This window comes from Anastrepha ludens, chromosome 2, assembly GCF_028408465.1.
Source record: "Anastrepha ludens isolate Willacy chromosome 2, idAnaLude1.1, whole genome shotgun sequence".
Classification (NCBI taxonomy): Eukaryota; Metazoa; Arthropoda; class Insecta; order Diptera; family Tephritidae; genus Anastrepha; species Anastrepha ludens.
The window spans coordinates 160,407,258-160,531,078 of NC_071498.1; the positions used below are offsets into that span (position 1 = coordinate 160,407,258).

At 35.9% G+C, this 123,821-nt stretch overlaps 7 protein-coding genes across 8 annotated transcripts; 3 read left to right on the top strand and 4 right to left on the bottom strand.

The window, feature by feature from the left end:
* Positions 1–35,250: 35,250 nt before the first annotated feature.
* Positions 35,251–37,522, bottom strand: LOC128860239 (THO complex subunit 3). Its single transcript, XM_054097631.1, has 5 exons — positions 37,326–37,522; positions 36,347–36,442; positions 36,000–36,284; positions 35,711–35,864; positions 35,251–35,640 (listed from the first exon to the last, which is right to left on the bottom strand). The coding sequence occupies exons 1-5, from the start codon at positions 37,413–37,415 to the stop codon at positions 35,300–35,302; spliced, it is 966 nt and encodes a 321-aa protein (XP_053953606.1). The 5' UTR covers positions 37,416–37,522; the 3' UTR covers positions 35,251–35,299.
* Positions 37,523–39,138: 1,616 nt separating this feature from the next.
* On the bottom strand, positions 39,139–40,637 carry LOC128860247 (vesicle transport protein SEC20). Its single transcript, XM_054097641.1, has 2 exons — positions 40,433–40,637; positions 39,139–40,374 (listed from the first exon to the last, which is right to left on the bottom strand). The coding sequence occupies exons 1-2, from the start codon at positions 40,511–40,513 to the stop codon at positions 39,769–39,771; spliced, it is 687 nt and encodes a 228-aa protein (XP_053953616.1). The 5' UTR covers positions 40,514–40,637; the 3' UTR covers positions 39,139–39,768.
* Positions 40,638–43,072: 2,435 nt separating this feature from the next.
* On the top strand, positions 43,073–86,978 carry LOC128855697 (N-acetyl-D-glucosamine kinase). 2 transcript variants are annotated; one of them, XM_054090830.1, is made up of 5 exons: positions 43,073–43,241; positions 54,844–54,935; positions 83,192–83,402; positions 84,534–84,759; positions 86,097–86,978. In XM_054090830.1, exons 2-5 carry the CDS (start codon positions 54,910–54,912, stop codon positions 86,708–86,710), a joined length of 1,077 nt encoding a protein of 358 aa, XP_053946805.1. In that variant the 5' UTR covers positions 43,073–43,241; positions 54,844–54,909; the 3' UTR covers positions 86,711–86,978. The 2 variants fall into 2 exon arrangements, with proteins under 2 accessions (XP_053946805.1, XP_053946806.1); XM_054090831.1 differs by lacking the exon at positions 43,073–43,241 and adding an exon at positions 43,305–43,532.
* A 6,296-nt stretch (positions 86,979–93,274) lies between these two features.
* Positions 93,275–104,379, bottom strand: LOC128855698 (cytoplasmic FMR1-interacting protein). Its single transcript, XM_054090832.1, has 13 exons — positions 104,275–104,379; positions 103,762–103,988; positions 103,507–103,686; positions 102,458–103,441; positions 101,720–102,387; positions 99,601–99,774; positions 99,424–99,542; positions 99,218–99,330; positions 98,950–99,149; positions 98,340–98,875; positions 98,169–98,263; positions 94,326–94,712; positions 93,275–94,250 (listed from the first exon to the last, which is right to left on the bottom strand). The coding sequence occupies exons 2-13, from the start codon at positions 103,966–103,968 to the stop codon at positions 94,041–94,043; spliced, it is 3,873 nt and encodes a 1,290-aa protein (XP_053946807.1). The 5' UTR covers positions 103,969–103,988; positions 104,275–104,379; the 3' UTR covers positions 93,275–94,040.
* A 363-nt stretch (positions 104,380–104,742) lies between these two features.
* LOC128855699 (programmed cell death protein 2-like) lies at positions 104,743–107,393 on the top strand. The gene is made up of 3 exons (XM_054090833.1): positions 104,743–105,047; positions 105,270–106,411; positions 106,872–107,393. Exons 1-3 carry the CDS (start codon positions 104,940–104,942, stop codon positions 107,125–107,127), a joined length of 1,506 nt encoding a protein of 501 aa, XP_053946808.1. The 5' UTR covers positions 104,743–104,939; the 3' UTR covers positions 107,128–107,393.
* Positions 107,394–112,896: 5,503 nt separating this feature from the next.
* Positions 112,897–115,479, bottom strand: LOC128855702 (ubiquitin-like domain-containing CTD phosphatase 1). The gene is made up of 2 exons (XM_054090834.1): positions 115,195–115,479; positions 112,897–115,122 (listed from the first exon to the last, which is right to left on the bottom strand). The coding sequence occupies exons 1-2, from the start codon at positions 115,394–115,396 to the stop codon at positions 114,317–114,319; spliced, it is 1,008 nt and encodes a 335-aa protein (XP_053946809.1). The 5' UTR covers positions 115,397–115,479; the 3' UTR covers positions 112,897–114,316.
* Positions 115,480–117,510: 2,031 nt separating this feature from the next.
* LOC128855703 (F-box only protein 9) lies at positions 117,511–120,399 on the top strand. The gene is made up of 3 exons (XM_054090835.1): positions 117,511–118,485; positions 118,544–119,309; positions 119,371–120,399. The coding sequence occupies exons 2-3, from the start codon at positions 118,552–118,554 to the stop codon at positions 120,053–120,055; spliced, it is 1,443 nt and encodes a 480-aa protein (XP_053946810.1). The 5' UTR covers positions 117,511–118,485; positions 118,544–118,551; the 3' UTR covers positions 120,056–120,399.
* The last annotated feature ends 3,422 nt before the right edge of the window (positions 120,400–123,821 follow it).

Below are 123,821 nucleotides of genomic sequence, written 5' to 3' on the forward strand. Positions count from 1 at the left end.
TGTGGTTTCAACAGGACGGTGCCACTTGGCACACAGCTAACGAAGCAATGGCTCTTTTGCGCGAAAAATTTGATAGCCGAATAATCTCACGTCGTGGCGATGTCAGTTGGCCGCCAAGATCATGTGATTTGACACCGTTGGACTTCTTTCTTTGGGGTTATTTGAAAGAAAAGGTGTATGTCGATAAACCAGCAACAATTCAAGAGCTAAAGGATGAGAATATTCGGCACATTAACGGCATAGAACCTCAATTATGCCTCAGCGTCATCGAAAATTTGGACCATCGGATGGAGGTGTGCCGCAGGGGCCGCGGCGGTCATTTGACGATATTTTGTTCAATACGTAATTGAACCATACCAATATTATCATAATAAAGAGAAATGACAATAATTTCCTAAAAAAAATTGTATTTTATTCAAAATCAACACCGGCCCTTGAAACTTAACCAGCCTTTCTAAAAAATCTTACTTAAGGCATTTATACATACAAACATACCAAGATATTCTATCGTCAACAACCATAAACGCTCCGCAAATCCATCTCAGCGCAAAGTGCACAGACAAACACCTTCAACACTACCCTCAACTCCACCTTTAACCGCAAGTGCACAGTCATTCACCGCAACTCGACTATCAACTTGCCTTCCTACAAAGCTTTGCTTTACCAATTTTCGAGTTAGTTCCCCCACCACCGCCACTAGCGCAGCCACCATATGCGCTTCGTACTGTCAAAAACTTTCCATTGTTTACATTGTCACAATTAATGGTTTCGCTTCTATAAATTCCAAGTCGCAATAAAACAAAGTAAAGTTGAAATAAAATTAAATGAAGTGAAGTGAAGTGACAGAAAAAAGAGCAAAATTAAATGAAAAGTGTCTCTGTAACTACTAAAACTAAATAAAAAATAAAAATAAAAGTAAAAGTAAAAAGGCAACCGCACTTGCAAGATGAAAGTTTTACTTGCAAAAACCCGAAAATGTTGAATTTATTTGGCATTCGCATAAAAGGCCAACCAACTTGAATGAGCGACTAGCATCGCTGTTGTTGTAATTTTTATTTGCTTCGCTGCTTTGCTGTTGTACTGATGCCATTGTTGCTATTTGATGGGGTGCAGCTCCGTCGTATACATTTCCACCGCCGAGCTTAGAACTTTTACAACTTTTATATCACATTTGCATATCTTTTTGCATCTTTTCTCCATGTTTATTCACTTGATTTAATTTGGAGACAAGAAAAAGCTAAAGTGGAAGTAAAAGCATGAAATTGATGACAGCGCATTCCGGCGCATAAACATATAAATTCAAAGATTGCTACAGGGCTTTCAGCGCTTCCCGCTATTAGTTGCTGAATGCAATTCAAAATTTTGGAGTTGAATATTAAAAGTTTTTCTCAAATTTGATTTAATTTACGCAGTGACTTCAACTTTCGCAAAACTCAATTCAAATCATAAGAATTAAAAAAATCTGAATTATTTGACTGCGTTAATTCAATTATCTCCCTCCTTATTTTACACAATACCTACTGTATAGTAAAAATTGCGCTCACAAAAAAATGGGTCAATGCTAAACGGGATGAGCAAAAAAGGCACAACAATCTGCCAAACTGCTCAACCCGATTGGCTGCTTTCTTATAAATATTCATTAAATTATCATCCAATTAAAAGGTAAAAAAATAATTATCGCATGCGCTAAAAATTACATTGCATTTACATTTAATACGCAATGTTATATTCTGCTATATATTTTTCACAGCCCCCAGAGTCGTTTGCAGCGCAGTCACAAATCTGTTTCAAGCGCTCACTCTCAGTTTACTCACCGCATAGAGTGCTGAATTTGTTGCATGCGCTCAACTGTAGTGCTCTCACTAGTATTGGCGCTTAACAGTGCGAGCGAGCAGTTTAACATTTTCTGGTTGAACAGCGTTTGAGGTATGTAGTTCCGGGACTGTTAAATGTTACAGTTTTTGTAGAACTGCTGCACAGCATCAGTTAAAGGCCACAAAAATGAAAAATGAGTGCTCACCTTCTGGCGTGAAAGTGTGTGTGTGTGTGTATGTAAGTTTTCACTTGTTACAGAATTTTAAGCGAGTATGTGAAGAAAGCATATCCGTATCCCTTTTGCACTTTAAATTAGTTTCATGTTACCTGCCCTCACGTAATAGAGTGGGACTGATAGTTTAGCCGGATTAAATATAAATGTAGTTGGATTACAATTAATCCGTTCGTTTGATGTTTTCTTAATTAACTTAAATGCATACACACATCCATACATACATACAGGCATGCATTTATAAAAAGGCAAATATTGGCATGTATAAATGGCGCTTACACACTTTTTTGTGTAGTTGTCCGAACTCCTCCTCCTATTTGTGGCGTGCGTCTTGATGTTGTGCTGCAAATGAAAGAACCTACAGTTTGAAGCCACCTCCGATGATGCATGAGACTTAAAAATAGTTAATAAAGAAGTCGCAGGCTGGTTTGAGTTAATAATATTTGAGATAGGTTAGGTTAGGTTGACCTGGCTGGCTGAAAGCCATCACATAGATCTATTGATCCTTAGTGTTACCAGATGGAGCTAGACCCTTACGTGTCTTTGTAGTTAGTAGACATCTTGTGATACGTCTGCGTCTTTTGCGAATCTAAGTAAACTTTGGAGCTCTATCCCCGAGAGGTTTTCTAACTTCTCATATTGTAAAGCTCCTAAACATTATTTGAGATAGCAAATTTTGGTTTGTACCCCCAGGTTTACACCCCATTGCGGACACGAAACATTGAGTGATAAAAACAAAGTGTTTTCTAATTGGGTAGCCTCTCGGCGGGTAATGGCAAGCCCAGGAAAGAATTTCCGCCACTTACAAATTTTTCATTAAAAACATATTCCTTTGTTGTAAGCCAAATGGTACAAGTTTTATTAAGGAACCTGAGTTAGAAGTTTTTTTTACATTTACGCTGATAGTCCAAACAATGCGATAAACAAAGATTTACATATTTCAATGTTGAGTAGTTTAATAATCAGGCGCATACAATCATGAAATGTTTAGGCGCAGCTTCTCTAATACTATTTATTTGGCATAAAAGCGTAGCTCCTTTACAGTTATTCGCGTCTTAATATTTGTAATTAAATCTTTTTCAGGGCAGGCATACACACAGAAGTCAGCCCATGTCGGAATTATGTTATTGATCCGTAGTAGTAAGTCAAGTCCTGCTCCAGTAACCCTTCCATCCATCCAATTCCATAAATTTCTACCCCGTATAATTATGTCATCGCCTAAGCTTGTGTGTAAAATATGAGGATTGCCTTATATATTTTGTGCCCAAGGAAAAAAAAACTCTTCAACTGGGTAAAAAAAGTCGCTTAAAAAAGTTGTTGGATGTTGTTTAGTTCACATAGAAGATAATTACATCAAAATTAATAATCATTTTTTTTTGTGTTTTCAGATGAAAATTGCAAGTTGTATCTTGTACAGAAGTTGGATACAGGCGCTCTGGGAATCTATTGATAACTCGGCTTACAATATATTGTTGGAGATTGTACAAATTTTTTTTTTAGTTCAAATATATATTAAACTATCCCCAAAACTTCATTTGGCTAATTGTTTTTTTTCTCATCCTACAACGTTTCGCGAAAACTACTGAATTTAGGACATCTAATTGGCCCGCCGGCCTTAAGTTAGTCAAGTGGTGCAGTTGTGGCATGACCAAATTCTCCGAAAAAACTGGCGACAATTTGCTTGAGGTGCTTCTTCGGCGAACAACTTTTGTTGGAATAAGCTCGCCTTGGAATCCCATATCGTCGATTCTTGTTTTATTTTCGACTCATGTGCATAGATCTAAGGCTCGTCACCTGTTACAATGTCAGCAATGTACTTTTAACCATCGCGACTGATTTTTGTCAACATTTCTTTACACCAATTAACACGAGTCCTGGCTTGGGCAATTGTCAAATTATGCGGTGTCCAACAGAACTTTGAACGAGAACAAGTCTTCTTGACGTCCATGCAATATTGCATGAATGTCAAATAAACAAATGGCGAAGGATGCTGTCAAAAACTTTTTTAAATTCCACAAAGTGGTGTTGTGTTAATTTTTTTTCAAAAGGTTGGCGTGTAACGTTCAACGTCGTTAAAGCTCGTTTAAAAAGTTAAATCTATCTGTTGATGCATTGCGTTTCGGTCCAGATACGAGATTCCTTATTTTCCTAATGCATGTTTTTTTGTTTTCTTACGCTATATCCAGCGTCTTTTTCTATGACAGTATATAGAGAAAAAATGTCATTAGATAATCCTCCATGTAAGATGTGTTTTCTATATCTTTTTAGCTCCTGAACGTTTTTGGCAGAGCGCAAAATAAAAAAATGGCTTATGCCAGCGTTTGAACCAACCCTCGAAACATTTCTGGAACTCTATTTTCGGTATAGCCAACCGACTCGGTCTTCCATTTTTCCATTACTTCCTTTTTTCCGTTACAGCTGTTGAATCGATCAAATAGAAAAAATCACTGAGAGACACATCAGGTGATGACTGTTGGTTTGTATTCGTTTCGCTATTAGTTAAAAATACAAATAATGGTGGCACTTTGCGATGGTGCTTTATCTCGGTGCAAAATCCACGAGTTCTTTTCCCACAAATACTTTCTTTTTTGGCGAGCTTCTTCAGGTAAAGTCTCATAACGCCCAAGTAATAGTCTACGCCTTTTCTCACTAATGATGCGTTTGATGAGTGTTGAATCGGATTCAGCTTTGGAAATCATATCTTTGGCGATATCAACGCAGCCCCTTTTTTCACAGCAACATAGCGCACACACAATTCATTAACTTCAATACCCTGAACGGATCTATAAGAATATTCAAGTCCTCTGCTAAGTCTCCGATGGGTGATTTGCGGCTATTGATCAACTTTTCTTTCCCTTCATTGATATTTTCATCAGTTTTCGATGTCGACGGCCTGTCACTACGTGCATCATTCTCGATTTACTCACCATCTCTTCGGAGGCATTCATGCAACTCGTAAACGGCTGTTTTCTTTAGAGTATCACTGCCGAAACAGTTCCCCAAAATTTCTAAGATTTTCGCACCATTGAATCCATTTTTAACAAAAAATTTAATACAAACTCGTTGTTGCAAAATCAAATCCATTTTCAAAGCTAGAAAAATTCAAAACACAATTGAAGAGGTAGATTTGCTCAAAACGGCGTAACTTTCACAAAAGTGATTAAGGGTCCGCTTCACTTCATTAGTCGCTAGTTGCCAAGCGTGATTTGTGCAGAACATTCTAGGCCCATTACTTTTGTTAAACTCCGTTAATCTTTAGTTTTGATCAACCTGGGGTAGTTAGTTATATGATATACATATTCGTGTGTTATAGATTTATTTATTTTTTCTAGCAATTGCACGTTGATTGATTGCTCTGCGCCGCGGTAGAAGAGTGCGTTTAATATCAAGATTCAATCATGAAACTTTTTCTCTCCATGAAAAGATAGGTACCGTTTTGTAGGAAAACCCGAAGTTCCGAAAAAAAATTTCAAAATAAAATAAAAATGTAAATTTCAAAATAAGAAAAAAAGAATTAAAAAAATGTTGAGCAAACCAATTATTTCATTTAGAATTGAAAAAAAGAGGCTTGCAAAAAATAAAGAAGATTACAAAAAAATTTGTATAAAAGGTTTTAAAGGAAAAACCCGAAGCTTCGATTGGAGCATAAATAAAAAAAATTAAAAAATGTTTTACCAAAATTTCTATTTTTATTTTTATAATTTTTGTATTGCCAAATATGAAAAATAATTATCAATTTTATTTTCGTTTTTTCTTTTCTCTTAAAGCGATTATTTGATTTATAATTCAAAAAGAGGCTTGCAAAAAATAAAGAAGATTTCAAAAAAATTGTGTATAAAAATTTTTAAAGGAAAAACTCGAAATTTTAATTTAAGAATAAATAAAAATAATTCAAATATAGCAAACTTTAAAAACAAATTTTATTTTTTTAATTTTTATAACGGCAAATATGGAAAAAGCTTTTTTTTCTTAAAGCGATTATTTCATTTGTAATTGAAAAAAATGCCTACAAAAAAAATTATTAGGTGCGCAACTAAGTTCCCGCCGTTTGTCAATAGATGCTGCCAGCAGTGTGTGCTAGTCGATTCTAACATAACCTAAACGTCATAAACCAAGCTTAGACATATGGTAAACAAACTGTTTCGACACATTAGTGATTTTGTTTTGGTATCATATACTTTTGGTTTTGTGAAAATGTCTGATTTTGTGCCGAATAATCGTCATTTGCAGGAAGTGTTAATTTTCCTCCTTCATTCGAAAAAAGCGGCGGCTGAAGCGCATCGAGAGCTACAAAAAGTTTATGGAGTGCCGCTTTAAGTGAAACAACGTGCGGAGATTGGTTCCGTCGCTTCTAAGACGGTGATTTTAATGTTGACGACCGTCCGCGTGAAGGAAGGCCAAAACCCTTCGAAAGCGCAAGAAGAGCTTGCTTCAGTAATAGGAGTTACCCGCCAATCCATTTCCAAGCGATTGCATTCTTTGGGAATGATTCAGAAACAGGAGCTTGGGTTCCTTATGAGTTAAAATCAAGGGATGTTGAACGTCGTTTTTTCGCCTGTGAACAACTGCTCCAGCGGCAAAAAAAGAAGGGTTTTCTCCATCGCATTGTGACGGGTGATGAAAAATGGATTCATTACAACAATCCGAAGGAAAGAACGTCATGATGACTACCCGGTCATGCTTCTACGTCGAGCCCTCGGCCGAATATTCACGCTGGGATGTTTATGCTATGTATTTGGTGGGACCAAGTTGGTGTTATTTATTATGCCGGGCACGGCTCGAAAACACTGAAATGGGAAATCCTATATATTCTCCCGCCCGCCATATTCTCCAGATATTGCGCCGTCCGATTATAACCTGTTCCGATCGATGGCACATGGTCTAGCTGACCAGCAATTCCATTCATATGAAGACATCAAAAAATGTCTTGATCCGTGGATAGCCTTAAAAGATGAACAGTATACCGCGACGGTATACGAGATCTACCAGAAAGGTGGGAAGAAGTAGTAGCCAGCGATGGGCAATACTTTCATTGATTCACTTGTAACCATGTTTTCAGAATAAAGTTGTATTTTAAAGAAAAAACCTGAAGTTTCGATTTCGATTTGAGCAGAAATAAAAAATAATTAAAATTCGAGGGGTGCCTTTTATATGTCGGGATTTGGCAACGCTGGTGCTGCAATCTGGCAACTGACAGCTGTATCGAAAAGTTTGACATTTTTTGGCTTTTACGTACTCAGACCGTTTTGTGTTGTTTACAGTAACTTAAAATTTTCATCTCGGTCCAAAAATGGAATTAAATCGTGAACATTTTCGTGCGATTATTTTTTACAACTTTCGACGCGAGTTAACTCAGCAACATTGCTTGGATGAACTTAATTCATTTTTTGGCGATGAAGCTCCATCAAGGACCAGTGTTTATCGATGGTATGGTGAATTCAATCGTGGTCGTAGTTCACTCCAAGACGAATTTCCTGAAGGTCGTCCAAAATCAGTTGTCGTTCCGAAAACCATTGATGCTTTGCGCGAACTGATATTGGAAGATCGTCATGTGACCTATCGTGAGATTGAGACAATCTTAGGCATTAGGACCAGCATACATTCAATATTGCATAAACATTTGACTGTCAAAAAAATTTGTTCGCGTTGGATCCCACACAATTTGTCAATCGCTCAAAAAAAGGCTCGTGTCGATTGGTCGAAAGAAATGCTCAAAAAATACGATCGCGGGGCTTCGAAACACGTCTATGACATCGTGACTGGTGATGAATCATGGATTTAAGCGTATGAGCCCGAATGTAAACAGCAGTCGACTGTATGGGTGTTTCAAGATGAGCCAAATCCAACAAAAGTTGTTCGCGCTCGAAGCACTTCCAAGCAAATGGTCCCCTGTTTTTTCGGAAAAACTGGACATGTCGCAACCGTACCACTAGAACAAAGCAGAACAGTAAATTCTGAGTGGTACACAACCATTTGTTTGCCAGTTGTCTTCCAAGAAATTAGGAAAACCAATCGCCAAAGACGGATCACTCTTCACCAGGACAATGCGAGCTCTCACACATCGGCTCAAACAACTGCATTTTTGAGCACCCAAAACATCGAATTAATGGGTCATCCGCCGTATAGTCCTGACTTGGCACCGAATGACTTCCTTTTATTCCCGTACGTAAAAAACAAACTGAGAGGTCAACGTTTTTCGACACCTCAAGAAGCGGTTGCGGGATTCAGAATGCATGTCTTGGAGGTACCTCATTCAGAGTGGTAAAAGTGCTTCGACAATTGGTTCAAATGCATGCAAAAGTATATAGATCTTCATGGAGAATATTTTGAAAAACAATAAAGTGATTTTCGATGATTAAAATTTGTTTTTGTTCTCTAATCCCGACATATAAAAGGCACCCCTCGTATATCAAACTTTAAAAAAAAATTTTCCCAAAATCTCAAATATAAAAAAAATCTTTAATTTTTTTTTTCTTAAAGCGATTATTTGATTTATAATCCAAACAAGACTTGCAAAAAAATAAAGAAAATTAAAAAAAAGTTTAACAAATTTTTAGCATACCCTATCCACCAAATTTCATCAGAATTATTGCGAAAAAATGTTTGACTTCTTTTGAATCATTTGCATTTACCGATTAGCCAAATCTCATCTTACAGTAAGAAGCTTAAAGTTATGTAGATTCCAGATTCTTACGAGAGAATGACGCTTGTCAGATGTTTGCTTTCAGAATCTGTACTGTAAGTTAAGTTAAACTCATTTCAGATTCACTGGACTTAAATCACATTTCTTTTCAGGTATTTCTTATATGCCATTAAAAATTTGGTTACGTATTTTTTTAATTTTTTTTATTTTTTGGGTATTTTTCATTGGAAGTGGCCTTTAAATGGCGAATAAATATCAATGCTACCCAGCAGATCGACGAGGTTCAGGAGTTTACATATCTTGGGAGCTAAATTAATGCAGATAGTGGCGTCCAAGGCGATATACCAGCCAGGTTAAAAAAAGCGGCCTGTGCAATGTTTAAAAACGTATGGCACTCCACACACCTTACCGAAAAGGCTAAGATCTACATTTTTAACAAAAATGTTAAATCTGTTTTATTGCACGGCCAGCACCACAGGAAATAGCATTCAAATTGCAAATTTTTGTAACTTTATGTCTCCCCGCTTGGTGGCCAGCAAACTGGATATGGAACATTGATTTACACAGATGATGCAATCAGTATTAAAATCTTGGATCGGATATACTCTTAGGAAACCAGCGAAAGAAACGCCAGCGACGGGCTTAGAATGGAACCCTCAAGGTCACAGGTGCATAGGACGACCCAAAGAATCCCGGCGACGCAGCCTTCACGAAGAATTATCCAGCAACAATCTTACCTGGTCGCAAGCTACACAAGCAACCAACGACAGAAGAAGGTGGAAATCATTGCCTTATGCAGTATGCGTCTCATAATCGGCGCTTAAGCAAACAGTAATGTAAAGGGTGGTTAAGTCTTAAGGGCCGATGTTGAATGTAAACCACACCTAAATGTCAAGCTTTTTCTGCATTTCATTTGACATTTTTCAATTTCAGACTAACTCAATTTGAACAATGGAAAGATACACAATCGAGCAACGCGTTAAAGTTATTATTATGAAAACGGGAGTTCAAATCAAAATACATATCGAAGAAAATCATCTTCAGTGATGAGGCACATTTTCACCTCAGTGGATTCGTCAATAAGCAGAATTGCCGCATTTGGGCGAATGATAATCCAAGAGTGATTGCCGAAAAACCACTGCACCCTCAAAGAGTGACTGTTTGGTGCGGTTTATGGGCCGGCGGCATCATTGGGCCGTTTTTTTTCCAAAATGAGGCCGGTCAGGCAGTTACTGTGTTCGCTATCGTGAGATGATAACGAACTTTTTATGGCCCGAATTGGAAGATAACAATAATTTCTCCCTTGAAACTTAGCCACCCTTTATAATACGGTGCACAAACTGCATTTCTACACTAACAAAGGTGTGACTCCAGGTTGAGGAAAGCTAATCCTTTGGCTTAGAAATATCTTAAAAATTCAAACGAAGTGTTTGCTAATATTTTAAGCCGTTGCATACAAAGAGCTACACAAAATTCGAGAGAATAATAAAAATTTTAAATATATTTGTCTAATTTACCAAAAAAGAAACTAAAACCAAAACGTCACATCCTTAAGACACATCAAGCACCTGTGTGTACACCAAACAAAGCTGCATAATTGACCGCAACCACATTCCAATTTGGAGGAAAACAAAAACAACGTAAAGTAACAACATCCATTTGAGCTTTCAAGCACAAACCGCAATGCAATAGTTACAACAATGCACCACAGCATTGCATACAACAACAGCTCCGTAAAAACAGCCAGCATAATAAAAACAACAATAACAAAGATTTCCCGCAAAGCAGACATTGCACTAATTGACTGTAAACTATTCTAGAATTTGTCTGAGAAGACGACAATTTTGCACACAGTTAGACGTGAGTCTGTAAATGGGGACCGACTAAATCTAATTAAAAAATAAATATTGTGTTAAGGTGTCTCAACAAAATAAGTTGTGGATTTGTGCACCGACATTATAAAATGTTTATATTTTTTGAGACTTCCGCCCAAATATTTCGCAAAAATATTTTAAGTTTCGTGTGCTGGACCGATTTGAAAATGCCTCCAAAAACCGATTTTCCTTTTAATTAAAATTAAAAAATACTATTAAAATAATTTTTTTTTTTTCAAAAATGGAAATTGTTTGTAAATTTATCAAAAATCAACCGAACTAATAGTTGAAATTCATGGAATCTCCAAAACACCGATTTACCGCATTTTAACTGATCATTTGGGCTTACGAAAGGTCTGTGCACGTTTCATTCCGCATAAGTTAACAGGACCAAAAATTGCTCAGAATTCAACATTCGAAGACCTCATTGAAGAGGCGAGAAAAGACGAGAACTTCCTTTACAACATTGGATGAAACGTGGCATTTCCAACATGGACCTGAAACTAAGCGTCAAAGTACCGAATGGAAGGCCCCAGACGAGACACCACCCAAAAAATCGCTTTTAGAGAAGTCAAAAATCAAGTCGATGCTCATTTATTTTTACGATTCCAAAGGAGTTGCCCACAAGGAGTTGGTGTCAATGGGCCAAACCGTCAGTGCAATTTTCTATCTTGGCGTTTTGAAGCGTATATTGCGTCGCATTCGTAGAGTTCGTTCTAAATACCGCGAAGGAGGAAGCTGGTGCTTATTCATGATACTGCACAATCTCATCGATCCACTCTTGTGACTGATTTTTTGACTAAAAATCGAATTTTAACTATCAATCACTCACCGTATTCGCCTGATACGACTCCCTGTGACTTCTACCTGTTCGGAGAATTGCATTTGGCCATGAAAGGAAAACGTTTTGCGTCCGTAGAGGCCATTCAGGAGGCTAATCCTCAAGGACATTCCGGATTCCGATCAATGACCTGAAACACTCTTTCAAAAAGCTTTTAGATCGCGCAAAACAGAGTATTGAGGCCAGAGGGGACTATTTTGAATAAATAAACTCGAAGTTATCAGAACAAATCTCCTGTCATTTCTATTTTAGCTCAGTCTTTTTTTTATTTTGGATTTTACCTTGTGTATATACCTACATACCATATATGTATATAAGTCAATAAATTTTAAACATTCAATTAAAGGCTCTGACAGCTGGTACTTACTATCTCGTCTTATGTTAATAAATCTGAAAGCTCTCAAAAGCCGTTTATCATTCAGTTTTGCGTACGATGTTATTCAAGAAACAGTGCACTGGACTTATCTCTTAGACAAGATACATTTTAATGCCCCTATACGGAGTCTACGCCTCTCTTATCCCTTATATGGTACTAGCTTTAACCCGCGGCCCCGCTCGCGTAGGAGTAGTTTTGAGAGATTTAGGATATGTATATAAAAGAATTACAAACAATAATTTCATAGAAAATAATCCGTTGCTATGCCTCGTTGAATAAAATCAAAACAACCAATCAGAAAAATATCAAGCAAAATTATTTTTATTAATTTTCTATCTCAAACCGTTTTTGAACTTTGCATTTGGGTCATAGTTGAACAGCTTATGCCGATTATGAAGTCTAGAGTGTGCTATAAATAGTGGGAAATAGGAAAAACTAAGATTGTTTAGATTAAATTTAAGCAAATATTCGATTATAAGTGACGAATGAGAGTGGTGGCGCGGCCTGGGGGCTGTGGGAATGGAGTTCCATCATAAAAACATGCCTATAACCTTCATTGGGTGAAAATATGAATGTATAAAAATTGTTACGTCATTTGGTCTTGTCGTTTCGAGGTGATGCGCGGACAGCGTACAGACATTCTTCTTTATAGTATAGATTAGGCAAATGTTCAACCCAATTTTGCAATCAATTCTTCCAAATCCAGTGCCATTCGAGAATCCCAAATCTTATAATAAGCTTTATTTTACCTAAACCAGCTTTTGTCAATTTCGTACACGCAGCCTTTTGATGTTAATCATTTTTTGTTATTTTATTTTAATTCTACTCGTAAGTCTGCATACTTACATAAAGGGTGATCAGATTGGAGGTACTTTTTCCAATAGTGATTTTTGACATATCACGCCTGACTACTGTCAAACTAAATAAATAATTCCAAGACGAGGCTGGGCCAATGAAACAGTGATACCGGAAATCAAAACCCGTGATCTCCACAACAGTTGATTCCAACAAGACGGCACTACTTGCTATACACCCCGTGAAATAATGGACTTACGGCGTCGTCGTTTCGGTGACCAATTTATCTCTCGTCTCGGACCTGTGGATTGCCCACCAAGATCGTGTGATATCACACCTTTGGATTTTTATTTATGGGGTTGTGGGGGTATGTAAAACCAAAATGCTTTGTGAATAAATCAGCTTCGATGGAGGCATTGGAAGCCAACATTACTAAAGTTATTCATGAGATACCGATCGAATCCTTCAGCGAGTCATTCAAAATTGGTGTTTACGGATGGCCGAATTACGGCGCAGTCGCGACCAACATTTGAAAGGTAATCCCTTTAGAAATAAATGTCATAAATGGTTCTACTCAAAAATAATAGGGATAAGCCAATTAATTTGAATTGTCCGTGTTTTATTTCAATTTAAAATCCGATACCTCTAAATTGATCACCATTTACATATGTATATATGTACAATATGTACATATTAAATAGTCTGTACGAATTTTTGCTTCATAGACTTAAATAAATAAAACGCATTTGCATTGACTGAAAGAGTTCAAAATATCTGTTATAAATTACTAAAATATCTTTTGAAGCTCAATTTCCCTCCATTGCTCCAAATTCGCAAGCACAAGTTTTCACAAACAAAATCAAAATATCTTCAGCTGTCAAACGCTAATTGAGTAAGCCGAAATGAGTGTGTAGGGACACCTAATTGTCAGTGTCTCAATTTAAAACTTAATTGCTGCAATTAGGGTGCATGTCTACACGTAGTTTTAACATACAATTGAGCTCCTTCGGCAATGATCTACTTATGTACGAGTATGTACATATTTCGTGTACACACTCGACTTTACATGAATACAAACAGTTTTCAGAAGGCATCGCATCCCTGCAGAGAAAAGCCAAACCTTGTGGCTCGGATGCTGGTATTTAATGGCAGAAATCATACCAATTCGTGATTGATTAGAATAAAACCAATAGTAAATTGTTTAATTTGTGTGCAATTTTGTTGATGATTTTTTAGATAAAAAAGTTTAAGACGGGCAGCTGCTCCAGCACTTTCAAATTTTCCATTTTTTGCCTTTTTTTTGCTTTAAAAATTCATTTACAATCCAAAGAATATATTTTAAATATTTTGAGCTTAATAGAAAGTCTAAGAAGCCCCTATAAAGTCAGTGAATTTATGAGCGTCGAACGAAAGATGCGCAAGAACGAAAACTTTATTCGCGTTTTCCTCGAAATACATTTTCTTCCACACTTTCGCATATTTAGAGTAACTTCGGGTATTGTGATATGGGAGGGTAATGGGATATACCCGCTTATTTACTGAACTACACATACATGTTTCAACAAGAACTTTTTGTTGAAAATATGCATAACGGGAAAAAATCGTTGCAGCAGAAGTATACATGCTGACGAATACTTCGTTTGCTCTCGTTGAACACAGCCCAGACCCAGTTAGCACACCACTTGTAGAACCCACTGCTTTTTATTAGTCGAAACATCTTGATTTAACTGTGAATCTGCCCATGTCGTCTATTTTCTTTTCTGCAATTTCTTTCAAGTTAACCAACGAGAGTTCCCACTGCATTCTATGGCGTAGAGCACTCAGATTTGGGTACTCACACAGATTGTGAAAGACTGTTTTCTTAGCTTCTTCTTGATTGCAGCTTCTACATCTATCGTTGTAAGCCACCCCATTTTCCTGGCATGGTCTCCCAAAGGCCAATGGCCGGTTATTGTTCGTCGTAATTCTGAATATGTCTGCTCGTGGCTTTCTTAAGGGGTTAGGGGTAGTCAGAGGCCCGAAAAAATTATGATTTTCAAAATTAACAATATACCGGCCTCAGGAAATATTTTTTAGTATTTCGAGAAAAAAAGTTAATTTGTTAATTGTTAAAAAAAATCGAAATTTTTGAAAAAAATCCTTCGATCAGGCTCGAGGTTTTATGTTTTTCAAAAGCAGTATAAATTTTATTGAAATCTACAAAGCGGTTTTTAAGTTGTGATCACCACTTCAAAAAACTTAGTATTGAGAAAAACGCATTTAAAGTTTTGCTATCGAATACCGGAGCGCCAGGGCACTTGTTAATAGTTGAATAACCCGAAAAGTATTTGTTGGATTCACTTCAATTTTTCACACAATATTTTTAAGATATTATACTTCAAGAAAATGCAAAAATATCCATGGGGTCATGTGGGTCATGTTTGTTTAGTTGTTTTGCAGGTATCCGTGTTAGTCCATCTATCAACGGCCTGTTTTTAGAACAGCGACTAGATCACCCTTTTGCGCCCCCTTTTGGGGCAGCCTATTTCTACCGCTTCGAATTCGTTATAGGATTCCTCATGTTTAACCAGTTTATCAGCTTTCTCATTTCCTTCTAAGTTCATATGGCCAGGTACCACGATGATAGTGATATCCGTCGTGCGCGCTCATGCATGAAGTTATTTTTTACATTGCCTGACGATTTCTGAGTTGATGGGTAAGATGGCAGCTGGACTATCTGAAAAATAGTTGTTGTGGATGGTTTTTAATTATCCTGCAAGCTGCCCTTATCCCAAGAACTTCCGCTTGAAAAATACCATTCCAATTCAAGACCTAGCGCTGTGGAAATTAGGGATCTTATCCAACTTTCGAACAGTTCACATTGGTTTTAGTGAGCACAGGACAAGTTCCTGATGCGGCATCATAATGGGCTAGGAGCCTCAATGGGCAACCGTTAAAATTTAACTCAACCTAATTTAAGAACTTGCATGAGTACGTACACACATACAATATTGCTGCATAGCAATCATAGTCGTGTTGGAAGGGCAACAAGAGAGGAAAGCAAAATTCTATACCTTAGCCATAAATATGACAAACCTCCAAATTGTAGTAGAAAATAAAAGTTTTGCCATACAAAATTTGCTGCCATTGAAGTTGCTGCCGCTGCTTAAACTGCAGTTGGTACGTTTATACGTCTGTATGTATGTGCATATGCGCCAGCTGTTTTTTATTGCTATCAAACTTGTGATACAAGTAATGTTCCCTTTACATTCTATTCATTGTGGAAGTTGTTTGACAAACGAGGCGCGCTTTTAGGCGAAAGACTACGCCAAACAGCTACTATCATTTTATGTACAACACGTCAAGCAGTTAGAATAGTCAGGCAGGCAGGCAGGCATTCAAGCTTACGCTTACGGAAAAAACCGATGCACTGCGACTGTCGGCAAGACAAACATGCAGCCTCTGAGACAAACTGCCAGTCAGAGGCCACCAGCTACCAGCTACCCGACCATCAGCTATTTAGCTAGGTTGCATGCCAGTGTCAACCAGCCTGCAGTGAAAGTACGACTTCTAGAAAAGTGGGAGTGGCAGGCGCCTTGTCATTCACCGGCACAAAGATAGCACCAGTGAAAAGTAACAGAAAGTTGCAGAAAGTCGTTGAAATTGCATGGCGTCTAGTAGCTGCTGCTGCTTTAGTGTCATTGTTACTCAAGCGCGCGCGCGGACGTGTTGTTATTTTGTTGAGCGTGTTGTTGTTGTGAAGTTTTATGTGTTTTCATAAAATATTTCTTCCTTTGTGAGCTCAAATTCGAGTTGGAGCGTTTATTTGGTTCTATTGCTTGCAGCAGAAAAGAAAAGAGCTAAAACGAAATAATCGAAAACTAAACGAAAAATGGGCAGCAACCAAAATGCATAACTTTTGTGCAATGTCGAAAACTTTTTCACGGATTAACAAAACTACAAATATATAGGGAATTGCATTATACAATGTTTCATGCAAAAGTATGATGTTCGTGATCGTGTGCTATATTGTATATTTTTATATATCCGCCACTTCTATGTATGTAGCGCACCAGGGTATTATAAGTTTGTTTGCTTAACGGTTGTTTATGACGGAAAGAAGAAAAATATAGATGGAATATAGGCATAAATAAAGGGTGATCAGATTGAAGGTACTTTTTCCATTCGTGTTTTTTTTTGACAGATCACTCGTGACTACTGTCAAACTAAATATAACATTTTTTTGTTTTTCAGCATTCATTGACATTTCATCATCAAAACTGCAAAGTGTTTTGTGTCTAACTACCTCTGTCTCTGTCTCAATTCTTTCTTATCTCTTTTACTGATACTTTTCTCCTTTCCTCCTTGACTATCTACCCTCTATCCAGAACTCTAAATACAATGGGTTTTTTTTAGCCTGAGTGTTTTAGGAGCCACCAAATCTCTTGGCTTGACCAATTCAAATTTCAATTTTTTCATTTCATCATGTAAAGACCTTTGCCTCAACAAAGTTTACAAATCGTGTAAATGTTTTACTAAAATCGACGCTCTGTAAAAAGTGTGCATCACACGCTGAGGTCAACTTATGGTGTTCAGCGATGAGGCCTATTTTTGGCTTAATAAACAAAATTGCCGCATTTGGGCTTGTTGCATAATGTCGATTTGGCAACTCTGCAATCCAAACGCATATTTAATTATCTCTCTTTTATCATTCTCTCGTTATTTACCTTTCGCAAAGACTTCACGCAATAATTGTTAGAACTAAGAATTCACTTGAATAAATTCTGTAATTAAAGCCGGTTTTACGCTTGATCATAAGTATTCGGTGGAACTTTGTAACAGGGCGGAAGAGCAACATGAAGCAATTCCCGAACAGCCTATATATCCCTTGAAAACAATAGATTCGTGCGGCCTATGGGCTAGAGGAATCATCGGTCATAAATTCCTCAAAATTCAGCAAATTTTCATCAAAATTTCAAACTTTTTAATCAGAAATTCCAGAAAATTTTCGAGTATGCAGTTTTATAGTCGATTTTTGATATAATAAACTGCAAGTTCCAAGTGGCTCAAAAATCCCTTTGATTTTTGTTAATTTTTTCTACTGACAATGTTGGGTGTTTTGTTTGCATAATAAATAATATTGAAAATTATTTATTTTTATTTGACTTGAATTATTAAATTTTCGTATAAAAAAATACAGATACGTACATCCATACACTTCAAAGTACAGTTGTTATATTTACTTGTATATCCTCTCAACAAAATAAATTCGCGCAGTTTCCCTATTATAACTACAGCTAAACTACAGTCAAACAACAAAAATATTAACATATTTGTTTGTACATACTTACAAATGTACTCAATAGCCGTGCACATACGAGCAGTCGATACGAAGGTAATCCAACTGCCATATGTATTTCCACAACAACTATAAACATTTCTTACACCTTAACTTCAACACATGCGTATATTCGTACAAGTACAATAACAATGACAACGTCATCATCCACTCATCAGAGTATCATTTTAAATTACGACAGGAAGCTGTCTGCTATGACTGATACTGCCTTCGAGAGTTAAAATGCCCCGTAGAGAAAATCATCGATTTTGAACGTGTGTTGTGAAATTGTGAAATGGTAACTTTGACTAACACTAAGGTTGAGCGAATACAGAAATGTTGCATATATCGGGGTACCGCAACTCAGCTCGGTGGGAAGACCATATCTTCGTTGGAAGGACCATGGGCTGCAGGACCTCTCAGCGTACGGAATTTTTAACTGGCACCAGCGAGCGCAGGATAGAAACAGCTGACGATCTATTTAGGATTCGGCCAAAACCAACATACGGTGGTAGCGCCACCTAAGTAAGTAAGTAAACAACTCAGCTCTAAGAGAAAGCTCTGACAGAACCAGTTGTTGACTTGACGTAATGGTCGATCTCCGTTTAAATTCTTCATTTACAAATAACTTTTCTTCTTTCTGTTATCTAACCTAATTTTTCATTTTTACTTCTCGCTTTTCATCACAGCAACTCTGGAACACCTACTCTGCCTCTGCCCTACACTTAGCAAAAACGAATAAACTGAATACGTTCTGCATCATTTTCAACCTTAGAAAGGTGGCATTAGCAGCCTACTTAAATTATCTAAACTGTGCATTAAAGACAAAACATAAAGTTCCTAAACTCTCCATACAAACACCTGGTATCACTATAGATACATTTTTGAAATATGTGCAATATACAGGATCAGCCAAGTTTTACCTAACCTAACCCATTCATCACAGTACGGGCTTGTTCGAGCTTCAATCACAACCGCAGTGTTGCATGATTTGCGAAAGTATCACGTTCGGGGTAAAATTCTGGCAAGATTATCAAAAGCATCACGTTCGAAGTGTCAAAAATTCGGCGAATGTTGCGCGCAAATACAATTAAATCGGCATTAAAAATTTTTTGCTTGCCGAACGTCAGAAAAGTATCAGTTGAGCAATTACAACAGTGTTGCAAATTGTTATCAGTGCAGCAGTTTTGCCGCTTTTATCACGTGCCTTGAACAAGCCCTATCTCCTCCAAACCCAACTTCCTTAATAAGCCTAGGTTAGGTTAGGTTATGGTGGTAGTCGGTCTGCACGACCAACTCACTTAGACCTTACAGGTCCGTTGTGATACCACTGTGCTACACGGGAACCTCATTTTTTTTCCTTCGTGGAACCATTTCGTGGCTCTTATGAAGCGTAGTATTGATGCCAACCCCACGCCAGACAGTTCTGTGAGAGAATTAAAAAAGTATTTACCTAGACAACCTGCTCTGATTTTAGCTAGGGCTGGACAATTGCAAAGGAAGTGCTCAACTGTTTCTTCCTCTTCCTCATCTCTGCAACTTCTGCGAAATTCATGGGAGAAAACTCCTAGTCTCGAGGAATGCCTGCCAAATAGCCAGTGACCGGTTAAACAAGCCACGACCTTCGAGATATTGTCTCTTGAGAGACTAAGCAATTCCTTTGTTCTTTTCTTGTTTATTTGCGGCCATAGTAGCCTAGCTGTTAGACACGTATCTTCATTTCTCCATGACCTATTGGCCTCTTGGATAAAGTGGTTTTTTATTATTAGTTTACTCGGGGCCATGGGTATTCCAATGGTACTTTTATCACTCAGCAGTTGGAGAGCGGTACCCTTTCTGGCTAGCTCATCTGCTTTACAGTTTCCCTCAATATCTCTATGTCCCGGAACCCAAATAAGGCTGACCTTGAATACGTCACTAATATCATTTAGAGCTGCCCGGCATTCCTGTGCAACCTTCGATCTTAGTAAAGCCGCATTCATTGATTTGATGGCCGCCTGGCTATCCGAGAATATATTTATAATCGTTTTTGTTACGGCGTGCGTATTTAGGTATGTAGCCACTTCTTTTATACCTCTGACTGATAGACGCTGCAGTAGTCTGGTAGTCGAACGGATAGTTCCAGTCCTAATTCCTTCGAGAAAACTCCGTAGCCAACCTTATCGTCTAGCTTGGAGCCATCTGTATAAAAGTTTAATTCCCCCCTTCTCCATGGCCTTGTTGTATGCCACTCCCTTCTTGACGGTATACTCGTCTTGAAGAGCCTTTCAAAGGTGAGTCTAGGGATAGGGTAGTCTATTTCTTGTTTATGACTATTCAGAGAGTGCAAAATGGAAGCGTGGCCAAAGCACCGGTCTTTCCATAGCGCCATACTTTTTAGTCTGAGCGCCGAGGCGGCGGCCACGTGTTTTCCTACCAGATTTAGGGCAGGTAAGTTGATTAGCACTTCCAGCGCTTTGTTTGGAGTAGTCCTTAAAGCGCCAGAGATGCATAAAAAAGCTGTTATTTGGACCTTACTCATGATTTTAGCGTAAGTCGCCTTTTGAGCAGATGGCCTAACTACCGAAGTATAGAGCCAGTGCGTAATACGGGGTGTTAGTCCCCATTTGATTTAATAAGCCTAAGATGGAGTTGAGTTGGGCTGAGCGTTTGTGCCTTTTTTAGGTCGAATCCAGCGAATAAATCTCAACTTTCTTCGCGTTAAAGCGTCACATTCGAGAAGACGGTGAGCTGGAGTCCTCGGGGACTGGTCGGAGAAATGACAGAAATCAGTGGACCATATCCCAATTCTGTGAAAATGACTATGCAATCTGCAGTGTCCTGTGAGAAAGGCCGTGAACATTCTCAGTTTATCCGTAGGGCGAGTTATGAGTTTCCTGCGTCTCCTTTGATTATACCACCCCAGTAAAGACTTCTCCTGAAGGCATATACAATACGTTACAGCTAGGCTACTGTGGCCGCAAATATTGGGTGGTCGAAAAAGTCTTCTCGTATTTTGTCAATAGATGTCGTTGGAGTCATCTATCTGCAGTGCTACAAATCACATTGTGTCATATCATATGGTGTTAGAAAGGTGACATTTTAAGCTTCATTTAACCAAAAAAAAAATTAAATTCGGAGGAGTTGAAAAAAAGTTATAACTGTTCAAAAATGAGTGAAAATAATGAAGAAATTCGCTATATTTTGAAATTTTTGTATAAAAAAGGCAAGAATGCCACGCAAGCCACCAATGAAATTTGTGAAGTTTACGGAGACGATGCTGTATCAGTTCTTGTAGCACAACAATGGTTCGGTCGCTTCCGTTCTGGAAATTTCTGTGAAGAATTTAAGGGACCGAATTAACATCTGCGATTCTTTGCTGAAAGGAAATAAAATTGAACCATTTCTGAAGCGAATGGTAACAGGAGACGAAAAGTGTATCAAATACGACAATAATGTGCGAAAAAGAACATGGTGCAAGGGTGGTGAAGCTCAACAAATGGTCGCAAAGCCAGGATTGACGCCTCGAAAGGTTATGCTGTGAGTTTGGTGGGATTGAAAAGGAATCATCCACTATCAGCTGCTCCAGCCTGCTCGAACGATTGATCCTTTACTGTCAATAATTGATGATATTGAAGCAAACAATCGAAAAAAACGGCCAGAACTGATCAGCAGAAAGGGCGTCGTCTTCCATCAGGACAACGTTAGGCCACACACATCTTTGATTACTCGGCAAAAACTGGGAGAGCTTGGCTGGGAAGTTTTGATGCATCCACCATATAGCCCTGACCTTGCACCATCGGACTACCATTTGTTTCGGTCAATGCAGAACTCCCTTAACGGAGTAAAGTTGGCTTCAAGAGAAGCCTGTGAAAATTACTTGTCGCAGTTCTTCGGCGAGAAACCACAAAAGTTTTACACTGATGGAATAATGTCTCTAGAAGAAAAATGGCAAAAGATGGTCGACCAAAATGGTACATATTTGGTTTAATAAAGTTCGTTATAAATATAAAAAAAAAAATGAGTTGAAGTTTGATTAGAAATACGAAAAGACTTTTTCGACTACCCAATAAATAGGAAAAAGACAAGGGAACTGCTTAGCCTTTCAAGAGAATATATCTGGAAAGTCGTGGCTTGCGTCTCCGGTCATTGGCTACTTGGCAGGCATTCCTTGAGACTAGGAGCTTTCTCCCATGAATATTGTAGAAGTTGCAGAGATGAGGAAGAGGAAGAAATAGTTGAGCTATTCCTCTGCAATTGTTCAGCCTTATCTAAAATCCGAGCAGGTTTTCTAGGTAGATAGATACTTTTTCAGTTCTCTTACGGAATTGTCTGGCGTGGAGATCGGATCAATTATGCGCTTCATTAGAGCGACAAAATGGTTTCATGAAAACAAATAAATGAGGTTCCACTGACGCACAGTGATATCACAACGGATAATGTAAGGTCTAGGTGAGTTGGTCGTATAGACCGACTACCACCATAACCTGACCTAAGGACTTCGCCTGGCGTTGCCCCATAATTTGGTATCAGCTCACCTCGCTTAGCCTTAGCTCTTCACATCTAAGTTTCTCCTTGATGAGGTGTTGTGCCATAGCAGGAAACGGCTCGGGTCCCATTAATAACGAGGCTGCAGTTTCCCTAGTCAATGCATCGCGACTTCGTTTCCCGTGCGTTCCTGGTAAATTAAGTTTCTCGATACACTCAAGTACCCTCCTCTCTCATAACGCACTAGAAAGTTACGATCCTTTTTGTATTGACACTGTCACACGGCGCTACTGCTCACTGGCTCGCAATTGGTGAAATTGTGCTAAACTGAAATTTACATATTTACGTAACGTTAGGACTTCGCTGCAGGGTATTTATAGGCAAGTATATATAATATTTGTGTGCTCCTCCTGAAATTTTCACGTGCATATGCGCGTACAATACATCACTGTCGATAAGTTATGAAAAATGAAGCATCCACATATTGACGATGCGCTGACAAAGTGAAAATAAATGGACTTTAAAGCATTATTATGTATGTATTACACAGGTTACGTTGTAAAAATAAGAATAAACTGTTTTATTCAACTGCTCATCCGCACGTAGCTTCTCGAGTGACTTAATGAAATTGATTTTCTTGAGCGCTGAAAATACATACCGAATTGTTTGGGCAAACAATAAGGAATTATCTTTCTCGTCGCATTAATCATAAACAGAATAATTTATTTTTCTAGGGAAGGAGGTGTTTGACGTTCTACTGTTAATTTCAAAGATTATTCCTCTATGATTGGCATCTCAAGTTTTTTATCTACTATAGGTTGGTGTAACGAGAGCATACGCTGGTGTTGTTTTCATTTGAATGGATGTCATTTCAAGTCCACCTTGAGCATATTGTTCTCCAAGGCATCGCCAGGTATCTAAAGATGGCTCTTAGTCACTATGGGAATTGCCAAGAAACGACAACTCACTATCAGTCGAAAATTGAGGCTTGCAGTCGATAATGTTTAGTCGTCAATTGCGTAAAACTAAAAAAAATTAAAAGTTAATACACATATTCATAGTGTTTGTTGTTATTTTGACGTATTCACTTTTCGTAACTTCTACATATTCTTCAAAATGTGTGATGTGTAAGTGTGAGTTTGCGGAGAAAATTGTGGGCAAAAGGCAAGAAAATAGTCATGTCGCAAAATGGTATAGGTTAGGCGAGGTTGACCTGGCTCGCTGAAAGCCATCACATAGACCTATTGATCCTTAGTGTTACCAGTTGGAGCAAGACTCTTACGTTTCTTTGTAGTAGACATCTTGTAATACGTCTGCGTCTTTTGCGAATCTAAGTAAACTTTGGAGCTCTATCCCCGAGAGGTTTTCTAACTTCTCATATTGTAAAGCTCCTAAGCATTTTAATCTGGTTCTAGCGTTTCCCTCTCTTCTAAATAGTTCATTGCAAAATCTACAGCTATCGTTGTTTGTGATTCCTATCTTGTATGCGTGCGCAGCTAGCAAATTGGGGCCTGCCAGCGTACCTACGATAGTTCTGCTTTCTTTTCTAGACAGAGCTAGTACGAATCGGACGTATTTATCTGCACTCTATGTACACATGATTTTTGCGGTTCTACAAGTGGCTAGATTATTCCACCACCTATCTATCCGTACTTTCATGCCCGCAGTGATGGCTTTATATACCGTATTTAAAGGCTTCAGTATGTCGTTTTCTTGTTCGAATTGTCTGCAAACAGCGCTTTTGGCAATCTCATCTACAATTTCGTTTTCTGCAATGCCTTTATGTCCGAGTCCACAATAGATGTGGCTTTCCTGGTCCTAAGAAATGTAAAATTTCATATGAGTTTATTACCTCTATCGCCGCTTTACTGTCAGTGTATATATTTATGATGAAGTTGCTCGATGTCCTTACTTGTACCTATTTCTGCAGCCTTTCCTACCGCAAAGACTTCTGCTTGAAAAATACTGCAATGGTCAGGGAGCTCAATTGGCACCTGCACCTACTCCGTCTAACATTTTCGGTCTGGTGTTGTCAAAAAAAAAAGCTATTCTACCCAATCGTCTGAAATTTTAATATGTTTGATTAAAAAGTGAAAAAACCGATTTTTAGATTGACAATTTCAAAACCGCGCCATTTTGTCAAATTTTGTTTTTATTCTAGTACGTGACAGAGCTACAGTCATACTGATTAATAATTTTATTGGTTTTTGTGTTTCAGATAAATAGAGGAGGGAGCCAAAATGGACAACACCGTCCAGGTCCAATTTTTCGGAACGATTCAGCACCATTTTTAAATTATTTATATAAAAAAAAAATGTTTTTTTTTTCATTTTTGTATGTAAAAGAAGTTCAATAAAAAGCCTAAGAATTTAAATATCGTTTTTAATTTTTTTTACTGTCAAAAAATATTCCTGAAAATACTATACAATTTTCGAGCTCTAGACCACCGGGACCCCTTACTTCAAATGCAGTTTTTGTATATTCGAAAATATAGCCATTGGACAAAAAAACATTTTAAATTACTTTACACCCAAATTGAATGTTGTCTTAGATGAATAATCCATATTAATACGCACAAAATCATGAATCAGTTTATAAGGTACGAGAAAAAATCGATTTGCTTATTTTCATTTTTGTATGTAAAAGAAGTTAACCCTTCATTAGGCACGTGGTCTACAATCGTAGACCACTTCTTTTCAAAGTCGTGCAACTCCTTAAATTTGTCTCTTAAATTACCTAAGCTTTTTAAAAGCTGTTTATAATTAATCTCTTTATCCAATTAGTGCATTCAATGCGGGTTTGACGTGCAGTTGTAAATTTGTTCAAGGTCTGAACAGTGCTGGTCTACATATGTAGACCACGTGACTAACGACGTTACTTTTTCTTGCGGCAATATTATTTGATATATTAAATATTTGAATTAAGTTTAGGTAAGTTTTGCTTATATTTTTTTTACAAAAGTGTGCTAATTTAATTAGTTTCAGATAATATTATGTCTGATTCCAAAAAAAGACGATTAGAAAGCAGCAAAAATCCTGAAGTATGGGAAAGATGGCTCTCCGAACTATCAAGTAGTGAAGAAAGTGCTATGGATGAAGAAAACGAGACGGAGGTTGACGAAGATACGGATATCAATGTGAATGCTGCTGAAGAGAGTGACCACGAGACCGAATCGGAACTAGAAGGAGCAAGCGATGATGAAATTCTTTCAGACGATTCTTGTGCATCTCATCCCCAAAATGTCTATTTAGGAAAAGACAATGTCACTAAGTGGAAGAAAACCAGACCCAATTTGCAAGTTCGTATTCGTTCGCACAATATAATCAAACTTTTGCCGGGTACAAAAGGTAATGCGCGCAATGTTGAAACAGAAATTGAGTGCCTAAATTTATTTGTGAATGATTCGGTTATAAGAATAATAACCGTTTCCACAAATTTGTATATTCAAAAAGTACGGGTTAACTTTCAAGAAGATAGAATGAATCAAGATGCAAGAGAAACCGATGACACCGAAAATCGCGCTTTCATTGGCATTTTGTTTTTGATTGGCGCTCTTAGAAGCTCGAGAAAAAATCTTCATACAATTTGGGACAATTCCCAAGGAAACGGGGTTGAATCGTGCTACCTAGCGATGAGCGAGAAACGGTTTCGATTTCTGATAAGATGCCTGCGATTTGATGACATCAATACACGACAGCAGAGAAGAGCAATTGATAAATTGGCGCCTATAAGAGAACTCTTTTAAGGTTTCCTGGTCAACTTTCAAAGTAATTTTATTGGTAGTGAGTTTCTTACTGTGGATGAACAATTATTAGCATTTAGAGGACGTTGCGCGTTTAAGCAATACATTTCTAGTAAGCCGGCCAAGTTTGGCATTAAAACATTCGCGATGGTGGATGTAAAAACGTCTTACACTTTTAATTTGGAAACTTATATGGGCACTCAGCCGGACGGACCATACAAACTTAGCAATAGTGCGGAAGAGATAACTCTTCGATTGGTAGAGCCAGTCGCAGGAACTAATCGCAATATTACTGGTGACAATTGGTTCAGCAGCTTATCGTTGGTTAATAATTTGCTATAGAAAAAGCTTACATATTTGGGAACTGTGAGAAAAAATAAACGTGAAGTTCGCAAAGAATTCCTTCCCAGGAAGAATCGTAAAGAAAAGTCAAGTATTTTTGGTTTCCACGAAAATTGTACACTAGTTTCGTACTGCCCGAAAAAACCCGGTCAATGATCCTGATATCATCTGTGCACCATGATAACGCAATAGATGAGCAAACAAATGATGAAAAAAAACCAATTATGATAACCGATTATAATCACATAAAAATTGGTGTAGATCTTGTGGACCAATTATGTCAGAAATATAATGTTGCAAGGAATGCGTGTCGTTGGCCAATGGTAATATTTTACAATTTACTAAATATCTCTGGTATAAACGCTCTTTGTGTATATAAAGCAAAGATCCCCAAAATAATAATATATAAAACAGAGTGATTTTCTTGAAAAATGCGCTTGGGAGCTCATTCGACCACAAATTGAAGTTAGATCAAAGAATCCTCGACTACCCAGGGAAATGAGGCAGCGATCCCACAACCTTCTTGGCATCCCAGGCATTGCACCACAACCCACTCAATCACCAAGTAACTATGTCGGACGTTGTCATATTTGCCCTCGCAATATGAACAAATCATCCCGAAAGTCGGGTACTAAATGTGGCAGATTTGCTTGCAAAAATCATATGAGGGAAAGCTGCACGGGATGTCTCAGTGAGGAAATATAAGCAGTTTTCAGAAACCGCAACATATAAGTTTTGTACTGAACTTTTATTTTTTTATTCAAAGAAGTGAATTTTACATATTTTTATTTTAAGTTTTACGAATAATAAAAACTCTTTTGTAAATCGTCCATTAGTTATAAGAAAAAACTTTTATGAATTGCAATAAAATGTTAAAAAACAAAACCACGTTACAAAAATCCACGTGCCTAACGAAGGGTTAAGAAGCCTAAAAAATTTTAAAATCGTTTTTCATTTTCTTATTGTAACAAAAATTCCTGAAAATACGATAAAATGTTCGAGCTTAGACCACCCCTTAAAGAGCTACAATGTCCAAATATCGGTAATGTGATTTCCTTCAAACTGTACGGTTCTAATACATCTCTTGGATCAAAACGTTAAAAGGCTTACTAAATTGAACTATAAAGAATTCCTCTTAAGTCAAATTATTGCACGTGGAGAAACTATCGATGGGTCACTGCGTAATATCGACCTGAAAAACGTAATATGATTTTTGGCTAGTGCATGGGATGCTCTTACTGCAACTCCAATTCAGTCATTGTTTCAAAACATGTTTCAAAAAGTGGATTATGTCGATGCCATTTTTCTTGCGGAGTTGGGATTACAGATATGGAGCTGGAATTCATTGTATCTCTGCTTCAGGAAGTAGAACCATGGCAGCAAGTATCCCAATCTGAAATCGAGCAACGGATTATTGAACCTCATTCGTAACCCACAACTTTAAATGAAGAATACTGCAATGAAGACGATGAAACAGTCGGTGAAGGAACTAACGACGTGATGCTAAATACGCCTAAAAATACATCGGAGGAGGCAATACCAGCATTCAGTATATGCTTGGGCTGGGCAGAGAAAGACAATGCTTGCCTAAACCATGCAGAAGCTCAGAAAGATGCTGGCACAAACAACCCAAAATCGAAAATTTCTTTAATTTCAAATTAAACTTATCGCTCTTAAGTGTTTTTAATTATTGGGTATGGGAATAAGTTTCCGCCTTCGTAAAAGAGGTGTCGCTACTGATACTATTTTTGAGTTCGCTTTAGTAATATACTGGTGATTTGAAGGTGGATATGTGAGGTCTCGATCGCAGTAGTTGACATTCGTTTGAAGCGTAAATATCCTTTTTTATCTGACGTCAAAAATGTCTACGCTCGTCCCGAAAAAACAGCATTTGCGGGAAGTCATTCTTCACCCATGTCGAACCCTTAGTGATGTGTCTGAAGAGTTGAATGTAGACAGATCAACCGTCGGTAAACGTTTGCACGCGATAGAAATGGTCCAGAAAGCAGGTAACTGGGTGCCACATCAATTGAAGAATCTCTCTCGATCGAGAGACGTTTGGTGACGTGTGAGATGCTTCTTGAACGGCAGAAAATAAGAGGATTTCTGCACCGCATCGTCTCTGGCGATGAATAATGGATATATTATGATAACCCTAATACATCGAAAATGTTGGTGCCAGGTGAGCCAGGTCCATCGACAGCGAAAAAAAATATTCATGCTTCAAAGGTTATGTTGTGCATCTGGTGGAATTTGAAGGGTGTCATCTATTATGAACTCCTAAAACCAACTGAATCCTTCACTGGCGATCGTTACCGACTGCAGCTAATGTTTTTGAATCGAGTTCTCAAAGAAAAACAGCCGGAATGGGACAGTATATATGACAAACTAATTTTGCTGCATGACAACGCCAGACCACACGTTGCTAAGTCGGTCCAGAAATATTTAGAGGGAGCGAATTGGGAAATCTTACTCCATCTGTTACGATCAATGCAGTCAGCCCTTATTGGAGAGCGGGCTACTTCTCGAAAGTTGAAAAATAAGACTCACCCTAATGTAAGTGCATGCATCACACATCCACGTATTGTCCAGGCCGGTGTATTAAAAGTTTCCACTTAACCATAATAAAATTGTCAATTCTAATTTCAGTTTCCCCAAATAAAAAGCAATGAGTGCAGCAAAGAAAAACCGATAAAAATGTTCAGCGCAATTTTAAAGCAATGCCATCCAGTCTTGCACAAAATAAAACAAAAGCGACATGAATAAGAGAATCAGCCAACTAGTTTTGTGGAGTAGTCGCCTGGTCATCTATGGTCGCCTGACAATGGCCACACCGCAATTGAATATTTCTTAATGTTTGTTGGCATGAGAGTTGGCAGAGCACAGCTCAGCAAGTGAGAGAACGGCACACACGAATGCATGCATCCCCATGCGTGCATTAGCACTTAAAGATTTACATGTACACACATCCATGCATACATATGTGCTCTATATGTAGATGGAGCACATAAAAACTTTATTATTTTTCAATTTTACTTCTCATTTAAGTTTTACTGGGCAGAAGAAAAATATTAGTTGGAAAATTGAGGTACGCATTGCGTAAGGTGGCACAGAAAGTTGTGGTGTAGGAGTTTAGAAAGCACAAAATTGGTATTGCATTCGCATTCATATGTATGTAGTACACATATGGTCGTTAAAATAGGTACGCTGCCTTTATCTAGCGATTTCCTTATGCCGCTCGAAAAAATTTAAAGCTATTATTGAAAGTTCGTTTTTTCTACAAATTGCATCACTGCTTTATTTTGAATTTAAAAGACCCGTTATATTAAGTTGCGTTATTCATTGCACAGATTTGGTTATTTTCATGAGGTGTTATTTTGTGTGGCCACTAAAATAGGTACTTTGTGGATAACTCTTACATTTTAACTAATTAAGTGAAACATATTGAATTTAACGAATTTAAACGAATGCAAGATGAAGTCCAATAGAAACTAAAGGTGCTTTGTTCTTATAACTTTGAATTTATTTGATTCAAAATGGTCTCCTCTGGCCTCGATACACTGTTTTGCGCGATCTAAAAACTTTTCGAAAGAGTGGATGGCCTCTACGGACACAAAACGTTTTCCATCCATGGCCAAATGCAATTTTTCGAAAAGGTAGAAGTCAAAGGAAGCCATATCAGGCAAATACGGTGAGTGACTGATAGTTGAAATACGTGGTGCATTATCATGCAATAAGCGCCAGCTTCCTCCTTCGCGGTTTTCAGGACGAATTCGACGAATGCGATCTAACAAATGCTTCAAAACGCCAAGATGGAAAATTGCATTGACGGTTTAGCCTGTTTGGAGCACGAACTCCTTGTGGACAATTCCCTTGGAATCATAAAAACAAATGAGCATCGACTTGATTTTTGTCTTCTCCAAATGCAATTTTTTGGGCGGTGGCTCGTCTGTGACCTTCGGTCGAATGAGCTAGGGATGTAACTTCCAACGCACTAACTCATTAAAAAGATAGCGCCATCAAAAATATTTTTATGACGCCAGTCTTGTTTATTTTAAACTTCACCTTGTAGTTCCTTTCATAATTAATATGAATTTCTTTCGAAGATGTGTCGTGCGCAGCGTTGCGCAGTTGAGGAGTGGAGGCTTCGAAATCAAAAACAGTGTATTAATTTATCGGTTAGTCACTTTTACGGGCCAAAAATTTTGTTGTAAATTCCCTTAGACCCAAAAAATCCACAAAACGACGAGGTATCAAAAAGAAAACGAGTTGCTCCACTAATAAATTAGTTGTGACTCGTGCCAAAAGGGATCCTTTAAATTTGCAAATACACCTACCGAAACAACTAACTTATTTGCAGATTTTTGCAGGAAGGCCTCCTCTGCGTTGGAAAGATCAGGTGGAGAAGGACTTGGCTTCACTTGGTGCTTCCAATTGGAGCCGGTTAGTACGAGAAAGAAATGACTGGCGCGCTTTGTTAAACTCGGCCAAAATCGCGTAAGCGGTTATCGCGCCAATTAAGAAGAAAGTAACGATACCACGATAGGCGCCATCTCATTTTTCTTTCCATCATGCGTTTTTACTTGTAGTTTTGTACCATGATTCAATTATACAAGGTTAAGTAAAGTTTGACAACTGATTTCGGATGCTACTTAATCCTTTGATGCAATTTGGAAGCAAGGGAAAAACGGGCATAAGTTTATCCCCTTTCTGAAAATGTAGTAAAAAATTGAAAAAGGTCGTTGTAAGCCATAGAATAATTTTATGTTATTTTATAAGTGGTACTTAATTATTTATATTTTTAACTTAACTATTCCCATGGATTTGTGTTATATATTATATATATGTATTTTGACCATGCATCGGATTGGAATCTATATGTGCCACTTGTAAACCTACACTGAAGTAATAAATAAAACAACTTGAGAATAGTGGAAACTCTTAACGAGGAAAAACCACTTTTATTTCGTCATGCCCGCTAATCATAGATTTGATTTTTTAAAGTTGCAAGTATAAATTCTGTGTTAAAAAAAGATAAATTTATATATACGCAGAAACACAAGTAGACGCCCAAAGCATTGCATACTTTACTTACAATTATCTTATCGAATGCTCATTGTTCTCTTCTTTTGTTTATTGCACCGGTTAAGATGCTTTATTCGATACTTATTTATATTTCGTTCAAACATGGTTTGCCCACCCAGCGACAGACGGAAAGGTTTTCGTGTTCGCAGATGTTCCACATTTGCTGAAACTGTTAAGAAATCATTTCATCGACATCGGGTATTTATACAAAGGCACGCTCTTAACGGCAAGACCTATCGCTCAGATTCTTGCGTATACGTCATTGTCCGATGCTCGAATAACGCACAAGCTGACGGAGCTGCATCTAACCGTGCATCATTCAGGCCGCCAGAAGGTGAAGTTAGCAGCACAGTTGTTTTAGCACACCATAGCAAGTGCAATCCGAAGGTGTTATGCGTTGGGGTTCGATATGTATCAGCCCATGGAAACAGCAGAGTTCATTGATACGGTGAATGATTGGTTCGATATTTTCAATACAAAGTTTTAGAATTTTTAAACTGCTGCTGCAAAAAAGCCCTATGGGATGGACTTGGGCCAGTAGGATGAAATTATAAGTAAGATGGATGCCTTGAACTATGAAACACGCGCTTATGGTCGAATTTCAATGTTGCCTTTTCAAAGAGGCATAGAACTAAGCAACAAATCCGTCAGGGACTTATATTGTTATGTTCAGGAAAAGTACTGCTTTCAGTACATTCTGACTTATCGATTAAATCAGGATGTACTAGAGCATATTTTCGGGGCGATGCGTGCCAAAGCCGGGTTGTATGACAATCCTAGTCCTATGGAATTTAAATAAAGATTACGAAGATATTTATTAGGTGAATGAATGCATATATTACTCGTTTCTGAATAACTTAACGCTTTCTATTAACAGCACGAAATACTTCAATATTAGTTGATCGTGGTAAAGTTGAGGCCGGCGAAACTAACGGGCTCCGTTTCTTTTACAGTAACTAGGAATTTATTTTATTATTTTGCTATCTTATGAAAAAAGCATTTACAATTGCCGACTCAATTTATGGATCTACGTATTTCAGTGCCCAATTTGCTAGTATAGGTACATATATTGTGAGTGCTGCTAAGGGATAAAATGATACACTGTTGGTCTGAAATATATCTATTAGGGAGTACCACCTGGCACTCCAATACTAGGATACACTCGTTGCATGTGAATGCTACTTTTATCATAGCGAATATTTTTTTATTGTATCACAACAAGTGTCTGAAGCTCAAGCAGGTGGACCATCGCATTAATACAGCGAGTAATGTTCTTAGGGCTGAACTCGATAGGACCACCTTCATGAAGATTGTCTTACCGAATCATAATTGTTCAAAGGAATGGATAGTGTGATTATATCAACAATAGCCCCAAATTCCCCCTAGCTTAAGTTCAACTTCAGCTTTTAGGATCTAGAGAACAACTGTTAAAACAGTTCGACAATAGTAAAAAGAAATTTGAAGTCTGGTCTATGTGGGACGTCAATGAACATTTTAGACTGCCGAAGATTTTCAAATGAATGAATTTCTTCACCAAAGTACTTCTTTTAAATATTTCTTTATTTTTTCCGTTCTTTCATGGCACCCACATAATTGGAATATTGTAGTGGTTGTACTCGCCAGCTCGTTCAGTCTGTATATGTCCTCGCACTTTATTTTGAAGTTTTCCCATATATCCGAGGTGACCTTGATAACTGCTTGTCTATCCGACTATTTCAGAAGCACGACCACCATCGACCCAAATAATTAAAAACGTCATTAATTTGAAAATTAATTCAATTTTATCGTAATGTGATACTTACTCAAATGCTTACAGTTTGATTGTTTACGATTTTCAACGAATAATGAATAAGGCGAAGCGTCAAAATGGAGACGATGTTGCCGACATAATAATTTGCACCAAAAGTTTAATTTTTACTACAATTTAAACGTTTTTTCATAAGTCGTACGTACATATATGTATTTGTAAAGAAGCAACATGTTTTCAAATAAGGGAGCCGATTTGTCAAGAGGAAGCGAGAAAGCTGCTTACTTACCTAACCTTCTATAATTGAATCATGGTTTTGTACAATAAGCAGAATATACCTAAAGCAGCTGTTAAGGCAATTGAAAGTCTGCAGAAAATAATTCGAGTTTAATCTACGAAAAATTTTATTTCCCTTCCATTTTTCCAATACAACCCTACTACTGCCCTACATTCAAATTAATCACCTCATTTACCGTAAGCTTTTATGGTTAAAGTTTACAGAAACCACTTCGAAACAAATTAAAATGAAAATAAATTTTTACAATTGCGCTGATTTATCGAAACGTCGTACATACATACATACAAACACACATGAGTGCAAATATTTCCACATGTACCACTCATACATCTTTATTAGCACACGAATTCATCGCCACAGGAGACGTTCCTTTTTGAGCAAAGAATTGAATGCAAATTGGGTGTTCGCGTGCTTAGAACATTTACCGAGACGATTGAGTTTAAACTTCACCTGCGCCTGTTTAGAGTGGGCGTGAATTAAGCACAAACACTGCAATTTTGCAATTGAATTTGAAACTTTCGCACTAACTCCATAAGTACCGGCTGTTGACTAAAGTTGAATCATACAATTTAAATTAATCCTTAAATCGAGCTGGAACTTCAATTAGCCATTACTCATTTACAAGGAATGCATTTGCAGATTTTTGCTTACTCCTTATTTTTCTTTTTCATTATTCTGCTTATTTTTTAGTTTTCAATATTGAACTCAACACTGACGCTTCTAAGATGAACTGTGCTGTGGGAGTTGGCCTGTATTTGGAGTCGCTCAACTTATCCAAATCAAAGACTTGCTGACTATGTCAGCGTGTTCCAGGCAGAACTTCTAGCAATCAGAGAAGCATGCAAGTCACTGAAACACTACAAAGAAATTGGCGCAAAAATAGCGACCCTTTCAGACAGATCAGCAGCTAGCAAGGCCTTAGATTCCCATGACAGTCGGTTCTACGTAACCGCAACGACCCGGATTTATATCCAGCCAAGGACTGTCGCTTCAGCAGCACTTCTCGTATATGCATGGGGAATGCTTATGCTGCTACAACAACAACAACAACAACATTCCTATTATATTTCATTCAAACTTGTTTTGCAGTGTAAAGAGGAACTAGAATTGCCTGGACATTGGCTTCAAATACTCTGATGTGAGTTCCCGGTCATAGGGTAATGAGACAGCAGATGAGCTAGCAAGAAAGAGTTCGGCACTACACATAACAGAGACGGTAGCAACGGCTACCCCGTTCACACAAGAAAAACATCCACTTCAAAAATAAAAACTTCAAACACTTTAGCCAAAAGAAGGTGGAAGCAACTCGCTGCATGCACTACAACAAGAAAAACATGGCCGTCGTACAACATCCAGAGTCGAAGTACCTATTAGGATGCTCTCATCCAAACATCTCACGTATCAATGCTACACTTACAGGTCACTGGAAGGTAGGGAATCATGCAGCCAGACTTAAGCTTCCTATGCGAGTGTCCACCAAGACTTTCCTGCAGCAAATAAATGAAAACTCAGACATAGACATACAAATTTTGCTGCTATACTTGGATCCCACGAAATAAATCTGACTCAAACCGCAAAAAAGACATCACACGAGAACAGTGGTAGTAAAACGGCGCTAGTCGCTAATTAGAATTACTTCAGTCCAAATACTCAACCACTTCAACAACAACAAAACATTTTCTTTAAGCTCATATTTATTAAAAATCATCAATCACATTTTCCTAATTACTCCGAAAAACCAAAAACTTTTAGATTACCCGCTTCACGCCTTCGATCGTTCCCATCTTTATCGTCACAAGCATAGGCAAGTAAATATTGTTTCGGATGCCAGGCCACTGTAAAAGTTGCCGCGTCTACAGTGACATCTGCAACTTTTTCGCCTGTTGCCGTATGAGCTATATCTATGAGCAAATCTTCGCTAGCCGACGCCAACAGTTTTCCGTCGTGACTGAAAGAAATCGTACGTACTGGCCAATCCAGTCGAGAGAGCACGCGCAGACAGGCTAACTCATTGGCATCCCACAGCGAGACAAGTGCGTCTGCTGAACCTGTGGCAAAATATTTACCTACAAGGAAGAATTTTAATTTACCACACAACAGCGCATTACAATATTATATTTTTGGTTAAACCATTACCGGTGGGATCGAATTCAATGCAAATACAGGTGGCAGGATGAGCCTTCAATACGTGTTGCAATTCCAGACTGGGATAACTTAAAATGTGCACGCAGCCCATACCGTTGGTCAAGAAAAACAAATCACTCGAATTATTCCACGCAATTTCGTTTACCTGAAAATGTAAATTTTCATTTGGGACTTAATCAACTCCACAATCCACAGTAGATTGTCCACATTAAACTCAAGCTACTACTCTGGAAGTATTGTGCGCTTTATACTTCTGCAAGCACAAATCTATAGGATTTACCTCAAAATTGAATTGCTCCTCGGCACGTATTTTATTTGTGCGCGTATCTATAAATGTCACCAAGTCCTCTTTATTGCCCACAGCTATGGTTTTGCCATCAGGCGACCATGTTATATTTATATTTTCCCCTTTTGTATTTGTAACAGTCGAACATTTGCCGGCACGTATGTCCCATATGCGGACAGTTTTATCACCGCTGGCGGTACTGAGCAGATCTGAATTTGTAGCATGCCAACAAAGCTGATCCACTGAGCCGGTGTGACCGCGATATGTATTTTCTTTGCTCTAAATTGAATGTAAAAAAATTGTTGACAAGTTATTTTAAATCGAAAGGAATGCGCTCTTACCACACGATCGCGTTCCAGTGTGTATACAGCCACCGTTTTGTCAAAAGACCCAGAGGCCAAACGTCTGCCATCACAGCTCCAGCCAACAGAGTGCACCTAGTGAGCAGGAGGGATATAGGAATATTATTCAAAAAAAAAAAGGAATATTGTTAGAAAAATTCAGCCTATTTGTTTTCATGGTTTGATTTAATTGCCGGAGCACAAAGAATCAAATAAAACCAGCTCTTAGTAAAGTTGCTCATTAGTTTTTCCTGCGATTTTATGCATATTTACTTCTCAAATACATATACAGTAGGTTCTGTTTTTATGCGGCTTTTTTTTATGCGGTTTTGAAATAGTGCGGTTTTTTTTTAATTACAAAATGCATGTCGACCTATCGCGAATTGTACATATAAACAAGATTCTAAACCAGCTAAGCAAAAACTCATCACAGATTACATCAAAAATGCTAACCCTACAAGTATGGAACCGCCTGCATTTCCTCAAGTGACGGAAGTGATTTTACGCCAAATCCTAACCGAATGCGCAACATTCGGGTATGGTCTGATTCTATTTCTGACGATGTAAATTTGTTTTTCGATTCTGACGTTTCTTAAATAAAGATATAATTTTCAAAAATACAATTTTTTGTTTATGCGATTTTACCTAATTATGGTCTATGGAACGTATCTATAGTTATAATATGGGACTAGTGCCCTTTTTTATGCGATTTTATTACATTATTTCAGATTTATGCGGTTTTAGCATTTGAAACGTATCTATAGTTTTACTATAGAACAAGTAGCTTTTTTTATGCTGTTTCTTGCGGAACGTATCTACCGCATAAAAACAGACCCTACTGTATGTTTATTCTGATAATTTAATGCAGATGCATATTTTTATCTTTCGTAATTATTTTACTTTTAAATGTTATTAATTTGCTTCCATTCATTTTTACATTTATTCAAATCATCACTTTTTCAATTAAACTGCCACTCACCTTTGATGTGTGCGCCTTTTGTTCTCGGATTTTGCCGTGTGTTTTGAAATATGTTCGCAAATCTTCTAAATTCGAATGTGTTTTTGACATTTTTAATTAAATATTTCCGCAAATTTTCAGTTTTTATCACAAATATTAAAAGCCGCAACAGATGTAAACAAAATGTGCATCTGACAGTTTTCTTCTTCTTACAATATGTTCCAGCAGCCATTCACAATGACGCTAATAAGAAAGACTGGCGTCTTAAAGCCCCGGTTTTTAAAATTACAACTCGGAATTATGTTTCAATGTATACTTATTTTTGCTTATAATATTTCCTGAATAAACTAATACCGAATACCTGAAGTGACAAGTGATAAGATTACAAGACAGCTAGGCGCTACACTTGATTGTTTTAATATTTCGGAGTTTGAGAAATTTCAATTAAGTGGTTACATACGTCCAGAATTTTCAAAAAATCGATTTTTTTCGATATTTCGAAAGTATAGTATCTTAAATTCTTACTGCGAAATTTTCTAACGGAAATTCTCAATATTATAGCTTCTACAGCCCATTAACCAGGTAGAGAGCGGTCTGTACCTCAAACTTTAAACTCGTTTCTCTCGAAATTACTTTTTCCGGCACGGTCTGCATGATAACGCATACAGTTTTTATTATTTTTTGATGCGGTTTTTTTTAATATGACTTTCGAATTTTTCTATAGATTTGATTTTTGATATTTCTATTAAAAAACTTTATAAACATAATTAAAGTTTGATATTTGTGACATAAAACGCATACGTTTTTCTAAAATGCCATTAATTGCACAATTTTGCGAAATTCAAAAATTCGACTCGGCAGACTATAACTAAATATAACTTTATTTTACAAAAATTCATCATCACCATCAACATTTCAAGGAGAAATGATGCAGACCGTGGAGCAACTTTGGATGGAGAGTAAAATTTCAAGGCCATGCAACGTTTTGGGCATTTTCGTTCCGCGAGAGAAAAAAGATATAACGTAGAGGAAAAGGAGAGAGAGAGCTACGCCTTATATTATATATATCTTAGATACACTTTAGGCTATTTTTCCCGTGTTTTTTCTTATGGTTGCTAATTTCTAGTGACTGCCTAAAACTGCCTACTTTTTGGCGCTTGTTTGTTGGTGCAAACTTGTAGGAAATATATTTCTGGTATTTTTTGACGTTATATTTGCTTGGTGCCTACTTTTTGGGCGTTTTTTGGTCCCAATTTTTTCGGTGCCTACTTTTTGGCGCTTATTTCCGTTTCTCTGGCTAATGCTTGTGCGTACTATAAAGTGCTATCCTATTCGGCGTCGGATTTATCCGTATTGCTTTGCGGTAATTTGTGCCGTTGCTGCGGTCCTGGAATCGCTGCGTTTGTGCGGGTGATAAGCGATCGGAGTAGTGCGCGTTGATGCCACGGTTTGTCTCCGGCGTTTACCTGCACCCTTCTTCGTTTTTTGTAAAATTCGTCTATTTGTATTCTTTGCAAATGTGGTGAATTTATTTAGATATATATTCTTTCTCTTTCTCTTATTCTCTCTCGGGTCTCTCCCTCTCTCTTTGTCGGCCTTGAAAGTTTCACTTCTGTTATGTGTACTACGCTACACGCACTTTTGTTTCTTTCGCCGTGTCCATGTGGCTGTCAGCTCAGAATGAAACAAGGCGAATTCATTATTTGTTTTCTAGTTTTCCCCAATACTTTGCCTTGACAATCAAACGTACAGAACATTGTTGGTCTAGTGCCACCACCTTTCCTATAAGAAAATCTGTTGTATAGTGAATAAAAATGTATTGAAAAATCCAAAACATGTGCTAAGGTGTCTTTATAATAATAATTATAATTTTTCGTGTCTATTATAAAACACAAACGAGTATTTTAGTGGGCTAGTTTAAAGATTTTAATTATGTTTACAATATCTTATAATTTTATTTAAAGGGTGAATCCGGCACACATCTTTTATAATTCGTTATTTCACTGCCTTTACAAGCTTGTTTTGTCCATTGTAGTCAGTAAAAATCTATTGACATTTTGTTATTTTTTCTATTTAAAATTTTCGCTCAAAAATTATAGCCTAAATAAAAGTGGCAGAAAACGTATTTAACCACCCGTAAGTTATATTTTTATTACTATTATAACTATTTGAATTACCTAAATCAAGCTTAAATGCGAACAATAGCATGGAAAATTTGCTAATTAATTTTATAAAATATAAAAAATAAATTATATATGCATATATATATATATATATATATATTAAATAACACTACGGTTTGGCTTAAATTCTCACCCATTTAGAAAAGCTTCTCCACATTAAACTACGAACCTATATTTTGCTGTACATTGCCTTAAATAGAAATTCCCTAAACAAACACTTTACATAGACCCGTCCGAACCATCTCCTGCCTTCCACAAAGGTTATTAGAGCATGACGTCATCTAGAACAGTCGTTTTTGAACAATATAAAACACACAAGCCAGGAAAAAGACAAATGCAAAGAAGAGCAACATTTTATCTGTGCACTCCCGTCGTCCATACTTTTTCAGTAACTTCCCTGACTGCGAAATCGAACCGGCCGTGTTGTGTAGTTCATCACGCGTAGATTCTACGTTTTGCGATGACGCCACCAAAGTTTCCAGTGTAACAGCACTCTTTTGTGTTGTTTCCGACAAGTGCCGTGATATGGCTAACATCTTCTCAGTCACATTGTTCTCTTGTGACACTAAACTACCGCGATTATGACTTGATACTGCCGCAGACGACCTTTGTCGCAAATCAGTTTCACCTGTTATGGCCATTAGCTCCTCCCGATTAGCCTTTTCAATTACGATGCGAGTGGAAATATTGGCTTTGCGAAAGGCTTGTAGAGTCTTTGAAAATTGATCTCTATGGGAGTCCACCTCTTTGGACAGCTCAGCATCGCCTGTGTCGCGTGCCCAATCGTCGAGATGTTGAATACTTTTGCGTAGTGCGGCCAATTTGGCACGTCCAGCTTCATTTAGTGCCTCCAATTCATGGATATTACCACGATATGTTAATATATCCTTAAAAACATAGTGGGCATTAAACAATTCGATATCTGTCCTCTTTGGCCATATTTACCTGAATTATTGCTTTGACTTGTAAATTGTTATCAATCAAATCTTGGCGTATCGATTGCAAAGTATACTTTTGCATATCCATTTTCGCAGAAGTGTTAGTAATTGTTAAACTAATGCGCTATCTAAGATACTAATAATTTACGTAGGTTGCGAAAACAATTGCACGAATTTTTGCGGTGCTTCTTCTTCTTTATTGTTAGTTGGCATTCACAATGTGGACAGTGCTGTGTAAAATTGAATATTGAGATATTATTATTGATAAAAAAAAAACTGATTTTGAAAAACATGAATTCATAATAAGTTGCAAAATCGTTTAGTGAAGTAAAAGATTTTTCAAGAATTAGTGCTGACCTTAAAAGTCAGTTCGCGGAAAAGTGTGGAACAACATCAAGGCACACACCACAAATAGGAGGAAGAGCTTGGCCAAACATCCAATTCGGGGTGTAGGCGTCAATTATATATATATAAAGCCTCTTCTATTCGTTACTTCTTTGTTCACAATAAAGTACGGAACACTAGACAGTGCTAGTTTACTGGGGTGATAGCTCTTGGTCGGGGAAAACCCGACTCATTCCGGTAACATAGAACCGGCTGCCATGGAAATGGTCGAGGTGGTACCCAAAGGGGCTGGGGGCGCCAGACGACAAGAGGAGCACGTGGCCACATACCGCGTGGGCAACCCTCTGTATGTCTTATGGCCTGAGCAGGTCTGATTGCTCGCTATCTCTCGGCACGTCTCAATTGACGAAAAATTTACATGTGAGTGCAACAACAAAGTTATGGAGCAAGATTCGCCGCTAGCGAGTATGGTTATACCCCAAAGATGATAAAATACATGGTTGTGCCTCCGACAGTGGGTTCTAGGTTACCGGAAAGAAACAGATTTACTATATATCCGTCCCAGGACAGACACCTCAGCAGCACTTCTCACACATGTATGGGGAATGTTGTTATTGATACAACAACAAAAACAACCGAGCACAAGAAATTACACACTCACATATTTGCCACAGCATCATCGGGATAAAAACGAAAAAAAACGCCTTTGGAGGCTTTATATTAATTTATGCTTTCACAATTTAACACGCGCACCTCGTTTTCATTAATTTGTTTAGTTTAACCCTCACAATATTACCAAGCCATTCACTGAACTTTCACAAACATGCAATTTTTCCTCCTTTTGTTTGTTTTCTATTGGTAAAGGACCTGACGTCAGACTTGTCAAAATCGCGAAAACTAAAGTAATTGTTTTGGCAAGGCGCCGTCTTCAGTACCCAATTCGTCTTTATTATAACTCATAGAACTGGTATAATTCAGTATTTTGCAAACAAATGTGATTTTAGACAGCTCTATTCCAGCGCTGCCAAGATATGTTTATTTATACCGTTGCTTTATCTATTCGCCACTTGCTAACGCTTGGTGAAAAGATGCCTATATTTATATGTATTTATAAATGCGATAGCATAGTTTTAGGGGCACTAGCTATTTTCGGCCTCCGATTCGTATATTCGTCGGATTGGCATTCATAGAGTGGGATATAAAATTCGTAAACTAAATAAATATATTAATATTTTATTCAGATATAATTAAACTTAATATTTAATATATAATTTTTTCTTACGAAAATTCCTAACCATAAACTTATACATACTAACTTTGCGTATAAGCACCCAGAAGTAATGATGTATGTATGTATGAACATATATTTATGTGAAAGCAAATAGTTTCTAATCACAACAATATTTACACGTCGTTCTCTGTGTTATTTACAATAAATCAAGTAAAACAGCAACTTAAGAAAGCCTAAGCAAAACAAACTTGAAAAGCGAAAATGCGAACTAAGCGGAAAAATTAAAAAAAAGACACTAGCACGTGTATGTACACATGTACATATTTTTCTGTTTCCCCTGTTATCAGACGGAAAGAGTGTCTCTCAAAAAATCAGGCTCTCAATTTAATTTCGTTTCCGCAACCTAACTACCAGAGAACTAACTACGAAGGCTCGTTTACAACGATACGAATGTGTGCTATTATACTCCAGCGAACCTTCTCTCTCCATCTGTTTAAATATGATTTTCATTTTAATAATATTTACTTTATCACATTATTTATAAAAAGCTCTGGTATATATTCAAAAATTAAAATAAAGAAATTATTTGAAGGGTGGACTGTGTCAATTCAGCCGATATTTTGATAAAAGTACGCACTTATTACTTAACTGACATATCTGCATATGCACGTATGTTCTTTTGTTAATATTCTTAATAAAAGTGAATACTTGTACACTGCAAAGCTGTTATAATTAATAACTGAGATAAGTTAAATTGATTTTTGTTTTCCATTGACAGATTATAACAATGTTTATAAACTGATATTTTTAAACCTCACCTCTCACCTGTCATTCTCGAGTACATTCTTATCACACACCCATCTGTCTTATCAACACAGCTAATATTCCCGGCAGTGTAGCAGGTAGGAAAATTTTAGATCGTCTACTCTGAGATACAAAATGTATTGCGAATACTCGCAGACTCGTGTTTGTGTTTATACTTTTGGTGTTTGGCGTCGTCGAATGTCATTGGTGTTTTTTGTTTTTATGTTGTTATTTTTACTGTTGTTTCGGTGGTCGCAAGTATAGACAAAATTTCAGCAGCAAACGCAGTCACTTCGTGTATACACTTCAACTTGTACGGAAGGGTAGTCAGTCAGCCGCATTCGTCAAGTCAAAATTAAACCTGTTTTTGTTGAGCAGCTTATTATTGTTTTGACGTTAGTGGATACCAATAAAAGAGGGCACATACCTTCACTAGGTATTGCATTTTTCTACAACTTTACTTATTATACTAGAACTTTTATAGATGGTGTGCAATTTTCGTGCTAGTGAATGAATTTATTTACTATATGTTGAATTACAAGTGCTTCACATATCTTTGTATTGACGAAATAAAAGTGCAATCAATCAACGACGTGGCAGTGTGTATTGAAAAGTAAATCTTAACACTGTTTACAATCTCCAAATACTGCAAATACACCCAACAAATGAGTTGGTGGAAGAGGTATCTAACAAAATAGCGGACACAGACACACGTCAAATGCAAAAAGTACGGTTGTTGTTGGTATAGCTAGCACAATAAAGTGATATTGCAAGTCGCTTGTGTGCGACTAATTATTAAATACTCGTATCCAAAAACTAATAAAAATTGTATAATTTTCGCGAAGAAGTGTTTAACATATGTAAAGCAAGCGAGACAATTTCGCTAGGAATGCAATAAATTGCAAAATGCTAACCACTTTACTTTTTCACTCAATCGACCAGTCTCTTCAAGGCCTAAAGTATAAAGCGAATGGTGGCAAATCAAGAAGCAGGCGTGCATGCATGTACATGCATGCATGCATACATGCATACATACATACTTACATTTGAATAAACCTTCGTTTTCAATTAAGTGCGAAAGTTCAAGTCGCCAAACAGACACACATTTTACCAACAGCAGCATGGAGCAAATAAATATAATACATACATAAGTATATCAGTTTCCGTCACAGCTTCTTGACTTGCATTCGCCACTAAAGATCGCCTCAAGAATACGAAACAGAAAAGAAAATACTTTAAGAAATTAGAACGTAATTTAGGTTTAAAAAAATTCAATAAATATTAAAATATGTAACTGTTTCCAATTGCTCTTTTAAGCAGGCTATCAGTTAATTTCTGCTTTTTCACTGGGCGCCAACAGAGCAAAACATTTCTTAAGAGTTATTGTGGCTATTTCGTTGCCGGCGGGCCTAATTTCTTGGCGCGGCAATTTTAATAACCACAAAATTTTTTGATGAATTACGCGTTGTTTCCTACATTTACCTTTTTTTACAAAAAAAAATATATTGTATATATATATTAATAACAAAAAAAAAAATATAATATAAAAAAAATTAAATAAATTAAAAAATAAAAAAAAAAAAAAATAAAAAAATTAAAAAATAATAAAAAATAATAAAAAATAAAAACATTTAATTTTTATATTAACGTACCTACATACAAAGAATAATCTAAAGTTTAAGAAAATTGACACATTTTATTCAAAATGCTCCAGATATGTTTAACAAAGAGTTTCTTTTTATTAAAACACTTAAAGTGTACTTGTAATAAAATTGATTTTTTTCCTATTTGTAAACTTTTTAGAAAATTTTTCGGAATAGATCTGCCGAGTTGCCCTTGAGGTAGCAACGTTGTTGTGCCTGCTTATTTACTGGACATTTGTCTGAATACCAATCAGTCAGTTTTTTACCCATATAAGGCTTTATAATAATAATATATTAGTAAAATAGTAAATTTTGGATGTTTAAAGCAGAAAAATTAATCGGTATTAATTTAATGTCCTCGGGCCTTAAATGCACATACACACGTACTTATAAATATGTGTTGTAAACCTCTTCTAAACCTCGAAACCCCCAACCAGTCGCAAATATTGCCAACAACTGCATATGGCAAAAAAGATAAACTCAATGAGCTAAAGTGTAGTGAGAGTGTTTTTAATAGATTATTTGCGCATGTGAGGTGACGACATGACACACATACGTACATAAATACGGCAAAACAGTACCAATATTAGCTTATTAGCATATAATTTTAAGAATTTAACGCTAACAATGAAATAACGACCCTGAAAACTAAGTTTTATCATTATTTCCTTTTTTTAAATTATTATAATTTTTAATTTTTTTTTTATAAATTTTATGTTAAAATAGTGATGTATTAAAAAACCGTATAACAAAATATATTGCATTAGATTAGATTAGATTTGTTGGGGGTTGGACAAGTCCAAGCACTCACTCAGGAGTCCATTGTACTACACCCGGATAGAATTCAGCAGAAGGAATAGAGATAGGAAAGATAAAATGTGGGTAGTAAGACGGAAAAATTAGTTTGAGGTCACTCTTCCATAAATCTCTTGGATTCATTGATGAATCTTAAGAGACCCGGAAGAGGAAGAGTATGAACTTAATCGATACTCAGTATATCGCAACCAAATTTCCTAAGTCTGATCCTGGAAAACGCCGGACAGCTATAGAGAAAATGCTGTTGCAGTGTCGTCATCCTCAAGACAGGATAGGCATATCGAGCTGTCGACGATCCCCAGCCATATGCTGACCACAGGCGTTGTGCCCTGTGATTACATCCACCAGTACCCTCAGGTCCTTTCTGTTGAGATTTAGGAGAAATGTCGCTATTTTCCTCTTTGGTTATTTCACAAAGCACTTGGCTACTCTGAACGAGTTCAACCCAGACCAACATCCTCTATGGGTAGACCTCATGAAGTCGTCAATCCATAGTTGAATTGATGCAGAATTGACTCCTATAAAATGTTCAGGGCCTAGTGGTATGATTGCAGAGCCTTCATTAACCAGTTTGTCAGCCAACTTATTTACTGCAATACCACAATGTCCAGGCACCCAAATAAGACTAACTTTGTTGTGCTTTGCAATACTGTTCAGTTTTGTTCTACATTCACCGACTAATTTCGAAGAGCAGCCTGAGTTAGCGAGGGCTTTCAGTGCAGCTTAACTGTCACTACAAATTCCAATACTGCTACCTCGCCACTTTTTCTCAATATCCAGTATGCCATGTTCAACTTGGCAAAGATTTCCGTAAAGAATACCGTGGATATCTGTCCTGTGGCATAGGAGCACTAAATGCCTTCGTCTAAGTACCATCCAGATCCGCTACCATTACTGGTTTAGGATCCGTCGGTGTAGAAAGTGTGCTGATATCCCGTTAATAGGTTTTCTGGACTTAACCATTGATCTCTATCTGGGATCAAAACATCATACTTCCTAACGACAGGCACCCGATTGTCCACTGGCAGCGAGAACAGTGTGCACCGCTCCGACAACTGGTGGTATATCTGACAGCGGCCAGTGCTTTCTTCATTTCCCCAAACTCCGTTTAACTTGAGCCTGTACGCCGCCTTCAACGCTTCCTTTCGAATTTGAAGATCTAGAGCTTGCCAGTTCTGCACCTGTGATACCCAAGCACACTCTTCACTGTAGTCTGTTTAAGGGTTTTACTCTGGAGCTAACCCTTGTAGCCTTCCACTATACTACAGATAAGGGTTGATGTACAACCAGTGTACTATCGCCGGTCTTAGACCCATGTCCTGCCAAAGGTTCTCTTACACTGCCAGATTACTTTTAGTGTTCGAGAGACCTTCTGCTCGACGTGCTTCTTCCAGGTAAGCTTACTATTTAGGATTACTCCTAGGTATTTAACCCCAGAAGTCAGTTGCAGTGTTACCCCTTTCAACAGGTCTTTCCTAGTGAAAAGCACTAAGGTACATTTTGTAGGATTCACCGAAAGACCATGCAATTCGCACCAATACTCAATCTTATTTAGAGCTACCTGCATTTTATTGCATATAGCTTCAAGTGATCGTCCTGAGATTAATACGCACACATCGTCCGGGTAGGCTTGGATTTGTCCAATTTCCTACAGATCATTAAGAAGAGAGTCCACAACAAAGCACCAAAGTAGGGGTGAGAGTACATCGCCTTGTGGGCAACCCTTCTTAACCTCAACCTTGATGCCTTCATCGCTTTCTCTATTCGTGGTAAGCAGTATTTTGGATAGCATAGAGTGAATCCATCTGACACTGATTTCTTCTACTCCATAACTAATGATAGAAGAGCACATAGAGTTAAAGGTAGCATTGTCAAAAGTTCCTTCAATGTCCACAAACACACCAAGAGTAGACTTTCTTGTTTCCAACCCTTTTTCGATTAAGCTGAAGAACTCGTGCAGAGCCGATTCCCAAGATTTAATATAATTGCATACGTCTCAGTTTATTGTTGTTGTTGTAGCAGTATAAACATACCCATATATGCAAAAATATAACTTTTTTACTAAATAAAAAAAAAAAACGATTTTAAATGATGGAAATCTTTATTTTGACCTATGTTTAGCTATTTGATTGACCAACGGCGGTTTTTTTTAGGTTGTATTTTTATATTTTGCTTTTCTGGTGGCTTATAAGGATCTTTGTAAAAATAGTGCGCAATTTGTTAACAAAATGCGGTTAAAGCTAAAACTTCATACCGAACTTTTTAGACTTTATGGCTTAATTGACTGCTCGAATTTTTCGCTATCCATAAAATAATTTTACACATTCTCTGACAAGGTTCAAACAACTTTAACTCCTGAAATAGTAAACTGTTTATGTTTAAAATTTGGCGGTGTTCTTAAGATTAGATAACCCAATGCCTATAAGTGGCAAGATAGTTGCAGATTAATTTGGAATTTTTTTTTTGCTCCCTCGTTTTGAGTATCTAGTAAAAAAAAAAACATTAACAATTTTGAACGTTATCTAGTAGGTAGTTTTATTAGCTATCTAATGAACCACCAAAGATTGTAGACACACATTAAAAGATTGCAGACACACCTTCATATTGAGGGCAAGTTAAAAATAAAAATGGCTGTTCCTAGAGCCTTTGAGTTGAACTTTTAGAGCTCTCTCGTCGATAACAAATATACATATATAATTGGCGCATAATCGTTCATCCTCCTTCTATGTCTAGTGTGCGTCTTGAAGTTCCACAAATGGAGAGGCCTACATTTTAAGCATACTTCGAAAGGCAGATGGTTTTTTATGAGGAGCTTTTTCATTGCAGAAATACACTCGAGGGCTTGTCATTCATTCCCTGTCAAGGTACGACCGCTGCTAGAAAAGTTTGTTTTTAGTCAATTAAATGTATGATGAATCCATTTCTTTTATGAAAGAATTAATATGACCCTATTTTGCTTACGCTTTGCTTAGCTTTATATTGGGAAACTACGCAACTTTGCGATCGGTTTTGAATTTAGAAATTAATTCACAAAATGTAATCTTGGATTAAGTGAAACTTTTTTTTAATATCAGACTTGGTAATTTCCGTTAATATCTTCTGTTTGTACTATATATTTATTTACACACATAATTATTAAATATGTATAATTGCATTGCTCATTAAAGATGCTTTTACATTAAATACTAATTAAAATTTATTTTGTAAGGCGTTCGCAGTTCATTTCCATTCAAGTAAGAAAATTCTTTTTCGCTACCATTTTTCCCAAGAAGTGATCAAACCTTTAATAATTGAATCATGCGTGTGAACTATGGAAAGAAAGAAAAATAAATTAAAAAATAAATAAATAAATCATATCAAAAGTTATTTATGATTTGGCGTATTTATTCAAATCAATGGTAACAAACTTTACTTGTAATTACTTAAAACTAACCTCAAATTAAAGTACATACATGTGGACTTTTCACAAAAAAATTTATTTGGACTTATGTAGTTGCTTTTGATTTGAGGTCAATAAATCGGTATTTACATATTTATCCAACTTTTCTTGAGTTGTATTTCAAAGCAAATTTTTTATGCTTCAAATATCACTCAAAAATCCAAAAGTTTATGGCTTGTCGGGTAGAATGTCCTAAGTCGTTTTATGTATGTATGTATATATGTCTGTATGTATGTATGTATGTATGTATGTATGCCATGCTCTCATTCTACTCACTGAAAAAGGATACCATACATGTTGTTGCATAAGTTGGAGCAAGTTCGCGTGCACCTTTTTACATGAGCCACCAGTTAATTGCATGTTCAGACCAATTATATTTCAGTACCTTTTTTTTTTTGCCAAAACAGTTTTAATGCTTATTGCTGCAAAATTGATTCTTATGCTTACTCGAATTACATGTATTAAAAATTCTTCGGAAAACATTGTTTTTTTTTTGTTTTTGCATTCAGTTGTTTACCTTACTAAATTTTATTTTCGTTAAAAAGTGGGTTTTTGAACTCTGTTTTTGCCTTTTTTGTTGGTATTTTTAATCAGCAAAACAAAAATAACTGTAGTTTCTTTGCATGAACATGTTAAGGTGTTAGGTAGTCAGAGGCCCGAAAATGATGATTTTCAATAATTTTTTTTTGCTAGTCAGTTGCTTTATACATCACGCTTGACTTTAGCAAAATTTAAAAAAAAAAATTAATAATTGTAAAACTTATCGCTGTGTGTATGAAGCCGGTTTCTCCAGAAGTCCCTTGCGGTGATCATCTCAAGTCCTTGGCGATTCATCTAAAATCAATCGGACAAGTGAAATTAGTTTTACTAATAGATAATCTTGTGCCTGATCGAAATTTTTTTGCCAATTAACAATATGGCGGCCTCAGGAAATATTTTTCAGATTTTCAAGAAAAAAACCGACAGTTAATTGTTAAAAAAAATCGAAATTTTTGAAAAAAAATCGTTCGATCAGACAAGATTTTTTATGTTTTTCAAAAGCAGTATAAATTTTATGAAATCTACGAACCGGCTTTTAAGTTACAGTGATCACCAGTTCAAGAGACATAGTTTTGAGAAAAATGCATTTGAAGTTTTCGTATCGAATTACACTGTGGAACAAATTCAGGTTAGCAAAAATTAGGTCCATTCTGAGAATGGCGGGTGAAAATAGAGGCGAAATTAGAAGACCCGTATCGCGCCGTTTTTTTATGTTAGTTTGAATTTTTTTTTAATCGGCCTTCGAAGTTCGAAATCGGAGCAAAATTGTTTATATGGTTTTTTGGCTATAACTCGTCGACTAATTGATATTTTTTCAATCTGTAAAAGCCAAATTATTCCTAGAGACCTGTGCAACAATTACAATTTTTGAAAAAATTGATTTCAAAAATGTTTGTGGTACTTATGAAACAATATACTGAAAATCGGCATTTGACTGCAAACTTCGAAGGCCGATTAAAAAAAAATTCGAACTAACATAAAAAAACGGCGCCATACGGGTCTTCTAATTTCGCCTCTATTTTCACCCGCCACTCTCAGAATGGACCTAATTTTTGCTAACCTGAATTTGTTCCACAGTGTAATTTTATATATTTAGTTTAGTTAAGATTTAAAATTTAAAGAAAGCGTTAATAATATCTGAGTTTGCTAATTTCAGATGGTCCGAGGGTTTGGTGCTGCCAAAAACTGTTGTTCGGATCTGACTTAGGCCAGGGCATTCGTCCAGTAGATGTTGTACTGATAAATCTGGTATATTGCAGTATGAGCATGGCGGCTTCAAGGCTCCATTTAGTAAATGACTATGAGTGGGAATCGGATGTCCGATTCGTAGACGCACAAAAGTTCTGATACCTCTACAAGGAGAGTCAGATGGGAAAATCGGTTTAGTTCCACGGGGATTATTTAATTTGTAGTAGTGATGATATGTGGCCCAATCATGCATGAGTTTTCCGGCTAAGTAATTTGACGCATACATCCGTAGGTCTTTAGGAGAGAGGTGGTTGAAGAAATGTAATGGCTGCATCCGTGCTTTATTTGCACGTTCATCAGCAACTTCGTTGCCTTTGATTCAGCATGACCAGGAACCCACATAATTTTTATTGCGTCTTTCTTTTCATTTATAATATTTCTTATCATATTGATGAGTAGCAGATCGTTTTTTGGGTTCTGCAAGGCTTCAATGATGGATTTGCTGTCGCTGCATATAAGATGCTCGTTTGGGAGGCAAATATTACTGCTTCATGCAGTGCAACTGCTTCTGCTGTGAAAGCTTAGCAGTATGTAGGCAGTGCACCGACAGAAATTGTGACACCGTCGCTATTTGTCACAGCAAATGTTGTGCTGGTGTCCGATTCGGATCTGTTAGTGAAAATAAAATCCCATTCTGCACGAAAAGATTCAGTAGCTTCGCTGTAGTGCTGTATGTATTCGACCGATACTGTTTCAATTTTTTAAGGCAGAATAATTTATTATAGAAACAGGATTTGAGGGAAACCCACTGAGGGTATGTTGGTGTTCTCATAAGGATCGGAGTCGATATGTTGTTCAATTCTTTGGCGAGTGTGATGCATCGCGACAGCTGTGACGACCTTTCGACTATGTTGAATAGAAGTTTCCTCTTGCAGTGCATAATTTTTGGTATTAACATCAGCGTCTTGCTTAGTACTCTGGATGCGATATCTGGTAGTCCTGTTTCCGTTAAGACAGCTTTGGTTGGGGATGTGGGGAAAGCCCGGATACATCTTCTAGCGGCAGTGTGATATGGTGCTTGCAGTAGTTTTAGATGATTTTTGGCACAGTGACCGTATATAGACAGGGCGAAATCAATTTTTGATAATATTAACGTTATATTTATTAGGGTTAAAGTATGTACTAAAAAGTGTTTAGACGAAAGATATTTTATAATATTGTATTATATTTAATCGAGATAACAAGCTTATTCTATTGAAATATATTTACAATTATCTTTGTATTATTGTATTATATTTAATCGAGATAACAAGCTTATTCTATTGAAATATATTTACAATTATCTTTAAATGTAAGTTTTTTGTCAAAAACAACTTAAGAGTGTTAATGTGGGGGATTATAGTGTTAGAAATAGAAAGGGAAGGGAAGATACACTTATGTTTACGGCAGATGTGGAATGTTACACACTTGTTCAAAGCAATGCTAGCTCCTGATGATTTAGACCATTCAGAGATCTGACTTGAAATATTTAGAAAATGAGTTTTTATCTGGTAAAGGTCGTTTAGGTCAGAGAAAATTACCAGATCATCAGCGTAAACAAAATGACTAATAAAGGGGAGTGGGGAAATTAAGGAAGTAATTTCATTGAAAGCTATGATGAACAAAATTACTGAAAGAGGGGAACCTTGAGGTATGCCATTGTGTAATTTTAAAATATTAGAATTGTAATTGTTGATACTAACAAAGAATTTGCGGATCAGTAAAAAAGAAATGAAAGAAGAAAATTGTATGGTACATTTTGTTGCCAACTTTCCAGCGTTTTAATTGCCGAAGAACAATATGAGGACCTATCCTATCGAAAGCTTTTTCGAAGTCTAGGTTAAGAACTGAAACGTGTTTTCGAGAGCGGTTGAGGCAAAGTGTTCAAAATATAGAAGTGGGTCAATCACACCAAGACCCCTTTGAAACGCAAATGGATTGGTTTAGTAATTAATTTGTGAAATTCAAATTTAAAATAACAATCAAACTCGAGTTTAGCCGTTCTTTAATTATTTTTTATGTTTCGAGTAAAAGCCAAGTCGAATTTTGTGCTTATTCCAAAAGTGTAGGGTAATATTTTCAAGTTCTAAGCTCACTTAAGCCGCCTAGCTTGTAGCTTACGAATGGAATAACAAGTAAACACTAGATAGGATTTAAAAATTAAAGCCAAACAAAAAAAAAAAAAACAAAAATAGGAAAGTCTAACTGTTTGTATTGTTGCTTTCTCTTAAGTTAACTCTGATTGCAAAATTTCATAAAACTGCTTGATTTGCTTGATCAAAATTCTCTAATTTCACGCAACGATTTCAAATTTAAAAACACTCTATTGGACTCTTGCCGAATGGAGTTTACTCGTTATTCTTTGTGGATACAGAAATGTCGCAAGGCTTATTTGCAAGAAATAAAAAGTAAAATTAAAATAAAAGAAGGCTGTAAGGGGGATGACCCATTAATTCGATCTTTTAAGTGCTCAAAAGATGTGTGAGAGCTGGCAATATTCTGGTGAAGGATAGTTCGTCTTCGGCGGTTAGTTAAATTAATTTACCGAAAATTTCTTTGAATCTTGAAAACAAATGGTTGTATGCCACTCAGAATTTACTGTTTTTTGAATTTCTCTTGCGGTACAGCTGCGACATGACCTGAATTTCTGCAAATGCAGGCGACTATTTGCCTTGAGGTGCTTCTTCGGCGAACAACTTTTGTAGGATTAAGCTCATCTTGGAATACTCATACTGTCGATTGCTGTTGGTTTTCGGACTCACATGCATAGATCCAACACTCATCACCTATTACAATGTCATAGACGCGATTTGAACCACCGCGATTGAATTTTTTCAACATTTCTTTAATAATCGATACGAGTCATTTCTTGGGCAATGTCTTATCACTCTCTTAGACATTTTTTGCATTTTACCGTTGTTGTAAGATAAATTATGAGCTGTTATTGCAGTATTACCTTTTCTCACTATAGAGAAGTGCACACGAAAAACAGTTCGCAAAATCTAATAAAAGCTCAGTAAAAACAAAATTGATTTTTAGGAGCAATTTTTTGGGGGGTTACAATAAAGAGCAATTTTTGATATTTTCCTATTGTAAACTTTCAACATTTCAGCTTCTTAATCAAGTTGGAGAATAAAATATGGCATTTAATTTTTTTTCTAGGTTGACGTTTTTTTGGTAATACCCATTTGTAAATACATATGCATATGTATATATATGTATGTACATAATATATATTTGAAAATTTACATATATAGGTGACATATACATACATACATTCATATAAATATATATTTATGTGTATATACACAGGTAATCATATGTAGGGAAGCTGGAATAGTTAAAATGAATGCATGCAATATTTATATGGATTTTTTTGTTACATTTTTTTCAAGTACGCTTAACCCATAGGTGCACAATGCCTTTGACAAGCCTTAGTGAAATTCTCCAAGGAATCTTTTTGTAGAACATATTAGCCCTTTAATACTTAGTTTAGGAGAGCTTTTGAACAATTTGTGAAAAAATGGGATAAGTAGCACATAACGGTGGGGCTCAACGGGTTAAAATGATCTACAAAAAAATTTATCATTGAAAATTATTAAAACTCTTCTAAGACGAAATTTAAGAAAAATCAATATTTGTACTGGATTTACCATATTATTTAATTTGGCATTTGATCAATATTGCGAGACTTTATTATACTGTGATCCGGTAGACCAAAACCCAGTTGGGGTTTTACTATACTCCATAAGTACTTTTATTTGCAATTGGTTTGGTTTGGGCCCGAAAATTGCTGCCGCACAATGTAATCGATACGAGTAATTTCTTGGGCAATTCTTGAATTCAAAAAGTATTCATGCGATATTGAATGTTTGTTTGTCCTACAACGCCAAAAGACGAAGTAAGTTAAATTCAATGCACTTCTGTTTCCATATTCCACGTTAAAAATCGTAATAAATTATTGCACGAAAATTTGTACGAGTTAATTTCATCTTTTGGGCGAGATGAATTTTTCAAATCACTGAAAAAAGAACAAATAATGCTCGTAAATGAAAATTTTGTATGGAAGTTAATGCTAAAAATACTAAACTTTAGAATAAAAATATGGATTTGCAGCTCACCACACGTAGTATTGCAAAGGCGCAAAATATAAAGGCAACCCTCGTATGACATGTTCATATACAAGTACTTGGACATATCTCACACGAAAATACTTTTTCTTCAAAATAAAAATATTTTCATTACTTTTTATAGTAGAAACTGAAGAGCGCTTTTTTTTTAAATAACTTATTTTAATTAGCAAAACGTAACAAAACAAAAAATTACTTCCACCTTCTGATATTTCCCATGTTCTCTTATTTGTTCTTCTACAGGTTATGAGCGCGTCGTAAAGTCTCGAGATTTATTATTGACTGATAACTGCTTTTGGATAAGAAACAATGAAATATTTCGGTGGAGTTGAAGGGTAAGTAGAATTCTGAAAAGCGCATTGTTTTTGCTTACTTTTACTTTTATTGAAAAACCAAGGGGAATTCCTTAAAGGCGGTGGCGCTAGACTAGCAATAACGTTTTGTATATTAGAATGTCACGACAAAAGATTGTAGGAAGGCAAACAAAAAAAAAAAAGGCGAACTACGTTGAACAGCTGGCATCCAGTTGCAGCTAAAAGCATTTGACGTTGGTGCGAATGTAACGGCTTTTCGTCATTTCATTGTGTGCTGACATCCTAATGTACACGGCGAAAGAAAAAAAACAAATCAGGTGATCTATTGATATCAACTTTAATAGGTTCGTCTTGGTCAAAACTAGCCATAGTCGGCGGATGCTATGATTCAGAGTTTGTATTGCTTTTTTTTTTGTTTGAATATCTTTTGCATTTAAAGTTTGCACTTAATCCGAAGGTTCAATGTCTGGGGGATACGACGGGTGGGGCAAGATTTCCCAGTTCAGTCCCTCTAAATATTTCTAGACCAATTTAGCAAGAAGCATCTCACACATCAATTGTTGTGGCTAGGGACACGATATCGAATGTAAAGTATCGATCATGTACTCATGAGTAGTATCAAAAGAAAAGCATCGTACTCATTAAAATATCGGAACGTAAGTATCGATGTTGCAAGGTATCGAGTATTTATTTATTTGCACCAAATCTATTTTTTTACATTATTTTTAAATATCCCACTCCTCCTCCGTACAATCCCCTAGGAACAGCAGCTTGTCAAGCCTTTTCGGTGAAAGTCAGTTGCGAGTTTTTGTCACAGTATTCCTAGCTTTAGAGAACAAACGTTCAGAGGGCACAGATGTCGCAGAAATTCCCAAATACTTTTTTGCCTTGTTGCATAGTTTTGGATTACCACTTTCATGTCATCCCATTTTTTTAAAGGGTCGATAGAGAGCGGCGAAACCTGGACAGAAAGGTACCGACTTAATTCGTCATTATTTGTAACGTCCATTGCAGAACATGATTTTTTATGCAGCTTCTCTGTGTGCGCCAACTTCTTATAGTGACTCCAAAAATCGTATGCTGATTCTATGGAAGAATCACTTTCATTTTCGCTCGAGTGAACACTTGAACTGGATGTTATATATTGTCTTAGTAACTTAATTGATTTCGCACAAGCTAACTTGTCTTTAAAAGCGATATTTTTGAATCTCGGATCCAGTTAACAAGAAATTGAAACTGAGTAATTTTCTTCAATGCATCCGAATCGGCGTTCTATTTGTTTAATCATTTCCCTTTTTACCGCATGTAGTACTGTCATATCATCGTAGTCCTCACCTACAGGCACATATACATCATTAATCTGCGCCTTCAGGCAATTCACAATCGGTATAATTTTGCTTATAGTCACATATCGTTCACCCGACAGCTCTTTGGTAACATATTCTAGTGGTTTCAAAATACTCATCAATGTTTTAATATTTTGAATTTCTAAAGCTGAGAGTGTGGGCGGTGCTTTAACATTCAACATTAAGACTTGATGTACTAAAGACGTTAGCTTAATAAATCTCTGGAGCATATAATAAACGGAATTCCACCGTGTCTTTACATCCAAAATCAGTTTAAGAGGTTGAGAGCGAGCTTGCTTTTCTCGTAACACATCGCTGGCAATTACACTGTTCTTGCAGTATTTGACAATGTCACGCACTTTGCTTATTAATAAATTGAAGTCATTAACTGACATTGCAGATTCAAAATTGTTGTATATGTGACTCACATATATTTTCCGCATAGATGTCATTTTCGGCATCAAATGGTGTATAAGCTTTTACAAATTTTTCCAAAGCAAATTTTTTTAATAAAATTGTTGCTGGTTGCGGCTCAGTTTCATGTCTTGATGGACTCAGCAGATCAAGATCTCTTGTAAAAGTGGTTTGTTGTTTTCCAGTTTCTGTTGCACTAAAAAAATATAAAACATAACATAATTTGTTTTGAACACATATGTACCATGAGGCAACAATATACATACATCGCATCGGGGTGGCTCTTTATATGCTTATGCATGTTTGAGGTGTTTCCTGATGATTTGATAGTTTTGAAGCAAGTCTTGCCCCTCACCTCGACGTTGGATAGTTTGGTAAAATATCCCCAAACATTGCCTCGGCTTGGCGGCATTCTTCTAACGACACAAATTTCAATAAAGTGCACATAATAATAGCTTTAATACTTACTTTAACTTTAAATCAAATTTACTTAATTGATAGTTAACTTTTTTCCTGTCGTTTATGAAGTGGCGTCGCAAATTGAGTGGCGTGGTTCACGTAGTCCCGCATAATTTTTTTACTCGATACCGCTCCAGAGATACTTGTTAAGTACAAATATCGAAACAAAAGTATCAAGTATAAGATATCGGTATCAATAACAAATATACTCGATACCAATAAGTATCGATATTTTTTTCGTGTCCCTAGTTGTGGCACCCAGTTACATGCTTTCTGAACCATTCCCATCGCGTGCAAACGTTTATCGACGGTTGATCTGACAACATCCAACTCTTTAGACATATCATCAAGGGTTCCAATATTTGTTGTAATTGAGTATCGCGATCTTTATCACTTACATCGAAATTGCCGCTTTGGAAGCGTCGAACCACGCCTTACGATTTGTATTTGATGGAGCGTGATTACCGTAAATTTTGATCAATATATCTATGACACTTTTCAGCTGTACTTTTCTTTGAAAGGTAATAATGAAGCTTGACCTCCCGCAAATGCTGTTTTTTCGGGACAAACGTATATATTTCTGAAGTCAGATAAAAAAGGATCTTTACGCTTCAAAGGAATGTCAACTATTGCGATCAATACCTCAAATCACCAGTATATTAGTGGAGCGAACACAAAAATAGTATCAGCAGCAACACATCTTTTACGAGGTACAATATAATGGGGTCCTTCACAAGTTGTCATAAAAATTACAGAAATTGTGTTGGTGTTATACAACTGAATCTTCGCTCATGCTACTTCGTTGTCGCCTGAACAACGACTGATTGGACAAGTGTGTGAATGTGTGTGAAATGAGCGGGCAAAATTCTATTTACATCCGGGCCCCAGGTGACCTGGCAGCCGAAATTACTCTCACGATTTTGCTTCGGATGGCCAAACCTTGTAATCAACCTATCCTCCTTGTGTTTAAAGAACTAGAAAAACAACAAGATATTTTTTCTTGCGCGAACCTCCTCAATATATTTTAAGGCGTTTAAAGGTTATAACATACAACAATGTGACACTTACGACAGCGGTGTGAATACCCTAAACTTAATTCCCCAACTCAAAAGCTATAGACTCAGCAATATGACCGATAAATATTATCGGAGTTCAAGCAAGTTCTTAGGAAATCCCATGCATACAAAAATTAATGGATTATATGTACTTTAATACTCAACTTCATACAGGGTCGTTCAAGTTCAAAGTTACTTGAATTTCTTTTTTACAAATTCAACACACAGATTGAAAATATATTTTTTAAATTCAGCAGAGGCTCTGAAATTTATCAATAATTGGTGATAATCTTCAAATATCCGTCAAGTGCTCGCTTACATTTGCCGATTTTTACGGTGATATTTTTAATAATATTTGCACATTATTCGGACCATTTCCATCGAACACACCTTTCAAAGCATCAATTGTCAAATTTCTTTAGCAAACATCATGCAACAATAGGCCAGAAGGTGTTGTTACCGTATCACGAGAACGCCATTCAATAGACGACTTTTGATCTTCCTTAGCCAAAGCTTCAAATGGAAAGTCAAAACGAAAACGCAATTGTATTTCTATATGTATCTTAACAATTGTATAATAGACTCGATAAAATTTTTACTCTGGACAACCAAATATATAAATTAGTACAATTTTGGGACATGAAAATTGTAGACTCCCCACTTAACATCTCTCAGAGCAGCCACCATCGAGCCCTGACAGCTTTCAAAATAAATAAAACTACAAAAAAATAACCTTGAACTTGAAAGACCTTGTATTTTGAATATACATAAGTGGTTACATTATGTCTAGACGAACCTCGCTTATGACTCAATAATAACGAGTAATTTACCTTCCTTATCAAACCAACTCGTGAATGTTCTGATATTTGACTACATCGTTGTAAATAAATGCTAAATAAATAATTAATATTACAGCCAATTACCAACTGATAAAATTGCAATATTTATAGCGATAATTTTTAAGTAACTGAGTGAACAGAAATCCGGATATTGGGTACCGCGCGCCATGGCATGATTATATGAATGCTGAGGCAGAAGCTGCATATTGCTTTTTTTTTTATTAGCCGACAGCCGTAGTTTGCAAGTGCAGACTGCGATTTGAATTATAAAAAAAAAAATTATTATTATCATAATTGCTTTACGTTTTTCGTTTTTCAATATTTTTTTTTATCGTATCCAAGTTAAAAAAAGATTAGGCTTTTACGAGTATCTACTCAAAATATTTGTTTATATGGAGGAAAACACCAAACACCGTCGGCAAGAGAAATTGTCAAAAATCAACGAAATCTTTGAACGACTTCAAACTTGAACTTTGGTATAACAAAGCCAAGGTGCATCCATTAAAGGTAGTTGATTGTCCCAGTAAAGTATTGGAAAAGTAGAAAACAAAGAACAAATTCGCCTTGTTTCATTCTGGGCTGACAGCAACATGGACACGGCGAAAGAAAAAAAAAAACAAGTCAGCTCATTTACAGATACCGAAAAGAAAAAAATATCACCTTTAATAGATTCGCCTTGAACAAAACTGTATATTCAAAATTTTTCCAGAAATTCTCATTAAAAAATTTAAAATTTTGATGAAAATTCGCCGTTTTTTATACATTTTATACAAAGTTTGAAACTTTGCGTTAAATGGTTTTTGTTGTGGTATAAACTTTATATATATATGTATATAGGTATATATAATTGGCGCGTACACCCTTTTTGGGTGTTTGGCCGAGCTCCTCCTCCTATTTGTGGTGTGGGTCTTGATCTTGTTCCACAAATGGAGGGACCTACAGTTTTAAGCCGACTCCGAACGGCAGATATTTTTTTTATGAAGAGCCTTTTCATGGCAGAAATACACTCGGAGGTTTGCCATTGCCTGCCGAGGGTATAAACTTTAGTTTTATAAAAAATAGCTATTAAAATTAAAAAATAAATAAAAGGTCAAAACTTGTTACTATATGGTATAACTTTCTTTTGAAGCTGACATTACACTTATATGTAAATATATTTATTTTCAATATTATGAATGAAGCGAAAATTTTCCGACAATTTTTTTTAAATTACATTTTTCTTTAAAATCATCTCTTTTCCATACTAAATTTAGATTATACCCTGGATATAAATGTAAAAAACTTGTTCCTCGCTAAATTTTAATCATGAAATGATACGATTAACAATGATACTACAATAAACAACAATAAAAACAATATGTTGTATTTGTTTGTATGAACCCAGTATATCTTGAGATCTAACTTTGAGTACTTCTGGAGCACTCTCTTGAGTGTATACGATTGCTCTCAATTTCCTCCTATATTTACTTCTGTGTGTACTGAAAAACACCACCTTTCTTCCCAAGCGGGCAAAGAGGGGGTAGATTACAATGTTCGGCTATTCGAAGCAAAATTATGAGAATAACTGGGGCTGCCATATCATAGGGGATTCGGCAGCAGAATTTACCCGCTCATTTCACATATATTCGTACGCTCGTTCAATCAGTCGTTGTTCAGACCATAAATAACATTGAGGGGTGGACGATGTAAAATAAGCAGTGGCTATGTTGATTTTTTCATCTATCACCAACACAATCTTGGTTTTGTCGTAAGCAAACCGCCGACACATCCCTTGTTACGTCAGCAAATCAATTGATCATTTCAAATTTGCTGAGAGTGGGTTAACGGTCTGATATTGGCCATACCTTCTGAATTCCTTTCGCCATGATCCCGTGAACATCTTAAAAGAGAACCACTAGAGAAACTATACGAAACTTCTGATTTAAAGAATTATTATTTTTTAATTAGCTATATTCAACAGTCGCCATCTTTAAGAGCATCTTTAAAAAACATTTCTTCTATAAAATGGCAAATGTTCAGTAATATTCATTATCAAAAATACACTCCAATGAGGCAACATTTTTCACCGTGTTTTGTTCATTAAGGAGTACGAAGGCAGGAAAAAATCGATAAATTACTTTAATATTTATTGTCTTTGAGAGATCTCCATCTCTAACCCAAGGCAACTATTGATAGGAAAGTGCAAAACCGACAAATTTGGTTCATCGTTCATGTCAAGTAATACTTTTCTATTTCTCTCTATGAGAGATTTTACTTCTTGCTCTACTGAGAGAATTAAAAAATATTTACATGCATAAGTACAGGGTGGGCCATATAGGGTTTGCTTTTTGAACCACCTATTTTTTTGAGAATGGTAACTCAAATGACATGTCAAATGTGTTCATAATTTACTTAAAGGTTTGGCATTTACGAAATGGGACGCTATACGCTTGAACAAAGTTGGGAAATATTGAAAACCTATTTCCAAAATGGTGAGTCTTCTTCTTCTTTTCTGATTTTCACATCGGTGGCTACGTCAATAAGCAAAATTGTCGGATTTGGGGCTCAGAAAATCCACACGTTACTGTAGAGAACCAAATGCATCCACAACGAGTCACTGTTTGGTGCGGTTTTTGGTCTGGCGGCATCATCGGGCCATTTTTTTTTTTTTTCGAAAATGAGCGAGCGTTACCGTGACATGCTCAACGAGTTGTTTCCAAAAATTCAAGGGGATGACATGGACGACATTTGGTTTCAACAGGACGGTGCAACTTGTCACACTCTCAAAGTTACACTCGAACTTGTGGCTACCGTTTTTGAAAACCGAATAATCAGCCGAAATTCCGATATCAATTGGCCGCCTCGGAGTTGTGATTTAAGCCCGTTGGACTATTTCTTGTGGGAAGCCGTTAAGGACAAATGCTATGCGAACCAACCAGAGATGATTGATGTTTTAAAACACGAAGTTGCCATTCATGAAATTGGAGCCCAATCAATCAAAAATGTGCTTAAAAATTATTTTTTATTCATAAATGACAATGTTCAATCTTCAAAATAAATTAAAAAAATTGAAAAAAATATTGATTAGTTTTTTTTTATAGCCGATTCAAAAAGCAAATTTTACATGACCCGCATTTGATCAACACTTTCTACTTTACATTGTTCGAAGGGCACTTTTGAGTTAAGGCGTGTACTTTTTTTAACAAATGGTGAAATAAGCACAGAGATATGTATGTATCATAAGTATCGCGAATTTTGAATTTTCGCAGGTTGCGTATATTCGAATTTAGATTTTTTTGTGGCGATGTGTTGGTACTCATGTCTCACTCATGCCGATGAGTTCGGCCATTTTAAATGTTCAGTTAATTTTTGACAGCTGCTTTGTTTGCACGTGTTTCGGCTCGTCTTCGATTTTTACCTATTCAATAAGATGGATCAAAGAATCTGTAGCAAATTTTGTGTGAAAAACAAAATTAAGTGCGCGGATGCATTCCGAATGTTGACTGTGTCATACGGAGAAGCTAATTTGAACCAAAGCAACGTTTATCGGTGGTACAAAATGTTCTTAGAAGACCTAGAAGATGTGAACGACGAAAAGCGTCGCCGAAAGCCGGAAGTCCGAGCACTTCAACAGACGAAAAAATTGATGAAGTGAAGTGAAGTGGTATTGGCCAATTGTCGAACCACCGTTAGAGAAGTTGCTGAGGACCTAGAAATATTGACATTTTTTCAATGATTTGGGCATGAGACGAGTCGTCGCAAAATTTGTACCAAAAACTGCTCAATTTCGACCAAAAGCAGCATCGCATGAACATTGCTAATGAGATGTTGGACTCTGTGTGCGCTAAGTTCGGTCGAATGCAAAAGTTTTGCTTAGCGCTTTCTTCGATTGCAGGGGCGTTGTGCATCAAGAGTTCTTGCCACAGGGTAAAACGGTCAATAAGGAATATTACCTGCAAGTTATGCACAATTTGCGAGAAGCAATCCGCCAGAAACGCCCGGATTTGTGAAGAACAAAAATTGGCTCTTGCATCACGATAACGCCCCTGCTCACACATCGTTGCTTGTGCGCGACTTTTTGGCCAAAAACAACACACTAATGATGCCAACTGAAGACGCACATGAAAGGACGATGCTACACTACGATTGGCGAGATAAAGACGGCATCGAAGGAGGAGTGGAACAAGATAGAAAAAATGATTTTTTGAAGTGCTTCGAAGATTGGAGAAAACGTTCGCGAACCCAACCCGTGTAATAAATAACAGCTGGCGCAAAATGAATCATACTATTTTGTCTTTGAATAAGTTTTAAAATAAATAAAAAAAATCATTTTAAGTGATTGAAATCTTCATTTTGACCTGTGCGCGCTCCATTGCTTATCTGTGTAATGCAGCTGTTTAGTTAAGAAGTCTCAAATATGATTGGCGTACGACGCCATTTGCAAACATTTTAAATCTTCTGATAGGGTGATTAATTTTGCGCTACATTACGTTTGTTATATGCTGCGCCCTTGTTTTTCATTGGTTGTAATATCTAAAACTAAAACTTTTTATAAATCTGTAAAATTTTACTATTCACTGCTGATGAATATTAAATTTCCGATGAATCTTCGAAAGAAAAGAATTTTATCAATGCAAAATATTCGGTTCTTTCCATTGTAAAAAATACTGACACTACAATCTCAAATGGCTTATAAGCAAGAACACCACCTTGTTAAAAAAATTCTCGAAACAACCTCCAGGTGACGATCTCAACTGATTTAAGTTCCTTTTTTTTGTTTTTGATAGGTTAGATTAGGCTATCTGAGATTAAGAAGGGAAACCGGTTTAGCAGACCGAAATTTTGGTATTTTTCGTGAATTTTTTGAACAAGAAAGGAATACTCAGAAATTGTTTAAACTTGGAGGGTATTTTACTGATATTTTTAAGTACACTCTTAAATTTTTTCAAGTCATTTCTACCGGAAACAGTGGCGTTACAGCCTGCTGTATCCGATTGCCATCCGAGTAGCAATTTTTCTCTGTAAGCAACAAAAATTTTTTTTTTCGTTAACAACAAATTTCCTAAGAATATGAACCTAATTGTGATAAAATAATATTGAAAATTGCATATTTTTGAGGCGCTTGAACACAATGTCATTTTTTCATACCATATTTTTTCACTACTTTGCTTAAAACAAATATTTTTATTGATAATATATTCCAAGAATTAGGTTCATATGAATTAGAATTGAACAAAGAATATTCCGAAAAAATTTTATAACGATTGGTCGATAACACGTAAGTGCTCATATAGGGTTTTTCAGTAAGAGCGCTTCAACTTTTGAACTTTTTTGAATAAAACACAAACGGTTTGACTTTTTTAACTAATTTTTTTTTTTATTATCGAGTTTGAACATATACATTTAAGTATAAAATTCGATTTCTTTAGCATGACCACCGCGTGCACGTTTTACAAAGTCCAATCGTTGAACCCAATTTTCGACCACTCTTTTGCATAAATCGGCCGAAATTCCAGCAATTTCGCGTTCAATATTGGCTCTGAGCTCACAAATCGTCGCCGGCTTGTTACTGTAGACCAATGACTTCACATAACCCCAAAACGGGACGGCTTGTTAAATGGACCGTAAAATGGCCGTAATGCTCTTAAAGTAGCAGCAACAGAACGATTATTTTCATAAAAAATTTGCACGATTTGCAATCGTTGCTCAAGTGTGTAGCGTTCCATGATGAAATGTATACTAATGAAGTTTACAAATGACAAGCGAAAAATAAAAAATATTGCATCGTTCGCCCTCCCTATCGGAAAAAAGTTGAAGCGCACCTATTGAATAACCCTATAGAAACGGGAATAAGGCGAATTTTGCTTTAAAATTTTTACCACGTATTCTTGAGTAGTTATACTAACAATTCGTGCCATAAAAAAAAGTCGATTTTTTGATCAGTCTAAACTGGTTTCCCCGCTTAACTTTTTTTATTTTATCGCCATTGCTGGACATTTGTAAAAGTTACGCCGTATTGAGTAAATCTACCTTTGCACGTGTTTCCGAGCAGTTTCGTGCAGTTTTAAAAATGGATGGAATTTGCAACAACGAGTTTGTATTAAATTTTGCATTAAATGGATTCAATGATGCGAAAGCCTAAGAAATGTTGGGAAACTTATTCGGTAATAATACTCTAAAGAAAACAGCTGCTTACAAGTGGCATAAACGCTTCAGAAGCGACCTTTAGTTCGAAGTGCCACCCTCCAATTATTCTACTCGATCGTAAATAAGGAATGAATTGACATTTTCAATTGATTGTGTGCAAATGAGAGATGGAATAATAAAATGGCGTATGCATTTGTGATCCCTACAGTAAGCCAATAAATGCCGCTTTCAATACTTTTCAAACACCCTGTATAAAATTTGTGCTAATGCATTTCTATGTGTAACTCAATTCCATTAAGCTGTTACAGACGATTGTTATATAACTGTTATAAATTACAAAACATGCCTGATAACAATATTTCAGCGCAAAAACATACTTATTTTAATTTATTTTGTTTTTTCTACGCTTTACAAATTAATCACAGCAATGCAAATTAATCTCACTTATCACTAAGTGCAACATGGCGACTTTGAACTGCTCTGTTTATTGCATTTCATGTACGATTTCTGTATGCAGCTACAATGAGAATAAATCACAATAGATTGCGAGAAGCACTTAAATTATTTAGCTAGTTGCGACTGACGAAATAGAATTTGTGACAAGTACCTATGCGCACTTAAGGGATTTGTTAGAAATTTATTACGAGCATTTCCCAAATGCATAGTGGGGCATTTTTAGAATGTAATATAAGTATGTAATAAAAGTACCTGCCTTAACCGCTATTAATTCGTACACCTACGATGTTTTCTCATATACACTCCGTTGCAAAATTATAAACACACCATTATTTTTTTTATATAAAAATATAGATATAGACAGACTGTGGTCTAAGTTTAAACCCGCGTAAAACAGAACTTATGCTTTTCACCACCAGATATAAGGTGCCAACTTTTACCCTATCAAATATTAACGGACAAACTCTCTCACTATCACCCAGCGCAAAGCACTTAGGGGTAATTCTGGACTGCAAACTTAGCTGGAAATTAAATGTCGAAGAACGGGTAAGGAAGGCAGAAATTGCTTTATATGCCTGTAAACGTATGCTTGGAAGAAGATGGGGTCTTCAACCAAAGCATACATTATGGCTGTATAAGGCGATTATACGACCGATTTTATCGTATGGTTCGGTAGTTTGGTGGAAGGCTCTAGGGAGAGAATACAATACCAAATTACTCGGCAGAATACAAATATCAGCCTGTGCAATAAGGGTCGCTGCAATCAGATCATGTCCTAGAGAGGCTCTCAATACACTGGCACATATTATTCCAATAGATCTACATATTAAGAAGAAGGCAGCCATGTGTGCATTTAGGTTGAATGAAGCGGGTCGCTGGAAAGAAAAAATTTATGGTCATGCTAGTCTACTATTGCGACAAACGCAGTTAATCTCGGTGAGAACTGAATACACCGTCCCGACGGTAACATTCAATAGGAATTTTGCCACTCTCTTTCCATCTAAGGAATAATGGAATAAGGGATTCTCTCTAAACAACTTCGACACTACAGCCTATACGGAAGGCAGTAAAATGGACTGCGGGGTTGGAGCTGGTATATATTCTCATAGACTTGGAATTGAAAAATCTATGCGTCTCACTAATGCCTGCAGTGTCTTCCAGGCGGAAGTACTGGCAATTGGGGAAGCTTGTAGGCTACTAATCGCAGATTTCTCTTTTAAGGGTAATATCGCTATTTTTTCGGATAGCCAAGCTGCAATCCAAGCGCTGGATTCAGCTACAACAACCTCTATGGAGGTGGAAAAAAGTAGGAAAAGCCTTTCCACCTTGAGTGAAAACCATAATGTTACCTTAATCTGGGTCCCAGGACATCGGAATATTGAAGGTAACGAAAAAGCAAATGAACTGGCAAGAGAGGATCTGCCATGAAAAACGATTTGGCAGAATCGGTATTCACACCATTTGGTGCAGTCAGGAGTACAATTTCCCTAAAATCGCCGACTGTAGATGGAGACTCCAGACGAAATGCAAAATTAGCAGAACGTTATGGGCCACCTACAACCTCTAGCAATCGTCGGCATTAATTAGAATGAAACGACGGGACACTTGGAAACTAAAAGCAGTCATAACTAGCTTTTGGTCTATCGGAGAACAAGCTGCCAAAATGGGCATCCCTCACAACACATACTATCATAGTTGTAAACAACCGGAGAAAAAGGAAACAATCTTCCATTTCCTCTGTGAATGCCCTGCCCTATGGAAGGACATACTGTTAACCCAAAGCCAACCGCTGTTCGAGAATCTCGACCAACTGTCTGGCTTAGATGTCAACAACCTGATAAGGTTCCTGAACGGCACAGAGTGAATATAGTCATGCTGTAAATAACCGTTAAACAAGTTGGTAACGACGATGTGGCAACAAAATGGTGCGGAAATGCTAGTTGGATTCTGGAAGAATCACCTCTTTAAACAACCAATTAACCATAGATAATACTACAAAAAAAAAAAAAAAGAGGTTGTCTGTAAAGTCGGTTTACTGACGATAGTTTAACGTGATAACGTCATAAGAAAATACTGATTGAATGGTTGCATTTTTCAAAAGAAAATTTTAATTTTATTTGTTTGATAGATGTTTTGTACGGATATAGAGAATGAGTTAACATTAACATAACATAATATACTTTAACATAACATAACATAACATAACATAACATAACATAACATAACATAACATAACATAACATAACATAACTTAACATAACATAACATAACATAACATAACATAACATAACATAACATAACATAACATAACATAACATAACATAACATAACATAACATAACATATATTAACATAACATACCATAACATAATATAACATAACATAACATAACACAATTTAACATAACATAACATAACATAACATAACATAACATAACATAACATAACATAACATAACATAACATAACATAACATAACATAACATAACATAACATAACATAACATAACATAACATAACATAACATAACATAACATAACATAACATAACATAACATAACATAACATAACATAACATAACATAACATAACATAACATAACATAACATAACATAACATAACATAACATAACATAACATAACATAACATAACATAACATAACATAACATAACATAACATAATATAACATAATATAACATAACATAACATAACATAACATAACATATCATAACATAACATAACATAACATAACATAACACAACATAACATAACATAACATAACATAACATAACATAACATAACATAACATAACATAACATAACATAACATACACGGCGGGTCCACGTTTTGGCATATATTTCGAGACCCTAGTCATCAAAAGGTATGAAAATTACCCCGTATTAAGGCACTTATCAACAGCTTTCATTTGATATCCATATTGTACAAACACATTCTAGGGTCCACGTTTTGGTCTCTATCTCGAGACCCTAGTCACGGAGCGGATGGAAATACTCTGAACTAAAGCATTCACCAACAGCTTCCATTTGATACCCATATTGAACATACACATCCGAAGATTACCCGGGTCCACGTTTTGACCTATATCTCGAGACCCTGTCTACCAATAGGTATCCAAACTATACGGAAACTATCTTCAATACATCCTTAACAGTGTGTGTAAGTTTGGTTTAATTCGGTGCAAAGACACGGCGGGTTCACGTTTTGGCATATATTTCCAGACCCTAGTCATCAATAGGTATGAAAATTACCCCGTATTAAAGCACTTATCAACAGCTTTCATTTGATACCCATATTATACATACACAGCCAAAGGTTACCCGGGTCCACGTTTTGACCTATATCTCGAGACCCCAGTCACGGAGCGGCATGAAAAATACTATGTACTAAAGCATTCATCAACAGCTTCAATTTCATATCCATATTGTACAAACACATTCTAGGGTCCACGTTTTGGTCTCTATCTCGAGACCCTAGTTACGGAGCGGCATGAAAAATACTCTGGACTAAAGCATTCACCAACAGCTTCCATTTGATACCCATATTGTACATACACATCCGAAGGTTACCCGGGTCCACGTTTTTACCTATATCTCGAGCCCTATTTCCAAAATAAAATATAATCCATGTTACTCGTGGAGGATGTAGCTTTCGAATGGTGAAAGAATTTGCAGTTCATTCAATGCAATGAGCAAGGTAACTACATATGAGCAAGGCAACACTAATGGGCAAGGTAACACTAATGAGCAAGGTAACACTAAAGAGCAAGGTAACACTAATGAGCAAGGTAACACTAAAGAGCAAGGTAACACTAAAGAGCAAGGTAACACTAATGAGCAAGGTAACACTAAAGAGCAAGGTAACACTAATGAGAAAGGTAACTACATATGAGCAAGGTAACACTAAAGAGCAAGGTAACACTAATGAGCAAGGTAACGACACATTTTTTCGTGCGTGCAGCCTGTTAAATCGAATTATAAGACGTTATCACGTCAAAACAAATTTTGTTTTCAAAATTTCATCATTAAATTTTAGATTTTCACTTAAAGGTCACGTCTTTTCTTCCATGTAAAGTAAGACGTTTTTTATAAAGGGTGGTTAAATTTCAAGGGCCGATGTTAAATGTGAACCACACCTAAACTTCAACGACATCGTTGGACTTCTTTCTTTGGGGTTGTTTGAAAGAAAAGGTGTATGTCGATAAGCCAGCAACAATTCAAGAGCTAAAGGATGAGATAATTCGGCACATTAACGGCATAGAACCTCAATTATGCCTCAGCGTCATAGAAAATTTGGACCATCAGGAGGAGTGCCGCCGAGGCCGCGGCGCTCATTTGGCCGATATTTTATTCCATACGTAACTGAGCCATACCAATATTATCATAATAAAGAGAAATGATAATACTTTCTTAAAAAAATTGTATTTTATTCAAAATCAACACCGGCCCTTGAAACTTAACCACTCTTTATGCGCCAAAGAGCCTACATAGTACCGTCAACACAAAAAAAAAAAAAAACCCAAAAATCAAGGGTATCTTGTGGTCACTTTAACCTTGCACTTTGTTATACTAAAATTCAATGGGCTACAAGATTGCATACCCACAAAAATTTTTGGGAAAAAGTTTAATGTTTTGATAAAAGTTTGAAAATTGTTTTAACATTTTATGCAAGGAGTGAAACTTTCAGTTATATGGTTTTGTGTGTAGTATAAGCTATATTTTAATAAAAACAAAAAAAATAGTGGTGTGCTTATCATTTTGCAACGGGTTGTATATAAGAAGAAATCATAGGGGCAAAAATTAGTAATAGTAAGGGCAAGTACACTCTATACAAGTAAAATTAATATAAGGTGCGTTTCATAATCATAAGACACCTTTGGTATACAATTTTTGAACTACCATAAGCTCGCTTTTACTTTCCGGAGTTGATTTTATTTAGCGTCATTTTAACAGTTATACACTTAAGACCTCCATCAATTGTTTCTGGTGCGAAAGCTCACTCTATTTTGTAGAACCGTTGACCTTTTGCATGAAACTCGACTTTTGCTAGTCTTTTCGGCGTTTCATAATGATAAGACACTGGTCGAAAATAAGCTTCTGAAGAGATAGAAAGTGCTGATTGTTGTTTTGGATGACTTTGATTATAATTTTATTCAATTTAATCTAAAATGCCGAGGGGTTTACTATTATCACAAGAAGAGCGTGGAAAAATTGTGGCCTACAAGGATTCAGGCTTGTCAATCAAATTAATTGCAAAAAAAAACAGGAGTTTCTTACGGAGTCCTAAGAAGTACAACATTTTGAAGCCCGTTGGAAAAAAATTATCACTATCAAGTCGAGAACAGCGAGCAATCATAAGAAAAGCTTCTAACTCGACAAAGTCTTGCACCAACTTGGCCACTGTTGTTCAAAATAAGGTTTCAAAAACAACAGTTTGACGCGCATTTCAGAGGGGCAATCATTTACAATTATCAGTTTGCAGAAAAACACCTAGACAGCAAATGGGGCACGGTAAGATATTTGGAATATTTTTAATGTTGCTCAATTTCATATTATTTTTTAAAAAAGTTATATTTTCGAATGAAAAAAATGGAACCTTGATGGACCCGATGATTTTTTAAATTATTGGAGAGATTTGCGCAAGAGCCCCCTCTTATTTTCCAAGCGCAACTTCGGTGGAGGTTCTGTTATGGTTTGGGGTGCATTTACATCGAAAGCAACAGTTTACATCAACTTGAATGAATAGTGAGCACTACAAAAACGTTTTGGAAAATAGTCTCCTTCCTTTTATTCAGGATAATCGGGAAGTGCCCTTCAAGACAACGCCCGAATCTACGTAAGCAGGGAAACAAGGCAGTATTTGAATCGATGAAAAATGGTCGGTAAAGGTTGTGTCGCTAAAGCAAATGGTGCTTCCATAGAATATTAAAATATTCTAGGCGACATAAAAAAAATTCGAAAAAAGTACTTATACTTTTGTTAAACGATCACATTAATTAAACAGTGTCTATAATTTTGAAACGCCTGGAAATACGTTTTTGCTAAAAATTTCTTGATGTAAATATTAAAAAAAAGTTTAAATTCTGTAATGAATCAGATAACTTTTGTTACTTTAATCGATGTGTAAAATTTTTATTTAAATAAATTAAAATACTTTGCAAAATTAGGGGTGTCTTATGATTATGAAACGCACCTTATATATAAGTATCCGCCAATTTTTTTGGAGGTTTGCCGTTGCCTGCTGAGGGGCGACCGCTATTAGAAAAAAGCTTTTTTTATAATCAATCAATCAGTTTTATAATACAATCCATTCGGCGACTACGGCCGCCGAATTAATAATTAAGATTAATATTGCGTCAGTTGAAAATACCAACTTTCCTTTTGTGCTTAGTAAATTCTAAAGGTGAGGTCAGAGATGGCAAGTTGCTTATTCAATACATTTTGCAGTAATTTTTCACCTTTTCGTTTGAACACCTAAAAGGTAATTAAACTTTTCGGTAAAACATTTAAAATTTGCTTAGCCTGACTGCGATTATAAAAAAACAAAATAATTGGGAAAGTTGCTCTCAACTTCATAGCGTTGCGATAGTAAGTGTTTCAGCGATATGTCATTGAGGATATCGGGAATAACTTTGATTGAGGCATTAAAAATGTTATCAATAAATGTATCTTTCTGCAGGCAAATATTTATTTACTGCTATTTTATCACTATTCTATATGATTTTTTTACATTTATGCAATAATTTAGGTGCATTTTCTTGCTCACTGTACACGCACCTCAAGTTAGTCACACTGATTTTCTACTCTTACGCCATTACATAAGTTGTGTTCACGTACGTGACAATTCATAAGAATTGTTATAAACTATCACGTTTTGATGTCTTCATACTTGAAAAGCTTGCAAATGAAGCTTGAAGTCGAAATTAAAAGCGTAAAGTGGCATTTCATTTTAAGGGGAAGTTGGAAGTTTTTAGCAAATAAACTTTCACTTGCAATAATTTACCAATACGAGAACCAGTTGTTTACCATCCTATGTTCTTGGAATCAAAATTGCTAACTTACGGGGAATTGCTAACTTATCTCGAAATGACTTTTTTCGGCCTGGTGTCGTCAAAAAAAAAAAACTATTCAACCGACTCGTCTGAAATTTTAACCCATGGCTATCGTCCGTACTAGAACCATATTATTATTTAAATTATTACGTATTTTGATTTGAAAACTGATACCTCCAGCCCGCAAACCGCACCAATCTGTGACCTTTTCTGGATACATTGGTAGCTCTTGCAATTCTTCTGGCTGATCTTCACTCCAAAATCGACAATTCTGCTTATTTACGTACCCATTGATCCAAAAATGAGCTTCGTCGCTGAACACAATTTTTCGACTTTAAACTTTCTTAACAGAACACGCATTTTTATAATAAAATTCAATGATTTACAAGCGTTGTTCGTTTGTAAGACGATTCATGGTTAAATTGTAGACCAAACTGAAGATGTTTGACAGTGAAACAAAACACGAAACGTGCGTCAGCTGTTTAAACCAACTGTTTAAAAAGATAATAGCTAAAAAATCACCCTTTATTTATGAAGTTCAATCAAATCAGTCAATAAAATGCAATCTACATACATATATGCATTTCTTATAGAAAGTTAAAAAAAGAAATAATTTAGAAATATTTAAGCCTACGCTCACAATGAACTACAAAACTGTACAAATTTAAAAGCGCTAAAATGAGTCCACGTTAAGACTTAACTTAAAGACTTAGTTGGTCTGAATCCATTTGAAAATGTGGCAAATTTGACAAGTCGGATTTTGCCATTATGTTACTCAAATATAGAAGATGAGCGAGTTGTCAGCGAAATTAAGGAGGCAGATACTTGTAAAAGGCCATATTTTCACTGATTTGCGTTAAAATTATTTAAAATGAAGAAGTCAATATATTTTTTTCAAAATTGGCATACAGATTATTTATACATTAAAATAATATACATTTTTTTATTTTATTTTAATCATTTAAAATGGCGGATGTACACTCAATTCTTCAAGGAAGCTCGCAGCGTGGCTTTTCAATCGGCGGACATTGTAGCATCGGCGTCAGTGACCTGAATACAGAAAAACCAAACTTTTTTTGTTTATTAATGTCATAATTTCTATATGAATTAAAAACAAATGGAAGAAAAAATTCGCGGAATAAAATGCTTAAAAACAAAATATGAAATTTGAGCGAATTTTCCTACTATTTTTTGCTTCGAAAAAATTTTTTTTTCGAAAAATTTTCGAAATTGTGAATTCACATAGAAGTAATATCATAAAAAAGATGTGTGCAAAATTTCAGGGAGATCGGTCAATAACTTTCCGAGTAATCGAGTACGCCAATTCGAAAAATATGTGTAGTTTTGAGAAAAACGGGTCTAAAGTCGGTAACGTAAGTACAGGTATACCTCTCTCAGCGCTCGAACGCAAAGAATAGAGTCGTCACGGTTGACGATCTACATATAATATAAGAAATACTTAAATTTACGTTGTAAAAATTTTTGACATATTCTTAAAGGATTATATTAACTTTTTATGAAAATAAAAAATTTGTTTTCGAAATTTTATAGGTATCTAATATATCTCCTTAGTCCTTTTAAAACAAAATTCGTAACCATTTGCCGCTTCATTCAGTTAATGCATTGATCCCATAAAAAACGAATTAAAAAGACAAAATTGTTGATGATGCAATTATAATATACCAGATGCTGTAAATTCAAATTCAAAATTCATAATATGACTTGGAGTTCCTTGTATGGTCGCAAGCTAAAAGTTGAGGTAATAGACTTGAAATCAATTTGTGATATACTTCGTACCTTCAAATGTAAAGAAGCACATTTTTTTCCAGAATCATTATAGATTTTGTATTATTGAATTACGATATTCTTCGATTTAAAAAAAAAGCACATATTTTAGTATAGTAGAATTCTCTTTTTCCAAGTTTAAGTGCTTTTTGAAATTCAAAAGTTGGCAACACTTCTTTGAATAAACAGATAAAAAAGCAGAGCTTTTAAAACTAAAATTCTTTTAGTATAGTAGAATGGTATTTTTTCAAGTTTTAGGCCTTTCAAAATTCGAAAGTTTGCAATACTGCTGAGAATAAAAAATCAAATGTAGTGAAAAAGCTTAAACAAAAATAATAAGAAAGATCAAAGTATAATTAAAATTTATTTATATTTTTAATTTTCGGAATTGCTCGCCATAAAATTGAATTGAATTTAATGCCTGGCTAATTCTTTCTGAAAAAAAACGCAAAGAGAACTAGAAAACTCTGCTGCTAACACATGTCGTTTATTATTGCAATATTTATTATTACTAGTATCGCCCGTACTTGGAAATTCGACCCATAACAATTCTCACTGTAGTAAACTGTGTTGATATTTCTGTTAAGTTCACTCCCATTCGGGAGTGCCCAGGTACGAATCTCCGTGCATGAAACAACAACATGAGTGAAAAAGCTTTTTCTAATAGCGGTCGCCCCTGAGCAGGAATGGCAAACCTTCAAGTGTATTTCTGCCACGAAAAAGCTCCTCATAAAAAAACATTTACCGTTACGAGTCGGCTTAAAACTGTAGCTCCCTCCATTTGTGGAGCTAGGCCAAATACCGACAAACACCAGCAGAAGTGTACGCCCAAATTATTTATTTTATTTTTAAGGATTGGCAAGTCTTCATGAATCGTTTGACGCCATCCCAAATTGTGGAAATTTACTTTGAAAACAAAAATTTATTCGCGAAGTTCGTAGAGTACTGGTGGCATCGACCTTACTTCTTTCGAAAAATGAGGAAGGAGCTGCCGTTGCAGCTCTATTGAGCTATGCTGACTGAATTTTTGGAATATTTTTATTTTCAAAAGTTAATCAGCTAAACATCGACGCGACGACGCTTAACAATCGATTTATTGGGATGATCGAATGAACCATGTAAGTCGGAACCGCGACGTACTTATTCCGGATATCATATTCGAAAAATAAAAGCTATGAAATTATCTATCATATCTATTGTCTCCAACAATACTTCTGTTTTCTATTATCATTTTAAGTTCTCACGTCCTTGCCGTTTCGAGATTTTTTTTGTAATTAAATGGGGAAAACTCAACGCGCAGTATAGTTTTTCTGAAGAACGCTCCAAAAATTTCCTATCCAAACTGAGTTGTATCGTAGTCGCCTTCAGTTCCATCAGTTTTTATTTCATTTTTATATCTTTCATAGCACTTTAGCAAATGAGGAATAATAAAATGTCGTACCGCAATTTAATTTCATAAATTGTTGCTTGAAAATGTTGCCTATAGCAGTGTGGGCAGAAAAAATTGATTGCCAGAAAGATAATCTGCAAGTCTGTCTGCTATTTAAAAAGGTAATTCATGTACAGAGTGTGTCTGCTACTATAACTTTTATCTGCGACTTTCCTTGCCATTTCTGGCAGTATCTTATCTTCCAGACTTTCCATTTGCTGTTCATTAGCTGGCCAGCCAAGTGTCTGTTTATCTCAAATAAAGAACATTTATGGTTTTTACGATTGTTCTTGCATAGTAATAGAACTCTTAAACAAAATTTATCAATCATTTCGGAATCATTATCACTGCTACGTCTTTTGATAACTATCCGATCGGTCCAATTTTATATCACTTTTGGAAGCATAACCGGCCTTATCTCGCCATCAGTGCAACAAATGTTGGCCTCCAAACTGCTCACTCAGAACAATAAACGCCGTTAGCTGCACCTTCAGTTTTGAAGCCAATGCCGTGAAGTAAGTAGGTATGTCATAAGACGGGCGATATACATTTTAAATTTTTTTTGCTAACTCTTGAAATAAATTAATTGATTTAAATGAGTTTAGCAATAAATTTAAAATTTGGTCAAACGCCTTTCTTAATAATTTACTAAATTACACCAAAAGTAGAAGGAGAATGTGTGAAATATACGCTTAATTGGACAGCTGGTTTGACAGATATCATAATCGAAAGTATTCTACATTCTATAAAAAAAACAAAGTTCGTTATTCAAGTGGGTATAACTGCACGTGTTAACCTTTTTTTGAACTAATTAATGCATTGACTTCGTACGTCACAAATAAATGTTGATTGATGCAAAATTCGTTTAATTAAATGGGGTCCAATAACACCAAATGTATTTTTATACAGACACATACAAACATACATATATGCATATGTATGTGTAAGTGCATATGGAGATACTTTCATTCGAGGGCATATTCATTTTAGCATTTCATCAACTAAATTAACAGAATCAATTGCCCAATAACACATGCAAGTAGATGAACTCATATGCATGTATGTATGTACGTATGTGTGTGCATATGCATGTTCTCGCATGCTTTTTATATACCCATTTTTTCAAGAATTGGCAAATCTATATGCCTGCATATGTACGTATGTATGTGTTAGTTCAAAAATAGAACTAAATAAGCACCCTGCAGGAAAAGCAAAACTAGTATGGAAATGCTCTAGTTCAGATGCTGGTATTCAATAGAAAAAATTATGCTGGTCCGTCGTTGACTAGAATAAAACCAGTGGTAAAATGTCGAATTTGTCTGCAAATTAGTTAAATTTTATTTAGATAAGAAAATGGAATGAAGAATGAAATGATTGGAAGAGTCTTAATTCCATTGACGTTTCAATGCATAGCGATGACTAGAGGATTTGTACATATAAATAGATGCTGATGAATACATTTATTTCAAAACCTCTACATCCAAGTCCATAAATAGAGGCATATACAGGGTGGGCCATAGCGTTTGCTTTTTGAACCACCTATTTTTTTAAGAATGGTAACATAAATGACATGTCAAATGTGTTCATAGTTTACTTAAAGGTTTGACATTTACGAACTGGAACGCTATACGCTTGAACAAAATTGGGAAATATTGAAAACCTATTTCCAAAGTGGTGAGCCTTCTTTTTCAATTCTGATTTCCACATCGGTGGCTAGGTCAATAAGCAAAATTGTCGGGGGAGCCGTTAAGGACAAATGCTATGCGAACCATCCAGAGACGGTTGATGCTTTAACACACGGAATCGAAGTTGGCATTCATGAAATTGGAGCCCAAACAATCGAAAATGTGCTTAAAAATTGGGTTGATCGAATGGCCTACTGTAAAGCCAGTCTCGGCAGTCATTTGAACGATATTATTTTTCATTCGTAAGTGACAATGTTCGATCTTCAAAATAAAAAAAAAAGTTTGAAAAAATATTGATTAGTGTTTTTTTATAGCCGATTCAAAAAGCAAATTTTACATGGTCTACCCTATATATGTCTGAAATTTTTGTCTTTTTTACGTAGCCTCGCTTCACAAGTCAGTAAGATTAGGGGAGCGGAATTGCATTAGTGTTACACCAGCTTAGTTTAAGCTTTAAAACGTCAAAATAAATAATTACTTCGCACATTACGTCTTACTTGTTTCCATATGTACACTCACGAAACAATGTAATATTCATTATTTTGGTCACAACTAAATTTTATTTGCAGGCACTCAAAGCAATTTCGTTCCCCACTTACGGTCAGCAACCGGACACATAAAATATAAATCCAACAAAGTTTAAAAACACATTTAGAAAACGGACACCGCTTAGCAAAAACTAAAAAACAACAAAATTAAAATCTCAGCCAAGTGGAACTTAACACATGGGCTGAAAAGTCCCGAGCCTAATAAAAAAAACACGTGTATTTTTGTTCAAAATTAATTTTATTCATCAACGCAATTTCCATCAAAAATAACGCAATCCTTCCAGCGCCGCTCTAACATTTCAATACCACTTTTGTAGAACGATTTAGCTTTTGCCTCAAAATAGGCCTCAGTTTCAGCGATAACCTCTTCATTCAAGCGAAATTTCTTACCAACGAGGATTTTTTAGGTCTGCGAACAGCCATTAGTCGCTGGGAGCCAAATCTGGCGAATCCACCGTATTGGGGAAGCAAAACGAATTTCAATTCATCTAGTTTTGCCAATGATCTGATTAACTTGTTTTTCGTCGACAGTGAGCAAACGCGGCACCCACTTTGATTAGAGTTTTTTCATAGTGCAATGCTCAGGCAATATGAAACCAACAGCATCTTTTGATATCTTTACGATGTCAGCTAACTCACACAACTTACTTTTTGATTATTCAAAGCGATTTTGTGGATTTTTTTGATATTTCCTGTTATTACCGCCTCATTTGGATGGCCACTTCGTTGTGCATCATCGGTGTCTCCACAACCACGTTTGAAGTCAGCAAACCATCGGTTCAGTACTAACCGAAAAAGAGGTGAATGCAATATCTAACCATCTATGTGTTAGGCCCGGGGCTTTTCTAAATTTTGCTAGGCTAAAATTCAAGTTTAGTTGCCGAGCTATGAATTGGCGTAACCACCGCACAGTATAATTTCTAAAAAAATGGAATATGAAAAAAAATAAAGCATGTAAGGGCCTCACTAATTGCTTGCTTATTAGAGGCACTGCTATTATTTTTACCGCAATTGTACATGTGTATCTATATATAGACGAATAAAGAAAGATAAACGAAAAACACTTGCCAAGCCTCTAACTACATAAGTGTAGCAATCCGGAATGTATAAGTGTGTGTAAAAAACTGACAAGTGTAAGTTTATATTTCGCATCATGTAAAGCATAAATTGGTTTTAATTAGATAGCTAGGCGAGCCTCTCATTTATGGTTGTGTGAAAAGAGACTACTCTAGTAATTGTAGAAATAATGTGGAGTATGTCGTAACGGCATACCATCCATATGTTTCTATTAACTGCTCAGTCATATGGCATTTTTGATTAAGTAGCATACGTACATACATACATATAGGTATATAAGTATATATGTATAAAGTTGTGTATTTATCTACATGACCCAGGGCAGTCACTTCATGAAAACTATTAATAAATACCCAAGATAAGTGTATTATGGATGACACATTTTCGGACAATTTTCGGGACTGTACTGACTGCGGGATTTTCGGGATCTTATTTTGTAATCACGGGATCCCGAGACTGTCCTGAAATTAGTAAAATTTTGATTTTGTTAGTACACGTATTGCTCCCCATCTCACTGCGATGTGGCATAAATATTAATGAGATCGAATAAAACCTCGCCCACTTTCTTATATCTGAGGACTAAATTTCCGTCCATCCGTCTGATCTTATAAGAACTCTCATTGCTTATTAGTTTATTTGATTCCAAAAATTAACAGCCAGCCAAATTAAATTTTACTTAAATGTGCATGGGTAAATACATAAGTATAAAGTTGAATCCGGACTGAATTTAGCACTTCTTTTCTTGTTTTCATTTAGCATAGAATGAATCGTTTAACGCCAAAACAACACTTCCAAATTGTAGAAATTTCCTTTGAAAAAATAAATCTGTTCGCGAAGATTATTTTATTTTCTTTGTTGTTTCCGAATTTTTGTTTCCACAAATTAATCGGCCTACCATTAGTCCGGGAGCCAGGGGTTGATTTTGGACTGCGTTTTTATACCGTTAAATTCTTGACTATACTTATGATTTAGCTTTCATGAATAACGAAAGTGAATGTCAGCTGGCGCACCCGCGGTGGGTGTGATTGTGGGAAGGTACGAAACGTGTCGAAAAAAAATTTCTACCAACTCATTTAATACCAGCTGAAATTTTTTTCATGTATTGTATGAACGCAATCTTCTTCGGCTGACGGTCTTCCTATAAACGCATCTGACCATCATTATTATATTTTCATATGTGTCCAAAATTATGTAAACAAATTTCAATCGGCATAAAGTAGTTTTACTTTTTAATTTATTTTACAAATTCGCTTGTTCAGCTGACGTATTTCCCCCCCTATACGGCGCAGCTGACTATTTTTTTAGTATTAAATGAGTTGATAAAATTTTTTTTTCGACACGTTTCGCAGCATCCCACGCACGTACCCACCGCTACTGGACCAGCTGACAATTGGTTTCGTCATCCATTGGATGGCGTCTGCTTTCAGTATTAAAATCAGTCCCTGGCTCCCGGACTACATCGACGACATTTGGTTCCAACAAGACGGCGCCACTTGCCATACAGGGTGCTTAACAAGCAATTTATTGCATTATTAAAGACATCAAGGACGCCGTACGTCAAAAATTGGAATGGACTATAATTCGTAGCCGTGACGGACATATGCCGGATATCATATTCAGAAATTAAATGCCATACAATTATCTACCAGTTAATAATAAAGAAATCATTCTAACAATATTTCTGTTTTGTATTATTGTTTTAAGTTCTCAAACTCTTGAAAAAATACCAGATACATAGTGCATTCAAGCATTTCTTTTTTCTCTGAAATAATAATTTCCGAAACTGGAAATAATGGGTTGTAACAGCGTAAAATATTATCCACGAATTTGTGAGTAGTGTAACTGAAGGGACATTGGAACTGACTGTCAGGCAAGCATTTACGTAGTATTTGGTACTTATTTAGTACTAAAATTGGACCACAAAATATCGTCATATCGGCCCTGCCAAGAAATCGAGCAGATTTTCATTCAATTTCGTAAAATTCTACACTCTCTTCCCACCAAGTAGACAAATTATTATGGCTGCCGTCACCTTTCAGATACCAAGACATCGTACCTTTCTGACATCGTTTTTGGGACTTTCTCGTACTCTTAGAAATAATATCAATTTGTGAGTTTCATAAACAATAAAAATCTACGAACGTTTAGGTGATCATACCACTTGATCCACTTCAATGTGCGTAATATATATTTTATAATTCTTGCATTCGGGCGATCCCCAAGCACGAAACTCCAAATTACAGAAAAAGTTTTTGTTAGTAGCAATCGCCCGTCGGCAGACAATGGCAAACTTCTGATTGTATGTATGTCTGCCTTGAAAAGATCCTCATGAAGAACCATTTGCCGTTCGGATTCGGCATATAAGTACAAGTCCCTTCATTTGTAAAAAACATCAAGACGCAAACCAACAAGTAGGAGAAGTAGCTCGGTCAAACACCCAAGAAAGGGTGTGAGCGGCAATTATTATTATTATTACCATTATTAACCAGTTTTAATTTGTTTGTTATTTCTTGGTGTAGAATTTTTGCGACTATATTATGTCTGTTTGTGTATTCGGTACCGGCAAGTACTGGACATCCTGTGATTATGTGGTCTATCGTTTCTGCGTGTATTTGGCATCTGAGATGTTGGGATCTTTCAAAATGTATTTTTGGTGAAAATAACATGATCCTGAATGGCGATCGCAAATCCCTCAGTTTCAGGATAAAGTTCTCCTTTTTGTAGAGAGGTGTAGCTGTTCTTCTTGTCAATTTTTTGGTCCCGCATTATGTGTAAATGGGTTTGGTTTCGGAAAAAATGTTTAAGATTATTTATTTGATTGTTGTTTAGGTTCTGAATGTCTTGAACGCCTCTTCCTCCCTTCTGTTCTTGGTATTGGAGTTCGTTGTAGGCATGATTTTGGATGTAGCTTTTTATATTTTGTCATCTGTGTTCTAGTTGCTATTTCTATGTTATTGAAATCTGTGTTAGACCAACGTATGATCCCAAATGAGTATGATAGTATGAGGATAGCATATGTATTTATGGCTTGGGTAAGATTTTTGGAATTTAGATATGTTTTAAGGATTTGTTTGAGGCATTTTTCATATTGTGTTGCAGGTTGCTTTTTAATAGTTGTGTGGTCTAGTTTGATGCTTTGTTGAAAACCCAAATATTTATAGGTTTCGTTTTCTTGTAGATTGTCCATGGTTTGATTACCAATTTTTTCTGTTTGTGCTCCTGCCATCTTTCTCTCTCCACGTGTTGTGCTGAGTTGTGTTGACCAAATTTCCTTCCAATAAAAAGTGATTTCTTCCTTCGTTGGTGAATTTATATTAGCTGCAGTTGTTTTATTTAGTTGCTTATAGAACATCTTGTCCTTACTTATAAATAGGTTATTGTCTATTTTGCTTTGATTTGACTCTTTATATCTTGTAAGTCTAGCAGCATATACTTTGAATTTCTGTTTTTGGGTATCGAAAATTTCTTCTATTGGTTTCTTTTGTTTTTGCTTTAAGATTTCTATATCTTTAATGATATTTCATTATTATTATTATAATTCTTGTGCTCGATCGCGTTCTCAATAAGGTTTTGCAGCAGACAATTATAGTTAAAGTGTTACTGATTGACTAAATCATCTTCTCATTCATTATGGCGGTGGAAGAACCCGAAGGTCGCTCTTATTTCACACCTTTTTTCTTACGAAAGTTTGGTTTACCTTAACACCAGCTCCCAGCTCTCACTTGATTATCTACTATACGTAATTCGTTCTTAACGGGTAGAAAATGTCTATGTAAGGGATCATCCATGGTTGGAAGCATCTTGCTCTTCTCGGTGTTATTTTCTTAATGGCATAAGTTAGTTAACAGATCGCCAGGAATTTCAGTATAAGTTTGAGGTATTTTTTTACAGTGCAAAATTGAATGCATACCATAAATAACTAATTTTAAACTTTTAAGATGGCTTTTTTCTGTACTTGTTTATCAAAATTCTCCTTTCCTTACCTATTTTTGTAGTGGTGCCACACACTCACGTCTTGTGATCTGCGATGAACAGGGAAACTCGCTGGCGTTGACCACTGGTCTTGGCACCAATCATTGGATGGTTGGCATACCGGAAGTAGCGCGACGAATCACCGACATGGTGCAGCGTGCGAAAGAAGAGGCTGGCATTGAATCTGAAGTGCGTCTAGCCAGTTTGGGTTTAAGTCTGAGCGGTTGCGAACAGGTAAAAGAGATAAAAGTTCGCCTTATGAATAAATTTCCATATTTGCTTAGGAAACTCGTTTCTGAATTTTTTTACGTGAACTTTGTGCATGGTTCATGGTTCATAGTTGAAATAAAAATGAGGAACTAATTTGAAGATGGTTGGAATGCCAAATCATACATAAGACATTTCCGGTGAAAAATTCATCTTTCGATGCAAGTTAATATTTGAAGAAAAATAAGGAAAATAACAAAACCAACCTTAATCTTATTTTTCTGCACAATATGAAATTCATAAACTTTTTCATGTAGTTTTTAAAGATTTTAAGACTTAAACGCGTTTTATTTTATTTGTATCTTCGGCGTGTAAGTAAAAACCTGAGAAGATCTGTAAAAATATGAGATTTTTTGTGCATACTTTCCTGATTCATATTATATAGTACATATATACAGGGTATGCGGTGGCAGAATTATGTTCTAAATTTAAAGTTTCTCTCTAACCGCAAGCGGCCCGCGTTAGCTTCGTTATTCGTGCGAGTTATTTATTTAGTCACGATGTCGCAATGGACGGACGAACAACGTAACGTACCTTTGCTATCGAAGCATATTTCAAGGCCAATGATTCATGTGCAACGGCCAGAGAGACCTTGACGATACTGCGTGATTTCTCCCCCAACAAATTTGTAAGCCGTCTCGGTGACATATCTTGGCCACCCAGGCCGCCCGTTCTTACCTCTATTGACTGTTGTCCATGCGGGTGCCTTGAAAGTAGAGTCTATGAAACAACCCCAGAGACCATTTCAGCACTAAGAGAAAACATTGTTAGCGAAGTTAAGGGTAGTCCGGCATTTCTACTATGGCGAATGGCGTGGAAAATGAAGGAAAGATTCCAAAATCGTATCCGACGTAGCGGTCAACAATTAGAGGAAATAAGTAAAAAAAAAAATAAAATCCGCACTTATCTTCTTTGTAATAGTAACTGAAATAAACTTTTGTCTCATTAGTGATTATTTTTTAATTTAGCTTTTCATTCATAATTCTGCCAACGGACACCCTTTATATTATAATGGGATAATGTAGTAGTTTCTAATTTCTGTCAAATGTAATTCTTCCAAACCACCTTGGAATGAATTTATTGTGATTTATTTTCCAGGAAGCCACAAATCAGGAGCTTGAGCATGAGATGCGTAACACCTTTCCTGAAATCGCCGACAGTTATGTAGTCTGCAGCGATACAATGGGCAGCGTTTTCACCGCCTCACCCATTGGCGGTATGGTGGTGATTAGCGGCACAGGTTCGAATGCTTTGCTGCGTAATCCTGATGGCAGCACATACACCTGTGGCGGCTGGGGGCACTTTATGGGCGATGAAGGCAGTGGTGAGTACAAAAAAATGAATAAAAAGAAATAATAACTATTAAGAGAGAGTGAAAAAAAGGAGGAAATTAATCGAAGAAATAACGAAAAGTACTAAGCTATACAAAATTAAAAGCTGAACTTAAATTAAAATTTAGAAAAAATAATAAAAATTTTACGAAGTTACTATGATTATGTACGAAAATAGTTTAACTGAATAAAAACTGTTGTGAGTGGCCTTAGCATTTGCAAACTGGCATTCTCACTCTTACCTTTCGTTTACACCAGGCAATGCTCTGAAGACAATTAAAATGTGTATTAGCTGCCGACTATTTGGCGGTAACTGTAGCCGAATGGATTAATGCGTAACTACCACTCGGAATTCAGAGAGAACGTAGGTTCTCGAATCTCGGTGAAACACGAAAATTAAGAAAAAAAATTTTTCTAATAGCGGTCGCTCCTCGGCAGGCAATGGCAAACCTCCGACTGTATTTCTGCCATGAAAAAGCTCCTCATAAAAATATCTGCCGTTCGGAGTCGGCTTGAAACTGTAGGTCCCTCCATTTTGTGGAATAAAATCAAGACGCACACCATAAAAAGGAGGAGGAGCTCGGCCAAACACCCAAAAAGGGTGTACGCGCCAATTATATATATACATATATATATGTGAATGGGGATAAACCTAAAATGAATGAATTTCTAGTCGATGGGAGCAAAATTTACGAACTAATCAGTATTTGAGCATCCGCTTCTCAAAGTCGAGTTTTTATACCTGCAAAATTTTAAAGCATTTTTCGGAAAGTTTTTTTCAGTCCGTGTACGCCATAACTCAAAATCTATTAAGCTAATTCTTTTGAAAATTTTCACTGTACTTATTCACGTAATTCAACAGGTAGCTCTGGGATTATTATTATTATTTTTTAATAACTATTAATCTTACAAAAACAAATTAGACAATTTTTTTAGCGAAAATGTAAGTCAAAGTACTTAAAGATCGAAAAAAAAAATGTTCCCAGTGCTTATTTTTCTGATTATTATTAATCTTATAACAACACATAAGTCAATTTTCTTAGAAAAAATATTATATAAGAAAAAGGACTTAAAGTGCTACGAAAATTTGAAAAATTGAAAAAAATGCCCTAGTGCTTTCTCTCGAACGGATGATTTTTGACTTAGGCTATTATTGATTGCGAAAATTTTCCATAAATGTGTCAAAATTTCAAACCCACATTTATTGAGATTTTGCTGTAGTATGTACTTTCGCTCTGATAGTGATCTGTTGCAATTAAGCAAAAAAATATTTTATGCAACCAATTCGATTTTAATTCTTATCTCTCTCTTCTCTTTTCCTCTCAATTAGCCTTTTACATCGCACATGAAGCCATGAAAATTGTATTCGATGACATTGACAATTTGAAAAAATCCCGTTATCCTATCGACTGCGTTTGGGAACTAATCAAGCAGCACTTCAATGTCGACACGCGTTTCGACTTACTGCCACACTGCTACGCTAAATTCGATAAGCCATTCTATGCAAGCCTCTGCAAGAAGCTAGCGCACGCAGCCGACCAAGATGATGCGCTCGCCAAGTCCATTTTCAACAATGCCGGTCGCTGCATTGCGCGCAGCATAGCAGCGCTGATCCCAAAAGTGCAGGATGAGTTGGTCAAAACCGGCTATCTGAGCGTGGTGTGCGTAGGCTCCGTTTGGCATAGTTGGCACCTGTTGCGGGAGGGTTTCGAGCATGAAATGCGTCAACATGACATTCCATTCGATTTGAGACTGGTCACCATAACAAAGAGCATGGCGTATGGTGCTTGTTATCTGGCTGCGGACGCTATCGAGATGCGACTGCCGCGCAACTATCTGGACAATTTCGACGTCATGTATCATTACCACACGAAGGAAAAGCCAACGAATGGGCACAGCAGCAATGGCTGTTCATCGGCGGAAAGCATTGTAGTGCGCTGCTAAGCTTCAAGGAACAAAAACAAGTAATACGTACATGTATGTGTAGGCACACACATACTTACATACATATATGCAGAAGTGATTAGCACCATTGTAGCCTTAATAAATAAATTTATCGCGTAACTCGTTTTATTAGAAACTCTGAATTCCATAGGTTAATTAACACAAACACATATACACTCACATATACACAGAGTTAAACAATTTACTGCTTGTACTTGTAGCTTTAGTTAATAAATAAATGCCAATTCCATTTTTTATGAAGCCCAATTTTATTTGTTTCTGGTTATTTTTCTGAAAGTCGTCAGCTGTTGAGTTTTCCATGCTGCTGTGCAACGCTCAACACTGAATTGCATAAATCAAGGTTACTATGCCATGCCTCCAGCAACAACGATAACAAGGAATGTGATCGCTACTACAGCTTAGTGCAAGTGCAAATATGAGATTGCATTCGTATGTATGTATGTATGTACGCGATAGTAAGTACGTCATGCTGTGGGCGTGGAAATATACTTGAGTCAATTCTTCCATAATGCACGTTTGTTATCGCGTTTTTAGTTAGAAATGTGGCTATAAATACATATAGTAAATAATAAATTGCCTTCATTTTTAACAACTGCGGAGAACTACATATAACATTTACATACACACATATGTGCACAAGCACGCATAATGCTTAGCAGCCGTATATGTAAGTTGGTATTTGTAATTTTATCTCCCTTGCAAAGTAGGGGAAAGTGAGAGAGCAAAAAGACATTCCATTTTGAGGGGAAGTTGCAAATATGACAGGATGTATTTTTACTTGTAAGAATTTGCGAGTGAGAAAACAGCTGATCGCAAAGAAAAAATACGCACAAATTAAAATTTGCGAATTGAGTCAAAGTTCTAAATTTAATTTAAAAGTATGATTAAAATGAAGAATGTAAATAAATGTATTATAGATAAAATTTATAAAGTTTATTTGAAGTCATATATATATTAAATGGGAATCGGTCAATGATGCAAAGGAATGTACTTCTGAACCACAGCCTCCTGTCACCGTTATTGCAGTTTCCGAAATAAAGGGTTTTCCAACAACAGGTGTTATTTTGGAATGGATTGCTCTATCGAGAGATGATTAACGATTTTTTATGGCCGGAACTGGATGGTATTGATCTGGACAACGTTTTTTTTCCACAAGACGGCGCTACGTGCCACACAAGCAACGAATCCATTGATCTTTTGCGGGAAAAGTTTCCGAACCGTGTTATCTCTCGCAGAGGTGATCACAATTGGCCACCGAGATCTTGTGATTTAACACCTTGTGACCTTTTCTTTGGGGCTACGTGAAAGAGAAGGTATACGCCAACAGCCCAGGGCCGATTCAAGACCTCAAAAATGGAACTCGTGAGGCTATCGAGGACATAGGGCAGCCACTTTGCAATTCGGTTATGGAAAATTTCATGAAAAGGGTTTTGTCCTGTAAGCGTGGTCGTGGTGGTCATTTGCCTGATGTTATTTTCCACCTATTAACGGCATACCTTCTTCTTTATAATGAAATAAACATACGATCATTTATTATTGAATATCGCAATAACATCTCTTATTGGAAGCGGAAGGAGTGAAGATTTCTATGGAGTTTTATGCTTCTACTTCTTGGTGATTAAGGGGTTAGGGGTAGTCAGAATTTTCAAACAAATTTGATTTTTGTTTTTTTCCATTTTCTTAAAGTATAATATCATAAAAATATTGTGTGAAAGTTCGAGTTATTCAACAATTAACAAAGGGCGCTCGAACGCTCCGGAAATCGATAGCAAAACTTTAAATGCGTTTTTCTCAAAACTATGTTTTTTGAACTGATGATCACTGTAATTTAAAAATCGCTTGGTAGGGTAGAAGGGGGAGGCTTCGACAGGTTAAGAAAAAATACTGTTTTTAGAGAAACTGGAGTACGAAGCAGTTATTTTCTTTCATAATTATTGATTTTATGCATGTTTGTGCCACTCTCAATTTGTCGTTACTTTTCTTATTTAATTTTTTTTTCAACTTTTTAATCAAAAAACTATCACGGGAATATTTGACGAAACCTCCCACTTTCAGGGAGGCTTCGTCAGCCTTATGGGAGGCTTCGACCCTTATAAAACATATAAGTGAAATATGAATTGTAAGTGGAATTTTTGGAAAATATATTCCGTATAAGTTCCTGGGGGATGTTCAGGTGTTGGCAAAGTACGCAATATGTCCTGCTTTGAAATCAAGCTTTTGTCTTCAATAAGGGGTTCATAAAATAGTTGTGTTTTGAGCTGCCGTCCAAGAAATTTGACTATGCACGTAGTAATTCCCACTTCTACGACTACACCAATGTAAAAGAAATCGGCTTTGTCTGTGAATTTAACCAGTACAAATTTGTTTTCCTCAATTTGCATTTCGTTCTCCACACATAGTTGCTCCTTCATGGGATCTTTGCCCTCAATATGAATTTCTTTAGCAACCTCCAATGCCGTTTCCTCGTTGCTGAGATCCTCACCAAAGTCAAATGAGTTATAAGAATCAGCCAAGCTATAGGAAGTGTTTTCACTAGATGGTGAGTAACTTATTCTTCGGTGTTTCTTAGCTTTTGGATTTCGCAGTGTTTTGACTTTCTTACACAATTTTAGTTTCGGTAACTTAAAGTTATCTATGCTTTGCTGTTTCAATTCCTCTCAGCGTAACTTTTCTGGAGAATTCGTATAAATTCTGACTTTCCTTGGTTTTTGGGTAAGACGGATAACTTCTGGAGAAAAACAATTCGGTTCAGATGATGGCCTCTGAATATTCTCGGACGATAAGCATTCGGCTTGGTGAGTTTCGCCGGCACTATCAGAGTTTAATTCGATTTCGGAGTGGGAAAAGTCTGACTGAGGAAAGATTAATGAATTGTAGGGAAAGATCCCAGTGGCTGAAAATCCTTTTACAATGTTTTCAAGAGAAAAAGCTCTCAAAAATGGATTTTTTGTGAGCTCTGCGATATGTGAAATGTATATTTTCTTTCCAGGATTATTTACCATAAAATCGTGAAAAGATTGTTCACAATATTTTTTGAAAGGTCCAAAAACTGATAAATCCAGTGGTTGATGTGGTGGAAAAGAAACTAGACATATTCCGTTATCGCGACTATAAATGATGCTGTCTAGGCTGCAGAGCGAAACATGATTGTCCATTAAAAGCAGTATAGGATCGTCGATAGTGCAGCGAGCGTAACCTCTAATATGGAGAAGCACATCTACGAAGAGCTCTGAGTTCATCCATCCGTTCTTCGATAAAAGTGATTTTGACCCTGGCACTGATCCATTAAGAAAATGCGGGTTCATTCGCTTCCGGGGGGAAAACGTAAATCGGTAGAATATGGTTACCAGACCCGCTGACAATCCCTACCATAGTTATTAAAGTTCCCCGCTCTGCGGATGCGACATGAGCCACCGTTCGCTTTCCCCTCTCAGCAATAACCTAAGAATTTTTATATATGTACTGACATTAGGTGTATTTGAAACACAAAAACAGAGCAATGCTTACTTTAGGAGAATCTAACACAGTAGTTATTCCAGTCTCATCTACGTTGTATATTCGATCAGAGGTAAAGTTGTGTGATTCGTATACTTTTTTTAAGTTTGAAAAAAATATTGTAACCGCTTCCTCGGAAAATCCATAAATGCGCAATATGCTAGTGTATTTAGGTTTTCGTAGACTTATATCATTATTTCTATGCATGAAACACTTCAGCCAATCTACCCCAACTCTCTTTTCTTTGTCCCAGTTTGCTGGATGTTTTATTTTTTATCTAGACACAAATTTGTAAACGAATCGTCTAGCTAAGTCGTAAGTTAGTCATTGATGAACATTTGAACATTTTTTAAAATAAGCTGCTAAATCTCTTTCTTGCGATGCCGTACGAACTTGATTCGACGAAAATTTGGATTGAAAATCTTTTAAAACTCCCATATTTGTTTTCTGCTTTAATAATCGGGATATAAGAGTTGTCCGCTTTATTCCATATTTGCGAGCAGCACTTGAAGGAGTTTCTCTCTTTTTCTTAACATCCTCCAGGGCTTTTTCCATATTATCCTCGTCGATCACTCTGTCAGGACACTTCCTTTTATATACATCTGGCATCTTGGTAGCTGCAAAATATTATTTACTGAGTAAAATAGGGCAGAAGGGAGGCTTCGAAAATTTGTCGAACCTCCCAAAAAACGTTGTCGAATCCTCCCTCGTGCACTTGTTTCAAGTTTCCGCTTAAAACTCTATTTGCTTATGTTTCTTAAAACATCATCAAAAACACCAAATCACACTTCTAATATAATATTGTTTGGCAAAAAACGAAACCTATACGTCGTAATTTGCACTTTTTACACACTAATACTTGCACGCACTATTTTACATGTACACTTACCAAAAATAAAAAAATTGATCTACTCACCACCGCGTTCAAGCAATCACTGATCAATTCATATGCAAGCATCGAATTCAACTTCACCGTTGTTTATTCTTGAAATGAAAGAAATAGCAGTTATAATGCGAGCCAAATTTGAAAATGTCGAAGCCTCCCCCTTCTACCCTACATTTCAATAAAATTTATACTGCTTTTGAAAAACATAAATATCTCGTGGCGATCAGGCGTAGGATTTTTTTTTCAAAAATTTCGATTTTTTGTAAACAATTAATTGTCGGTTTTTTTTCGAAAATATGAAAAATATTTCCTGAGGCCGCCATATTGTTAATTTTGAAAAAAAAACACTTTGATCAGGCACAAGATTATCTATTAATAAAACTAATTTCTCTTGTCCGATCGATTTTAGATGAAGGACTGGTGATGATCATCGCAAGGGACTTCTGGAGAAACGGGCGCCACACAAATAGCGATAAATTTTACAATTATTATTATTCTTTTTTAATTTTGCTTAAGTCAAGTCGAAACATGATGTATTAATGCTATGTTTTTATTTTTGTAAAATAAATCAATTGACTAATAAAAAAATATTATTGAAAATCATCAGTCTTTCGGGTTTCTGACTACCCCTAACCCCTTAAATGATCTGGCAATATATATAAGTACTAGTACAAGTCCTACTACAAGTTCTGTTACATGTTAAGACCGTTGAATTTTCATTCGAAATTGTCACCATTTGCTTTTACAGAAGTCTTCAAACGATTAGGCCAATCAGTTATTGGAGCGTGCACGGTTTTCAAAGATATCATCGTCGCTGGTCCAACCAAAGATTGTTTGAGGCTCTCCAAAGTTCTGTGAGGTCTTCGACAGGTCACGCCTTCCAATTCTGGCCACAAATTGTAGTCCAATGTATTCAGATCTGAACTTCCAGACGCCCAATCTTCTGCGTCTATGAACCCAGGAATATTGTTTTTTAGCCACTACTGGGTGGTTTTTGTCTTATGGGCTCGAGCGGAATCTTGCTGGAAGATCTGGAAGCTCTCCATCGAAGAGAGTGCTGCTCAACTGCTTCACCACGCCTTCTAAGATATCCTCCTGGTACACTTTTGTCCCGATCCAACCCCCCTTTTCGCAGAAATTAAGAGATGTTACGCCTTTACAAGATACTCGCCCACCAACTCATTACGGAGGCTGCATGGTGGCCACACGGAGGCCTTGGAAAAACATGTTTTTCACCTTTAGATGTTTTAGCATAGATTTAGTCGTTTTGCTTATTAAAAACTTCTTCAACAGTGAACATTTTCTCATCTGTGAAAATAATATTTTCATAACCGTTGACCGCGTGCCACCGAAGAAGCTGCTGGCATCTGTGGTGTCTAATTTTCTTCAAACGCGCTATGAAAAGATGGCCAGTTGAGCGACGGAAGGCTTTCATGTGGATACCAGCTCTAATTAGTCTTGACATGGCTCTGCTCGATACATTCATTGCCTTGGACATGATTTTCTGCTTTCTATGGGGATTTCTGCGAATTCTTTGTCGAACGGCTTTTACGGCTGCACTGGTTCGAACCACGCACGCGAGGATGATCACTTCTTTTTCTGTCTGTCACTTCAGACGTTGGGGAAAATCGATTGATCGTGCGGTAAACATTCTCGAAATATTATTGTAAGTTTTTTCAGCAATTCACAAATCTCACTTGCATTTTTACCATTCCTTTGTAATGCAATCACTGCAGTGCGATTTTCCTTAGCTCCCCACTCCACTGTTAACAAGCGAAATTCCTGACGAAACTGCGAAAAATTCATAAGTAGGCAAGGCATGCGGACAAAAGCAAAAATAACGACACTTTTTTCTGCGAATTTGTTCTTGCCGTATGCACTGTAAAATTTGTCACAGAATTTGTGGCAAAACTAAGTATTTCCCAAGGCAAATCTATTCAAGGTGGTATCGGTAAATGAGCTGATTTGCTTTTTTCTTTCGCCGTGTCCATGTGGCTGTCAGCCCAGAATGAAACAAGGAGAATACATTCTTTGTTTTTTATTTTGCCAATGATTTGTTTGACAATCAAACGTACAAAACATTGTTGTTGGTCTAGTGCCACCACCTTTACTGAATGCGCCTTGGTATTTCCCATTTCAGAAATATACACAAAACACCTTCGCATTGTTAGAAAATGTGTAAAATGTTTATTTATCAGCATTTTTAAACATATGGAATATTGATTTGCCTTCTGAGACATGTACTAATTTCTTGTAAATGCAATTCTAATATGCACGCATTTGTTTTTTTTTTGTTTTTTGCTTTTTCAATTCATACTTTGATCTGCGATAAATGCAGTTTAAACAATTCCATACAAGCGAAATTACTGAATGCAATATTTTTGAACATATTTTTGTTTTTTTGTTGCGCCTTAAAGGTTTGGTTTCTGTCTACCTAATACATATGTATATGTAAATATTCGGGTATTATTGTAATTATTGTAAACACTGTTCGCTATATAAAGCCAAATATAATTTCTTGCCTTATTTTTTGTTGTATAATCTTTGGCCTACTTACTCCCATTATTTCCGCATAGCATTCAATAGCCAATCATTAATAATCGTAATCATCTCATTAGAGTTGAATTTCAAATGCTGCGCTCCTATAGCTTATTAATTGTATAAATAAATATTTTTGCAAAATATGTAGTTGAGTTTTGAGAAAAAATGTTCATTGTATGCGAATAAAAAATTTTGATTGTTTCGTATTGAATTCAACTTTAGTTTAAGAAGAAGAAAGTTCTACTGCTTAAATAATACATACATACATATATAAATTCAATAAGCTTTATATGTACCCTTACAAGTGTATCTAGCATACCATTACAATAATTTATAATAATTTTAATAATAGATAGAGGAGATATTTAATAATTAGTGTGTATTCGTTTAATTATTTGTCATACTCTGACGCAATTTATTCGGATCTTGGTAGTGTGAGGAAATCATTGTGGGATGCTGGGGCGGCGGAAAGCAGCGTACGTGCTCCACGTTGGAGCCCTCACCATCGCCACCTTTGAGATATTTATTGAGTATAGCAAATATTTGTGAGTTTAATACTTGAAAGCGCCGTATGCGGTCAACCATGCGTTTCAGTTTCTGCGAATTGAAAAATTTAAAGTGAAATAATATTTAGGTGCATGATGAACGTATGCGGGTGAGTAACCAACTTACAATTCCCTTTACATCCTCGTCTTTGCCATCAACGCGTTGTACGCGCAAAATATGATAGCAAAAGTCCAAAGCCTCAAAACGTCGCTGTTGGCCCAGCAGTACAATCATGGCGCAACCGGCCCAATTCAAGCCCTCGCCAAACAGCTCTTCAATGGTGTACTCTGTGCCGCGTACTGGTATGCAATAAACAAATTGCAGCGCTGACCACAAGCGATGGAATTCAGAGCACTCGTCGACATGTATGATGCCATTTGCCGGTGGCGGCCCACTCCAGACGGGATCATCCAAATAGCTTTTGATGCGATTGAGTATCACCTCGAAAATACTCAGACCACAGCAGAGGCGTTCGCGTGTTAACAAATCACCTTCGCGGGCAATCATGGCTTGCTGGATGTGCAAAAGTAAAAGAAAAGTGAGTAGGTACAGTATTCGACAAAAATATAGCACCTAGACTTTTTGACATGTTTTGGCTATTTATTTATTTTTTTTAACATTTATTTATTTTTTTTTAAATAAATTTATTTTTTAATATCTATTTATTTTTAGAGATAATTTTTTTTTTTTAATATACATTTCTTTTAAATAAATTTATGTCTTTAATCTTTACTTATTTTTTTTTGATATTTTTTGAAATATTTTTTTTAATATATTTGTTTTTAATTATTTATTTTTTAATATTTATTTATTTATTTTTTAATACTTATTTATTTTTTTAATATTTATGTTTTTTTTGAATTTACTTAATTTTTTTTTTAATCTTTATTTATTTAAGATAAATTTATTTTTTTTTAAGATTTCTTTATCTTTTTTAAATAAATTTATTTTTTTTAATATATTTTGTTTTAGTATTTTATTTAATATTTTTTTAATAGGTATATATTTTTTTTAATAAATTTATTTTTTTAATATTTTTTCTTTTAATATATTTTTGTTTTAATATATTTTTACAATATACATATTTATTTTTTTTTAATATTTATTTCTTTTTTTTAAATAAATTTATTTTTTACTATTTATTTATTTTTTAAGATACATTTTTTTTTAATATTTATTCAATTTTTTAAATAAATTTTTGTCTTTAATATTATATTTAATTACTTTTTTTAAGATTAATTTATTTTTTTTAATAATTTTTTTTTTAGTTTTTAAATAAATTTATTTTTTTAATATTTATTTTTTTTTATATTTATTTAATTTTTTTTAATATTTATTTATTTTTTTTTTAATAAATTTATTTTTTAAGATAATTTTTTTTTTTTAATAATTATTCATTTTTTTTAAATAAATTTATTTTTTTAATACTTTTTTAATATATATATTTATTTATTTTTTTATTATTTATTTATTGTTTTAAGATAAATTTATTTTTTTTAAGATTTATTTTTTTTATTGTAATATTTTTTCTTTTAATACTTTTTTGTTTTAATATGTTTTTAATATATAGTATTTATTTTTGTTTTAATAAATTTACTTGTTTAATATTTTTTTTTTTAATAAATTTATTTATTGTAATATTTATATTTTTTTAATATTTGTTTTTTTAATATAAATTTATTTTTTTAATATTTATTTATTTTTTTAACATTTATTTATTTTTTTAATATTTATTTATTTTTTTAACATTTATTTATTTTTATTAATATTTATTTATTTTTTTAAGATAAATTTATTTTCTTTTAATATTTTTTTTTGTAATATAAATTTATTTTTTTGTATATACATATATTTTTTATGAAAATATAACAAAAACCCTATTAATCAAAGTTTCAAACTTTATACAAGATTTATTCGACAAATTTTCAAAACTTTTTCTATATAAACAAAAAATATTGTTAATCAATATTTCAATTTTTATGCAAAAATTGTAAAATTTTCCATCAAATTTTCATTATTTCAAAACTTTTGAACAGAATTAAAAAAAAAATGGGTATGCAGTTTTATTGCCCAATAAATTTTAGTATATTAAGTACAAATTAAGTGACTCTAAATCCTCTTTGACTTTTAATAATTTTTTTCTTCGACGGCCTTGCGTATTTTTTCCATAAAAAATGCGCAAAACCGTCAAGAAAAACATTTATAAAAAGTCAACTGGATTTTCTAGCAACTTCAAATTTGCATTTTATAAAATTTAATGGGCCATAGCTGATTAAAAATTTTGATAAAAAATTTGAAAATTGGTATGAAAAATTTTGATGAAAATTTGTACAATTTTTTTCTAATTTGTTTATAAACTTTGAAGTCTGGGGTTTTTAAGCAATGCACTATACTTTTATAAAAAATAATGAGCCTTAAAAAAAGAAGAAAAAAAGTCAAAGCTGGCCAAAATATAGAGGTGAAAAATTTTTTGCGCGGACTGTATACTGTTTTTTTGTTTGAAAATTTATTTCTTTTTTACTATTAATTATTTTATTTTTGTTTTTTACAATTTGGTGTTTTACTATTTTTTTAATTTTATTTTACTATTTATTTTTTTAATTTAAATAATTTTTTTTATGAAAATGTACTAAAGACCAAGTGTCAAACTTTGTACATATTTCGATATTTACGAATTCGAGAATTTTTATTCCGATTTTAAAAATTTTTTAAACAGAATTAAAAAAAAATTCGATTTAGCGATATTGTTAAAAACTATTAAGAATATCGCTTTGTTCAGTGCGAATCACAGGTCAACGCAATATCCTAACCTCGCTTCACACTTACTGAACGGCTGATGCACGGCGTGGGTAGTTTGCTATAGAGCAGTGCTGTCCATCCCATACATCAATTGATGACACGTATTCTTACTCTCCATCGTTCAGTCGTTAGCAAACCAGCAACGAATAAACAACACGTTTGTCCGCGACGCTTAATGTATGCAATACAATGCCCTGTGAGAACTTTTTTATGCCAAAAAGTGCCTTTGGCGACTTGCAATGCCTTTTATGTTACAAGTCGTTCAAAGGAAGCTATAGATGTAATATCAAAAGGCATTTCGATTCCTCCCACAAAAATTTTCTACTCCAATCCAATATTTATTTATTTTGGTTTAAATTTCCCACTGGGCTGCTCCCATTCTCTCGTTCTCACTTATACACTCACATTTTTCATTTTGGACAGCACTGCTATAGAGCAAACGGGAGAGAAAGAAAGGCATTCGAGAGAGAAGGGGAGAGACGGCGTGTCTCGGTGGCTCCCTCACATCGTTCAGCGCTTGCGAGGGAGCCTCAGCCTATTCGAGCGAGAGTGGGAAGGAGCAGCTGCTCCTTGGCCCCGCCCATTTGACGGATTTCGGTAACGCTCCGAACTTACCGTTTCACTCGCCTATTTTCAATCTGCCTTGGGGCCCCCGACGCGCCTAAAGAAGTTTCACTTCAAAAATTGGGTATACAGTTTTATTGACCATTCAATTTTAGTGTAATAAAGTACAAATCTTATGTGGCTCTAAATTCTCGTTGATTTTTAATATTTTTCCACCGACGGTGTTGCGTATTTTTGCATTTAAAAAAAAATATCCTGATTTGTTTTAATAAACACTTGAAAAACAATTGTAAAACATCAACCGAATTTTCTCAACATCAAACTTGCATTTTATAAAATTTAATAAGCCATAAAGCTGCGTACACGTTTTTTAATGTTGAATAAAAATTATAAAATTTTGATGAAAATTTGTCCAATTTCCTAATTTTTGTACGAACTATGAAATTTGGATTAATATGGGTATTGGTTAAGCAATGATTTCTTTACTTTTATAAAAAAAATAAGAAAAATAGGCAAAACTAACCAAAATGTCGAGGTGTAAAATTTTTTTGCGCGGCCTTTATACAATGTAAATATAAATATGTATATGTATATGTGTATGCTCACCTTTGCATTGCCAATTTTTTCTACATTAGATACGATCTGCAAATTAGCGAACTGCGCCTCCAAACGCTTCTGTTTGGCTTCAGGTTTTTCATTTTCTACAAAAATATCAAAAATTTTCAGATATTTTTCTCATTTTCTCATTTTCATTCGTACAAAATTCCAAGTTCGTACCTTTGCAAAATGGGCGCGGGAATATATTTTGGAAGAGCGCTGCATGCAACAAATCACACACCTCTTCCTGCGATAGGGCCTGCTCGATAAGCAAGCAGAAAATAATACAATTTCCCAGCTCACGGAACGACTGAAACAGATCGGTCTTTGTGTCCGGATACTGGACAATATCTGTGAGGTGCGCTTGGTAATAACTCAACACACCCGGTGAGCCGTATTCGCAACGCGGCAGTTTGCAAGATTTCGGCATTGCACCCATTAAGGTTTTGGTGAATTGCAACAGCGTGCCCTGTATTAGTGGCTTTACAATATCCTTCAATATGATGTCCATGACTACGGCAATACCCTGATAGCCGAGCAAACGACACATCGCATGAAAATGGGGTGCACCAATGAAGCCCGTATACTGACCGTATTGTGTGGAGTAGGCGGCATTCAACTGTTTCGATCCCCACAAATAAAAATGTGCCATTTGCGGTGGTTTCTCACGTTGTATGGGCTGTGAAGAGGCTAAATTCACTTTACTGCGTACGAACCTATGCAAGACAAAACCAAAAAAAAAAAATTACAAATTAGACAATTACAAGTGAAAAAATGTCAGCTGTGCTACCGATTGGTTGCCGCATTGTAACAGTAGTTAACCAAAAAGTCATAATTCAATTCCACAAACACATGCAAAGTGATGCGGCCATAAGGCGCTAGTACGTTGTGATTGGCCTCCTTTACCATGGCATCAAAATTGTCCAACGCTAAATATTTGCTAAGTAATTTGTGACAAATGCGATTAGCTTCCAAAAGGCCTTCGAGTTCCTGTTCAATGCGAGAGAAATATTTTAATCAGAAGGATGTTACGATTTTCGGACAATAATTTTACTTACCACAATGCCCGTTATGTCATTGCCTTCAAAGCGGCAGATTGCCAACTCCACACTTTTGTGCATATTTGCGTTGATGCGCTGATTTATGAGTTTATTTAAGTCAATGGAGCGACCTAAGTGGAGTAAGTGAGTAGTTGTGATTATTTGTGTTATTAAATAAAAAAAAAATATTTTTAATTGCAAAGTGATGAAAGCTTACAACTTACCTAGTAATTGCACATGTCGTTGCTTTAACAGCGTCTCATAGCGATTATTTCGCGGATATGAATGGAAATTAAAACCTAGAACCTCGCACTCCAAGCGAAAACGTTTGTCCAGAAAAATACTAAAATTAAGAAAAATAATTAAAATATTTTTCCACATTCATTTCCGCCGTTTCATACCTGCCCGCTAATTGTTTGTAATGTGCGAAAATTTGTTCGCTTAGCTTGTAAACAAACTGATCAAAACACAAATTGACTTCTGCTTCCACTTCGTCATACAGAAATTGTTTGCGAAATACCGTTAGAGCATAATGTGCCGAGTCGTTGTACAAATCCAGTGGATATAAAACGAATCTATATTGAATATAAAAAATATTGAATGAAAATTAAAAAATAAAAAACCATATTTAATGAGAATTAAAAAAATATTCAATGAAATTAAAAAAAATATTCAATGCAAATTAAAACAAAAAAATTTTATATTATAAAAAAAATATTTAATGAAAATTAAAAGAAAAAAATTTTATGTAAATTTAAAAAAAATTTATGAAAATTAAAAAAAAAAATTTATGGAAATTAAAAAAAAAATATATTTAATAAAAATTAAAAAAAAAAATAATGAAAATTTAGAAACAAAAATATTTGAAGAAAAGTAAAAAGAAAATATTAAATTAAAATTAAAAAAAAAAAAAAAAATTTAAGGAAAATTAAAAAAACAAACTATTTTATGAAAATTAAACAAAAAAAAACATTAATGAAAATTAAAAAACAAAATGTTAAATGAAATTAAAAAAATATTTTATGAAAATTAAAAAAAATTTAAAGAAAAATATATTTAATGAAAATAAAAAATTATTGAAAATTAAAAAAAAAATTATTTAATAAAAAAAAAAAAAATTTATAAAAATTAACAAAAAGAAATATGAAAAAAGAAAAATTAAAAAAAAAAAATTTATGAAAGTTAAAAATATATTTGATGAAAATAAAAAAAAAACTTTTTAATGAAAATTAAAAAAAATTATGAAAATTAAAAATAAATATATGTATGTATTTAACAAAAATGAAAAAAAAAATATTTAACAAAAATTAAAAAAACAATATTTAGCAAAAATTAAAAAACAGAAATTTGATGAAAATTAAAAAACAAAAAACAAATAAATAATAAATAAATAAAAAACAAAATATTTGATGATTATTTACTAAAAATTAAAAAATGATTGTTTAATGAAGGTTATAGAAAACAATTTTAGTGAACATTAAAGAAAAAACATTTTATCAAAATAAAAAAAAAATATATGTAATGGAAATTAAAAAAAATATTGATTGAAAATTTAAAAATATATATATTTAATGAAAATTAAAAAAAACATATTTCAAGAAAATTAAAAAAAATATTTAATGAAAATAAAAAAACAAAATATTTTATAAAAATTAAAAATATTTAATGACATAAATTATATTTACAGAAAATTAAAAAAAAAAACAATAGTTAATGAGATTAAAAAAATACTTAATGAATAAAAAATATTTTACGAAACTTAAAAAACGTATTCAAGGAAAATTAAAAAAAAAATTATGAAAATAAAAAAAAAACTTAATGAAAAAACTATATTTAAAAAAAGGTTTAATAATAATTAAACCAAAAATGCAATAAAAATTGAAAGAAAAATACATTTAATGAAAATAAAAATTTTTTATTGAAAATTAAAAAAATTTAATAAAAATTAAAAAAAAAAAGAAATTTGATGAAAATTAAAAAACAAAATTTACTGAAAGTTAAAAAAAACAATATTTAATGAAACAAAAAAAACTTATTATTGAAAATTAAAAACAAAACAATGAAAAGAAAAAAGAAATTTAATGAAAATTGAAACAAAAAGAAATTTAGTGAAAATTAAAAAACACATACACATTTAATAAAAAAAAAAAATATTTAATGAAAAGAAAAACGATATTTAATGAAAATTAAAAAAAAAATTTAGGGAAAATAAAAAAACAACAATATTTAATGAAAATTAAAAAAAGTATTTAATGATAAGAAAAAAGAAAAACTTAATGAAAATTAAAAACAAAAAAATTTTTTATGAAAATTAAAAAAATAATTATTTATGAAAATTAAAAAAATATATATTTAATGAAAATTAAAAAAAAAATATTTGCAGAAAATTAAAAAAAAAAAATGTATGAAAATAAAAAAATTATATTTAATGGAAATAAAAAAATATGTAAAGAAAATTAAAAAAAAAACAAAATTTAACGAAAATAAAAAAAAAACGAAATCTTTTCATCATCCACTCACTCCATCATTGAAGGCTCCTTCGTTTGTAATATGTGATCGGTTAATATCCATGGCATAGACATCTCAATTGGAAACTGTATACGCTTTTCCATGGTAATCAAATCTTTGCACTCCTCATTGTGTTGATGCTTCACCATACACTTGTTCACCTTACGCCCCATTGTCATTTCCAAATAAAACTCACGATACCACAGTTGCGAAAGATCGCAGCATTTCTGCAGCGTGTCACTGAAGTTAAGCAAATAACTCCAGTAGAATGAGGTTTTGTGAAAAGTATCAATTTGCATAAGGCAATTGCCATCAATGTCTTTGCGCAGCGTGCGCTTGCCACCACTTTTGTCAGCAATCAACGACTCCAGCATAGTGCGCACCATATACAATTGAGTGGATGAAGGGCCGACATTCAGGCGTGGCACTTGAATGCGAAAACCTCCGTCAGGGTCCTTTTTGCCCTTTCCGGCAGGATCGTCTAGCGGCTCATGGCCCTTCTGCCAATCGGCAGCGGTCTCACGCACAGACATTATAATACTGCGTATCAAATCCTTTTTGTTTTTGACAGCCTTGCGCAGCGGTTCACGCAATGTTAGCTGCACAAAGTCCTGCAGCTCGGCATAGATATTGCGACGTATCGCCTCGCAAAGTACGGTTTCGATGCGGGCCATTAACACCTGGAAAGTAACAAATTAGTATTGATTGACTGTTGTTTCAAGTGGATTTCGGAAGCAAACAAAATATTACCTGCAATCCCTTAATCATTGCAATTACTTCGATCAGTGCAAATTTTTCTTCAGAAGTGTAATTATAGCGCGTTGCACGTTCATATTCCTCTGCTTCCACAGGGCATTCCTTGTTTTGGTGATGGTCGGTTGGGTGTAGCAGCTTCCATGAGTACAATTCAGTTACCACACTGGTCCACTCGGAGAGCAGCTGCAACCCACGCAGCGCTAAATCAGATGTTGCACGGTTTTCTGCATCCGTTGGATTCTCTTTGACCGTTGTTGTCACTTCGTTGGTGTAACGCGCCAGTTCGGAAATGTACTTCACATGATCTTCGCGTATTTGTGGCAAATGCACCATTAGATCAGCTTGTGGACTGATTGCATTCGAGCTGGACAGCGGCCATTTACTCGAGTCGAAATGTTTGCTGCGTTTTATATAATTAAATGGGGCAATTTGCATATCACCAAATAGTGGCACCACCTCCAAATTTTTGAAAATGCGATCTATACGATCCAAACGTATCTTCTTCTTCTGATCCAATTTATTTATATTACAGCCATCGCTATCCATCAGAAATAGACCGAAACCCATTACTTTCACCAGCATGTGCTTTTCCTCTGGCGTCAAATACATTTTCGTTTCGAACATATGCACACAAATGTTTACCACATCCGAGAGCAAATCTTCGTAGCCAACAATTTTCTCCAGCGTATCTTTAACTGTGTCGCGTATTTTGTTTTGAGTAGCAAGAAACATTGATAAATTTTGTGATTCCTGTAATGTGTGCGAGTCCGACATGACTTTGAGGAATTGTGCCGCACGCCGATATGTACTGTAGTCATTCTTCACGCTCGATTTCATATTCTTCAATTCGTCCAGCACGGCAAACATGTTAATGAATTTACCCAATGTTAGCAAGTAAGCTTCTGAGACGAAATCCTTGCGCTTTTCGGCGTGACACAAGCGCTTTACCTCACCCGAAAACGCTTCAATAGCTTTGCGCTGTAATTTAAATATAGTCGATCAAAATATCACATCCACTTATGTATGTATACAAATATGCTTACTTGGAAGTACATAAAATTGAGTAATTTGTTGACCTCTGGTGCGAGTACCTCCACAGTTTTTTCATAAATTTCCACACGATTGGGTTGCTCATTGGATTTTGGTTGAGGTATGGCGCGTGAGCAGCACCGCCAAGTGTAAAGCATAACCGCATGCTTTTGTCCCTCATCGAGCAAAACATTCTGTAAGTTTGCATGATAAATAAACACGAAATTAACACATTCGTATTGTCTAAGGGTAACTGTGCGCTTACTCACCAGATTAGCATGTGTGGTCGCCTCTTCGATATATTTAGCTATGCCCGTAACAAATCCATTGCGATCCTCAAAATTTGTGTCAAAGTTGGCTTTGTATATAATTGAACATGGTTGCGCTTCAATGCAAGGCTGCTCATCAGGCAACGACAGCTCGTCGAGCACTTCCACATTGGACAACGCATCGGCCAATGTGATCTTTTCCGTCATTTTGCAGAGTAATTTTTACACTGAAACGAGGTCAGATAACAAGTAACAACATTAGTACGATGATGCAAGCGGTGATGCTGTGCGCACTATGTGCATATGCAAAAACTGCAGCAGCGAAAAAATCATCGATTGGAAACTGGGCGGGTCTCGCGTCGACCTCTGAGACAAGTGTTTACGTTGCTGCACTGACCAATTGCGCCTCTTATTTATGCACGAGCGTATAGCTTTGCGAAAATGTTAGAACTTTAAAGTGAACTATTCGATTTGTTGTATACTATGCAACATTTTCCGTAAATTTCTACTCACATTAAATTTAAGAAATTTGTTATTTATTTACACGACTGCCATTTGATGTATAAGCGAAGAATTGGTAATTTTTGACTTGCACAACACACACACCCACAACATGGAATTTGTCAAATCAGAAATGCCAAGCTGACAAAGGCTGCGTTCACAACAATTCAAATGACACTGTGTATTAAGCTGAAAGTTATAATCTAGTTGTACGCTCCTGTAACGAAATGATCATAGCAGCATAAAAAAAACGAGTAGTACTGATAAAATAAAACTAATTCGTTAGGTGTTTTTCTTTATTTTTTGTGAAATATATAAACGGCATAACGTTGCAGCAAATTTTATTTGAATTTCACCCTGGTAAAAAATTCCGAAAAACCGAGTACTTTTAAGCACAATGACATCGCGCATTGAACACCGTCAGATTTACGCGCTTACTTATTGAATATACTACTAAAAACTGGCATACTTTTAGGATCACATTGTCGATTTATCCACTCGTGTTTTTTCCTCGCCCTTGTTTGCTGCAATAACTTGAATCAAACAACTCAATATCAGAAATCCCTACATATATCCTTATTTTAAAAATCGCAAGACTTGATGAAATATCATTTACAAATCGAAGCTATTAATTTTAAGTGAATAGTACGTTAATTGGTTAGAGTGTAAGTGAAAAAATGGCGAAAAACAAAAGTACTGTCTATCTAGGCTTTGAGGATGAGGAAATTACAGGCAAACACGGGTCTATATTGAACAGTACGGTGAACAAAGTCGGTGGAACGCCGGTGAGTACTACGTTGTGCAATAATATCAGTTGTGCAAGAGTGCAGTTGCAATTGATTTAAAATATACAAACAGATTTGCCCTTTTTGTCCAATTCACACTGCACATCCGTTGCCGCGCCGCAGACTCAGCTGTGCGTTGTGATGCGTTGCGCTGACGCATCATTTACAGAGTTAATTAAAATTGATTTTTCTTTGTCAGTAAAGTGTGTCTTTCTCTTACAGGATTGGCCCACGGGTGAGATAAAAGTGCCTTCGTGCCCGCTCTGTGGCACAGCACGTCCGCTAATTGTACAACTGTATGCCCCATTGGAACAGTCACAATTTCACCGCACGCTGTATGTATTTGCATGTTTAAATCCGGCTTGTTCTCAAAACTCGAAGAGTTGGCTATGTGTACGGACACAACATCTGGACACACCAAGTGAAGCGGAATTAATTAGCGCCGTGCCACCACCACTGACAGCTGGTGGTGCTAGTGCAAAGAAAAAGAAGGGCAATAAACAAGCAGCCAATGCCACGCAACCACAAAAAATTGCTTGGTGTAGCGGAGCCGATGATTGGGGCGAAGCTGTAGATGAGAACTGTACTGCTGCCGATAATGGTGTGGAGCGCATGGATACAGGTGCAGATGAGTTGCAGCATCAAAACGAAGAAAACGGTAATGTGATTGGGAAGAATGATAATTCACCCACACGTGGTGCACACTTGCCACGTGCCGATTCAGGCAATAGTGAGGCCGATGAAGATGATGACGACGAAAGCAATTCAATGGATAACGAACTAGTTTATGGCTTCGGTCAGCTGGATATGCATTCACCGCAAAATGCGGCTGAGGACCCAAACGCCAATTGTGCTGCCGGTAATGCTGCAGCTGCAGCTGCTGCCGATGGTGGTGCTATTATGGGTTTCGGTGGTGCTACCGCTACCATTTGTGCTGAAATAGAGGGCGCTGAAACGGATGTTGTGCTCGTGGAGACGCCACTAAAGCCGGAGCGTGACTTAATTGCACTCTTGAAACACACCGCAACGCCGGCGGCACTGGGTCCCCTTGCTAAGATTTCCGATGTCACTATAAAGCCCTTCTTTATCGCAGTGGACATAGAGCAGCGTCACAAATGTGGTGAATATGAAAACTATAGTGGTACGCTATCGGCAGATCACATACGTGAACTATATCAGGAGTATAAGCGGCAAGACGAGGCCGCACATTCGCCAAACGGTGCTGGTGCGATTGTGGGTGCAAGTGAAGGAGGTGGAGGTGGCGAAGACGCAGAAACCTATGAGAAAACTTTGCCGGCGCATGGCGACATAATTTTCCATCAATTCGTTAGTACTTTGCAACAAAATCCAGGCCAGATAATAAGGTAAGGTTAGGCGGGATTAAATGGGCTTTGAGTGCTAAATAGAAATTCACAAAAAAAATAATGAGTTGGAAAATTGCAACGGGCGACCGCCGTGGCCGAATGGGTTGGTGCATGACTACCATTCGGAATTCAGAGAGAAATTAAGAAAAAGTTTTTTCTAATAGCGGTCGCCCCTCGGCAGGCAATGGCAAACCTCCGAGTGTATTTCTGCCATGAAAAAGCTCCTTATAAAAAATATTTGCCGTTCGGAGTCGGCTTGAAACTGTAGGTCCCTCCATTTGTGGAACAACATCGAAACGCACACCACAAATAGGAGGAGGAGCTCGGCCAAACACCCAAGAAGGGTGTACGCGCCAATTATATATATCTATATTTAATCTTTAGAGATTATTTTAGATAGATTTACTTTGAAATACACTCTAAATTTCCACTTGTAATATTTTCAAATTTTTCCCTACAGGTATTCACGCGACACACTACCACTTTTAATGGGACCACTTTCCGAACCAATACCTAAGTGTGCGAATTGTAACGGCGAGACCATTTGTGAGATTCAAATCCTTTCTACGCTCATACCGAAATTGCGTTTGCAACAGAACAGCGAATCGGTGCCCATAGAATATGGTAACGTCCTGGTGTTCACATGCCTCAAATGCTGCTGGGATACACCAGACAAAATGCGCTACGAACGAGTCGTCGTACAAGCAGAACAATAAGTAGAAAGGAAAAAAAACAAAACGAAGATTGGCGAGGTGGGCGTGATAAGGCAACTGAAAATCCTAGTATCTAGCGAATATGCTTAATTTTTTGTGAATTTCATAGGCCTAGCTTACACTTGAAAGAAACCAAAGTACCCGTGTTTAGGTCTAACGGCATTACATTCAAACTATTAAAGTGTTAGATTACTAAAGTATGTACCTAGATGCGTTTACAAAGTGAAACTACTTCAATTAATAAAATAGAATAACCAAAGCTCTAAGAACACTCCCTTTACATACATACATAAATACTATTAGTCCTGTCGCTACAATATACGATGGACTTTTTAAACTACTACAACAGGCGAGCAACCAGAAAGCTTATTTACCAGTTAGAAGTTTTAAATTATAACCAGCAGCAACTTGAGTAAAATGATTAGAAACTTTTAATATAAGAATATAACAACCGCAAATTCAGACATAATTAGGCTATAGGTTTCTCTCAGCGAGTTAGTTTTAGGAACAAAGCGAAGCTTGTAAGTTTTTAGTCATTCAATCTAAATCAAGTGACCGACTAGTAAATATCTGCATATTTTAGAATAGATTTTCCGATTATATTAAATTATTTATGTTTGTAGAATTTTTTCCTCACTGACTGCGAATTAAAATAAATCTAAATGCATTGCCAAAGCAATTTCGGATAGACAATTTGTTTTAAATTTAAGCAGGGAAACAATGTATTTTATTTGCTTAATACATAAAAATGTATGCATTTAGGCCTTGTTGTGTACTTAGTTTCTTAAGTAAAATGATTGTAGAAATCGTAGCGTTGTTTTTATTTAAATTGGTTTAAAGCTAAAATTTGCAATTATATTTCTGATCTTAAGTAAAAAGTTAATCTTAGAATTTATGTATTGCACGAGAGCTAGAAAAAGGAGAGTCGAAATAAAATATGAGAAACTAATGAAAATTGTGCTTAAATTTCAATATGTCTGGAAGGCAGAAGGTGACACAGGTTACTTAAAGACGGTAATGTAAACAATATACGGGAAAAATATAACAACGAAATGTGTTCAAACAAAGTGCTAACAAACCGGGATTGATAGCGAAATATATACATATGCATATATATATGAATATAATTGCCGCGTACACGCTTTTTGGGTGTTTCACCTAGCTCCTCCTCCTATTTGCGGTGTACGTTTTGATGTTCCACAAAAGGAGGGACCTACAGTTTCAAGCCGACTCCGAACGGCAGATATTTTTTTTATGAAGTGCCTTTTCATGGCAGAAATACACTCGGAGGTTTGCCATTGCCTGCCCAGAGGCGACCACTATTAGAAACAACTTTTTCTTCATTTTGGTCTTTTACCGAGATTCGAATCTACGTTCTCTCTAAAATCCGAATGGTAGTCACGCACCAACCCATTCAGCTACGGCGGAGCGCAAAATATAATATTTTAAAATAAAAGCAAGTGCATTCGCAGCTGATATTATGTCACCAAACGATGGATGCAGGTCGCTAATGTTCACAACTAATTGAGTTGTGGGAAGCTGAGGAAAATCGCATTGCAGTGATATTGCAGCCATAAAACCAGTTCGAGAAAAAATTCGCAGAAATCCCCTTAGAAAGCATGAAATCATGTCCAAGGAAATGAATGTATCGAGCAGTTCCATGTCAAGACTAATTAGAGATGATCTCCACATGAAAGTCTTCCATCGCTCAACTGATCATCTTTTGACAACGCGCTTGAAGAAAATTAGACTCGACAGATGCAAGCAGCTTCTTTGGTGGCACGCAGTCAACGTCCATGAAAAAATTCTTTTCACAGATGAAAAAATGTTTACCCAAGAAGAAGTTTTTAATAAGCAAAAAGTGTACCAGGAAAATGTCTTACAAGGCGTGGTGAAGCAGTTGAGCAGTACTCTCTTCAATGGAGAGCGTTGGAAATATTCCTGGGTTCATAGCCGCAGAAGAGTGGGTGTCTGGAAGTCCAGTTCTGAATCCATTGGACTACAGTTTGTGGTCCGAATTGGAAAACATGACCTGTCGAAGACCTCACAGAAATTTGGAGAGTCTCAAACAATTTTTGGCTCGGGCAGCGATGTGAATATCCATGGAAACTGTGCGTGCTGCAATAGCTGGATGGCCTAATTGTTTGAAGGTTTCTGTAAAAGCAAACAGATTGACAATTTCGAATGAAAATTATAATTTTTTTGTTTGTGGTATTGATATGTGGGCAGAAGAAGAACGCAAAGTTACCTTATTGGTCTAATTTGCTTACTATTTTGAGAAATAAAAAACAAACGTTTTGGACAATATATAAGAAAACAATGAATGAATCTAATTTAATCAACTTCAAAAAAGCAAACGCAGTGTTCAGAAGAGAGTTAAAGGCTGCTAAAAGAAAATCATTGGAAAAAATTACGTCCAATATCACCCCTTCGTCTAATCCTAAACAGATTTGGTCTGACATAAGAATGCTAACTGGTTCCTCCCCTCGTTTTCACATACCATTCGTATACAATGGGCAAACACCTATTTACTCTCCTCAAGATATCGCCGAACTATTTGCCAAGTCTTGGTCAGCTTATTCACATAATTGCAATTTTCACCCCTCATTCAACACTCAAAAAAACCGCTTCATTCATTACAATTATTCAAATTCTTCCCCTTCACCCAAAGCCTCCTTAATTGAAATGTCAATTTCAACTTACGAATTTGACTCCACGATTTTTAAAATGTCAGGAAAAACACCTGGGGCTGATAAAATTTCCTACACAATATTGAAAAATCTACCCTACGCCTTAAAGAATAGACTAGTAAATCTTTATAATGATATATTCACTTCAGGTGTTTTCCCTCAAGCGTGGAAATCAGCCTTAATTATCCCTATCCCAAAACCAAATAAACCTTCCAACCACACTGCTAACTTCCGTCCAATATCCCTACTTCCATGTATATCCAAAATATTAGAAAAAATTATAGCGGTACGAATAATGTGGTTTGCAAAAATAAACGGATTTATCTCTTCCCACCAATTTGGTTTCCAAAAAGGCGTGGGTGTTATTGAACCGCTTTTATATTTTGAGCATTTTTCTAACACAGCTCTAGCATTAAGTAATCATGTCTCAGTATTGAAGTTAGACTTTGAGAAAGCATTTGATAGGATTGGCATTCATGTGGTACTCAGGCAACTTAAACGCTGGAAAGTTGGCACCAAAATATTTAACTTCGTTAAATCCTTCTTAAGCAACCGGAAACTCTCAGTCAGCGTGAGGAACTACAGATCGCAGACTTATAAACTATCAAATGGTATTCCCCAAGGCTCACCGCTTTCGGTGACGTTGTTCACAATAGCATTTAACGAAATCAGTTCAATCATTACCTCTAACTCACTTGTAGAACATTTCACATACGCAGATGACGTTTTGATTTTCTCAAAAATAAAAGACCTTACAGAAGTTAACAATATTTTCTCTAGTATACTAAGTAATATATGTAAATGGTCCGAATCATCGGGAGCTATTATCTCAACAAACAAATGCTCTACCTTTCATTTGTGTAAAAAACATGTCTGTCACTTTCCTACATTAACCTTCTCAAATACACTAATTCCTCATTGCAACTCACTCAAAATACTAGGTTTAATATTCGATAAAAAACTTACTTACAAAGAGCATTGTAAAGCTACTAGACTAAGTTTATTTGCTAGACTAAATATAATTAAATTTTTGTCATCAAAACATTGTCATATACATCCACAAGTACTTGTAAATATCACAAAGGCATTATTGCTATCAAAAATCGATTTTGGGCTTTGTATTTATGGATATTGTTCAAAAGTAAATCTAAACCTACTATATGCTCCCTACCATGCAGCAGCCCGAAGAAGTATTCGTGCTTTTCCGACGTCCCCAACGAAAGTTGTTCTCACGGAAGCTGGATTACCGGATATAACCCTCAGAGCTATGCGTAATACAACGATTCTCTTGCCAAAGCTTTTGCTCTGTAGAAATGAAATTCTTTTGTCACAAGTCAACTCAGCTCTGCTTACGTCAGGAAAAAAAAACAATAAGCCTTCCGCCATTCAACGCTGCGTTGAATTATACCAGCAATTGAGTATAATTTCAAAACCGAGGTTGATACCAATTCCAGCCTTTCCTCCAAACATTGATCCTGATGAGTTGCTGTTAACAGATCTGGCTAACTTACCAAAGGAATCTACTTCTTCAGAGGTATATCTTCAGCACTTCAACCAAACATTAGCTCAATTGGAGAGTGATTGGGAGACTATTTATACAGACGGATCCAAAACGGACACGAATACTACGTTTGCAGTAACAAATCATCTTGGTGTCACCATTGCTGTCGGTTCATTGCCATTATACTGCTCGGTATTCACAGCCGAAGCAGCTGCATTACTTGTAGCAGTTAAATACGCTTCCCAGAAAAGGAGAAAAATTATAATTTGCAGCGATAGCAAATCTACTTTGGATGCTATTAAGAACCAGAGAAACGAAACACCACTAGTTACAACCATTCGAAACATATTACTTCTCAATAAAAACACTATAAGAATCATGTGGGTTCCTGGCCATTCTAGGATACCAGGAAATGTGTATGCTGACAACAGGGCTAAAGAAGCCGGACATGAACCATTACATTTTAGTGATGATATTACTAACAAAGACATTCGAAAGCTGGTACAAGAGCATTTGCATAAATTTTACGCAAGTAATTGGAATACCTTTCAGCACCCTTATAAGAAATACAATCCCACCGGAGCGAAACCTTTATATCCCTCTAATATAGCCTGTCAAACTTTAAAAAAATTCACGCGACTCAGGATTGGCCATTCAATATCTACTCACGCTCATTTGCTAAATGGTTCGCCCAAACCATTCTGTCCTCACTGCAACTCCATCGATTACTCAACCATACATACTCTTGACTACTGCCAAAAATGGGAGGAATGTAGAAATGCGATGTTTCCTAACTGCAAGCCCACTGATTTATTAAAAAACACAGATATTAATAGTATTTCCTTAATTTGTAAATTCATTTCACAAACTAGATTAAGTATATAGATCATTAAGCTCTGAACAATCCATATAATCCATAACAGCTATTCCTAACACTCACCCCAAAAACTATCCTTCCTCTCCACCATAGTTCCTCCTCCCTTAACTTTAACCTCACCCAAAAAAACAAATTAGTATATTATATTAGTATGTATGTATAGTATATGGATACTTAAGTTTATATTATCATAAGCCGAAGGCCCTGGCAGCCAGTGCTTACTACTTACGTGTGACAGTTATTTATAATTGTAACTCTTGTAAAAATAAATAAATAAATATAATTTTTTTTTTGATAAAAAAAAACTAACTTCATTAAAAATAGTAGTATTATTTCATATCTATTACGGATTTAACTTGGAACAGAACTTATAGCAGGACTAAGTATAAAGAGAATGCAAACGCAATAAGGCTAATTTTGGTGGTGAATAAAAGTGTCCACCTGAACTCTGCAGAACTTCCTCAATTGGACAATGTTGACTTCAAAGACATCTACAAAATGCACTGGAACCTATTGTCGGAAAACTCGAACAGTTTTACACTTATCGAATATTGGTGTTAATGTGTGTGTTAAAATGGTACATATTTGATTTCATAAGCTCTGCATAATTTTATTATTTTTTTCAATTCGCCATCCCATTCGTTTCATTTATCCATTTTATACGCTCCACTATCTTCACGGTGGTAATGAAACGTAGGCAAGTGTTAGTGTTTTATGTTGTTTCATTTATTTTATTTTAAAATTTAATTTTTATTTTTCTCGCTTTAAAGCTTAGTCAACTGCTTTAAATTTGTTTTCTACAACCGTTTTCATAAAAATAGACGTCCACACATCATATACTTATATTTATTGTAAATTTCTTTAATAACTATAATAGCATTTTGTGGTTTAGGAAGCTTCTAAACGAGATTGCGAAATTAACTTAAATGCTATATGCCAGTTCTATCGTAATTAAATAACGGCATGAATAGTTGGTAAATAAAAAACTTCTTTGCGAAACAATGTGCGTAGACGAGTAATTTTATGTGCCAATTAACTGTGAGCGTATAAAGCCTACGTTTTTAATATTTATAGAAAAATGCAACAATTTTTTTATACTAATTTTAGCATTTGGCAGCCATATAATCCTTCTGCGCCGTTAAGATTTATACCATGGCCTTTTTATTATAAAATGGTCTGGAACTTCAAGGAGGCAAGCATTATTAGAATACATATATTATATTAAATATATAAAATATTTATCTATACTAAATACTGTGATTTGGGATTTTAATAAAGAAAACATTTTTTCTCTTTCGATGAGAAACTATTTGAAAGCTTGCAAATTCTACCTAAGGCCATCCGATGATCACCAGTATTGTGTTGTATTTATTGTTCTTATTTAGCAATAATAAATGCTTACAAACAAGGCAACCGTTGCAACAACCGAAGCATTTTGAATCGACTGTTGTCACCTGAAGCATAAATATAATATAATTTAATTTTTGGGATGGTCACTGTGACAAACTCCAGCTGTGTATTGAGCTTAAGGATGATTCGATTGCAACAGTAGTTTGGTTTGTAGTGCTCATCGTCTATCACAGCAGAGGGCAATAAAAGAATACATATTTCCATGAATAACTGGAATTACCCCATATACTGCGCATACTCGCATCTCTTCCATCAAGTAGTCATTTCATCTATATTTTGCAAGGCAGATGAGGGAAATTGGCGTCGAGCTCAGTAATATGGGAGGTACTAAAAGAAAGGCACTGAAATTCTAGCAAATTGATTAAATAGGGGTATTGACTTTCGTAGGTAAAATAAAATAATTGTAGAAAAACTTTCGTGCACTATGTGTTTTGCGTTATTGCACTGTGTACTTAGCATCGAATTACGGTTTTAGTTTCAAACTCTTACTGTCAAAAACATGCCCGGTAAGGTTTAAGAGAGGTTCATATTTTCATTCATTCATTTCTAAATCATATTTTCTAATCTTTGCACTAAAAAATATATGAGTGGTCAATTTGTGATCTTAAAAAATATTCTGTAAGTTTTTCTTAACGATGCAGAAGTGATAATTTACAATTCTATTACTCGTCTATCGGGCAAATATTTATAAAATTCGCTCAGTTTCTTATCGTCTCATTTTTTATGTGACTTATTCGGATCATACTGTTGCCATTTACGATGATTTAGTTTGTTAAAGTCGTCGCAGCTTTCCGCTATGTCCTTCAGGTACTTTGATAGCTTTAGCAGCTCTCTATCCATCTGACGGGTCAAATGTGCCTGACGAAAAGGTCGTACACGCAAGCCCGAGCGCGGATTCATTAGAAAGTTGCGCTGTATATCGTCAAACATGATGGTATTTTTCGAACTATATTGTGGATAAATGCCCCATATTAGACCGAGTGGTTTCACATCTACGACTCCCCTTTCAAGCGTATAAACCGAAATCATGGCAGTGGAGTCCAGATAGAACATTATTTTGTAATTGGGATTACTGCTTACACCTAACATTTTCATTTTCTCCTCAATGCAACGCATACCTGTCGCCGACCAAATAACTATGTCATAATGCTGGTATGCAGATTCAAGGAACTCATGTAAGTACGGCCGCATTAGCTCCGAAGCAGATTCGGCAGGAGATCGATGGTCGAAAAGTGTGTAATCAATATCGAGCACAAGCAAATGCCTGCCTTCGCGTGGTGGTGAAATCTCTACAATTTTATACTCCCTAACACGTCGTCGTACTTTCTCTAAATAAACGGGTGATTTCTCCACTAAGTTCTCTTCTTCGGCCACGTCAAAATCGTCTACCACCTCAGCCATATCGTCGGGCAGCTGGCAGGCACTCTCAATAGCAGCCTCAGTAGAACCAATCATCATTAACTTGAAGTTGGGTTTCAACTCCAGCACACATATTTTAGTGTCATCAGGCGCTATTTTACCTGTAAAATAAAGTTAAGCCCCTTATGCTCTAGATGCACAGTTCATAACGAAAATAAGGACGAGCATCTTACCTTTATATTTGAGGTTTATCAGTTTTTGCCGTTGTGGCCGCACCTGTGTGAGTTTGAAGATTTCATGACGCAGCACAGCCACGGTATCCTGATCGGTGAGGTCGGTTATAAGATATTCCTTACCACCCCATTTAACAGTAATTAAGGCTTGGTTTATCTCCATAAACTCTTCGGAAGTTGATGGCTCTGTTTCGCCTGCCATTGCAAAGTGCAATTTAACACAAATTCCTTGTGCCGGGCAGAAGTAAAATGCACGCAATCCAACAAACAAAAGCAACGAATAGAGCTGCCAGCTTCCGAAATTTTAGCAGTAGCTGTGTTCGTTAAACAAATTAGCCATCGTTAGCCAAGGATGATAGAATACAAGGTTGCGTCTTCCGAATTCTCTGTGTCTTCAGGCTCCATGAATAAACAAACAAGAGATAAGGGAATTACTTGTTTGTAAAGAGGAAGAGTAGGGAAAAGCAATAGGAACTATTAGCCCTGGATAGGAACTACGTTCCCACGACAGTCGGTTCTACGTAACAGGAACGAACCGGATTTATATCCGGCCAAGGACTGTCACTTCAGCAGCAGCTACAACAACAACTAGCCCTGTCTAGTGACCAGTATATGATCACCCAGCCCAAAAAATTATATACACACACCCACAAACTCTTGCCTCAGCGTTGTCTGCATAAAACGCAAAAAAGCTGCATTTGGAGGCGTTATATTCATTTGTGCTTTCACAATTTAACACGCGGCACCTTTTTTCCTTTAGTTTCTTTAGTTTAAATCTCACAAATGAAAATAATTCCCAGCCATTTACTGAATTTTTAGAAACATGCAAGTTATCTTCCTTTTGGTTTGTTTTGTATTGTATTGGCAAGGAGTCTGACGTCAGACTTGACGTCACTTCGCCTTGATCACCAGCCAAAAATCCAAATGTAAAACATAAAATCTCTCCCAAGGAGAAGAAAAAGTCAAGAAGTTAACGAAAAACGTTAACGAACGCTCAAGGATGATAAAATGCAAAGTTTGGCCATCCGAAGTAAAATTGTGAAAGTATCTTTGGCTCTTGCGTTTTTATCAGCAGAATTATGTCCGGTCATTTCACATTTATTCTTAGCCTCTTCCAATCAGCCGTTGTTCAGACCATAGGTGATGTTCAGACGACAACGGGTAACAGTGTTTGCCCCTCTCTGTCGTAAACAAACCGCTGTCATTACCTGTCAGTAACGTCAGCAAATCAGCTGATTTCTTGAAATTTGCTGAGAGTGAACGTCAGTAATGGCTTAAGGAAAAAATAAAAATAAAAATTATTCCTACATTTCTAATGATGTACATGACTTTATAACCGGTAAAGTAGGTTTTGAGATAGTGAGAGCTTTAAGATGCGTAAAATGGATTTTTGACCTCCATTTTCAGTTTCTAAATTTTAATACCACTGTATTAGGCATTAAAAGTTCTTTCGACCCTCATTTTTGGTTTGTTTCTAATGAGCATCGATGACGTAAATTAAAAAACAAAAAAATTGCTGTTAGAAAGTACAGTTTTGTAAACAGTTTTTGTGAAAACCCGAGCTATAAAAACCCTAGTTTCATTATAATGCATGCACCTGCTATTTTGAGGGAAAAAATAACTACGAAGAGAGAAATCATTATCAAAATTACAGCACTCAAAATACTCATGCTTCACAGTTGATTCATGTTATTTTCATTATTTAATAAAATGGATTATCGCTCATTAATAACAAAACAATTGGTTTTAGATAAATATGCAGAAATCTCCAAAAGCTGTGCATAAAAAAGCAAAAAATATAGAAAAAGTTTTTTATAATAGCGGTCTCCCTTCCGCAGACAAAGACATACGTCCGAGTGTATTTTAGCCATAAAAAAAGTCCTCATACAAAAAATCTGCCTTTCGGAGCGGAGTGGGCTAAAACTTGTAGGTTCCTCCATTTGTGGAACATCAAGACGCACGTCATAAAGAGGAGGAAGGACTCGGCCAAACACCTCACAGAAGTGTACGTGCCAATTAATTATTTTTTTCTTTTTTAATTTATGGCGATATTTATTATTTACAGTATCTCACTGGATGTTACGTTTTTACTTGGGAAATCATAAATAAAGTAAATTGAAAATTTTGAAGCCCTTTTTCTCAAAATTTAATTTTTTTGGATTATGACCCTCTTGCAGTATATGAGCGATATGATATATAATATTAATTTTTGAACACTTGCGGATTTTTATTAAAAGTCCCTTAAAAGTGTAACCATTGCCGCCTTCTTGCGCAATATGCAGTTAGCAGCTGATTGTCGAGTTGTCAAAGTCCATATGTTTGTTGTTTTGTTTTGACTAATACGTGTAGTGGTTTTCACGCAATCGGGAATTAGAAAAGGGATACAAAACGTTATCCATGACAAAACTAACGACAAAACGATGGATTCAACACTAACTGGACAACAATTTACCGCCTATCAAAAGCAAATGCAACAATTGTAAAGTGAGGGAAATCTGCAGAGATCCATACGAAGTTCGGGCACTGCGTACGCAGTAAAGAAATATTTCAGGATACAGGCATACATATCACATAGTGAAAAGTGCAAATGCGCATTTGGTAAGCGCAGGTGAAAGAAAGGACAAATTTACCTTGATACATTGCTCTATAAAAGGTTAAAAATATTTATTCCCGTTAAATGTGGCAAAAACTTTAGTATAGCGCATTTAGTGTCTCAATGTTCATATATGTAAACTGAAGTTAAATTTCTATCGCCGGCATAGAAAATACTGAGAAGTGAACTTTTGAAAAAAAAGAAAACCGGTCGAAAAAGTACTCCATTCAAACGCGAAGTGTTGTGTACCTTTCAACCTTGACATTGATTATTTGCCGCCTATAATGGCCAATTGTTTCGTGATTACGCCTAAAGTGTCGCCGGTTCTGTATCTCTTCACCGCCAAGTTCTCTAACGTGCCAGCTATCGTAGCTGTTGGAGCCTGCGAAAATACCCAATTCAATTTTAAGTGCCGTCGCCTCCCGGTGTCTGCAGTGTGCCAACAATATTCACGCCCTTTCATCATACGATACAGCGACCGTGAACTAGCCGAACACGCCTAAATTGTGAGCGGCGACCTCTCCAATCATAGAGTAACTACCGCAGTAGTAAAAATTAAGTAAAAGTCATATTTACCAAGCAAAACGTAGTGCTAAGCGGTGTGCTGCCATTGTACAAGTTTGTATTGGTATCTGAATAATTTCACAACTGTGCGTGTGCTGATTAATTCTTCTTCTTTGTGGCATCTTATCTATAAGGTTTGTAGCGCTTTTACACATATCTATGTATATACGTATTAAATTGGTTTTTGTTTAGAAAACATCATGTCAAAGTCGGTGGTTCCCACACTAAGTGCGGAAGATGATGTGCTAAGTCACCATCGACAATCATCCACTACATCACAATCGGCGGCAGAAGTGGCTGTGTTGAATTCTCCTTTACACACATTTTCCACTGACATTCGCACAGAGTTGGAAGTGTTTCGCGACAATTGGCAACGTGAATTGAAGAATCAGAGTGAAACTGAAACACCTACAAAAAATGTAGAAAACGATGTTAAAAATATCGTCGAGGTTGAACAGCATAAGCTGGCAGAGAATCTATTCCGAAGTGCCGTAGAGCTAGAACAGCGAGGCAAGGTTTATGATGCATTGCCACTCTACCGCAAAGCTGTGCAAATTGTGCCAGATATTGAATTCAAATATTATGAGTTACAAAAGGTAAAGTCAGCAGCCGCTGGTGGAAATTTTACTGAAGGAATCAAAGTGTTCGACCCGAATCTACAAATCGAAAGACCCGAAGAAAGCTCAGATTCTGAAGAGTTACTCGAAGATTTATATGAAAAATTTCAATTAGATTTGACCGGTAACGGCGGTCGTTTACTGCATAGCAGCCGAGATGCGGGCGTTATTACCACGGAAGCGCACATATCCGAGTTGCCGCCGGAAATATTATTGTACATATTGCGTTGGGTCGTGTCGGCGCAATTAGATATGCACTCGTTGGAACAATGTGCGTCTGTTTGCAAAGGACTGTATTTGTGTGCGCGCGACGAGGAGTTATGGCGCTTGGCATGCGCAAAGTAGGTTTATTCAATGAGTAAATTTTTAAATGCGTATTTATATCTATTTTCTTTTCACCAGAGTTTGGGGCGTTAATCTCGGCACTTTGAGCGAACCGGCAGACCGACCAACAGACAACTTAATTGAGTCAGCAGACACAACACCCATCGTGTACACGTCGTGGCGTCAAATGTTTATCATGCGCGAACGTGTAATTTTTAACGGTTGCTACATTAGCAAGACAACCTATTTGCGTATGGGTGAAAACAGCTTTCAAGATCAATACTATCGACCCATACAGCTCGTGGAATATTATCGTTATGTACGCTTTTTAGGTGATGGACGTGTACTCATGATGACCAACGCCGATGAGCCAGCACAGGGTGTGAATAAACTTAAGAATATTCATCAATTACGGTCGGAAGTGCTATGTGGCCATTATCGGCTTTATGGTGACACTATAACTATTGTGGTAAAGAAACAACAACAACAATCACATAGTAATAATACTCATCAATATGCGCGCCATCGACGCAACAGCATCAATGATGAGCCGAACAGCATCAAATATTGTATTGAATTTCGCATAACAAATACAGCAAAGCGAAAGTACGGACGCTTGCTATGGACACACTATTCGGTGGTGCAGACGCGTAACAAAGTGGAGACGACATCACAATTTGAGCTTACACCATCAAAGTATCCGCCATTGTGGTTCTCGCCAGTGCGTAGCTACCACTTGGACACCGATGCGCCGCTTTCTTAAAGCGCTGTCCAAACAGCATGGTTTATTTGGTCGCGCGCATACATACCGCGCATATGTATACAATATAGAGTTTTTTGAAACATAAACTAAATTAGTTAATTTAAAAGATGTCGATTTACAAACGACAAAATCAAACATACAGGAGTTAAATGGTTGCTATAAATTTACTACTTATAAAATAAATACTATATTCTGCATATTCACACATATTGTAGAGGCTAAGTGCTTAAAGCTTAACTCTGTGAAATTTTTCTAATACTAAGTAGCTGCAGAGGTCTGTGTCCTAGTTTTCTGTTGGCTTTTATGAGTGCAAAGCATGTAATAAAGTTATGAAATAACAATAACCTGCCACGATTTTTGTATGGAAATGAATGCTAACCAGCTTTAGGGCAATGGCTGCAGAGGTAAATATTTAAATAAAAAAAAAGTGCGTGTAGCGTAGTACACTTAACAGAAGTGCAACTTTCAAGGCATACAAAGAAAGAGAGAGAAACCCGAGAGAGAATGAGAGAGAGAGAGAGAGAGAGAGAGAGGAAAGAAAGAAAGAAAAAATTTATATCTAAATAAATTCATAACATTTGCAGAGAATACAAATAGACAAAATTTACAAAAAACGGAGAAGGGTCGACCGGGGTAGGTAAACGCCGGACACAAACCGTGGCAACAACGCGCACTACTCACCCGCATGAACGCAGCGATTCCAAGACCGCAGCAACGGCTCTAATTACCGCAAGGCAATACCAATAAATCTGACGCCAGAATGGATAGCACTTTATATCAGGTCAGTCCATAAATTCGTGCGTATTTTACCCATAAGTTAATTTTTGCACGATTTTTGCATACAAAAAATTACTCGCGGAATATAACGGGACTATTTATATTTTCTTTGATATATTGTGCATTCAACAAGTGATTTTAATCGTGGATAGAAGCACGTGTTGTTAAAAAATAAAATGGAGTCTTCGAACGCGTATAAGAGGCATATTTTGTATTTTTTTTATAAAAGTGGTAAAAATGCAATCCTTTACAATAATCCTGTTCGCAAACACGCCAATGCACAGTGGCAGATTTGAAGAAAATAGCGGCATAAACTCAAAAAAAAAATTTTAGCATTGCTATTAAATTAATATTATTTTCACTAAATAAGTGTTTTATCTATTTGAAAATAAAAAAATTTTAATTATTCATGCAGCCCCGGCCTTCTGGCAGCCCTGCAAAAGCAGCTGTTTGTGGCACGTGGCTTTTGTGTTGATTTTGCTCAAAAGCTTGTTTAACTTTTAATGCTCCATAATTCGCTTAATAAAATAGCTAGAGGTATTACTAAATATGGAAAACATAGTTCAAGGTATGTTGATCATTAGGTTAATGTCAAAGAATTGGTACTTGTGTGTTTTGTCTTTCGTTTCGTTTGTTATTGTTGGTATTGTTTGTAGAAGAAACCTAACCTCAACGTTCTGTGATTTGTGGACTAAATGTTACCTGCTTCTCGTTGCTACTTGCAAGTAAGAATGCAATTATTTTCCGTTAAATGTTCTTAAGATGACGCCAATAATTTTGCTTGCGCTTTTTTGCGCTTTTTTTAAATATTTGCTGATATTGCCGACAAGGTAGAGTTCAGTCACAAGGAGTTGCTTCAAATTTGGATTGATAATGGGCGCACAAGTAAAGCGCTTTCTGAGTGGGTGTTTGAAAAGATTAATGAAAATCTTAAGGCAGCTAATAAACTTGAAATAAACAAAAAAATTTCGAACTTTGTCGCTTATATATGCAAGTACATGCCAAAATGCCAAAGAAAAATAGAAAAATTCAAAGAGAAACACCAACAGTTCATTGATTCAAAAATGACAATACATATTGAAAGAGCTGCTGTGAAAGAGTGTTCCGTTGGTCGTCCACGGCTGACTTACGATGAAGGCAGTAGTCGTTTAAAACGAAAGATAGCTTCAGATATCGCGACTAGTCAAGGGCACAATACAGCAATGCTTTTTCAATGTCCAATATGTGGTGCTACTCCTAAAACCATTTTGATGACCACGGATACAAATGCTGAAGTATTTAAGCCAAAGCCTTTTGCTCTGCAATATGGTGTAAGCCCATTACACGCATGGATAAGGTTTCTTGAATTTGCTCTGCATATTTCGTATCGGATAGGAATAAATAAGTGGCAAATCAGAGATCCAAATGATAGGGCTTTTATGGCATCTCGAAAAGAAAATATTCAAGAAAAGCTATGGAAACAAATGGGACTACACGTAGATAGACCAAAACAAAACGGAAGCGGCAATACAAATGATGGGAATACTGCTAGAAGGGCTTTTTCAAATGTTCACTTATTCTCATCTATTTTGAACTTTGATGAGGATATTCTTGAATGCTTTGGGACACTTTTGATTGCAATCTCCTGTGAATATGAAATATGTCCACAAAAGTTCCAGAATTTCTGTACGAAAGCTTCAGACTTATGCATGGCAAAATATCCTTGGTATCCAATGTCGCCGACGGTTCACAAAATATTGGTTCATGCATCCCAAATTATTGCTGCTTCTTCAGTTCCAGTTGAATGCTTAGGAGAAAATGCTTCGGAGAGCCGAAACAGGTTTTACAAACGGGATAGACTGTCGCATTCTCGAAAAAACAGTCGCATTAATAATTTAGTCGATGTGTTTCACCGAGCAATTGATTCATCAGATCCCCTACTTTCAAGTAAATATTTTTTGGATAAATACAACAACCACAATTATAAAAAATTGCCGTCAAAAGTACTCGAACTTCTCGCTAAACCCAATGTGAAAACTGACGACGAAAATCTCGCCTTAGTAGATATCGAATATGAATCAGATTCAGATTCGGATTATAAACCCTTAGATGCATATTCATATGAGCTCGAAGCAGAAGAATATTAAATAAAAGCGATATTTTAAGTAAAAAATTAAATTTTTTTTATATGAGTTATATGGGCGGTATGAGTGGGCGTGGCCTGATACGTTTGAAACTTTTTCCAATTTTTCTATATACAAATACAATCACGTGTACCAAATTTCAAGTCCTTACGGACAGTATTTTAATTTATGCCGCTATTTTCTTCAAATCTGCCACTGTGCAATGGTTAGATAAAGATGAAACACCAGAACCGACCCCTAGAGATGGCCTTCACCCCAAGAAGATTCTCCTGTCTATTTGGTGGGATATGACCAGTATTGTTTATTATGAAGTTCTGGAACTAAGCCAGACGATAACTGCCTATTATTATTCCCATCAGCTACCAAACCTGAATGAGGCAAAGGCAAATATTAGGCTAGCTGAACAAGCTTGGATAGGAGCTAATGCCGCATCCACCATACTTTCCGGATATTGCACCTTGTGATTATCACCTTTTCCGTGGACTTCAATCCCATATGAGTAACAAGAACTACTCCTCAAAAGAAGCTATAAAAAGGGATATCGAGCGTATTTTGGCTCCAAGGACAAGGGCTCCTGGGAAGACATCGTAAATAATGAAGGAAAATATATTATTGATTAATAAATACTTTAAACATCTTTTTTATTAATTTTAAAATCACCTTTAAAAAACGCACGAACTTATGGGCTGACCTGATAGTACGCACAAGCATTAGCCATGAAACGAAAATAAGCGTCAAAAAGTAGACACCAAAAACAAAAACGACAAAAAAATTGGGACCAAAAAATGCCCCAAACAGTAGGCACCAAGGAAATATAACGCCAAAAAGTAGGCACCGAAAACATATTTCCTACAAGTTTGCACCAA

Bases quoted from the DNA above. Each gene is read 5' to 3' on its own strand.
- LOC128860239 (XM_054097631.1), bottom strand. From the start codon at position 37,415: ATGTCAAAAACACATTCGAATTTAGAAGATTTGCGAACATATTTCAAA. The intron at 36,443-37,325 runs GTGAGTGGCAGT...CCTGCTCACTAG, and splicing joins AAAAGGCGCACACATCAAAG to GTGCACTCTGTTGGCTGGAG. The intron at 35,865-35,999 runs GTAAATCCTATA...TTACATTTTCAG, and splicing joins AGGAGCAATTCAATTTTGAG to GTAAACGAAATTGCGTGGAA.
- LOC128860247 (XM_054097641.1), bottom strand. From the start codon at position 40,513: ATGGATATGCAAAAGTATACTTTGCAATCGATACGCCAAGATTTGATT. The intron at 40,375-40,432 runs GTAAATATGGCC...TATGTTTTTAAG, and splicing joins AAGTCAAAGCAATAATTCAG to GATATATTAACATATCGTGG.
- LOC128855697 (XM_054090830.1), top strand. From the start codon at position 54,910: ATGAAATATTTCGGTGGAGTTGAAGG. The intron at 54,936-83,191 runs GTAAGTAGAATT...CTATTTTTGTAG, and splicing joins TATTTCGGTGGAGTTGAAGG to TGGTGCCACACACTCACGTC. The intron at 84,760-86,096 runs GTGAGTACAAAA...CCTCTCAATTAG, and splicing joins TATGGGCGATGAAGGCAGTG to CCTTTTACATCGCACATGAA.
- LOC128855698 (XM_054090832.1), bottom strand. From the start codon at position 103,968: ATGACGGAAAAGATCACATTGGCCGATGCGTTGTCCAATGTGGAAGTG. The intron at 102,388-102,457 runs GTAATATTTTGT...GTTACTTTCCAG, and splicing joins CAATGATTAAGGGATTGCAG to GTGTTAATGGCCCGCATCGA. The intron at 94,713-98,168 runs GTGAGCATACAC...TTGCACATCCAG, and splicing joins AAAAAATTGGCAATGCAAAG to CAAGCCATGATTGCCCGCGA.
- LOC128855699 (XM_054090833.1), top strand. From the start codon at position 104,940: ATGGCGAAAAACAAAAGTACTGTCTATCTAGGCTTTGAGGATGAGGAA. The intron at 105,048-105,269 runs GTGAGTACTACG...TTTCTCTTACAG, and splicing joins ACAAAGTCGGTGGAACGCCG to GATTGGCCCACGGGTGAGAT. The intron at 106,412-106,871 runs GTAAGGTTAGGC...TTTTCCCTACAG, and splicing joins AATCCAGGCCAGATAATAAG to GTATTCACGCGACACACTAC.
- LOC128855702 (XM_054090834.1), bottom strand. From the start codon at position 115,396: ATGGCAGGCGAAACAGAGCCATCAACTTCCGAAGAGTTTATGGAGATA. The intron at 115,123-115,194 runs GTAAGATGCTCG...TTTATTTTACAG, and splicing joins GATAAACCTCAAATATAAAG to GTAAAATAGCGCCTGATGAC.
- LOC128855703 (XM_054090835.1), top strand. From the start codon at position 118,552: ATGTCAAAGTCGGTGGTTCCCACACTAAGTGCGGAAGATGATGTGCTA. The intron at 119,310-119,370 runs GTAGGTTTATTC...TCTTTTCACCAG, and splicing joins TGGCGCTTGGCATGCGCAAA to AGTTTGGGGCGTTAATCTCG.